Raw genomic sequence first — 143,775 nt, 5'->3', positions numbered from 1 at the left:
TTGAAAATTTTAATCTCTTATATTTGACAGAAAAAATGTGTTTGACAATTGTTTTATGCCCCCCCAGTGGCTCAGCGGCATGTCTGCGGACTTACACGATAAAATCCGGGTTTCGATACCCGTGGTGGGCAGAGCACAGATAGCCCATTGTGTAGCTTTGTGCTTAATTCAAAACAACAACAACGACAATTATTTTATTGAAATATAACAATTTCTTTCAAGTGAAGCACCAGTTTTATGCAACGAAGTGCCGAATTTTTGCAACAATATGTAATTTCTCATCTTGAAAAGTACAAGCAGTAATTATCAAATTACCTAATTAATTAGATTCTCACTGGGAAACAAACAAATTTTCAAGATGTCTTCAAAAAGTAATAAAAATAAATAAATAAAAAGGTAGATTTTATCCGGTGAGACATTGTCCGTATCCCGTAACAAACAGTGCTAAAGAAATGTGTTAATCATTGTTGGTTCGTTGACTGGAGTTGGTGTTACTTTTACCAAACAACTCGCTCAACGTCAGGATATGTTATAAAGTACTAAGTGAAATGTCGCCTGACAAATGTGTGGATTGAGATAATCCAATAAGTTTTCACTTTGTGAAAGTGTGTCATTTTATAACTCCAGCCACCAAGTCAAATCTTACCAAAGAAGCTTGATCTTTCATAAGCAAGTGTGGTGTCCAGAATATTTTTACTTCACTAATATGAGTTTAATTTACTCCCTGTAAAGTATTTGTTTATCCTTTCTCCTTATCTGTGAAATTTTTAGCTAACTTTATTTTGAGTGTAGCTGTGATAATTGTGAACTTTGTGGGAAGTTTTTAAAAAATCTGCCCGAATCACTGTGATTGTTTCGTGATTAAATCAAGTCAAGATAATTAACAATAATAGCAAAGGTAACGGATGTTTTTTAGAATGAAATACTGCCAGTAGATTTTTAAATGTAATTTACATTCCTAGTATGTAAAAGTGATACAAAACAAGAGGGAAATCTCAATAGCCGCGGCTCTTGAAGTTATTTTAGGCAGGAATAGGATAAATTAATCAATGCAGTCTTTTGCATGGCCCAAAACATCACTCGACAGGGTTTGATCTCCTGAGTCCAAAACTGTAATTATATTTTAAACGAATCAACAGATAACGGAACTAAAAGCTAAACGTTTATACTTGAAAAAAACAAACTCGGAGCCAATTTAGGGGTTTTACGAGACGCCATGCCGCAGCTGACAAAGCGAGTATTGGATAATGCTATCGATAGTTTATTGTGATCTTTAAATTATAAAACAACGTTGTGAATGATATTGTACATTATAAAATGTTTTCAGACTATTAAGTTTTTAGACTAACTTGTTCTGTGTGATTAGTCATGTGATTCGTTCAACTGATGACAAAGTTAAAAGTTACTGATAAAGCGGTATCAGGCTGTTGAGTAGTGGTAATAGAAGTTATTCTTATTAACTTTCTTGGACACTCCTGTAACGAATTAGAAACTAAATTATCTTAAGCAATAGACACATTTTAATTCGTAACGGCTATTTTAACTATGCATAATATGATCAAATATTAATTTTGGTTGATAAAACTAGTCATTAAGAGGTTAAACCATCAAAAGTTCATGCCGTTGATAAAACAAAGCTGTGAAATATATTGAGTAAAATGCTAAATAAAACCGTAGAAATCGCTGCTAAACATTTTTCTTAATGCTTTTTTAGCAATTTTATTTTTCCTCAAATGAATTGAACTCGCTAAATTCTATAAAATGTCAAGTGATAAAAATAATCAAATACAAGAAAGACAGCAACATAGACTATTTTTCAGTTAAAACATTGGTGAGGAAGTAAATAATTAAACGCTTTATAGAATAAAGAATATAAACGTTTTATTTCAACATGTACGAGTTTTGATGACAGTTTCTCAGTTCCACGTGTCAGTTAGATAATTGTTTATTATTACTTACACACACGTAAGTTATCTTATACATATTCAAATATGATCATTTTACTCAATAATTTACAGAAAATGCAATTGAGAAATTAAGTTATACGTTCCGAGATATAATTGGATCTGACGTAATGATAATAATAAAACTTGAGTAAGTATGTTAATACGTACATTACAGTTGGAAGACCTAACCTAGAGACTGACTTTATTAAAAAACACAAAAATCTTCATATCATTGACTTCTTTGTCCGTGAACTTGAATTTGTATATGTGGCATAGCTCCATAAGCAGCAAATGATCAAAAGTTTAAGTCTGTATGCTTTTTTAGTAAGCTGATCAAGGTCAGTCGTTAAACTGAGTTCTTACGTGGTCTGTCACGAGTAACATGCGCTAAACAGTTTCTGTTGATGGGCTTGTTTCGATGCATTTTAAACTCAAAACCACAAAGTTATTTGGTTTTTATGATCGTTGATGCTCTTCTTCTCCTGAATTTCGATATCACACCATCCTATTAGGAAAATAAGATGTTTATACACTGATGCATGCACATTTATGTATAAACAAACGTACAAAAATAAGCTAACTTTCTGATGTGATATTTTTTTCACTTGGTATTTAAGTATTTTTCAATATTTTCTTAAATCATAAATTTAAAGGAAATTTGCCCTCCAATGGAACAGTGGTATGTCTGCCGAGTTATACCACTAGAATCCAGGTTTCGATACACGTGGTGGGGAAGAGTTACAGATAGCCCATTGTGCAGTTTTGTACTTAATCTTATTTACAACGTAATGGAAAGTTTGAATATTAACTGCCATCTAGTAGACAGTTATGAAGTTTATTCACGTTTTAAAAACGGTTAAAATGGTATCGAATTATTAAAAGTTATAAAACATTCACTTGTTCACATTATTTCATCTGTTTTATAACTTTCAAGTATGGCAGATGCCCATGTTTTGACAAAAATTATCCATCTCTAGTGACCTGTTAAAATCAAACCAGATTGGTTCACCAATAATAAATGTGAAAATTGAACATATTCCATTACCTTTTCCACGCACCATGATAACTACACAAATGATTTAATTTTTGAGTGAAAATATAATTTTCTCCAAGTGTACAAAGTAATTTTCACAATTTTAAAGTTTTCAAGCACAAATCAACAATAAAAGTTCATTGAACAGTTTTTGTTTGGTTCAAATATCTACATTATCCGGAAACACTCGGCTATAATATTTTCAACTAGTGTTTTCACCTTTCACAGACATCTAATGTGCACAGCTAAGATATTACCAGATTAAGACGTATAACATTTACATTAGCATAACTCAACAGTAAAAGGTACATAACCATTTTCACAATTAATTGAGCCAAATCAAGTAAAATAGATTCATAAACTAGTTATAGAAAGGTTGAGAATACAATAATTTCCTATTGCTATATAACGTACTCTCATGTGGCATAATAATGCCTTGGTTAAAAGACACATTACACAATGTTTTCCAGTAATGCTGTTTTTCTTATTTCTTCTCCGCATATGAAAATATGTCAGTGTGCCTGTCGAAATTCAAGCGACATAGTTTTATCATTCATCTAAAGATATCTCACTTATAATATAGCTTACGGAGTTTCAAGGGAATCGAACCCTGGATTGTAGCAAACGCCACAGAGAACAATTTGACTTTATTAATAAACAAACTAATCTAAATTATAGAACGGTAGAGTAGATTATTAATTAATTCACAAAACATCCTGTGGATATTTGCCCCATACTTTAGGTCAGGGCTGTATATCAACACAGTTACAGCTAATTACACCAGAACTAGGTACTCATTACTTTACAACATTCGACAGACGCATTTGTAAACACTATTATCTCCTTCCATCAACAAAAGTGAAAATTCAGTAGGTTTATATCAGTGTAAGGGTGTTGTATTCTTCCAGTTAATCATACATAAAATTTTATCCTAACACCACGGATACAACTCCAGCGATACAGTTGATCTATTGTTTTGCAAATTTAAATTCAATATGCATAAAAAAGTCTAAGGCTACCACGCTTTGCAGAATTAATTATGTAAAGGATTTTACCCTGAACACAATGGGTATAACTCCCAAGGATGCATTTTATTCTAGAGTTTTCGCTTTAATATTCTACAAGCTATTTTTGCATTAACAGGAAGGTTAGAAGCAAAACTAGTTATAATTCATACCACTAATGTTACTGAGCCATATAAAAGTGCATGTTGTACATTTTTCAACATTGGTACACTGAACACAATTTTCATCCTACTCCATAATCTTCACACACACATCTTTCCTCTGACCCGACGTGGCCTGGTAGTTAGGGTGTTTAATTTGCAATCTGAGGGTAACAGGTTCGAATTATCGTCCTGCCAAACGTGCCTGTCTTTTCAGCTGTGAGAGCATATAACGTGATGGTAAATTCCACTGTTCAATAGTAAAAGAGTAGCCCAAGAGTTGGTAGTGGGTAATGATGACCAGCTGCTTTCCCTCTAGTCTTACACTGCTAAATTAGGGACTGCTAGCGCAAATAGCGCTCGTGTTGCTTTGCACGAAATTCAAGCCCCAAAATATGTTCTTAGTTGCAGGAGGCTAAACCTTCCAAGTAGCATGTGTTTGACACTTTTTTACAAACTAATGAGTTCACATGCACACCATTTATCTCACTGCAAGCACCGGTTTTCAACTCCACAGAGAACTATTCCAAATAAGACAATGCCATTTTCCCTACATTTGCTATGTTAAAGCAAAGTGTCGGAGTGTAGTAACTGAAATAGTAACCCTGGCCCAGGTGTCATAACCTCAACGCCAATGCAGTCAGCGTAATACTCCTATAAGCAACACCTAATGTGAGTTTTAGGTATGGTAGCCAATTTGTGCAAATGCAGCAGTCAACTTGACCTAACGTTATGGTAACTGATTCAAAGAACCATAGAAGTGGTGTTACATGGTTGGAACCAGTAACCTCACGTGTGTACGAGGTTGAGTTTTTAGCGTATTTGGAGCAATCATTATTTCTTTCAACCTTGTTCCGTGTCAGGTACTCTCTGTCAAGCCACCATTTCTGCCAGTTATCACAAACTTCCTTCTAGCAAATGGTAAGTAGCTAGACATAAATTTAAAGCGAATCTTTGTCTTGGCAACATTGTACATGAAGTCCTCCAGTGAGACAGCGGTAATTCTTCTGATTTACTACACTAAAAGTAGGGGTTCGATTTTTCCCAATGGCACAGCAGATAGCCTGGTGTGGCTTTGTTATAAGAAAACGCACACTTATACATGAAATGAAATTGCCTTCGACCTTAGAAATAGACATTTGGAGAAATTATCGGACAGTTTGCTCGTTCAACAGACAAACTACAATACTTTAAGAAGACCATCCAGTGCCAGATTAGTTGCAAGAATAGTGGACAGCAAGTGATCATTTTGAAAAGAATGTGGTAATTCTTTTTTATGTGCAAGCATTTTGGTGTACTATGGATGCAGTCTAGTAAACTTTTATCTTCTACAGTAGTTATAGAATCAATGCATGAAGGACATCGTTTTCTTTCTCGAAGTTGTTGTGGCTGTTTGTTATTAATCACAAAGATAAAGAATGGGCTATTGACCCAGTTTCTAGCGTTGTAAATCTGCAGACATACCGCTGTGCTATGAAGGAGCTCTTGGAAGCAGGTTTTACTACTTTAAAGAGTGATCTCTTCAAGTTCAGGTGATGTACCACTAGTACCAGTCTACATAAAACCTGGAAGAACTGGTCTATATCTTGTTGTTAACAGCTCAATGAAATCAGTTACAACACTTGAACAGCACTCATGCGCATGCAAAACCTGTTGTCAGCCATAAACTCTAAGTTCCTGATGATCCTTTGGAGAACTGGTGGATGACCAAGTTCACTAAACTTTAAAAAAAATGACTTTATCTTATTTTATGATTCAATTTTGATTTTATTTACTTTCAGTTGTGCAATTTAATTTAGACTTGATATGAGTTTGATCTGTTAGTTTTATTTTATATTTATTTTAATTTGACCGCAGCTGAAGTTTTACATATTACACTCGTTTCAGTTATCACTGTGTAAGTATTGTGTGTGTGTCATCAGAATATAACGTTTAGAACATTTGTGATTAAGTTTCTAATTTTCAGTTTCAGGACGAGGATGTCCCTAAGATGAAGAAAGAGGTGAGGGGTGGAATATAATAACCGAAACTGTTATTCATTATCCATCCTTCCACAACTAATATACAATGTATCTTAATTCAGGTGTGTCCACGTAAAGTTTCTAAATTTCTGTACAGTTTCTGAATGTTGTTACACCAGTAAAGATGATAAATTGCATGCTTTGTTCTGAAGCCACAAGCTGACGTGTGTGTTTCTATATGGAAATCTGAAAAGCTGGTCTATTTAAACGGGTAATATAGAAAGAATCATGTACAACTTTCTTGGTTTGAGATTCCATGTAAACCATTGATTGCAGTTTGTAACATGGAGACTTGTGGGATACCTGTTTTGCCAGGGTATACAAGCCGGATACTTACAGCGTTCTGGGTATTGATTTTGTTGTTGTTTTACAGTTTGTTTGTTTTTCCGACTCCAACAGTCAGATGATAATGATACAAAATAATTTAACTAAGTTTTGTTATAATGAGACAGTCAATTCCACTATTCGTTGGTAAAAGAGTAGCCTAAAGGTTGGCAGTGAGTGGTGATGACTAGCTGCCTTTCCACTAGTCTTACACTGCTAAATTAGGGACGGCTAGCGCAGATAACCCTCGAGTAGCTTTGCGCGAAATTCAAAAAACAAACAAACAAAACAACTAACAGTTTTGTTAACACAACTCTACGACAATAATAAAGGATTTTATGTTTCAGGACACGCTTTCGTTTGTTTTTCTTTACTGTCTGTATTCAGTATTATTCATTTAACAGTTCTAAACCTACGTTTTGTGGAAACTTAATATTTTTTGTCAGACATCAGTAAACGTGGATGCAAAGGAACATATTACCCTCAACATTATGGATGTTTGTTTTTGAATTTCGCGCAAAGCTACTTGAGGGATATCTGCACTAGCCGTCCCTAATTTAGCAGTGTAAGACTAGAGGGAAGGCAGCTAGTCATCACCACCCACCGCCAACTCTTGGGCTACTCTGTTATCAACGAATAGTGAGATTGACCGTAAAATTATAACTCCCCCACTGCTGAAAGGACTAACATGTTTTTGGTGCAACGGGGATGCGAACTCGCGACCCTCAGATTGCGAGTCGAACGCTTTAACCCACCTGGCCATGCCAGGCCATTATGGATGTAATATGACCTTTTGCTTTCGTTTCTAACAGATAACATATTCAAAACTTTTTACAATCATTGAAGCTATATTTCCACTACTTTATTATTTTGTGACTCAATGGACCATTTTAGGCCCATAAGGATATCCACTCCATTACCATTGTGCAGAATAAAGAATTAGTTCTTATTATTGAAAAATCATTATGTGCTATACATATAAAAATAACTATACAAATACAGTGCCCCAACTTTGTTTTTCAAACATAGTTTTTGTAATATAGTGTAGATATCTTAGTTTCCGTGAGTCAGGCTATAACAATATAACATATTTTAATTTGGTTGAATCAAACAAACTACGCATATTTTAGCTTAAGTCAGCTATAACAAAATTGTGTAAGTATCTTAGTTTACCTAAACCAACCTATAAAAACCTAATGTGCTTATTTTAGTTTGATTAAGTAAAATTACAGTAATACGTTGTACATATCTTAGTATCTCGGTGAATCAGTTTATTACTTCTGTTTGAAGTATGATATTAAAGTTTTTCATGTGTGGTATAACACATCCACTTCATTGGATGAGAAATACCAGTTTGATAGATATTTAATTTCTAATAACATCACTCAAAATCTTCACCAAGTGCACGCATTATTTGATCTTTCAATTGTAATTATTGTAAAGATAAAAAGAAGATATCATTGGTGAATGGCATAGAACATGATGTAGTAAGTTTCGGTTTTATATTATTAAAACCTGCAAACATTTTATCCATCGTTTTACATTGCCAGTATCTATAAAAAACTTTATGACTGCCCCTCTGTGACCGTGAGAAAGTGTAAAATGTATTAACATTTCATTACTACCCAGTCAAAACAAATACAGTGGTTACAGAAATAAAACTAATTTGTATTTTTTAGTCTTATGAAAATAGTAAGTAATCATTCATTGCTCAGTTAATTTATTAAATTTTGTAACATATATATGTCTGAACTTCTGTAATAAAAATTCACATTCATTTCTACATGTACTTTTTCTTTAATAAGAATTCTTTCTTAATGAGGCTTAAAATTTTCGAGTCTTTCGAATTGCTGCAGAAATTCTTTCTCCAACCATTTGTGTACTTTTAGTATTATTTTTATCCAACTTGAGCTTCACTTTAGCTATACATTATTTTCATTTGACCTATACAGGATCCTACTAATTAGAACAATGCAGATGTGATACATATAAATTATCCTTATGACATTGAATATTATAATATGACGCTTAGCAACACAGTAACGATTGACCTTCATATCATTGTCCTGACTTTGTCTCAACGTGCCTCGCGCAAAACTGCAGCCAACCGTCTGTAAACAAGCACGTAGTTATTGCGCAATAAATACTATTTGTACTGATACACTTTCAGTAATTATGTTTTTTTATGAATTAAAGTTGTGTAAAGTATACCTTTAAATTAAGCTTCATATTTGGCAATGGTTGTGAGTTAGTCTATATTACGAACTGCGTCCGAGTTTTACGAGGATGACAAAATGAGTTGATGAATCGTTCTTTAACAGCACGAGATTATAAAAAAAATGGACTACCACTGCAGGTATCAAAACCCGAATTTAAGCGTTACGAGCAGTGTTAGAAGGAGGCTTTGGTAAACTGATGCTAATGGTTTTCCCTTAGTCTTACCCTGTTTTACAATGCATTAAAATGATTTTTAATTCAGTCCTGGATATTCTAGAAAAGCACAGTTTAAGAAAAGATAACAAAGATGTGTCTTACCTTTCTTTAATTTGGACAAAAATATTGTTAAAACCTGAATAACTTTTTGACCTACTAACAACAAACTTATTCAAAGTGTGTTGATGTCATTAGACGATTTTCAGTTGAAAAATTTAAACCACAAGAATGTTACATTTACTCAAATAAATTTGAACGCATTCCAGAAACGAATAAAATGTTTTTTTGGAACCCATGTTTATCAGTGAAATTATCAGAATAAAATAAATATTACATATATTGAGTATTAAGCGAAATAGATACTAGATTTGGAATAATAATAGTAAAATAGTCGAGCATTATTATTTACAATTATGACGTTGCAAAAGGTTCAGGTAAAACAAAACAAACCTTCGGAAACCAGCCCATTCCAAATTAACAGCAGCTCTCAAAACTTTCATATTTAACATATTATTGTCCTTGTCTGTTTACATATAGATTTAAAAAAATAATTCCATGAATTTGAAAAAAAACCAAAAAGAGATTGAAAACGTTCAGCGCCAATAGTGGTGATGGGGAGATGAGTGCACTTGTGGCGAGCCCCAGGATCGAAAAGACCCACAACTAAGAGAAAGTAACACAGTAATCGAAAAATGGATGTCTCGTTGAAAAACACATTGGTAACTGTGTCACTATGACAACAGAGACCTATGATTGTTTTATGTTAACATGTTCTAACAGCTTATTCTTTCTTATCTACTTGATTTTTAACAAAAAATTCGTTGTCATTATTTTATACTTTTTATAAATAAATCAGTATTTTGTGTATATTTACCCATAGCTTTTATTTGTACATTTCTAAAACTTTAGTGAATAATTAATACTAAATTGTATTTAACTTTTGACGCTCAGTTCTGAGAATTCCCTCCTCCTAGATTTGCTCCGGACTCCATAAGTCTTTAATCCATTTTTATATACATAACATAACGAAACACTAACTGTTTCGTAAAGAAACAGACTACTTAAACAATTTTGAGTAAATAAATATATTTGTTTTCTCACTCATGTAATAGTGAAATATAGGGTGATTATAAATGTTTCACAGTTGAATCTGTTACATTTCACAAACGGTATGATGCAGATAAATGAAACTGCATGAGGATGTCATGCAGACGCAGATATAACAGGTGTTACATGTCTGTATGGGCGCCACTATGACCTAATTTTTGAACAATCACATAAATTGTTCGGATGTGACCCTCCAGCATCCAGAATACATTGCATTCGTGTGACAATGAATATTACAGTGTTTGGTTTGGTGGTCACTTCCGGAACAATTATTGCATCGATAAGGTCTGGAATTGTTTGCGGTTTTCCACAGTACACATGTGATTCCAGGTACCTCCATAACCATATCTCGGTTGGTGTTAGGTTTGGCGAATGGGGTGGCCATTCACAAGGAAAGTAATACGAAATAAGTATGTCCTGAAAATACTCCTGCAATATCTGTTTGTCCTGGTTGCCATTGTACATAAAAGCTGCAGTGCAGCGGTGGGTAACTCCATAGCCATAGGCCGCATGTGGCCAGTGGATAACACAGTTGTGACCAGACCGAGTTTAGGAATAAACTTTCTCCATCATTTAGTTTTTTATCTCAAATTTGGTAATCAGCAACAGCACTGCTTCACGTCATCTCTAATGTTGCACGCGTCATCTCTGCCACAGACTCTGCCCATTTTGTAAAGTCAGGCTGGTTTAGATGTTTGTTATCGAGTGTGCGTTGTTTTGCATGCGCTTGCAAATATATTTTCATTGTGCAACTTTCAAGTGTTTTCAATCCCATAATATAGATAAGTGGATAATTCGAAAACGAAAGAATCCAGATGATGGTGAACATTCAGAAAATAAAGACAATTTAATTTATTCTGGCATTACTGCCAAAAAAAGAATGGCACGTGACTGGAGAAACGTGAAACGAAAATTTAATAAAAAATGGGAGTTGAAACTTGCAATAATTGAAGCAAATAATAAGCCAGTGTGTCTTTTGTGTAACAAAGAATTTAGGAAAAATAAAGTATACAACATTAAGCAACACTTTAACAATTTTCACAATGAATTTTATGTAAAATTTCCAGTTGATAGTAAATATCGTATGAATGAAATTAGCCGTCTGAAAACACAATTTCATGAACAAAAGGGAAGCCTAAAAATATTTTTATTATCGATAAAACTAGTTACGTTAGCATACTATAAAATAGCTTGATTCTAGCTCAAAAAAAGAAATCATTTTCTGATGATGAACTGGTAAAAGAAATATTGATTGTGGTCATTGAAACTCTGTTGGAGAATTATGATTCAAAAATAAAGAATGATATTCTTCAGAAGGTAAATAATTTGCAGTTAGGTCGAAGAACAATTGTCCGCAGAATGCTTGACTTAGCGAAAGACATAGAAAATCAGTTGCTTGAGCAACTAAAAGACAGTATTTTTCTTTAGCACTAAATGAGTCAAAAGATGTTAGTAACACTGCACATATTTTGGGTTTGACATGAAACTCCAGATTTTCAAGTGAGGGAAGAAATGCTTGGTATTTGGAAATTACGAGATCGAACATGCAAGAAAAACATCTTTTGAAAAATTTCTTGAAATGCCAAAAAAATTTAATCTGGATTTTAAAAAACTAAACACAAGTTAACAAAAGAAAGTTAAACTGGACCTTTATTTTTACATTATTTATGAGTATTCCATAGAACTGTGCAGTATTAACTGTACATGTTTGCAGTCCATGTATTGACAGTTCTTTAAATAAACACGTCATAATATTTAGTAAGTTGTGAAATCATACCACACTGTCTCTTTAACAACATGAACATGTGTAGGATATGTTAAAATGTGGACGACTTTCGAACCATCCTGGCATGGCCAAGTTGGTTAAGGCGTTCGACTTGTAATCTGAGGGTCGCGGGTTCGAATCCCCATCGCATGAAACATGCTCGCCTTTTTAACCGTGAGGGGCGTTCTAATGTTACGGTCAATCCCAAGAGTTGGTGGTGGGTGGTGATGACTAGCTGCCTTCCCTCTAGTCTTACACTGCTAAATTAGGAACGGCTAGAACAGATGGCCTCGAGTAGCTTTGTGCGAAATTCAAAAAACAAATAAACAAACAATCCAGCCCTGGACACAGCAAATATCCCGGTGTGTCTTTGCTATAAGAAAAAAAACACACACGTACGTAATTGTAAATATTTTAAATAAATATACTAAATATGAAAACACAAAATTAACTGCATTACATTAAAAAAAAAGTTAAATTGTATGTTTCTTATTGAAAATACAAACTTTAAACCTGTATAAAATCATTTTTTAGATTTCTTGTAATGCTTTCAAATTAATAGGATCACTGAATTAAAAAAAAAAACACAATAGGACGACTAATAAAATTTATCAGACAACCATCATTAGTGAATATAATCACTAAATTATGCACCGTTTTAAACTAAGTTACAAATAAATTGTGCACGAAAATAGAAATTCTGTTTGTGGAGACACAAAGTTAAAATTCTCACTAGGTGCAACTAAGAAATACATTTTCAATTCTTAAAGAGTAGTTTTGATATTTATATTTTTCAGTACTCCTATTTGTTATTTTTAAAATCTGTTAAACGTTATAAGCCAAAAAAGTCACTTTACACATATAATTTTTTGATATATGCAGCGTTGGAGATGAACTTAACTATGCTCATCGCTTGGATGGTTTTGCTACTTTTGATAACCACATACGTTGACCTCTCGTATTCAACAACATGACTTACGTTATCTTTCACGATCATCCGTAACATATAAAAGTGAACACACCTTAAAGCAGTTTTAAAACACGTATTTATGTGAAGTACACTAAACTGTAAATAAATTGCGTTTGTTGAAAAACGTACACCATTAATCAAGGATGACATGACTTCCTGAAAGTTTAATTACGTAAAAAGAATAACAGTAGATTTAATTATAATTTGTAAGTAAACTGTGGCAAATCTCTTTATTTCCTTGTTACACTCGCGAAAAACACATAATACCAGTCTTAGTGTAGTTTGTCTCTGTGCACTACGGAAGCCAGTATTTTTGTATCACGAACTTTTCGTGCAGGGACTTGCCCTTGTATAATTTAGTTGTTATCTATTTGCAGTATTTTATAAACCTAAATCGTGAGTAAATATGTTTGTATTTTTCACAATGTTCATGAAAACGCAATAAATCTTTCACAATGACCTGTGAAGAAAGAGGCCTAGCTGGTTCAGTGGGTACATTTTTAGCAGATAAAAGAACACAGGCTTAGACGTTTATTGTACAGTCTAAATAAAGATTTACAGAGCGTATTATTGTCCAAGAGTGAAACAGAAGGAGCTCGAGTGTTTCCATGGTCTGCTGTTGTTTATTTAAAACAAGCCAAGGTTTATGTAAGCTCTGTATCTTTGCAGCAGGAGTTCAAAGAGAACCGGTTACATAAAAACTTACGTAATAAGGATTAGGAGCTAAAACCTCCTAACCAGTAAAGTATGAAGTTACTCATGAAAGTGAAAATGCTCAATATTTTGCAATACCTAAATAATTTTAGATTAAGATATAATTACATTGTTGTAATAATATGAGATTTTATCCACGAAAGAAATCAAATCCCTACATCAAGATCAATCGTTACACTTAGTGTGAAATCGTGAAAGATCTTCGTTGTCCTGTTTTGAATTTCGCGCAAAGCTACTCGAGGGCTATCTGCGCTAGCCGTCCCTAATTTAACAGTATAAGACTAGAGAGAAAGCAACTCGTAATCAACACCCACCGACAACTCTTTTATCAACGAATAGTGGGATTGACCGTACATTATAACGCCCTCGCGGCTCAAAGGGTGGGCATGTTTGGTGTGATGGGGATTCGGACCCACGACCCCCATCTAAAAGTAACAAAGGTTGTAACCTCAAGGTATCACCTAACCAACCAGTTGCAAAGAACACTGTATACACTTAGGTAATGTTTTACTTTACATAAGTCTTTACCGCGAGAAAACACTCATGACACTATAGATGAATGACCAAGAACAGTGAATAAGGAAAGAACGTAGCCATTTCTTTGACTAATCATTTTGTATGTGTATACGAATGAAAACAACAACACATAGTATGTTCCAAATATTCGGTGTTGCATGATATGAAAGACTGATGACGATAAAGGAAAGATGACTTCTTGAATGCAAAGATTTACGCATACACGTTGGCCCACAAGAAAATAGGTAAAAGTAAAATTATTTTAATTAAGTGACTAAAAGGACATCTTGTATATAGCTTAGAGAAAATACGAATTGAAAACTTTCTAAACTACAGCAGATGTCAGACAGTATTTCGGTTTATTTCTTCAACTGTAGTTATGATTTAAATGTATTTGGCTATCGTATAAAGAATATTACACAATTTTTGATGCGGCAACTAATAAATAATCAGCAAACTGGTCACATTAGATGCAAACAAAAAAAAAAGCTCTGCTACAGTGGTAGCAAAATCTCAAAAATTTAGGTAAGCGAACACTAGATGCGAATGGTGGGGTCTGATGCATCACATTTCATGTCTTCTGCATTGCATTAACTGTATGATGGAACAAAAATATCGAGAAAACTACGAGACACTTGACATTGAGTATAATATTCCAAAAATGCAAGCTGCTTTAAGTAATATTGGAATGTTTTCGTAGGGTTGGGTCCTTTGATTCTTTTAAAAGCAACAATGATACCCATGAGGTACCTGAATGTTGTTCTAGATACCAATATCGTATTTTATTAGCATACTCACTATAACGAGATTACTAAAATTTATATGGATCATCAACTTTTAAGATCTTAATACACTGGCAGCTAGTACAGATATAATATGTTAAGCATTTGGGAAGCTATACTAATTCTAGTTACGTGCACCTCATTTATCAAGCCAGTGACTATGCAACAAATTGGAATATTCTGTTAACAACTAGCTTGGCTGATATTGATGAGGAAGATGGTCCATTGGATAGCTTTCTCCTTATTAATCCTAGCATGGACAATGGCGATAATGATCTCAGCCTGGGTCCTAGTAAACTGACCATTGTTTAAAAATGGCAGGTGGTTTAGAGACATATGTGGAGTAATGAGATCAGTATGAGCAAACCTTTGTTTGCAATCACAAGGTCTCCCTGCTTCATATGTTTCAAAAACACGCTGCTCTTTCATGTTGGATGGTATGTTACACGTATCTCTGTTGCAGTCCAAGATAATTCTAAAACTGCTGAATGTGGAAAAGTACCTTGTAAGATAGCATTTGTTCTTCACAACTGATAGTATAGGGTGTCCTTGTATCATACCAACGTATAATACATCATGCAAAAATGCAAGCATGTCAGAATGATGTTACCCATTGTGATGGTAGAGGTCGAGAACCTAATCGAAAATACAGTCAACTATCCATGCACAAAATCAATTGAAATTAAAGCGATAGGAAAAACTTAATAAGTAATCAAAACCCTTTGCAGTGGATAAACCTGTATAGTGGTTTACAAGTGATTTGTCTTTCTTAATGGAATTATTTAAAAAAATGGATTCCATATATGTAAGCTCTCTTTCCTGTTCCTGGCCCGGCATGGCCTAGCGCGTAAGGCGTGCGACTCGTAATCCGAGGGTCGCGGGTTCGCGCCCGCGTCGCGCATAAACATGCTCGCCCTCCCAGCCGTGGGGGTGTATAATGTTACGGTCAATCCCACTATTCGTTGGTAAAAGAGTAGCCCAAGAGTTGGGGGTGGTCTCTAGTCTTGCACTGCTAAATTAGGGACGGCTAGCACCCTCTGAAGTGTGTGTATTTTCTTATAGCAAAGCCCCAACGGGCAATTTGCTGTGTCCTATGAATATTACAATATATTAGGTTGAGGAATAATTCGTGAGCGTTTTTAAATAATTTCATTCAAGCAAGACTATACAATACTTCAATGCATGAACACATTACACCCAAAACATTTATTATGATACTTTATTTCATGTAATACCTAGGTATATAGTATGCATTGTTTTAAACGAAATTGCAAGAAATTAAATGCGAAAAGCAGATGGTGTCGAAAATGTTCGATTTTGTCCACTTGACATTCCATTTAATGAGCTGAAAATGAAAGCAAAAATTAAAGACATATGAAAATCAAACACACCATCTATTAGAGCAAAAAATTATCTTCCAAATGACATGAAATATTTTGCGAAAGCGTTTTATTTATGAATATATTTTGTTAACTTGAAAAAACGCTCACGAATTATTCCTCAACCCAATAGAATAATTGGAGCGAGGGTGGGGATTGACCGATTCTTTTATCTACACAGAAACAACTTATACCATCTAATAATGCCAATGTTCGTATGTTTCTTACACATATATCTTTTGCCCTAACTTATATGGATCGGACAATTTTTAATGACCAGTGTGAAGAGTTTATATTATAATGCTTCTAACAAACGTTTCAAGATAACACAAATACAATTAGCGACATTTTAGGTACAATCTCAATGAAACATTATTAAAAAAATCTGAACGAATCTAAACGATATTTGAACGAGTCAGTTAACTGGTCATTAGTTGTTTTTACTACTTTGAGATCGAAATGAAATAAAAGTCAATCTTGAAAATTTGAAGCTACAGGTGCTAGATACTAAAAAAGGAAAGTTGTACATAACTGGAAACATCTTATAAAATACGTATTAATTTGTTATGAATATTTGTACAACACTGCAATGGCTATCCATTCGTACCCGCTACTAACTTTAAGTCAATAGATCATAGAAAAGGTAGGTGGTCAACTCTTGTGTGGACAAATAGTGGAACTTGACCTGCAAACTTATAGCACACCTATGGTCTTGAAGTGAAGAGCAAATTTTTGCGGCAGCTGGAGCATACCTTGAACCTTTGGATGCATGGTACGGACAAGTTAATAACTAGGCTCTACCCAATATGTATTGCAAGAAACTTGTAAACAACATACTGATTGATGTTTAGCCTTTACAGAAAAATTAAAAGACACCATGATAATAAAAGGCATATATATCTAATTCAGGTAGTATATGCTTTTGGATATAATAACAACACAAACATGAACATATATGAAAATCTAATCAAACACATTACTAATATGCGAGGACCGGCATGGCCAAGTGGTTAAGACACTCGACTCGTAATCTAAGGGTCGCGGATTCGAATCCCACTCACACCAAACATGCTTGGCCTTTCAGCTGTTGGTAAAAGAGTGGCCCAAGAATTGGAAGTGGGTGGTGATGATTAGCTGCTTTCCCTCTAGCCTTACACTGCTAAATTAGGGAGGACGAGCGCAGATGGCTCTCGTGTAGCTTTGCGCGAAATTCAAAAACAAACAAACCAATATGTGTAAATGTGAGTTGAATATGTTCGCTTGTAAACGTGAAATACAGAATTACGATTATTCACAATTCATTTGATTTTTACAACTCAATATTGTGTTGTTGGAATAAAAAGTTATTCGAAACATTTGGTAATTGATTACTCAGTATAGAAAGGTATTTCCATTCCAGTCCTCCGTTTGTAGAGCGATAAGTCTACGGATCTACAACACGAAAATTAGGGGTTCGATTCCCCTCGGTGGACTCAACAGATAGCCCTGTGTGGTTTTACTATAATAAATAAACAATTTCTATTCCTTTCCAGTGAGAAATTGTATGAACTGATAAAACTTATTTATTTGTATACAAAAAAGTCATTAGATACTTCACGCTTTTACAACATAATAATTTAAGATTAATTAATAAAACCATAAGTTACTAGTTATCAAAATTAATATTAATAATAATGCTTTACGCCAGGTGGATTTTATTTTTATTCTTTGATTATTCGACTCAAAGAGATCTACAACATTTGATGAATGGAAAAACTATTTACTCTGTAGAATGATTTAATTCATTAAACACCGAGTTACATGAGCTGAATCATTCTAATAACTTGCAGTTTTAGTGTTACATAGCAAGAAACGAATTATAGTTATTTTTTATAAACTTTGCACAAAGCTAAACGAGGGCGGTCCCTAATTTAACAGTGTAAGACTAGAAGGATTTTTTTTTTTTTTGGAATTTCGCACAAAGCTACTCGAGGGCTATCTGTGCTAGCCGTCCCTAATTTAGCAGTGTAAGACTAGAAGGAAGCCAGCTAGTAATCACCACCCACCGCCAACTAGTTATTCTTTTACTAACGAATATTGGGATTCACCATAAGTTTATAACACCCCTACGGCTGAATGGGAGAACATGTTTGGTGAGAAGGGGATTCGAGCCCGCGACCCTTAGATTACGAGTCGAACGCCCTAACCATCTGGCAATGCCAGGCACAAACTAATAAGAGAACGTCACAAATGCAAAATATTATGGTGCTGCCATCTCTGTTAAAGAACTAAAATAACGAAACAAACTCATAATTTATTTATATATATATATACACACACACACACACACACATATTTTAGAAACAAATTTTAAAAATAAATGTATAAACATCTTAAAGTAATTCTTATTTACAATAACAAATTGTGGAATTTGTTTGGATTTAATCAAGAGTTCTTATATTTTGACTGCTTGTTGTAAAAACACGAGTATAGAGAACCATCTTTCTTCTTTAGGACTGTGTAAGTATGACGTTGTCGGTATTTATAGTATTCTGGTACATGACGGAGGGCGTGTTATATTGGTCTGTTTGATTTTGAATTTTGTGCAAAGCTGAACGAAAGCTATCTGCACTAGCTTTCCCTGATTTAGTAGTGAAAATGTAGAGGTAAGGCAGCTAGTCATCATCACCCACTGTCAACTCTTGGCATTTTACCAATGAATAGTGTGAATGACCGTTACACTATAATGCCTCCACGACTGAAAGGGCGAGCGTGTTTGGTGTGATAAGGATTTGAACCCACGACCCCCAGATTACGAGCTGAGCACCCTAACCACCTGTTCATGCTAGCATGTTATGATTGGTTGGTTTCACATTCTGAAGATACATGGGTATCTGAAACAGTACAGAAAATAAAATGTCTTAATTTTAATTGTGTAAAACTCACTATTGAAAAATGTTTTATTACTTTTACAGAACTATTTAGTTTTACTACATAATTTTGGAAATATACTACGTCAACATCAAAAAGCATAACAAAAATGTCAATAAAAAATGAAACTTGGCAAAACAAAGGATTAAGAAAAACTTGTATTAAGGAAGCAAAGTCACAGCATTTTTCTCTATGAACAAAAACAATGGATAATAAATATTCTCAGTTATTATAAAACAATGCTACGAATAATTTGAAATGAAAATTTACAAAACGTTTACAAAACATTTTGTTTTATTCAAAAAATAGCAAGAATAGCCTAGCTTCTGACTTTAGGCTAATCATAATTTTTGATAAATATGACACCAAAAATATTATGTAAGTATGTATGTACACATACATTTTTATTTTAGTTTTCACAATGAATGTCATTTATCTACCTTTAAAGAATTTTTACACATATACTTCTTGGACTGATAAAAAACTAAAACATGACTTTAATCAGCAGCATAATGCTCCAGGTATGGTTTGTTACGTATCTTTTTTAATAATGTCTTATTCCCTGTGACAGGTTCATAATCTATTGATATTTATTCATCTTTTCATTAACTCATGTACACCCCCAAATATAGACTGCTATATTTTACAAAGTATCCAATAATATTTTAGGTAAGAGCAGTTCACATTATAATTGGCAAACCTTCAATATCATTACACCTTTCATTACACCTCTGCTATAGTGCAACATAGTTTCTCTTTTGCATTAATCTACTTTTTACAACTTAAACATAAGTAATATTTCTAATTATTTGAAATTACAATAGACTTCTTCCAGTATTATGAATGAACTTTAAACACACCCATTCTGATTATACAAACACACACACATATGGATATTCATGTTCATTGATAATACAATAACATTTTAGTTGTTTATAACTATTGTTAATACTCTTCAATAGAATATGAGTATTTTTGTAGTCATTTAGTTACCTTTACCTATTAGAAAAATTTAAGATCTCTGCAGCTAATCCCATATACCAGTTTTTTTTCAGTTTTCATCTACTGACTATATGGCTGATCTTTATAAAAATGGCAACGTCTCCATTAAATTTATTACTTCTAGCCTATTCCTTACATTATATCTTGCAGAGTGCACGATACTGACCAAGTAACTGTTGATTGTTACCAACATTTCTGTAATAGAGAATTCTTATCAAAAACCTTTTATTTTAGAAATGTACAGACACAACTTGACCCAGCTTTCTAGTACTGATCAAATGACAATACTTTTTTACCAGATGTTCCACTATTAGTCATGTATTAACACAACTATATCAAACTTCCTTTTAAAAAAACTACTGTTAAAGCTTTAACTCATCACATAACAAAGTAATTTTATTTTTATAACATCACACATACACAAATATCTTAACTCCTTGGCCATGAAAGGTCACTTCACTACCAAAATTACTATTATTGAGAATGTAACTATGAAATTTTATTAAATTATCCAGAATGAGTCAAACAATGGACTCACAGCAGGCCAAATAATGAAAAATCCTTAACAAACTTTATACTATTTTATTACATTACTACACACACAGAACACAGTATCAAACTTTTACAAAGCCTTCTGCCACTGCCAGGTTCCATAAAAAGTTTTCTAGAGAAGCAGCAAGCTTATGCTCCTTCAGACTTTCTAAGGTCACCATCGGATGACCATCTACCTCTTCTGAAGACAATGACTTCAGATTGTTTAGGAGTTCCATCGTTTTCAAAGAAATTTCCTGCTCAAAACACAAAACATCAAACTAAATGAAATTTAAACAATAAAAGCAGGGAAAGAAAAGAATAAATTATTTGTATTAATTAGAAGAATTATTAAAAAACAGATTAAAAACCTTATATATTATTTCTATATAGTCTGAATATTATAACTTATCTTTTTCAGGTATCTTTAACTTTTGGTCTGATTTAACATATTTCTTGTTACATTTGTATAGCTTGTATAATCACTGCTCTAGAAATTTTACAGTAAAGCAAATGTTAAACAACCTGACAATGCTTTATAATCCTGCATATAGTCATGTAACTTAGAATAAATAAGATTTCTTAAAAATTCTGGAATAATTTATTTTCCTAGATTATAATAGTTTAACATAATTACAAAACATAATGAATTTGTAAAATTACATGATCTGAGCATGCAATTTTCCTACCAGTTATGAGTTGTATGAAACCACATAATCAGCTTAACCTTATATGCACAGTGTGCAGTGTGTATGCTACAACATTTTACAAAGTGTAGTACAACATAGTATTAAATATCTAATATTAAGGGTTACCAACTATTTACTTTGCCATACACTAGTAATTTAGAGATAATTCAGAGTAGAGGAGTGCACTTATCAGATACATATAGAAATGCTGAAGAAAAACTGTAGGTATGAATTTAAGAGGTTATACAGGTTATGCAAGTACATTATACAAGCTATATGATGTTTAATTTTCATATAAAGATCACCTTGCACTTTGACCAGTCACAGTCTGAGTCAGACTGAAGTGATCAATTCACAGACATATCCTGAGAACAAATACATTTGTAAAACACCAGATTTGCTTATGAACAACAGATTTGTACATGTGACTAAAAACTACCAAATTTCAGGCAGGTATGTGAAATAAACTTTGAATTAAGAATATTGAATTAATATTCTTTCTCCAAAATAGTGACATATTTATTATTTTATAATTCTTAAACTTTATTGAACTCTGTTTCAAATTTGGAAATTATAAAATTATTATACTTGTGAAACATCTTTATCAAAACCACATGTAGAGTTTTGAGTAAAAATAAAAGATAAAATTTATGTTTGAAAAACAAAAGATAACTCTTTGAACACATGACCCCTACTCAAATGAAAATAAACTCAAGCTATAACATTTAAGGTACATAATTTTTAAAACCTATTTCTTCTTCCCCTTTCTTATATGACACAATACATAAAAAATAAAGCAAAAGGTGAATTTATAGGATATATTTTCTTTCAAATTACTCTTGGTGTCCGATAGTACACATTCTTTTACAACTGATAACTATGAAGGATATCAGAATTTCATGATTAACACAAGGAAACTGAAAAATATGATAAATACTTACTCGAACAATGTCTTGGTTCGAAAGTTCTGTATTTTCTGCTTGTCTTACCATAAACATAGCAATATCTTTATGAGTTTTGCTCATTCCGAACGCCTCTGAAAGATAAGACATAAATTACACAATGCTCATAAAAAAATTCAATTCATAGTTAGGCAATCAATACAGTGCATTACTGCTTCTTTTTTTTTGCTGTATTGCACAGCACTTCTTTTAAACTGTTGTAGCCCTGTGACCATTTTGATCCTTTGAAGTGCTTATAATTGTAATATTTTGTATTTTTGATGTTCTTCTAATGACAGTACTTCGTTTATTTGGAGCAATTCTCCAGTTTAAATTGTTTAAAATTAATTTTTTTAGCGACTAGAGACTTTTTCTATTTTAGGTTTCATTCATATCAAGAAATTATCCATAAAAACCTCTATAACAAATTAGGAACAATAATTTTTATTTCTCAAAAAAATATTGTTTGAATTTGAAAAACTATCATTTAGAATATATTGAAATATCAAAAACAAATATCTATTCTTGAATAAACATAAGTCATTATGAAAACAAAGTTTCAGAGAGACTTTCACATTCACTTGATAGGTGTGTCTGGTATTTAATGTTTTCATAAATATTTAGTAAAACATAAGTTTAATTCTGGTAATATCCTAAATATAAACAACATTCTGGTAAAACTCACACTTGTAAGAATAGTTTAAAAAAAACAACATTAAAATGCTCTATATCGGTTAGTGTCATATGATCCAAATAAAAACAACAAAAATAAATAAAAATCAATTTTGTACCTTTTGCATGTGAAGCAATTGTGATTTCAGTAGCAGCAAGATTAACAAAAACATCATACAAATCTGTATGTGTTTCCACACCAGCATCTATGAACCCTGCAGCATAAGTCTGTAGACTGGTTAGTTCAGCACATTCACTCTCACTCAGTTCCATGTAGGGATAAAGAATATTCCAGTTTTGTCTATGCCACACTAAGGCTGGTAAAGTTCTGCAGTTGTCAAGAAATTAAATAATGATACTTAGCAGTTTAAACAGATTGCCAAAAAAAATTGAAAGGATGGCAACTCTTGCACCTCAACTCAAGAAGAAATATTTGTTGTAAAATAATTATGTTTAAACAAATTCACACATAAGTTGTATCTCTTTGTGAATACCCTCTTACAGAAAATATACTAACTTTTTTCATGAGTAATTTCTGTGCACATAGTTAACAATTTCAGTGTAATTCTTTTAAACAATAACATATCCAAAACATTACAAAAAGGAGTTATTAAGGTATATACTCCACTATAGTAAAACTATATATTTTTAAACTTATGAAACATTTTTAATAACATGAAACACAAAATCTTGAAAATAAGTCACTCTGAAAATTTTTTCTTAATACTGTCACCTCCTAATGTTTAGGATAATTATGTGATATATATATAATAAATGTTTTAAAATTATACAACACATGAAAACAATTAAATTTCAGTCTTATCAAATGCATTGCATTTCAAATACATATATAACTAAATATATATAAAACAGGGTTGTAAAAATACTGACAGATACATTTGAGGCAAGTACAGATAATAATATGGTCACCAGTATAAAGCCATAGTGTATAATGATAAATTACATTAAATATAACATTAAACTTAAACAATGATGAAAATAAATAATGTAGGAGATGATGCCAAAATTATTAAATGGCAGTATTTACCTCATAAATGAAAGTAATGCATCTAGCTGATGATGGTAAACAATGATACGCTTCTTCAGTATTAACGCTGTATAAATCAAGATGCTCTCCAAACCAAAGGTAGTGATGACATCTAAACAGTTTTAAAGAAATCAGAAAGTGATGTATCTTCTTTATAATCCAATAATCTTTACAGAAATCTCAGCCAAAAATTAAGTTAATCAAGTTGAAGCATTAATAAACAACTAGAAAATATACAGTGCTATTTATAGGTTAGATCATACAACTTATAATGTTATCATTAGAACTAACAATATAATTTATTCTCTTTCCAATAAAATATTTTTGATAAAATATATAAAAATCTTCTGCATGATTTAATTCCCTTTAGAACAATCAAAACAGGCCATCAAATACTTAATGCATTATACTTGTTGGCTGATAAAAACAAGTTTACCCATACAAAAGGTAATACCTGGTAAAGCAAGAACTAAACTCATTTCCTCAAAAGTAAGCAAGGCTTTTACTTGTGAAATGAAACAATCACAAGGAAAAATGATATATTCAGTTCAAGTTAAGACTCTCTAGGGGTTATATATTCCTACATTGAAATATCTGGTAAAAAAATAGAAAAAAAAATATTAAACTGCAGCTTCTAAAAGCCAATACTAGGGAAAAAAAACCAAAACAAACCACTTCAACAGATCTTTGGAATTGTACTCAACCAAAATGAACAACTGATAATGAAAAGATAAACTAAATTTTATTATATTCTAGAGTACAGTAATAATAATAATTTACTCTACAAACAAACAAATGTTCTGGATTTTTTAAAAATAATCATTACTAAAACATTTTGTGTAATTTAGAAGTGTAATGATTAAATATTGAACAGATGAATTTCATAAATATCCTAGTTTTGACTCTATACAATTTGTCCTTCAGAGAATCTTATTTTCTTCACCAAGTCACTTTTTTTTTGCTAGAAAAAAGTTATGCTTTGGGCATATAAAGCTTATGGTAGAGAGTGCTATTTGAAAAAAGAAGATATTAGAAAGCTAAGTTCTTGTAATATTATAAATTTTTTAATGTTATTTGGTTTTGTCCTCAGAAAAAGAGTTAAATAACAAAATAATAATGAGGTTTAATAAGATTGGGGTCTAAAATAGTAGGTATAAGCTTTTCATGTAGATTTCAGTCGTGTTGTGTATAGTACGTTAGATTAGGCTTAGTTATAATTCATCTTGCAGAGAGATTGTAAGACAAGTTGAATACATTGTTTTATTTAATAAATACATTCTGAAAACTAGTTAATTGTCAAACTTAGGATTAACAGTGTTAATATGCTACTGGAATTTAATCATAGCAACGAGTGCTTATTTTAATTCTACAAACAATACAATGGTTAAGAGTAGTTTGGCAGTTAAGTATTTCCATTTTGTTAGGTGTGATAGCTTTATCTGGAAACTCTGAGCCACTATGCACTTTTCAGGAAGCTAGGAGTGAGGATGTTCAATTTACACGTAGAGTTTGTAGGTTAGAGGCAACCCTAACTAAATTTGAGGAAACAGATAAAGAGGAGTATAAACTGTGGGAAGTGACAGCTAATTCTTCCCTTGCATATAAAAACTTAAGCTCCTATTGAAGTCCTGCTAAGATTAACAACAATATTCAAGAAGTTAAAAAGGATAGTATTAGGGTTAAAAGTAGTGAAAGAGGGAAAACAAAATGAGTAGAGAAGAATATGCATTATAAATTTAAAAATAATATAGTTATAGGTGATTTTTTGACACAGCAAGTAGATAGAATTGTCTGTGAGGTAAATAGGGAGAAAAGAGTAAGATTATGGTACCCTGAAGCATAGGTGGAAGACATAACTGACAGAACAAGTGCTATAATAAAGGGGACTATCAGTGATAAGGTTGTTGTTGTGCATATAGGGGCTAATGATATAAAGAAAAGTTAGAACTAATTAATAAGTACAAAGGGTTAATAAATGCATTTATAAATAAAGGCCATGAATTAATTGCATCAGGACTACTACTAAGAATTAGTTGTGTAGATGAAATTTTGAGTAGGCCACTAGGGCTAAGTGGAAAGCAGAAATTAATATGTAAAGATGAACAGGTTAGTTGGTTGGGCTTGTTGGATCAGTTCAGTAAAAGGAGGGCACTTTTTGGAATGGATGGTTCATAACTAAGTAGGAAAGGGTCTGGCAGGTTTGCAAGGGCTAATAACTCAGCTGTAAAGGAAGATTTAAACTTGAACTATATAGTGGTGAGGGCAATGATTGGTTGGTTGGTTTGGTGTTTTATGGTGCAAAGCGACTAGGATATCTGCAACAAACATCCAGTAAAAAGTAAAAATTGAAGTGAAATTCTTAAAATTCATAAAAGAAAATTAATGTAAAACAAGACAAAATTCAATTTTTGAATTAAAAACAAAAATAGCCTTAAATCCAATTTTTATATCTGGTCTACAGCAGTAAGAGAAAAACTACAGTAATACCAGTTGTAAAGAACTTTCTGTAGCATAACTGTAATTATCATAACTTACCAGAATAAGTTAAAAAATTAGCACTGGTCACTTGAAGTTGGCCTTTCCAGTCCCGGTTTCAAATGTTTTGACATTATGGCCATTTTCAGAAAGTAAAGTAATACAAACTTTAAAAAACTTGTAGCAAAATTGTAATTAATATAACTTGCCAGGATGACTAATGGGTAGTTCAAACAGCAGCATTAGTCACCTGAAGTTGGCCTTTTCAGTCCTGGTTTAGAGTTATTTGATTTTATGGCCACTTTCTAATTTCAAATCAAACTAGGTGTACGTTGATTCTTAAAAGGGAATCACATTAAAAATGGTCTGATGTATGAATTAAAAAAAGAAAACAACTTAAATAGCATTAAAAAGATTAATGGCCTTTAAAAACTAAAAACATTTCTAAAGTGGACAGTGTCACCATCACCAATAACACTGTCTAATGTTACAGATAAACCTTAGGACTAATTGGTGCCATTGTTCAGAGTTGTAACAATGGCAAGACAGTAAAATGTGGCTTATTGTGACCTGAATGTTACACAAACACATCAGTGCATCAGTCTCAGATAAAAGAAAATGATGAGTTAAAAAACTGTGACCAATGCATTACCTAGTTGGAACAACTTCCTTTTCTGATTCTTATGGAAAGAAGATGGCAAAAGTCCTATAGAGGGTTTTATTTTTGGAAAAGCTTGTTTTCATGTTGCTCACTCCAAGTCAACTGTTAACCGGCACAGAGCCTAGCCTTGAATATAGAACCAAAGTCCATGTATGGAACAGTCACAGCAGTGATAGTGCCAAACCAGACAGACTTAGCTGCTGTGTGAGTGAGCCTATTCCTGCAAACAGAAACATGGCCTGGTATCCAGAAAATCTGGTTAGAAGTAGATATTAAAGAGAAATGGGCTAGTTAGTTTTGAATATCGGCAAGAACAGGGTAAGAATTAATAAGAAGAGATTTCAGGCTAGTAAAGAACTAAGCGAGTCTGTATAAATTGTGCAATTTGAGTACTGCTCAATTTCTATGTGATCTAGGGCAAGAGGAATGGAGTTCAGCAGTGAACGTAGAAGCTACAGAGGAGATTCTGCATGCAACCACCAGACCACAACAAACCATAGCAGAGCCCACAGAGTCATCTGTTTTCAAACTATCTGTATAAATAGGAATGGAAGGATGGTTCGAAAGATGTTCAGCAAATAACAGACAGTAATTCCAATCGGGAGTGTGTGTGCTTTTCTCAGATGACTTAAAGACAGGTCACATTTGGGGACAGTAATAAGCCATGGTGAGATGGGCTGACCAGTGGATACAGCAATGTTATTCATGGATAGACCTAATTCACCCATCTGCACCTGTATACGAAGGGCAAAAGGAGCAACAGTAGATTCTCTGTTCTAATAAAGCATGGCCCACCAAGGAAGGAAAACACAATGCCAAATGGGATGCTTTGGTAAGGAATGAAGTTTTGAAGCATACAGTAAAGAGAGTTGCAAATGGCTGAGATGCAAAGAAGGTTCATGATACTGTGTATAAGCTCTGAACTGGAGAAATGCAAAAAGCCCTTGTGCAGAGCTGAATTCCCTAGTGATGAACGGGGTCCAGCATCTTTAAGGGTGTGGTCCTGGCAGAGCCATAGACCAGTGATCCATAGTCTAGTTTTGATCGAATAAGAGTATGATATATCTTTAGCATAAAACATTGATCCGCTTCCTAAGTGGTGGAAGAGAAAACATGCAGGATGTTCAGTGACTGTACAATACAGTCAGTTACTGCTGTCACATAGTTGTTTATTGATGGCTTACAGATGATGGCAGGATCAAGATCTGCGAGAGCAGTCAAAGATGGCCAGTTTGCTTGATCCAGCTTCCACTGGGGCATGCGGGTCAGATGGCATCAACCACAGCTAGTCTCTCTCAAAATATAGGAAAATGATTCTTCCTCATGGGTTATTGTTAACCCTCTATGAAAAGTGGGAGAATAGAGAAGAGGAGCAAACTGAGAGATGAATAGCAGTAAAGGACTGATTAGGTGCACAAAAATAAGTATAAGAACCAGTATTGAAAAGAAAAAGGTTGTGATTGGAGAGCATATACTCTACAGAGCAACCCTATCCATCAATATCAGCACTTCCCCAGAGGGGATGATGTCCATTAAAGCCCCCTAGGATTAAAAAGGGAGACAGCAACTGTTCAATGAGAGCATCAAGAGCTGATTGATCAGCTGGTCTCTACAAGCAACAGGTAGAGAGAATAATCAGTGATGGTACGACCCAAGGAAACACAGATGGCTACAGCCTCTAAGGGTGTGTCAAGTGGCAAAGACAGAGTGGGCACATGCTGAATAACCAACAGGGCCACCCCTCCATGCACTCGTCCATCACACAGCCTGTCATTTCTGTGCAAAGAAAACTGCAGAAAGGTGACTGTATCAGCAGGTTTCAGAAATATTTCCTGTAAGGAAAGACGTACAAGATGGTAGGAAGCAATTGGTGCTTTGACGTCATCCAGATTAGAATGTAAACCTTGATAGTTCCATTGTATCAAAGTGGCCATCTTTATTTATGTGTAGGCAAATTAGGTGGAGAGCCCTTATGTTTTTGATCACGTCTTTATCTTTATTTTCTTTAATCAAGGGAGATATATCGACCTCCATGGATCCTGCCATGGGTAAATTGGGGATGTTTCTGTTGTTGGAAGAGGATTCCAAAGACTGAGGACATGAACAAATGATTGTTTTGCATCTTGGGGCAGGAAAACAAGATGTATACATAGAAATGCTTGCACTCAGAACCAAAGGAAATGGATCTTGGGGTTTGCTGGAATATATGCTAGGGACAGAGATGGGTGTTGACAGCGATTCATCAACTTTTTTAACTCTGAAGGTCAAAAGACCTTTCATTTGGTTCAAGAACAATTCTTTTGGAGGCACAGAATGATCCATCTGCACTCCCACTGTAGTAGTTGAATGAAGTGCAGCATCATATATCCGAGATGAAGTGGTGGACAGCAATTTTCAGGTCTCGGGGTAAGTAATGTTATGAATCATTTTAAAATGCTGCATCTCTTTTCCTTCCAACCATTGAGGGCAAGAACAAAAGTAGGATGGGTGAGAGCCATTGCAATTGATGCAATGACGGTCCGTTTCACACTCCTAGGCATCATGGTCCTTGCCACTGCAATGAGCCCATGTCAAGAAACTATTACATGATGTATTCAAGTGACTGAACCATTGACATCGGGAACATCTGAGAGGGCTTGGAATTAAGATAACCTGCCTTGATGATGGCAGGTTGATGAATTGATGTAAATGTGAGAATGAGGACATTGGTTGGCATCATAATTTCATCTTTCGAGTGAAGGTATGCCTCACTGCAGAAATTCCTTAGGTGGAGAAACCAGTGAGAATCTCTGACTATGGGATGCTTTTCAAATCCCTCTCAATAATAACCCCTTTGGACAAATTCAAAGTAGCATGAGGTGTAACCTCAATAGGTATATCCCCAATCGCCTTTGAATGTAAGAGGAGAAGAGGAGTTCACTGTGTTGAGATGTGGATGTTTCCACCAATATGTCACCAAAGCAAAGTTTTTTGAACACCTTTGAAGAGCCAGAAAGTCCCTCTAGTCCCTTCTAAATGAAAAATGGAGACATCTGCTCTACAGGTTTGTCTGAAAGAGAATGTAGTATAAGAAAATGAGGTACAGGTGTTACAGATGTTGAAGATTGCTACTCAGAATCTTCAATTGTTTACCTGTGGACTGTTTTTTCAATAATTTTATTTAAGTTTTTATTTGATGCTACATAATAAAAAAAGAATATTTCAGTGCCCACTGATACCACTCACCATGAAGCCCTACGAGGGGATGCACTATAATGCCAAACAAGGACACTGCAGCAATGCCAGGATTTTGAGAACACTATACCTAAACACCAGCATCAGATACAATGTCCACAACATCCAACACTGGTACTTGGTTGATTCTAGCATAAGTGGACCAACCAACTGACCCTAGGTGGGCCACCCCAAGGATGTTTGTCTACAGGAATTCAAGGCCAAAGTGGTATGTTAGGGTTGGAGCCCTCAACCACCAGGATCCTCTCTTCCCTTTCATGGGATCATGTGGGTTGATGATCAGATCCCAGAGGAGGTAAAATGAAAGAACAACCTTCCCTAAGAGGTCAATTTGCCATGTACAGGAATCCACATTGAAGGGGAGGGCAATGATAAACTAAATGAAATAAAACTGAGATGTAGAGGAAAGTGTACTATAAGAAATCTGTATCAAATTTACAAGAATAGACTTAATTGTTACTACTGTAATGCTAGAAGTGTAAGAAATAAAATAGATTAATTTTGGGCACTGGTAGGAATAGAGGATTTTGATATAATGGGAATAACTGAAACATGATTATATGTGCATGATTTTGATGACAGAAATTACTTTCATGTGCTTGGTTATAGCTAATTTAATAGGAACAGAGTAGTAAAGAGAGGGGGAGGAGTGACTGCATTTAAAAAGCATGAGTTATGTCCTGTTAAAGTTAAGAATATTAAGAATGATAGCAAGGTGAGTGAATCAACTTAGGTTTCTGTTAGAGGATACCAAGGGGAAAATAAAACTCTTAACAAGAATTTGTTACAGACCACCAGGTGAAACTGATGAAATTAGTGACAAACCGTAAAGAGAGATTGAGATTTCAGCTGTTAATGAAGTCATAATTATGGATGATTTTAATTTCAAACATATTGAATAGGAAATGCTAGAGTTAAACCGTGAGTGAAAAAGATTTCTGGAAACTCTTCAATATAAGATATCTTTAACAACTGGCCAAGGAATTTACTAGAAATAATGCTAATTTAGATTTATTGTTAACTTTTAATAGAGAAACAGTTGAGAGGATGGAAACTGTGGAACACCTACATACAAGTGATCAATACTGTATTAGATTTGGTGTTTTACTGCACATGGAAATCAAGAATAATGGTATTTTGATTCCAAATCTCAAAAAAGCAAATTTTGAAAGGATAGAACAAGAATTGTTTGTTGTGAATTGGGTAGCTGAGTTATTTGGAGACATTGTGCATATGTGGAAAAATGTTTTCAATATTCAAAACAATTATATTCCTTACAGAAAGAAAAGAGCAGTTGCAACTGAAAAACAGATTGGCTCACAAAGAGTTTAAGAGATAAAATTAAAGAAAAGCATCACAAAAAAAAACAAACTGACTGGTATCAGAGAAGATCAAGAAAGTTGATCAAACAATAAATTAGGACATCCAAAAAGATGTATAAAAACAATTTGGCTGAAAACATAAAAATTAACAGTAAGGTTTTTATGGTACAGTAGGGGTAAACAAAATGTTTGGATGGGAATAGGATCCTTGATAAAGGAAGACTTGTATCTGATGATTATGAATTAGATAGAGTATTACATTTTGCTTTTTCTTCAGTCTCTATTAATGAAGACTTGAGCAGTATTCCTCATCTTGAGCATTTAAATATGAAAACAAAGTTGAACCAGACAGTGGTATAAATTCTGAGCTTGTTAAAATAAAATTGAGAAGTTTAAAGAATGATTAGGCTCCTGGGCCAGATAATATTTCCCTAAAGGTTTCAAAGGAGAACAGTCACTTGCCACAATCTTTTGTAAGTCCTTTAACAGTGGACAAGTATCAACAGATTTGAAATTAGCTAATGTCACACCTGTCTTCAAGGGAAGTAATAGAAGTTGTCCTAAGAATTAAAAGCATATTTGTCTTACATCATTGCACATCACAAGCCAATGTTATATTGTAAATGCCAAAAAAAAACATGAACAGTATAAAAGAGGAACCTAATATACTAGTTTGAACACACACACACACAATAATATCAGCCATCCATTGATAAAACAATCACACAAACGCTTTTGAGAACTTACTTTTTGAGCAATAAAAAAAAACAAATAAATAACAAAGAATATACAATTAATCAAAGCTCTCTGCAACTAGGCATACTGTGACGAATGACTGAGGTGTTCACTAATCATACAGCTACAACACAGTATGTAATAACTAAATTAACATTAAGAATGCTTTTGCCTCTTTTTAAAGAAAAGTTTATTTTCGGTTGGGCTTTATGTTTGGCAAAATGTTAAATAATAGAATTGCTGTTTTTCACTGTTATTTAAGATGCAAAACAACATTAGATGTTTGTTTGTTATGATGATGAAGAGAACAAACATTTGCATTATGTTTCACTGTTTCATAAGAAGTGAAATACACTTCAATTATAGTTTACGGATAACTTACTTCTAATTGGAGATGCTGCAAAAGCAGCTTTCTGATCAAACTCCTTAGACAGAAAAGTTCCATTTTCTTCTGTGGTGCAAGAACCTCTGATTATGACAGAAAGATACAGGTTAAGAATAGCAGTTGGGTCTCCTGTCTTGCAATATATTTTACTCAGGATTTTTGATAAATTCACATACTTCTCAGGATTGAACTCAAGTGTTTGTAGGACTAATGCAAACTGTCTTACCTTCAGTTAAAATAAAAATAATGTAATGAAAACTTCAATATTCACAAGTTATATTTTTATGAAAGAATCTTATCTTTTCATATACTACAATAATTTTAAATAGAAGGTAAACAACATCATTTATAATACAAAGGCTCATTTGTGACCAAAATATGAAAACAAAACACAGTTTAAAGATAATTTTTCAAAAACATTCAAGAGTAATGTTATAAACAACTGTCAGGGAAAATTAACATTAGACAGAAGCATTTGATATAAACTTAATAATATTAAATATACAGTTAATTAAAAATGATGCCAATTTATTTACATCCTTTAGACAAAAACTTTTATAACAGAAAACTAAACAAAATCACAATATCATACCTTTGGAAGTTTATCAGTATCGAAAACTTCTGTTGTGTAAATGTAGTACCATGCTCGATGATGATGACAGTAACGAAAAGTAACTGGAGGAACAGGTCCACCAGATCTTGGTTCACCCTCTAAACCACATTTCTGGATCAGTAAATTTCTCTTTTTATAAGCTATGGATGGGTATGACCATGTCCAAAGAATATCATTGTTTGTATCTCTTTCTAAAGGAGAGAAAAATTATAGGAATACACTGAAACACCTTTCATTTAAAAAAAAAAAACGCATCACCAAATCAAGATTTAACACACTCGGTAGACTGAACACTAACTTTATTCGTTTGATATTTCATTAGACTGCCAAGTAATAAAGCATTGTAATTGAACTTTTAATTATTCAGTTTTGCATTTAGCTATAAAAGCTTAAATTAAATTGGCTTCAAAAGCCGCATTATTTATAATATGTACAACAACTTACCTATTAGCCCAACAGCTACCAAATCACAAGAGATCTCCATTTTACCGAACACAACGCAGCGTCCTCTTTAAAGCGGACGAAAATTGTTTATTTGCGGTAAGAAACAAAATATCTGAAAACAAAATAAGTACACCGTGTCTTTGTGTTTATTCGTTTTGTTTTTGAACTTCGCAAAAAGCTACTCAAGGGCTATCTGTGCTAGCCGTCCCTAATTTAGCAGTGTAAGACTAGAGGGAAGGCAGCTAGTCATCACCACCCACCGCCAACTCTTGGGCTACTCTTTTACCAACGAATAGTGGGATTGACCGTCACATTATAACGCCCCCACGGCTGAAAGGGCGAGCATGTTTGGCGTAACGGGGATGCGAACCAGCGACCCTCAGATTACGAGTCGCACGCCGTAACACGCTTGGCCATGCCGGGCCACACCGGGTCTTTTTGAGAAAATAAATTATTGTCATATTATCATTAATAAGTTTAAATTTCACTGAGAAGACATGTAAATTAATTAAACACTATTAGTAATTACACAGAAAATAAAATTCAGTTAAGAATCATGTGAGAATTACTTGTCATATGAAGTTCACAATTTTATTGGGGTAAAAAAAAAGAAACAAACCAATCATGTAAAGTATAGTTATTGGATTTATTTTTTTTTCTACCGGTCCGGCATGGCCAAGCGTATTAAGGCCGACCGCCTTAGTCCTAGGATCGCAGGTTCGAATCGCGGTCGCACCAAACATGCTCGTCATCCCAGGCGTGGGGGCGTTACAATGTGACGGTCAATTCCACAATTCGTGAACTTCGAAAGGTTTTGCTTTCCCCACAGTATAAGCAAGCTTCAAAGTTAAGAAAATATTACAAAAATATTTTTTCTTCGTGAACTTATTAAATTAAACTAGCCTATTAACTCAATCTTTTATGTATGAAAAATCATTTATTAATACGTTCGGTTCCATTTTATACTAGATTCTTGTTGACGTAACTATAAGCCTTTTTGGTTCAAATTATTCTGAAACTGTCTTTTTTAAGGTTTATTTTGTTGCTATACGAACCACGATTTGTTCTGGGGCCTGGCATGGCCTAGCGCGTTAAGGCGTGCGCTTCGTAATCTGAGGGTCGCGGGTTCGCGCCCGAGTCGCGTCAAACATGCTCGCCCTCCCAGCCGTGGGGGCGTTATAATGTGACGGTCAATCCCACTATTCGTTGGTAAAAGAGTAGCCCAAGAGTTGGCGGTGGGTGGTCATGACTAGCTGCCTTCCCTCTAGTCTTACACTGCTAAATTAGGGACGGCTAGCACATATAGCCCTCGAGTAGCTTTGTGCGAAATTCCAAAACAAACAAACGATTTGTTCTTGTTAATGGTACTAACATTTTTAGTGCGATTTTTACTTACTTTAGCCTATGCTTATACAACTGATAAGTTCAAAGTAAATAATTTCTGAAATTTTAGGTTATTTTTCAACAAAAAATAATAATAGTTTTCATAATACAAATTTCTCATTTCTTAGGCCCGGCATGGCCAGGTGGGTTAAGGCGTTCCAAGGATCGAGGGATCGAACTCCCGTCGCACCAAACATGTTCGCCCTTTCAGCCGTGGGGCGTTATAGGTTACGGTCAATCCCACTAGTCGTTGGTAAAAGAGTAGCCCAAGAGTTGGCAGTAGGTGGTGATGACTAGCTGCCTTCCCTCTAGTTCTACACTGCTAAATTAGCGACGGCTAGCGCAGATAGCCCCTGAGTAGCTTTGCGCGAAATTCAAAAACAAAACCTTCTTCTAGTTCTAATTTTTAAAAATATATTTTGCAGAATTAGACTGTTGATCAAGTTTTTATCAATCATTTTGTTAAAATTATGTTTCCATGGTTAAATAAAATTGAAGATATGTTTGTTTATTTTTTAAGATACAGGATCCATGGAAATTTATAAGTGAGAATAACTGACGTTAATACTGAAAAAAGGACTATAATAGGAAACAATATTTTAAAGCTTTTATGCTCAATTAACAAATAGCACTGCTTACTTACTTTGTGGATGCTGTTTAAATATCCACTTGATAAGAAATGTAGAAATAAGTGTATCATAGGCTATTTGCAAATAAAATAATCGAAATTTATATATTAAATAAAACCCGAGGCTTTTAATGTCCATTTTGAAGTATCAAAATTAATAAAAGGGAATTAAATCTATTGCCTTTAGATAATACGATCACATTAACCACATTTCATTAATTTCCTTGCAAAGTGTTTGTAGTTTCATCTGGCCTTTCGATTCGAAGCTTTAATAAAACAACTTACATTTTTCCTAGTGTATATGTACACACTTCATAAAGTTCTCAAAGCTAGAAAATAGTATAAAACACAAATATTAAATTCCAGTTAAGATCTGTAGAACCTTAAGAAGGGGAAAAAGTCGTATAGATGAGACCTGGATGATGTGCCCAGATCTCCATGGGTTCTTCAGTCCAGAAAGGTCATTTATTGAAGATAGTGCAATGGATTATAGTAAAATTATATTTTAAATAGCCAGCAAATACAATTTAGAGAAGTGCTGGCTTTTCCTATAATAGTCCATGGAATATATATAATCTGGATCAGACAAAACATATGATATAGAAATATATATATCATGAAGAAACCTTGAGTGGCCATATGCACAATCTATTCCATCAGCTTTGAAGTAACTCCCACCTTATTTCATGTGGACTGGTGAAAAACTGATCTAGATGCTCACCTTTCAGAAAGTTGCGGGAGGAAGGTGCAGTATTATGTTGTTACGGTATGGATACATTTATGTACCTCTACTCAACAGTCAGTCTCTATGATCCCTTACAGCTGCAATAGTAGGATATATTTGAGATGTAGCTAGTATTCCCCGTTCAGCCAATCAAGGCATCGTATTAGCTATTACAGTAATGAATGCATGTATACGTCTTTACTTCACTGTCAGCTTGTACGTCTGTCTTACCAGGTGTTTGAGATTTAGCCAGAATTACATGTTTAGACGGTGGAGGAACCAGTACAAAGATCATACCGGTGAGGCTCTTAAGAAATCACCTAAAAGAAGTCCATGGGATGTAACATCTGATGGCAAGGGCTCTATAGAAATGCAGCCGTGCGAGAGAGCATCTAATCTCATCCAGGATATACTCTTCGCCTGCAAAGAAAAAAAAAAGAGAAAAAGAAAAGGCAAATAAGCTAGATTTATATTGTTTGGACGAACGGAATCAGTACACGGTCGTCTGAGTTCTTTCACTCAAGATGTCGGACAGCTAATATGGGTAGTGAGGTTGGGATTCATCTAGACCTATATTGTACGTTCACCTCCTCCACCATCAGACTCGATTGGTCAAAATTAACTGAAAGAGAAGAAAACTTATAATAAGAATCCATGCTTACATCCTTTAATAAGTCAGGTTGTCCACGTAATGAAGAAACGATCAAAAATACGGAAAAACAGAAAAAAGGTTTTGTAAGTGTAGAAGAGTGACCTACATTAGTATCAAAGTCTATGAATGAGGCAAAATTCTTGGGTGGTGTGTCAAGTTTAGACCAAGGGAGAAGTTTCTAGTATAATGAACTGACTGTTGGATATTTACCTTAATATTGATGTTTGTTTTAGTTAAATATATATTTGTAAATGCATATAACTTATATTGTTAAATGTGTATTGTAAAATTCCCGCCTATTCTTTAAATATATAGAAGATTCTCGAGAGTAAGAATCAATATTATACCATGTGTGTATGTAAAATACCAGTATTGTTTCTTAGCTGAAATTTCTAGAAAACCTGCTCTCAAGCTTATAAAAGGTAATCAATGCAACATGGAGAGACAGTTTTATATTGTTGGTTTGCTACAGTTAGTATGCTATATGCCTCAGAAGCTAGAGCTGTCACAAACGCTTATTAATCTGAAAACTACAGATACGTGACAAGGAACGTTTATATTCTTTCATAGATTGTTTAGGTAGAGTATTTATGGTGAAACTTCAGGATCTTAAGACGAAAGGAGAAAGATTTTCGAAACGTCGTCCTTTACATTTGTGTCTCTACAACAGGCAATTGCCGTCCATTCTACAAAGTTTCATCAGGAACGTTTATAGATTTCGAACATTACAAACTGTTAAATTTCTAAAATTAACTTCGAACGTTAACATTTCTGCGAGGACATTAGATATCTTTCTCGGTGAAAAGTTAGTTTAACCGCATGGATTAAGCCAAGAATGGAGCTAGATTGCTTCCCGTTAAGTGAATTGTACTTGTGTATCAACATAAAATTAATTCACTTGTCATGAACTTTCGATAAAATATTCAGTTACAAATTAGATAGAAGACAGTGTTGTTTGTAAGTTTATAATGCTTGTGTATATAAATCATTATTTGTAATAACTGTTATTATAATTTGTCATATTTAAATATACTTGTGTTAAGAAAGAAAATTGTGTTTATCAATCTTGTTGACAAATGTAATAAATTTAATACATAACAACATCCAATTAACTTTTGAATTAAAATTTCAGGCTATTTGAAATTGTAAATCGGAGACACGTCCGAGATAAGTTATGATACATAACACTAGAAACAAGAGTGAAACCCGTAACTTCTGTGTAAGTGTGACGTTTAGAAGAATGGGCACATCTAGGTCTGGGAGAAGCAGTGATAGAAATGGGGTTTGGAAGTGTATTGTGTATGTGGCATACAAAGGTATGCTCTATGGAATTATGAGGCATTGTGAATTGGTATAGGGAATAGAGTAGGTTGAAGGAGGTTTATGACAAGGAGTCTTTGGTGGATCTAGGTTGAATTGTTTAGTGGTTGTTTGTATTCGAGGGAAGATATAGTGAGGGATAAAGTATCGTAAATTACAAGATAGGGAAACGATTGAAAGAAAAAGGAAAGGTGTAAACTATCATTTGTTAAGAATTGTGTCCTATTTACAAGTTTAAAGTGGGTGTTTTAAAGGAAGGATTAACATGAGTTACATTGACGGAAGTCGTGTAAAGGCGCTAAATTTGTTAGTTTTCTTGTTCAAAGAATCAATAGCACAGGACTGTTATCTTAAAAGTAAATTAGTATGTCCATTGAAATCACAGTAGATGATGCTAGAGAAACAAACACTAGTTCTATAGTTAGAGTTCAAAATTAATGATAGCTATGTCTGAACCATAGCTGTCTCTGATTTAGTCGTTTCGCCCATTATGTGTATAATGTGTCGTTCAGGTGAACAAAGAAATAGTTTACTATTTCTTGTACACTTATGTTTGTTTTATCAAATATTTTGTGATATAAAAGTTGAATTGGAGAATGTTTTCGGTCACATATTAAATGGTTTGAAAGGAGAAAATGTTCTGTTTATGTTTTTTTTTCTTATTTCTTTTTTGAGCTCAAAAACTGTAGGCTAGTAAAAACGTTCACTGTTTTTATGTGCTCACGGTAGATTAATTATAGGTATTATATTAGGTTTTAAAATACCACTATGATAAACTTTATGGTTTGGAAGGTACTGATCATATCAATTTAAATACTCGTTTGGACTTTCTGTTTGTTTGAGGTTAAACACAAAGCTACACAATCGGCTATGTCTGCTGTGTCCACCACAGGTATCGAAAAATATTTTTTTTAGCGTTATAAGCCTCCAAACATAGCGCTGTGCTAATGGGTGGCTTGAAGTTTGTAACTCAATTTGTGAAATGCTGAGATTACAAATATGCAGCTGAAATCTGTGTTCATCATATTCGTCAGACTCTGTTATTTTTAACCTCGCAATAAAAACAGATTTAATATCGAAGAACTGATTACTAAAGAGAAAGATTAGGATCATGTTTTTAATAGTCACCTGCTGTATCTGTTGAAAAGCGACTACAAAACATTTGCAAACGTTTTAGTTATTCGTTCACCTAATGTTGTAGGCTCACTTGTTTCTCATAGCCAAATTGGTTGTGCTCCCAGATGTGAGGCTGTTAGAGTGTTTTATACATTACTTAAGCGCTACACAAATTAAGTTTGATCAGTGTGTGTTTTCTTTATAGCAAAGCCACTCGAGCTATCTGCTCTATCCACCGAGGGGAATCGAACCCCTAATTTTAGCGTTGTAAATCCGTAGATTTACACATTTTCAAGCGGGGGATTTTATAATATAAAAAAAAATCTTTTAGCTTTTGCATAAGACATTTTGTCTTTTTACTAAAATAAAGATTTATCAATAACATGTAAATTATTAATATTTCAATTGATTTTCTTATTATGGTTTATATTTGCAGGTGTTGCATAAGAATACTTCTCCGTATGGTTTAATGCATAGACATATATTAACTTTTAAATGGGATGTATATAAAGTACCTTATGGTATATAAGTACAAGTGGTATAAACTTCTTTGATGTAGACCCTTGTAAATACGCTTTTTGCTTAAAGTTATTTCAGAACTGTTTAACTGGTAAGAGGACATTTAGTTTTAAATCAGCCACTAGAGTATTAGTTTAGTTAACATGGTGTTTTGGATTATTATTATTATTTTGTAATTTCGTACATCGATATCTACAAGTATTAGTTTAATGATTACATATATATTTTTTTAGACTTCTTTTCTTCCATACCAAAAATAAGATTCAAAAGAGAATCCTTGACGTAGCTCTAATATTTTTCAAACACTTTATTTTATGTTACTTTATTAATGATTGAAAAGGACTTACAAACACAATCAAAAGAATTATTTTAGTTAATATGGTGGTTTGGTTTAATATTAATTTTTGTAATTTGATACATCGAGTATTAGTTTAGCAAACTAGATAGAAACGAGGCTGGATGGCAGAAGTGTTTGTGTGTGTATTTTTCTTATAGCAAAGCCACATCGGGCTATCTGCTGAGCCCACCGAAGGGAATCGAACCTCTGATTTCAGCGTTGTAAATCCGGAGTCATACTGCTGTGGATGGCAGAAAGTACAGGGCTGCTATAAACTGAATTCAACCAAACTGGATAAATGTCACAAGTGGGGTATCTCAGGGTTCAATTTTAGAGCCATTGCTCTTTATGATTTACATCAATGATATAGATGAAGGTATGGTCAGTAAATAACTCTTTTCTATAGTTTTGCAAATCGATATTTGTGAAGAGAGATAGCGTGGGAAGATTATATGATAACATTTATGATATTTTTGTGGTTTTTTCTTAAGTTGGATTTCATTAGGCATAATAGAGACACTGCTGACGTTGATTTATGTGATTGAGCGTCTAATTAGAATTGATCTTTTAATTTTTCCGAAATTTTAAAGGAAACAATTGTACATTTGTTGTAGTTTTCGCTGCCTTTATGTTGTGTGAATTTCTTTTTTGAAAACAAACAAACATAGCCATACACGATTCTGTTTTGTTAAATTTTAATTATTGTAGGAGCTTTTTATATTTCATAATAAATATCATATGGCCTAGTTGGAATATTGCATACATGGTTTAATTGCTACAAAACGAAATTATTTTCGATGAAACTAGTCATACTAAATTATACTAAATTTTAATTATAATTTTTAGTTCTCGAAGTGTTGACTATAGCATAGAAAGCACTTATTGAATGGCTAGCCACTAAATAAAAATATTTTACCATTCATATTTCACCTCAGATCCACAAATTAAGATACTGTAATTGTTAATTGTGACTATAAACACTTGTATACAGAAGCTCTGTAGTCATAAGTTCAACACTAGAGGTATATTATTGAAATTATGTAATGAACATGACATAACTGGTAGTTAATGAAATTGTAATAAATAAGTACTGCTGTAAAAACCGTGTAAATAAATATAGTTAAGCTATAAATGTTAAGGCATAGTAATTATTATTTTTTTAAAGGACAAACTAAAACCTAAAACAAACCCAGAACCTTAACATTTGGAAAATCCCAGTAGAAAATCAGTACTTTTAAATTTACAGAAATTATAGAATTTATCATTAAGATTATGTTTTTAACTATCTTGCCGGAAATAGGCTAACCAATTAATGTTACGTTACAAGGTATAAAAATATTTTTCATGTGTTTTTTTCCCTTTTTTCACGTGGTATTCCTTTGTTTAGGAAATAATGTTCTAAGCATGTAAAACTACAATCACCAATGTTATCAGTACCAATAGACTCGTGGACGGATAAAATGTTACATTTTCTTACGACTATTCGATAGACATCTCCAAAATTCAGGGAACTGGCGTAAGCACATAGCTAAGTCTTTATCAAGTCTGCACAGAGGAAACACTAAGGTTTCCTCAAAACTTTATACCAGACAACATTTTAACACCCCTTTTACGTCACACATAGGCTCTTTCTTATGCATTACACATTACAACTCACGTGCTGTTGGAATTTGAAAAATAATATTTCTGGATTGTATATGAAGTTGGGCCACGCACTAACTATGGTATCATTTCATAACTTCTTAATTTTTAGCACTGTTTCCTGTCCTAGTTTCGCGTTTCGTGCTTGTATATTCTTTATTTTACCACACACATACATATAAATTTCTTCTCCACTAAAGTACAGATATATATACAACTATTTGAGCATATTATGAAATTTCGTTCCATTTTTATAACCCATCTTAAAATATAAACTTTCCCCCAAAATTGTACACATTTATGTGTAATATCGCAAATAATTTTTGTTTGTTTGGAATTAAACACAAAGCTACAGAATGGGCTACGTTTGCTTCGTCCACCAAAGGTATCGAAACCCGGTTTCTAGCGGTGTGCGTCCGTTGTACTACTGAGGGACTTGCAAGGACTTCAAACCAAAACCTTTTAGTGAATGCTAATAATAGTCAATTTATTCAAAAGACATAAAGTCACACAAACATTTACATATCAAAAATCTCTATTTCATCCAATCACTGAAGAAATTTTAAGAAATTACTTAATGAATGAATACAAAATAATTAAGTACACGAGCCAGATATCACACTTTTTGCAAAAAACAAATAAACAAACCCCACAACATTAACGTTTATGGTGAATTTTAAATAATATTTCCACCCCTTTTTGTTTTCAAATATCAGTTTTTAACCACAAGTGATATACTTTTAGTTTCTAATGTATTGACCCCCACGGGCACAGAGGTATGCCTGCAGATTAGATAGCTCATTGTGTAGCTTATGCTTAACTACAAACACATTCTAGTGTCTTATAATAAACAAGGCATTCCTTTGTACAAACCCACTGCAGTATGTTAAATGAGGTTATATTTTTTCTTTTTTAATATGTTTTAAAACAACGTTTTATCTGAAATCTTTTTTATAGACTTTAAAACAGCGATGCTTCAATAATTTTCTTTGTTTCATTGTAATTCTATATATATTAAAAATTATATAGGTGGAAAAATTTTTGAAATTTACTGGTTTGGAGGTGCGAAAAATTTAGAATTAAGTAAAGTTGGACCTGAAAAATGTAACATTTTAGGCTACAGCAAGCAAGGAAAGGAAGTCTTATGTAGTTTATTTTTTAATCACTGGCTTAAAAGACCTAACTGTTGTAATTTTTTACCATTAAAATGTAGTATCAAAAGCGACACTTCAATTTATCGTGATAGTTTGTAATATTAGTTCAAAGTCTAATTTAATACAGGATATCTTGGACTCATATTTATATTTTGGCTTATTTTTTACACAAATCTGCCAAAGGTACAGAAATATATACTTATTTGGAATGAAGAAAGAGGTTTACAAACATCCTGCATTTTTTTTTTCAAGTGCTCGGCATGGCCAAGCGTGTTAAGGCGTGCGACTCGTAATCTGAGGGTCGCGAGTTCGCATCCCGGTCGCGCCAAACATGCTCGCCCTTTTCAGCCGTGGGGGCGTTATAAATGTGACGGTCAATCCCACTATTCGTTGGTAAAAGAGTATGTGTGTTTTATGTGTGTTTTTCTTTTAGCAAAGCCACAAAGGCTATATGTGCTAGCCGTCCCTAATTTAGCAGTGTAAGACTAGAGGGAAGACAGCTAGTCATCACCACCCACCGCCAACTCTTGGGCTACTCTTTTACCGCCCCCCGCTAGTACAGCGGTATGTCTCCGGATTTACAACGCTAAAATCAGGGGTTCGATTCCCCTCGGTGGGCTGAGCAGATAGCTCCAAAACAAACAAACAAGCATTTTTTCATCACTGCAGTACGTAATTATGGAAACAGTAAAAACTAGACAGTATTATTCAGTCACAAAATTGACATTTTCTTAGAGTCAGTTTGAAGAAAATCAATTACTAGCGACAAGAGAAAATTTTAGCAGTAGCTATTATCGTTATTATTTTGACGTAAAGCAGACAATGAGCGATATGCCTTCTGTAAATTGCTGATATTCGAATCTAGCGGGGGATCAGTGGTTGTCATTATTTCCATTACACCTGTAACGACTTGCAGTTGTGTCTTCTTGATAATAAATATTTTAGTGAAACTTATATATAAACTAAATTATTGCTTTTCACTAGGGAACACATGTACAGCTATTGTATACTAGCCTATTACCCGTGGCGCCAGTGCATTAGATCCGCGAGTGACGTTTTCATGACGTTATATCTGCACCATGAAAATGGAGAAAAATAAAGCTTTATATGACGGGAAAATCGTGACCACTATTGCAAATCTACATGGACACAGAATAAAAATTTCGCGAAGTGGGGGTTGCATATCACGTGATAAAAATGTTTATGAAGTATCATATAAGCAAGAGTTCCATTATTATGTGATTATTTCTGGGCTTGCCCTCCAGTGGCACGGCAGTATGTCTGCGGACTCACACGTGGTGTGCAGAGAACAGATAGCCCATTGTGTAGCTTTGTGCTTAATTGTAAACAAACAAACAAAAGTTCTGTGCATTTCAAATTAACTAATTGGTTTTATTTAATATACTTCACTTTCCATTCTGAAATATATTATTTTATTCTTATTTTAATTTCCACCCCTCATTTTAATTCAGTTAAATTCCGTAAGTGTTACTCCTTAAACAAAAAAAATATATTAAAGTCTATTCAACTAATTTTGTAATATCATAAATATACACATGAATATATTCTATGCAAGTTTTATTTTATCTTTGACACTGCTACATTAAACACTCAGTTTTATACTCGCATTTGATGTTAGGATGGTAGGTTCAATAGTTCTTAAAGGCTTATCATAAAAACTGGATGCCGTCTGGGAGCGACAGGATCATATGTCACTATTTGTCATTGCCTCCGTTCTTAGAAGTTGATTAATTACATATTTTGAAGCCACACGCAAGATTTCTGGTTTAATTAGCACCAAATCCGCAGTTCAGGTTCCTATAGCACACGTTCGCTCAGCTACCTACGGGACTGTACTATTGCAACGAAAACCGGGTTTACAGTGCATTCCAGACTACAGCTTTATGAGAGACATATTCAATACACTGTAGTTTAAGTGCCATGTTGATTAGCAGGTTGTCCTAGAAACACAATTAGTAAGCCAGGTTGATTACTTCACTATCTAACAAAATATAAAAAAACAACAGCGATCGATCAACTTGTTGGTAGAAGTTTCAAAAAATATAGTTCTTCTGATAAAAAAAAATATGTCCCTCGCTGGATCAGCGGTACGTTTACGGATTTACAATGTTGAAATTAGGGAGTTCGATTCATCTTGGTAAACTCAGCAGACAGACCGATGTGGCTTTACTATAAGAAAATACACACACATACACACACGCACACTGATAAAAAAAAATACTGTATTTGCTGTGCACATTTCCAGACCATATCAGTTAGAAGGATAAGTAATTAACATGTTAAGGACGTGATCTCGCTCAAGCTTACCACATTTAGAATAAAGTTGTGGAGTGATATAAAGGAGAGTGCACAATAATACGTCAGCCATGCTATACCTAGTGTCGAAGAGGCCTTTCGAAAACACCAGAACTATTCAATCTGAATGTGACACGACAGACATAGTAGTGATTGAGATATACGTTACATATATTAACAAATTATTTCACAACTTATACGTATTTATTTACAATTGAACAGCATGCTTATCTAAAATGGAATGTTTTGGAGGTAGAAACTGCAACAAGTTTAGGGAAATATGTTGAAATTCACTTATTTTTTTACTACTCTGTCAATGGCACATTTTAATAACAATGCACTACGATTTGTTTAACACTTCGATTCAAATAGGTTGTGTGAAGAAGGATCTATTCAGGACGTATCAACTGCTTCTTCCACAATGTTTAAAGAATTTCACAATATTAGTAGTTATTAAGCCTAATATATCACATACCTCACTATAGATGTATAATCGTCAGGCTTAACATTCAGAACGCGCCGAATCGCCTTTTATTTAGATCAAAATTTAAGTTTGAGCTTGTAATTAATGCCACTTTAAACAAATTAATATGCATTACATACCTTAAACGTTTTAAACAATCATCATTTATGAACATTGTTAAACACTGTTGGTGTCATTAGGTCAGAAAATAAACGAGAAAATGACGGGTATGTTTTTGTTTAGGACAAAAAGGGATTAGACGCAATTCCATCTGTAAAGCGTGGATCTCGGAAGAGAAAAACGCCAAAAAAACTTGGTGAATAGTGTATTTGTTTTGTATTTCGCGAAAAGCTGCACGAGGGCTATCTGCGTTAGTCATTCTGAATTTAGCAGTGTAAGACTAGAAAGAAGGCCGCTAGTTATCATCAACCATTCTAAGGCTACTCTTATACCAGCCAATAGTGAGATTGATTGTTACATTATTCGCCCACACAGTTGAAACAGCGAGTATGTTTGGTGTGACGGGATTCGAACCTGCGATCCTCAGATTACCAGTCGAGTGCCCTAACCACTGGCAATGCCAGTGAATGGATAGGGTGGTGTAGTGTTTTATTTTCGTTTTAGAATTGTTTTAACACAAAACTATAATGTGTTAATATAGATTTGTTACAAGCTTAACATTATTTTATTTTATTTCTGCATTATGAACATAGAAACTTGTTAACTGATTTTCCTTCATCGATATCTGTTTACACAGAGGATTAATCACAGCTTATAAAGACATGTAAATTGTTTGTTTGTTTTTCAATTTCGCGCAAAGCTACACGAGAACTATCTGCGCTAGCCGTCCCTACTTTAACGGTATAAGACTAGAGGGAGGACAGCTAGCTAGTTATCACCACCCACAGCCAACTCTTGGGCTACTCTTTTACAAACGAATTGGCTTCCTCTCAACAGTCTGCACGTACAGAAATATATGGGCGCTGCATCCGGCGACTTGACTGGTATGTCTTCTTATAGAATTACAAGAATACCTGTATTTATTCTCCAGCTGCTTGAAGTAAGCAACAGTTAAAAGGCCATGTAGTGGAACAGCTTCTGTGCTTGTGACTTGTGTAGGTTTTCCAAATCGAGATCCTTTCTGATTTTGACTTATACTCTTGCCTGGAACAAGTGTTCAACTTATGCCACTGACTTTTCTGTTCACGGATTCTCACTAGTTAGTTACAAGGCGTCACATTTTGCTTACTATGGCTAGGGTACGACTCGCTGAAGGTCTCATTCTGGACAGTTCTGGTAAAACATTTATTCATATTCGTTTGTTTTTCAATAAGTAAAAGAATATCTTCCCATTCCCGATTTGAACACAACATTATAACCTGAGAATATGGATATTTTGCGTTATAAGGGACTCTTATACACTCTGTCTGCTTTTGTCCACAAAGTAGTTCAATATTTGGAGTCATGGTTGTTACCTGTAAGCGCAAATCATCTTCAATATTTAGCCTTTTTCTAAATTTATTCTTTGTAGCCGTATACAGTGCAAATGTTTGCTCACAAAGATATGTTGTTGGAAAAAGCATCAACATTTTCAAAGTTCTGTTACTTATTTCAGGGTATTTCATGGTCATTTGAATCCAAAATTGTGTAATTTCTTCCTGCTGATGTTTTGTTTTAGGGTGTAATCAGTTGAAATTTTTATAAACTGTTCTTTCTCTTTCAAAGGCAAATCGTTGATATTTGCAGCCGAGAAAGAGATTTTGAATCAAAGTAATTTTTCTAAATGAGGAGGGAAGTACTCCCGAGTAGTTGTACACAAATCAGATATGTGCTGCAAGACTGAAACTTTTGCATCTTCACTTAAGAAAATTTCATTCATAAGTAAAATACCACTGAGATTTTCAAAGCAATCAAGTTATTCCATAAGTATACATTCACCCCAAAATTGTAGCTTACGTTAAAGCGCTTTAATTTTACTCTGAGCTGCCCTGGTACCCTACATTGTAGCATTCACTTTATTTAGATAGGCAAATACATCCGAAAGGTAAGCCACTTTCTGTATCCAGAATTTGTCCCTTAATTGTATGCAAGTTCAAAATAGCATTTAGATAAAAAGAAACCTATCTCCTGACGCAGTTCGTAAAATCGAGCAGCACTTTTCCCTGAGAAAGCCATCAGACTTCAATATGAAGCACTAAATTTTTATGCAAACTTTCCATATTCTCACAGAGTAAACTGAAGATTCTCTTATTGAGTGGTCTTGATTTTATAAAATTAACTATTTTTATGGCATCACCCAATACCTCTTTTAAGTCTTCTGGCATTCGTTTCACTGCAAGTGCATGACGATGAAGACAGCAGTGGATACTCTCGATGTCCGAGTTTTTCTTTTTTACGCGTGCCACTGCGCCTAAAAATTTTCCAATCATAGCTGCAGCCCCATCAGTGCAAATACTTGAGCAAAGCTGCCCTTGGATCTCATGTTCTTCTATAAATAAATCGATCAGTTTAAATATTTCTTCGCTTGTTGTTTGAGTAGGCAAAGGTTTGGAAATTAGCATGTCTTCTTCTAAACTAGCTTCGTGAATATAGCGAACAAACAGAAGCAACATCACGTAACCTGCGAGATCTGTTGTTTCATTCATCTGAAGCGAAAAAGTTGAACTCTTACTCGTCTAATTAACTCCATTAAGCAATTTGTCAGAAAGGGGCACAGAGTTCATGTTTTAAAGAAATTTCTCATCATTTGTGCACTCTATCAAATCTTTTGCACATGGTTTTGTCAACTCTTCTACAATTGTATGAGCTTCACCCGCTTTTGCAATACGATAACTAACACGATATGAAGCAATAACAGCACCTATGTTGTCCTGATGAACAAATGAACGAAATGTAGTTTCCTTGCATCTAATTGCAAACACTTTGTTTTGAAATACTCGCAAGTTGTATTTTTAAATTGGGAGTGTTTGGTTTCTAGATGTTTTAACTTTGCTAGATGCAAACTACTGTTACTTAACACTGTTCCACATTCAACACACAACCCACTAGGTCCATCTTCATTACCTATTCATGTAAAACCATATTCAATAAAACTTTCATCATACTTTCTTTTCTTTTTTGTTTCGATACTTGCATCATCCTGCGTTGAAGTGCTTGCACACGACGATAACGCCGATGAATTCGTATTAGGCCTAGGAAGATTTTTACTCGTATCAGAATTATTACTGATATCCAGCCACTTATCCATTACAAGGGTGAGAACTCATTATTAATTTATATGTAAAAACGGCTGGTATGGGTAAAGCTTTCTCACGGATCATTATTAATTTGTCTAAATACGTATTCTTATATCTTTGGCACTTTAAAAGTATTTTCATAGACACAAAATAGCTTCTTAATGAAAACTCGTTCAAGCATTTGAGTTTTATCATCATCCAATGACATGCTGACCTGAGATCAATGTTGCCATAACGAAGTCAAAAACAAAGATTTGTGGAAAAAAGGCTAGGCCGCTAGAAAAAAATATTTTTTAAAAGAATAGAGTACCCTATTATATTTACAATTTTTTGTTTTTTAAGCCAAGTAACAAAATATCTGACGTGTGTCTAAATCTCGAACGAAATGAAACATGACGTCATAGAGATCATTGGTACGAAGTTTGTCTAATTAAACTACAATGAATCTAACTTAACCTAACAATTACCAATTATAATTGTCATAAATATAATTATACTTCATATAAATATACTTCGAAATTGAAAAAATTGATACCACATCTAACTGCATCACATTGATTCAAATTTATACAAGTTTCAGCTATAACGTCATGTTTGATTTTGTTTCATTTCTATCGAGATTTAGCCGCTAATCAAGACAGTTGGCATCACTACCTAGGATTGGCCGATGTTTTATACGAAAACTTCTAGGCTATCTTGCATCTCCAATGAAGCATGCGATCTTGAGATGGTGTCATATCTACTAGCAACTAATGGTGCCACTGTCGAAGTTAATTGCAATTCTATTAACACTTTCACCTCGAGAATTTCCCCTGAGCTAAACAAAATCTAAAATTTCCTCGCGGAACCCTTAGGCTCCGCGGGCATAGCTTGAAAAACCATGATCTAGATGGCACCTTGTTGTTGTTTTGAATTAAGCACAAAGCGACAGAATGGGCTATCTGTGCACTGACCACCACGGGTATCGAAACCCGGTTTTAGCGTTGTAAGTCCACAGTCATACCGCTGAGCCACTGGGGGCAGATGGCGCCTTTACTGATACCATACGCATTGCTTCAAAAACAATTGAACAGACAAAGGATGATTAATAGATGATAAAGGATGTGGTAATAGCGCTAATTGCAGCTATAATATAAACTATAAAACATTGAAATAAAGCACTTACAGAACAATAGTAACGTGTAAATGCTAAAATGCAATAAATACTTGAAGAAGTAAAACAGTATTTTAAACGAAAAATAAAAAGATTAGTGGAATCCAAAATGAACTAAAGGATGCTGATGAGGATGAAGAAACTTTGGCAAAACCAAAAGGGTGTTTGTGCTGTTGCCAAAGAAATCGATATTAAGTTAAAACCTTAACCATAAGATATATCATGAGTGATGATGTAGATAAACAGAAGAAAAAGAGTGGGAGGAATCGTCCAGTAATAGTACGTTTCATGTTACGAAAGACTAGGGAAAAATATTCTAAAATGTTTGACCGACAAACATAAGTTCAAGAAAGTTTACATTTGCAAAATTTGACTAAACCAATGAGAAAAGTTAAAAACAAACTAGAGTTAAAACTGTCTTCAAAAGAAATAGAACAAAAAGTGCGTAAAACGTAGAATAGTAACATAAAGAGACTCACAAGGCCAAATGGTCTTCTCAGACTGGAGTAACTACTGTCAGATTTGAAGATTTTGGATTCTTTTAGGCCAAGCAGTGTAGGGCACAGGAAGAAAACGAGAATCCAGAAATAAGAACAAATTATGAAGAAAAAAGACAATACAAAAAAGAACACTTAGAACATAGTTATAGTGATCGACCAGAGATGCGCAAATATTAATGTTTGTGAAATTAAGAGCAATTTAAAACCGCCGGTATTTAAAGAGACATGTAAACAACACTACATTTTATTCTTTGTTGTTAAACACAAATATAAACGTGGTTGAGGAGGATATTTTCATTGCAAAATTTTCTAAAGAAAAACAGCGTGTTGTCCCCCGCTAGGACAGCGGTAACTCTACGGATTTACAACATTAAAATCAGGAGGTCGATTCCCCTCGGTGACATATTAGATAGCCCTGTGTGGCTATGCTATAAGAAACACATACACACACACAACGTGTTAGTTTGGACTTAGTAATTATCTAATAGTTTGACTTGTTTATGTTACATCCTATGGTATAAAATACTCAAAAAAACGTTTAAGAACATTACAAACGAACTATTGGCCTGTTATGATGATTTCTTTCATATTCTGTTTTCCGGGAATTTTAATGCATATAAAGAAACAATAGATGATATGATGAAGATGGATAACTACGTTAATGAAGTTATGAACCTGGACGATAAAATTTTATATTCTAATGATACTGTACGTAACATAGAAATTTTGATATTCCATTATATAGGTTCTAGCTGATGGTACGAGGGTCAATGATGCTATGACGCTGGTCCTCTAGACTGTGTGTTTTTGTGTGTTTTTCTTATAGCAAAGCCACAAAGGGCTATCTGCTCAGCCCACCGAGGTGAACCGAACCCCTGATTTTAGCGTTGTAAATCCGGAGACATACCGCTGTACAAGCGGGGGGCCCTCTAGACTGAAGATATACTCAACAAAAAATAAATTATTGCTGATGGGAAAGTAATTGATTGGATCTCCCTTTCTAATGAGCATGATTAATAACCTTATGCGCCATAATTTTGATCTACTGTACTCGGATAGACATTGTATGGTAAAAACTTGTATATGTAGATTAGGAAAGAAAGATACCATTGATCGTTCAGAAGACGATATATCTGACTCTAGTATTGACAAACCGATATTTTTTGTTAAATTGGATTCCCTTAAAGTGGCGATATAATTAAAAATGAGGACGTAGAAAAGGTGAACCTAGCAATAGGTAGATCGTGTTGATTGCTTGTTAAATAATTAACATCTAACATAAATAGCGTTTTATTTAGTTCATATAGCAAATATTATCCTTTTTGAAAGCAAAAATAGCAAAGAGAGAAAAAGTTTAAAATGATCAACATACCTAATTATCACAATGACTATTAGTCAACATACTTAATTATCACATTGATCGTTAATTAACGTATTATCACACTGATTATTGATCAACATATCTAACTATCACACTGATTATTTATTAACAGTTCTCTAACTATCACAATGATTATTGATCAACACATCTAACTATCACACTGATTATTTATTAACAGTTCTAACTATCACAATGAGTATTGATCAACAGATCTATCTCTCCTCCGATTAGGAATGGCCAGGTTGTTAAGGCACTCAACTCATAATCCGAGGTTCGCGGGTTCGAATCTCCGTCACTCTAAATATGCTCGCCCTTTTAGCCGTGGGAGCATTATAATGTTATGATCACTCCCCCTGTTTGTTGGTAAAAGAGTAGCCCAAGAGTTGGCGGTGGGTGGTGATGACTAGCTGCCTTCCCTCTAGTCTTACACTACTAAATTAGGGACGGCTAGCACAGATAGCCCTCGAGTAGCTTTGTGCGAGATTCCAAAACAAACAAACCAAAGCGCAGATAGTTTTCATGTAGCTTTGAGCAAAATTCAAATAAAACCAAATTAACTATCGCAATGATTGTTGGATGGACAAAAATTATAATAGAAGAGAAGATAGTCTGTTCTTAAGCATAAAGCATTTACACAGTGGGCTATCACCCTGCCCACCGCGAGTATTGAAACCCAAATTTTGCAAGATCTGAGACTTATCGCTGGGCCACAGGTATAAACAAAAGAGTTGAGAATCAACTGGTTAGGGTTAAAAACAAGAATATAGATACCGTCAGTAATAACTTTTAAAAAATGAAATCTCGTAATCCTAAATTCTACTGAAAACGTTGGTGTATATAAGGTACATACACCCTTAGCCAAAACGTTTACATTTTTTTTTTTTTTTAAATTGGTGTTATTGTCTATAAACATGGAGTAGTTATTGATTAAATATCTGGGCTGTAACAGAGAAGATAGCGTATGACCGGAAAAACCTATAATGTTATTCTGATCTGTATAAGTTGTTTTTGAATATTTGCTCATCAAATTACAAATACGCGCCTGTTTTGTACGAAACGGCGTGATTTTGGTATCATCTTATTTGAAACAGACCATTGCTTTATTTAGATAAGTTTTACATGTCGTGCGCCCATCTCAGTAGTTTCTTGGAATTTTTACAGCAAAAATTATTCAGAATAAAATGTCTTAAAATGCAACTCCTTCTTGAAAAAAAAAAAATAGTGATTCTACTATCAATACAACAGTTCAGCAACCACATCTATCTAGGTCAGTGAACTTTGACCTGTCACAGTTACGATATTGATCTTTCACTCACAGGCTCACACTCACGAATCTTAAAGAGAAAACTAAACACCACAGCCAGCAAAGTTTATTCACAAGTTCACCTTTCATGTATGTTTAGACAGTTATTGGAAATTCAGAATTTGTTTTCAGGTTTAAAGATCGTATCTGGTTTTCCCAACAACCACGTGTTATTTATGAGTTCTTTTGTTCAAAGTGTGGGGACACTTACGTCCGATCGACTGTTAGAAGAACACAAATCCTAGTTTCGAGGATAGTTCAAGTTTTTTTTGCTTGTATCTCGGACTTTCATTTGCTCATATAATTTAGTTATTAAAAAACAAAACATTACTAAGTCCTATAAGGTGATCATTTGTATTATTTGTAGAAGGAGAGATAAAGAAAATGCTAAAGCAAAGGTTTAGTATAACGCAAAGACAACAAAATAAAAGGCAAGCAAAGAGTATGCATTCAACACCTCTTGACGTGTGGCACGCGCCAGACATCAGTCTACGAAGCCTTATATGTTGCGTGGTGGCGTTTCGGATCGCCTCAGGAGCTTTTAACAAGAAGAAACCATATAGAGCACTGAAAGAAATTTTAAACAACGTTTACTGACGGTCTTAATCAACTCTGTCCCAGTTTCCCCTTGAAACTAGGCAGGCATAACATAAAGTTGAACCTAAGATGCTATACTATATGATGATGAAAGTGTGAAACAAACAGTTTGTGTTTCATTAATATTTCTCTTATACATTTCAAGGATTACGAGATCATTTACTGATAGTGAATAAAAAAAGTATGAACGCAATGGTATTTCATGAAAACTACACCCTTTACTTTTTGAATATTGTGTTATCTAATTATATCCATATTAAATCTTAAGAGACATCTCGTGTTACAACTGGAAACGACATGGTTCCGCTTGGTTAATATCAAAAGCCACACACCAGCATTAAAAGGAAAAAAATGCCAGTAAAGTAGTATTTTTTTAAAATACATTTTACGAGTTTTATCTTGATAAGGAATTCTCATTACAAATTCCTTGTTTAAGGACTGGTGTAATGAACGAAACGAGTTGTAAATTACTCTGTATGTCAGTGCTAAAAGTCTACATAGAAATACTTGCAACAGTTTCAAAATGGTAACGTGATTATAAAGTAATAGCATATTTAGAGGATTTTGGTACAGTCAATGCTTAAAGATAGTTAGATCACTGATAGAAGTGAAAACAGTTTAAAATGTTGCAGAAGTATTGTCAAAAATTACTATATACCAAAACCATCAGGATCTTTGAGAAAAACAAAAGTGTAATTACAAAATTGATCAAATACTGAAAGATGTTTGATGAATTATTAACCATTTTAAGAGGTATTTTAAGCTAACAAGAAGGCTAAATCCGATTAACACACTGAAAGATGAGAACCAATTAAATTTTGTCTGTTTGTTGAATTTCGCTAAAAACTTCTCGACGGCTTACCTGCGTTAGCCGTCCCTAATGTTAAAATGATAGACTAGAAGGAAGGCAACTAGTCACCTCCACCTGTCACTAATTCTTGGGCTACTCTATTAACAAATGGTGAGATTCACCACTATAAAGGGCTGAAAGGGTGAGCATTTTCGGAGATAGGGTTTGATCCCCTTACCTGCAGATTTGAACTCGAGCTACCTTACTACCAGGACATTCCAGGTCAAAAGGAAATTTATGTGCTTGTTAAATTTAAATACAAGACTGGATGAATGTAATAGAAAAAGTGCTAGAGGAAAAAACAAACAAACACACTTGACATTTTAATCAATATCTTTGAAGAAATGTTTCTGCTAAACTTTGCTTGACTGGTGCGATAGCTAGTTAGTCGACACATGAAACGCTTGTAGTAAAATAATGTGCATCAAATTGGACTAAATAATGATTAATAATCAAGCCATTCTTTTAACATCTCAGGTACACAAAAACTGGTACACACACAAGTTACAACTGAATAAGAAACTCAGCCCAAGGTAGTTTAAAGTTTTTTAATCAAATATAATGTTTCATTTGAACAAGAAGCTAAATTAAATACAGTTAAATTGACAATTTCAAAATACATTTTGCTTAAATCTGAACTAATTTAAACATTACTCGTTGAACGTTTGCAATAAAACACAAAACGCGTTACTGTTTATAAAGTTTTATTACTTAATGAATTTTCAGAGATTTTAAGTGTGTACACCTAACGTTTTTATTCATCAATATTTCTCAGTTTAATTGCGAAACTATTAAAAAAATTATCCAGTGATGTCGTACGAAACAATGTGAACAACTTGAAGACGAAAATTTAATTAACGTCAACACCCGCCTTTCTAAAACGTGAGTTTCGCGATTAGTCGAACTTATAAAGCGACCAACGAATCACATTTTTGCATCACAGAATGAAGGGCAATGATTGGAGTATTGTGGTACTTTTATTTTTTCCTTTCAATCACTTATTTTCAATTGCTAAGGTCTGTGTCGATAATTTATCAGTGCTGTAAACCAGAAATAATTCCTAGTTTGACGCAACTTATTACAAATATTACAGTTATACAGCACAGTGATGTGATTTACTCTATACTTTCTTTAAAAGAAAAGAAAAATGGCACGGGAATGACGTTGTATACTTACAATCTGCACGTTCAGAAAGTGAGAAGAAAGTCTCTATAGTTATAAATTGATTATACGTTAGGAAAAAAAATTCGTCATGAAGTTTGACAAGACAAATATAATAATGTTGAACTTTTTCAGTCACTAAGTTGAATTTGGTGTGATTTCGTTAAAGTGCATAAACTTAGTTACTACCAGTTTTGCTTGGAGTTACATCGTTTAAAAACTTAGCAATGAAACCAATGCAAAATTCTAGATGATTCTGCACGGATAAAAGGTATTTACTCAAGGTAAATTCCGAAACAATTTTACCTAGATTAAGGAGGACTCTGACCAAGGTAAAAACCGAAACGAGTTTATATAGGTTAAGGAGGACTTTGACCAAGATAAAAACCGAAACGAGTTTATATAGGTTAAGAAGAACTTTGACTAAAGTAAAAAACCGAAACGAGTTTGTATAGGTTAAAGGTGTGTGTATTTTCTTTTAGCAAAGCCACATCGGGCTTTGTGCTGAGTCCAACGAGGGGAATCGAACCCCTCAGTTGAGCGTTGTAAATCCGTAGACTTATCGCTGTACTAGCGGGGGATATAGGTTAAGGAGGACTTTGGCCAAGGTAAAAACCGAAACGAGTCTGCACGAATTAAGAATGTCTTTGACAAAGGTACAAACAAAACGAGTCCATAATGGATTAAAACGAACTTTAACCAAGGTAAAATCCAAAACGAATTTCCATAGATCAAGAATAATTTTGAACAAGATAAATCATAAAAATCTGGAAAAGTTTGCGGGATTAAGAATTTTGTTCAAGGTAAAAGTCAAAAAGACTACGTGTATTAAGTAAAGATTTGTTTAAACTTTAGGCAGCTTTTTACCTTTGTGCAAAGTTTGAATAATAATCACTGAATTTAAATCTTTAGTTCGTTCTTCGTGATAAATGTTATTATCAAAACATTCGTATCTGACAACTGAGTAAACATTACATAAAGTTACTTGTGATTGGGTCTACTTCTTCAAACATATCTATATTGTAAAATAACATTCACATTAGGTGATATTAATGACTGCAGGTTCAATACGCGATACCTTTATAAAGCTTTCAGCTTGAATGTGATATCTTACAAGAGCTTTCAGAGAGGTCTCTGGAAACATTTTATTTATTGTAAAAGAAGTTTCCGTCTGTTAATTTCGAAATGAATATGCCAAGACATATTTATGGATTCCTTTACAATTCAGCCTTTTGAAATCCATTTGATATTAAAGAGAAAACGTTGAATAAGTAAATGTTAATAGTGGTTGCATTTTTAGGTTTTCTCTACGAATAACTTTATAACATGGACGGATGTAGCACTCCCAGCAATCTAAACCTTGGACAAGAGACATGGAAAACACCGACAAATGGGCCCGTGTTTCACTCTCTCTCTCCCGTTGCGCTGCAAGGTACCAGCGGCTACAGCGGCCATAACTTCGGGTTTTCTGACTTCGATGTACCATTATCACCTGTTGACTTCAATTTTACAAATTGTAATTACTCGGCCTTAGATTTCGACCCATCAACCAGTGTATTCAGCTCCAACAATTTATCATCACCATTTAAGTAAGTCTTTATTATAGTATAAAATCATATTTAAATAAAACCATTTCTAGGGAGAAAATTAATAAGCCGTTTTAATGGGTATTGATGAGTTTTTTTTACGATCCATAGACATTAAAAATATTTGATAACAATTCACATACAATTTGGTTTGTATAGAAAATTCTTAAAGGTAAGTTTTGTCTGGAATTAAGCACAAAGCTACACAATTGGATATTTGTGCTTTGTCTGCAACGGGTATCGAAGCAATATTTCTAGCGTTTAAGTACGCCGTCATGCTGCTATGTCACTGATGGTCTTCAAAGGTAAGGCTTGGTTTGTTTTGAATTTCGCGCAAAGCTACACGAGAGCTATCAGCGCTAGTCGTCCCTAATTTAGCAGTGTAAGACTAGAGGGAAGGCAGCTAGTCATCACCACCTACAACAAACTCTTGGGCTACTCTTTTACCAACGAATAGTGGGATTGACCGTCACATGGTAACATCCTCACGGTTAAAAGGGCGAGCATGTTTGGTATGACGGGGGATTTGAACCCGCGACTCTGGGACGACGAGTCGAGTGCCTTAACCACCTGGCCATGCCGGACCTGAAAGGTAGGGTAAGAGAAACTATATATTGCTTTGGCGCTGTAACACAGTCATAATAAATCACGACTCACCCAATACTTGAATAGCATCCAAAGTCTTGAAATGTCAGATAAGAATAACTAAGATGATGCTTTATCACTGGATCATAACTAATTACAATACATTAAAATCTTAAGTATAATTTACGAGTAATCATTACTGAGATTTAGTATAGCACTACAATTTTCCCAGCATTTGGTCAGCGTCAGAAACTCCCAAGTGTAAGGTAAATGCCTTTAAAACGCTACTATGTTCATGGGATTCACTTCACAATAACACAATAAACTACCTAGTTTTCGAAAACACCAAACTATAGGTAAGACTTAAAAATATTCTTTATTACAGTTATTCACTTTACCCGTAATTTACCTAGCAATTCTGACGTATAATGAAACATCAAATATAGCGTAAAGGTAACCAAAATTCTATTTCAATAATGGAATTAATTTTACCATAATAGATTAATTTACTCATCATTTGATTATTACTGAAAAATTCCAAATGTATTCTAGTATGAACTTCATCATATTGTAATTTACCCAACACTTGGTTAGTGTTGAAAATTCCTAAACGCAGTGCATGAATGATTAAAATAATACAGCAACGTCTCGACTGTAGAATGAAAATTAAACTAAAGCGTTGCTTTATCTCTGGACTTGAAGTTGTATTACAGTCTTCACAATACTTCTAGTTGAATCCTAAAATCTCCCAAAGTAAGGCGAGATAGTTAAATCGCTGATCTTTCACTGTCATTAGATTATCCATAAAACTAAAATTTATCCAAAATTTGATTAGTATCAGATTTTCCCATTTCTTTATGTAAAGCAAAAATATCAAAATATTGCCCGGATTTAATTTAACAAAAAAGTATGACTTACACAGCACCTTACCAGCAACCGAAATCGTGGGCGTTCTTAAGAGGGAGCATTTACCCTATCACATTTCACAAAAAAATTGTACGTATTATGGTGTAAACTTATTATTGTAGTTAAACTAAATATTTTTAGTAATGATTTATTAAAACTGTAAATTTATGCTTGCGTTTAAGCATACATAATACACGTTATTTTGGTCTGTTGACTCACACTGTGAAAGCTGATCCCTACATTAATGTCTGCCCCTCCCCTACTGAAAATAGTTCTGTGGACGCTATATCTGAAATTCTCAAAGTAAGAGTTAAAATAACCGAATGCTGTTTAACTATGAGATATTAATTGATTAGATTAAAATTTACCAGTTACATGTTTAGTGTTGGAAACTATCAGTAGCAGAGTAAATTTGGCCAAAATGCTGCAATTTCACCGAAATTCAACCATTAATAATTTCTCTGGTATTTGAGTATTGTCCTCCAATGGCACAATAGTATTTTTGCGGACTCACGACGTTATAAACTAGATTTCGATAACTCTGGTGAACATCGCACAGCAAACCAATTGTGAAGCTTTGTGTTTAATTTCAAACAAACAAAAATATTTTAGTATTATTGAAAACACCCAGATACTGGGTAAAAACAATTGTAACCGATGCTTCGATAGTAAAGTTAAACTTAACATACAACTATAATTGAATCAGCGCTTGGTTAACACTGGATACTTCTAAATGTATAGTAAATATAATTAAACTTCTGCTAAGTCACCGGGGCTTGGTTCGTTAAACATCATATCGATATTATGGATGTAGAACTGTCATTCAAAAGTGTAGTGCACTATTTTACGAACTTAGAATTTTATAGTAAATTGTCGTCGTTACTCCAGAATAAAATTATTAGTTGAACTTTCGGGTAAAGCTGCTCAAAAGTTACGTGCGTTAATCTTCCCTCAGTTTGAAGTGAAAGAAAGAAGGCAACTAGTCAACACTTCCCTCGACAACTCTTCACCAACGAATAGTGGGATTAACATTACATTATGACTCCTACTAGTTTCGATTTCGTGATCCGCAGATTGCAAGTTGAGCGCTTTAACCACTAAAACATGCTAAAAAAAATAAGTAGAAACATTTATTGTTATTTCTCTTAAGAGGTCAGGGTATTCCAGATGTCATGAACACGTTAAAATTATTTTACGGTACAAATCGAGGTCAAAATGAAATGGCCCTAAGCAAAAGTTAATTTCTTTAGAAATAGAAACACCTTTCATCAACACCATAACATTTTGAAAGTTCTAAAGCTTACGTTACGTTTCCTATGATAAAATGATCTAGCTATTTTTTTTCTTGTTCAAAATTGTTACTAAAACATGGGGGTCCTGGCATGGCCTAGCGCGTTAAGGCGTGCACGTCGTAATCTGAGGGTCGCGGGTTCGCGCCCGCGTCGCGCTAAACATGCTCGCCCTCCCAGCCTTGGGGGTGTATAATGTGACGGTCAATCCCACTATTCGTTGGTAAAAGAGTAGCCCAAGAGTTGGCGGTGGGTGGTGATGACTAGCTGCCTTCCCTCTAGTCTTACACTGCTAAATTAGGGACGGCTAGCACAGATAGCCCTTGAGTAGCTTTGTGCAAAATTCCAAAACAAACAAACTAAAACATGGCTATTTCTATGCGATCGACTTATGATTGTAGAATTTAAATTTGAAACTTATTTCCCTCTAGGGCAGTTATTGATAAAAGTGTACCACGAAAACTAGCTTATCAGAAATTAAGACGTAACGGGTAATAACGATTTCTAAGCAACTCGTAATAAAATGTAGTTAATTGATATTCTTATAGTACAATTGGCAGTGACTTAATTACAAATCTGCCTTTATCATGAATTGAAGTTCGTGTACGCGATGCTAATTTTTATCTAAACGTTTAAGAAACTTTGCTTTCAGTTTTCTTATATGCAAAGCCTTACTCACCAAAATATTAAAATATCAATTTATAAAAATACATAAAAATGTTAAACTATATTTCAATATCTTCCATCATCTCGAATTAAATAATTCTTAAAATTGTTTAGGCACGAAATTAAATAGCAACAGAAATATTCGTTTTGAGTGAATAATTAAAAAATAAGTTGGAGTAATCTGAGTAAATTATCCAAAATCGCTCGGATACTTTCGTAGAATGGTCCTTTTGTTTTTCCATATTTTATTTTTCATCAAGAGAAAGCGAGGGTGAATATTTTTGTACAAATGTTCAAATATTTGGCTTCTATGTACCGTTCACTATCTCTACAAAAGTGGCCCGGCATGGCCAGGTGATTAACGCATTCGACTCCTAATCTGAGGGTCGCGGGGTTGAATCCCCGTCACACCAAACATGCTCACCCTTCCTTTCAGCCTTGGGGGCTTTATAAAGTGACGGTCAATTCCACTGTTCGTTGGTAAAAGAATAGCCCAAGAGTTGGCGGTGAGTGGTGGTGACTAGCTGCCTTCCCTCTAGTCTTACACCGCTAAATTACGGATGGCTAGCGCAGATAGTTCTCGTGTCGTTTTGCGCCAAATTCAGACAAACAATCTCTGCAATAACACCATCTACAGTTTCAGTTAAATAATAAAGATCTTTAATAATAAAAAGTTTTACAGATTACACAAAAACGGGAATCTCTTAATCAATTCTTCAGTTTCATAAGGAAAGAATATATGCTTATTTTATTAATGAGTGACATTTCTTTGAAATTTTAGAAGTTAAAGTGTTGACTTCAGGATTCTGAAATTGGGACGTCGTAAGAGTGACAGATAAATAGACTTGAAACACGGAGAGAAACTTGTCGGAAATAAAGTTTTGTGTTGCTATTTTCCTTTTAATTTCCCGCAAAGCTACACTAGGGCTGTCTGCACTAGCCGTTCCTAATTTAACAGTGTAACACTAGAGGGAAGGCAGCTAGTCATCACCACCCACCGCCAACTCTTGGGCTACTCTTTTACCACCGAATAGTGGGATTGGTTCTAACATTATAATGACTCCGCGGTTGAAAGAGTAAGCATGTTTGGTGTAACGGTGATTCGAACCCGCGACCCTCGGACTACGAGTCGAACGCCCTAGCCATTTGATCATGCCAGGCCATGGAAATAAAATATCTCTAAAAGTGATCCATATAAAGATATTGTTTTATGGGAGACGTAAATTTTATTGAATTTTTCTAGTGAAAATTTTAGGAGAAGCTGAAGGGAAGAAAAACAAATTTATGAATGGCGCCTACTATTGTTTTTTGGGTAGTTTACTCATGCAGTAAAGGCCATAACCATGAATCCTTTTAGGGAAGTTTTACACTCAAATTCTACAAATTACTTAGAATAATTGTTTGTTTGTTTTTGAATTTCGCACAAAGCTACTCAAGGGCTACCTGTGCTAGTCGTCCCTAATTTAGATGGTAGGCCGCTAGTCATCACCACCCACCGCTAACACTTGGGCTGCTCTTTTACCAATGAATAGTGGGATTGACCGTCACATTATATAGACCCCACGGCTGAAAGGGTGATCATGTTTGGTACCACCGGGATTCGAACCGGCGACCCTCAGATTACGAGTCGAACGCCTTAACCCACCTGACCATGCCGGGCCTTTTAGGCTAATTAATTTGTTATTAAAAAATCAATCAAAGCTTGTTTTTCCCTTTACTTTTGTCCAATAAGAACTCCGAAATTGGAATCATTCCAGGTGATTTTATGTGACTCAAATGTCCATGCTTTAACACCCCTTCCCCAAAAAAGGAAAAATGCATGCACCTATAGGCAGAATGGAAAGAACACAGGTGTGGTTGGGTTGTTAGGTAAAGCCTGGAAAATAATGAAACGGAAGTGATAAATAATACAGATTTGTACGAAGGCCAAAGAGTCAGATTATATAAAGCTTGTTTTTACATTCAAAAGTTAAATAATTTTGGTATATTGTGCTGTGAAAATACTTTTTATGATAATTACGACTCATATAAAACTCGTTCTTGTAGTTAATTTTCACTTTCTTTTAAACAGTCTTTAAATCCTTAGTTTGTCAGTATTTTTCAGTATACATGAAATACCGTTATTTGTGTGTGATGTTCCCGACTTGACGTCGGTATTTCATGGATTATACAGTAAGTACAAAGATGAAAATTCCCAGTTTTAACAAGTTTGATATGACTGGAAGGACTGATCTATAGGGTATTTTTTATTAATCAGAGGGGGCAAATAAAAGTACAGAGTTTCTTCTTCGAATTATTTATATATAATCTATTTATAAAAATAAGTTGGCAGTTAATATTTTGTGAAATTCATACAAATTGAGTAGAGCAATATGTCAGTGCAACTATAGCACAGAATGTTTACTTGAAATGTATTAAGTTAATATATTTTTTTAAATCGGTGTTTTTAAAAATCTTTTCAACTTTCTATCTTCAATATCGTTATTTCTTTTAATTTTATTCTGCCTGGAAAGGTCGACAGATGAGTAAGTAAGAGAGGGAGACAGAATTGAAGCTGATTTTAAAAATTCTAACCTTACTCATTGCTTTAACTATAGTAATTTGTAGCTATAGTTTTTTTTTTCTTCAGAGAATGTGTAAGATGTGAAGAAAAAGAACCCTACGAACATGACATGGCGGACGTTTTATTATCCTTAAAATGTGCTGTTGTGCATCCAAGTACAAGTGTAGGAGTTGTTGTACCATCTTTTGGAACATTGTCTTCCTCAACTTACTTCCATCCTAACAGTAGTCAATTACCATCTTCATCGCCAATGTCACAGTCATCCTACAACTATAAAGGGATCAATTTTGGAGAAAGACTCTCCTCACAGAGTGTCAATTCTCCAGAAAATCATATTTCTTACTCCCTGTATCCCCAATTACAGGTGAGTAGCAACAGCTCTTTGGACTCTCAAAGGATACTACACTATAAAGCACATATTCCTTCTCCCACATCTATAGGCATAGGTGACTGTAATGGAGCTTCTCAGCCTATACAACCACAAGGGAGCACAATATTCCCAACACCAATGGATGTTAATTTATCTATGAATATGACCATGGCAGTTTCAGGTTTTGGAGATCATAAGCTCTGTAATGGTTTTGGAGAAGCTCAACCAAAGGTTCAATGGAGTGCTTCTATTGGAGCTCCTGGACAGTGCAGACATACCCAAGTGCAAGAAGATTGCGGACACGTACAGGCAGCTCACAGATCTCTTTCCCCTCCATATAACTCACCCAGTACTGCAGGGGTGTATTCTTTTACTGCTGAACTACAACCTGGTAAAACTGTCACTCTTCAACCACTGGAAAAAGAGTTCCACTCTAACATGTCTCCTCTGAAATATCTGAACTCTTGTTTTCCAGGAACAAATCACCTAGATAACAACTGTCATCAGTTGGTAGCTACAGAAAAACCACAGCCACGGTTTGTACCAGTTGGTCCTCACACTGCACATTTGTTCTCCCAAACAGGTGGCATGGAAGATGTTTTATCATCTTGCACTAAGCCTAACTTGTGTCAAGTATGCGGTAAAACCTATGCACGATTAAGCACTTTGAAAATACACTTACGAACACATTCTGGGGAGCGACCTTATTGGTGTAATACGTGTAACAAGTCTTTTTCCCAGGCGGCTAACCTAACTGCACACATTCGTACACATAGCGGCGAAAAACCTTTCCGATGTCCTCTTTGTGAGCGACGTTTCTCTCAGAGCTCCTCCGTCACTACGCACATGCGCACACATTCTGGTGAACGACCCTACTCATGTTATACATGTAAGAAAACATTTTCTGACAGTTCCACTTTAACAAAACACTTACGAACTCATAGTGGAGAAAAACCATATGAATGTAAATTGTGTTTTTTGAAGTTTTCTCAGTCTGGAAATCTCAATCGGCATATGCGTGTACATACAAGCACAGGATAAACCTCATATAATGACTGCATGAGTGTGTAAAACAGGTAATGAACATTGTAGCACATATCAAAATTTCTACAATGCCACAATCATTCGTAATACTTGACATATTATTGTTTGTTTTTTGAATTTCGCACAAAGCTACTAGAGGGCTATCTGTGCTAGCCGTCCCTAATTTAGCAGTGTAAGACTAGAGGGAAGGCAGATAGTCATCACCACCCACCGCCAACTCTTTTACCAACGAATAGTGGGATTGACCGAAACATTATATAGACCCCACGGCTGAAAGGGCGAGCATGTTTGGCGCGACGGGGATGCGAACCCGCGACCCTCAGATTACAAGTCGCACGCCTTAACACGCTTGGCCATTGACATATTAAAAGTAATTTTGCAATAATAATAAAATAATGTTCTCATAGATTTATACAGATCAATTTTGCATATTATTGTTTAAGAAATGTATAATCCAAACTAGATTTATAGACATTACTATTGAATGTAATAGGAAATGTTTATTATATCTTTGTACACTCTAATTATAAAACAAAACAAAACATTTTAGCTCACTGCTAAATGAACTAATGTGCCTAAACATAACTTGGTACAACTTTCTTTTTTGAGAATTTTACTCCAGTGTAATTTATAAGGCAGTTTCGAAAAAGAAAATACATAAAAAACATTGTTTTGATGGTTTAAAGAAACATATATTAAATGGCAATTACATTACAAAGTTATTAGCTGTAAAAACCATTTTAGGTGTATTTTTATCATCCAACGGAATTGAAAGCAAACATAAAAAATACACCGCACGCCTTAATATCAGAGGCTGGTAACTATCAAAACAACGGCCAATAGAATACATCATTTGGCTGTGTCATTCATTATTGACCAACTTACTGTACAAGTTGCACATTTCGGTGATTACCCAATTGGTTTAATAATGATTAATGTCGAAAACGCTATTTAACATCTCGTTATGATCTTGTTTCCAGCAAGAACTAATGTCGTCAGATCGTCTATTTGTTCGTTTGAAGAATATTTATGACAGAGTCGAGACGTGTCTGTTTTCTGGCAGAACGATAGAAGTCATGAGGGTTTAATGAAGAGCAGATATATTTAAAACAAGTCCAAATACCGAGTACTGGCAGCAATTCACCATTGACTGTGTATGAAATTATACCTTATAAAGTAGTGATCAGAATATGAGATACACAGAAGAATAACCATCTTAATGAATTTATTCTTTAAGAAGTTTCAATCCCCAGTAAATATAACAATAAAACCAAGCTAAATATATCCTCTCGTATCTAGTCGACAAAGTGTAATTTAAACCAACATCATAAAAACACACAACATGCAACATATTTCATAAGTTTATTAACACAAGAATGTGGGATTGAATGGGTAGCTCCTATTCATACACAACTGCTTGCTAAATACAAAAACAAAACCGAAAAGCTTTTGATGATTGACAAAGTACTTTTTTAAAGTATTTACTGGAAGTGTAAGATATAATCGTATAAACTGTCCAAAACAAATTGTGTTCCACAAGAATTTTTAGCAGTGGCTAGCTGTTTATCATTTAATAGTCTGTAAAATGTGTACGTCGACATACACACACATAATGTAAACTCTGTAGAAAGGTATTTTAAGGGTCTTAAATACCAATACAAAATATATATATAAACCTGATTTATTATAAAAAACAATAAAAAAGGTTGAACAAAGTAAATTTATGTAGCGATCTTTATTTGTATTATAACTTAGTCACTTGAAATGAATATTTTATTTCAAGATATTCACTTTACACTCTAAGCATGTCACTATCTGAATGTTCAGGAAAGGTTAGTTCTTTTGAAGCCAACCATTTCAATAATGTTTAGATAATAACTGATTACTAGAAAACCCCAAAAAACAGGGTTCAGGGAGTCATTGTAATGTCACATTCTTATGACTTTGTTATCAAATTACACTTTCATGTTAATTAATCTGTAAACATGTTCTGATGAACACTGTGAACTTTTATGGCACTAAATAAAAATGTGTAGTACTTGCTAGCTAACAAATATTTACTCGAGATGTAAGCAAGAATAAAAAACATTTTGTAATAGTGAAGCAGTTAATAAATTTACTCATTTTTAAAGCAGGTTTTGATTTTGAATGTGTTTTATACTGATTGTCACATTTCATTTTCAAAAATCATGGACAAAAACAGAAAGAAAAAACAATAGTGAGAAAAGCCCTATTTTAGTTTGAGTAAAGCAAGCACTGAAAAAATTAATTTATTTTTGGTTAAACTTTATAATTATCACTCATTCTTTAATAAAATGATGAAATTACAAATACTTAATAAGTTTTGGGTTGCATGAAACTGGCAAAAACACAAGCCTGGGATGCATATATTTTATCCTTCTTTCAAAACACCTGTTTCTAACAAGATTGTGATAATTTTCTTTATTAGTCTTAACTCAAACTGGTCTACAATTCAAAGGACTAAGGAACTTTTGTTCAATAGAATATGAATATATTTTGGGTCAAAGTGGACTTAAATTTTGCTTTACTGTTCTTATTATAAAACAACTACAACTATGCATCTGGTTGTGTTCTGCAATTTCTCACACTCAAAGAAAACTTGCCACATTTAAAGTACTGAGCATCTTTCACTGAAAATCTGTGACGTGTTCTCATTTATAATTAGTGTGTTATGTAAATGTGAATTTCTCCAATGTCAGGATGGTCACATTGACAAATTATGTCTTTCACGATTGGATAAGCTATGAAAGAGCCACTGGTGGCTCTTGTAAGGAACCCAAATTATCTTTATTGTTTTTCTTCACATTTAGCTTTAAAACAACACAGGTATTTTGTATTTTTGAAAAAAATTTAGTAAAAAGTTCCTTTTACTCGATACATAATCTATTTAATAGTTTGGCTCATCTGATAAATCATTTTTGCATAAAGCAATAATCTGAAATAAGAAAGACTAATTGCTATGTGAAATGAGGTCAAGCGAAGTGTTGTAGAGCATGTTTCCATCCAACACGTTCTTGAAACAAGTTGAAAAGTGAAAAAAAATTTACTTGTGTAAGATGTTAATAAAAATCAAAAGAAGTGGTTCAAGCTTCTCTGAACATTATTTGATATACCTTCAGTTTTCACATTTATTTCCAGGTTTAACCCTTTGTACCCTATGGATGAAAGTGTACATGTGTTGACCTCCTTTTACAGGTTACATTCAACATTTAATTAAACACTTTTATTATCAATATATATTGATAAGTTTGACACCAAAATTCAGTTTACAATTCAAATTTTAGTACAAATTTTAATTTCAAAGGGAAATATTTAAATAAATTCTCAATTTCTTTATACCACATAACATTTTTTTCACTATGAATTGCTAATTTTAGATTTTCTTTCTACTCCTGTATGATCTCCCAAGTTTCCCCTGATTATTATACATTTGTACTACAGGTGCCACCAAGTTTAAATGCCAACTTATAGCCTCTAAAGTGACAATCATAGCACATTCTGTCTTACAAAAAATTTGTAATCAAGCAGCAAAAAATCAAGAAGTATTTATAAGAGAAATCAGTTTTTGTATATAATGTATCATGTGGTATTTATAATCCTGCTTTAACCCTTCCTAGTCATGCTCAACACTCAAAATATAAAATTTATTTTAACTGGTTAACTCCATTTTCCAGACATTTTATCAATGGAAATATGGAATGCCAAGTGTTTTGTGTAATATTATTATGCACAATATTAAATAATGATATATATATATATAAAGCTGTTAACAAACGAAAACCTGTAGGACATCCCAATATTACGACATTATCAAAATGAAATACACATATTTGTTACCAAATTATTTTTAACCAACAGAAAGAGAAGATTCCAACTCACTGAATGCAATGAGAATAGGATCATTCAGATGAAAGTTTTGAAAAATTTATAATCAGTTCATTGTCTGACATTATTGAAGCTCAGTTCAACCAGGTATTGACATCATTTTAGCTCATTTATGGTTTAGTTAGAAAGCTAGTTAAATAATAGTAATTTGAAGACATTCAATGTCTTCATGCATCTTTACGTGTATGACAATTTTTTTATTATGAATAAAAAATTCATTCGTGAGACAACACTATAGAGATCTTGAATATAAATGATACTTGCCAATCAATTAACTGGTGGTCCCATTAATCAGTTACACATGACTGTTATGGTGAGTATAATAAGAAAAATATAGCAGATACTAACAGATGGTGCCTTTCATTTGGTCAACAGTTTACTATAAGTCACAGTGGAATATATCCTTAATAGTCCCACCCCCAACTTCATCAAAACTGAACAAATTTATAGTTAAAAAAAAGTGTATTAATTTAGTAGTCAACAATGTGACTGTGCTTAACAATAAACACAATATCAATATTTTAATTACTTGGATAGTATGAAAAGGGTAAAAATAGTAACAACCAGAAAATCTAATTTAGATTATTTATTTATGTAGCAATTATTTTAGTCATAATTTTACTAAATCAGTTATTGTGACAATCAAAAACAATAACAACCAGAAACACTAATTTAGATCAGTTGGTTATATCTGTGAGGATTGATGTAATAAAAAAATACTATTATTTTTATTTCACAGAAAGCTTCTTTATGGCTATCTGCATTAGCCATCCTCAACCATAAACTGTAAGGATATTCTTTTACTGAGGAAAGGTTGGATTGGCCATCACATAAATAATGCTTGCACAGCTGAAGGAGGGAGCATGTTCCGTGAATGTTTTTAAACCAAAGACCCACATATTGCAATTTGAGTGTCTTAATCACTAATTTCCATAAACTGATTTAATTATAATTTCAAATAATCAATTAGTTCATGTGACACTAATTAATGTAATAATTGATTAAAAGTAATTAATTACATCAGCTTGCTCTAGTTACAAAAAATTATGCCTAGTGAATATCAAAGCTTGAAAAAGACAAGGTTTTAGACATAAGTACTAGATTTCTAGTTTTAGTCAAATTCTTATTTATTGTTATAAAAGCAAGTAAAATGTAAAAGTTAGATACTTAAAATTACAAAATCTCAAATGAAAACAATTAAATAAACTACTTATGATATCACATGCAACACGAGACATGACTGTGTAATTTGAAGTGCACACTGTTAACCCTATTTTTCCTGTACACAAAGTTGTCCCACATAATAAACAGTTTAAGTGTAACTGTAAAGAAATAAAACTGAGTAAAAAGTCTATTAGTTTTGGGTGTAAGAGTAAAATTTATGCAACTGTCTGTTACAATGTGCATTCATTCTAAAAAGAAAAAAAGGAACTTGGATGTATTTCATATATATATATTTTTTTATGTATTGGTTGGAAAGTTGTACTGAAAAACTTTTGACATTCATTTAGGATGTTCTAGAGGTTATGCAAAGAAATTTAAAACATTTAATTTAATTTTTGCATGAAAATCACTTTGGACTCAGACTAACCCAATAAAGGCTTCATAAATTCGGAGACAAATATTTACTAAAAATACTTTATTATAAAACCTGATTTTTTTTTTGTACAACACTCACAATGTGTACTAAATACTTGCTAGATTTCATGAAGATAAACTACTTAAATTCAGAATTATAGTATGTATAGTTTCATGATTACCTGATGGTTACAAGGTCAGTCAAAATGAATGAACCTGTGTACAGAATATTAAAAAGTAAACACTACAATACAAAAGTTTTCACCTAAAATTACATTCTTTATGTAAATAACTTTCATACAGTGAATAATGTACAGTAAAAGGATGTGAAATTCATACATTTAACCAGATAAATCATTGGCCTCATACAGAGTTTGGTCATAAAGTTCAGCAGTAACTACTTTACCTCCAAAATACCTTCCATTCAATGCATCTCTTGCCTTGTTTGCCTCTGTAGATAAAACAGTTACAAGAACATTATATATTTTATCCACTGCAACTATGAATAATAGCTGTTAGAAGCTGTGTTTAAAGAGGTTTTTAATAATTTCTTACTTAGAAAACTAACTTTATGTGTGACAATAAACTTTTGAAGCTGAAGAAAGTATAAATGTGTCCAATCTTTTGAATGAAACACTGAATAGATGTTCCAAAATAAGCTTTAAAACCATTGGTTTGAAATAAACTTCCCCAAACATAAAGTCTTGTAAGTCATACAAGTGAACTGTTTTAACTTAAGGGAAATGTATAATGCACTAATAGCTTAGATTATATACAGTTATATATAATAAATTGTTAATAGTACACTTAATAAATTTTACATGTATTTTATCTGTTTTTCATTTAAAGTCTTTTACTCACTACTGAAAACTTAGAATACTTTAGGTTTCTGTTTAATGTGGCATATAGTCACACTTCATAATTCACTATTATTTAATGAATTAACTTATTTATTTATTTTGGAATTTCAATGAAGACAATGCAGAGGCCTAATCTATTCTATGATTTGCTACTTCTGTTGCAACAGACTACATTTGCTAAATTCACAGCTCACTAGTGCTGCTTAGAAAAGTAAAGCAAATAAACAAAATAAGTTTAATACAATAGTGGAATGCAAGCAATTTGTTTAGATTGATGTGTAGTTCCTTACTCACCACTAAAATCTAAAACTGTAGGACTGTACATCAAAATCAAGCAAAGTGCTTGCATTCTAACACTATATGAGGCCTTCTTTTTTAATCTTTTAACTCTGCCAGAAGAACTGATGAACTGTGAATTTAGCAAAAAAGTTTGCTGCAGTAAAAGTACCAAAGGCAAACAGTAGATCAAGTCTCTAGATAATATTTTTTTTAAAACAAAATTTGTGTTTTGACGTAGCTTAAATGATCCAGTCTATCACCGTTCCTATTGTAATATATAATGGAGACTTACCTAAAGGCTGACTAAACTCCACAAATATTTTGATGGTGATTTCAGCATCTTCTTCTTCTGACTGACGTTCCTGATATATAATCACTTTGTTTACCTCACCAAATCGGCCACATTCGTCTGTTACTTCTGATTCCAGCTCCTCATCTAGATCCTCCACATCCACCATATTTCGAAGGATCACAACTGAGGACTACATAAAATAACATTAAGCTTATAGTTCGCAGAGTCAGTTTTAAAGTTGTGGTATAATTCAAGCAAATGATTCACTACAACAGAATAAGGAGAATTTAGAGTGGGTAAAAGTAAGAGTCGGATACATATTTTCTATTCCTCTTCTGTACAATGTGAAGAGAGGGCTGAAATTAGTGAGCACTAATACATAACTAATGAGAAAAGTGAAAGAAAAAAAGTGGAACTACTGAAAATTCCTTGAGGTGCAAATCCTGTCCAAATGGTCAAAATTCCATCTGAATGTACTACATAAAATCATCCAATGTGCTACAACTGATACCTCTATTTAGTTTATGTTGCACAGTAACATACCATTGAAAATAAAAGACAGTGGACAAAGCATTTCAAAATTCTAATAATACATCAACTGTACATAATTACTAAGACATTAGTTTGCACTTTCTGCTGATGTGGTAGCATTTCTCTGAACTGTTATTTATGGGTTAATTGTTTTTATCTAATTCAACAAATATAAAATGTTTTGGTAAACTTCACCTAGCAAGTTATTTTTAATGAACATTTACAATAATTTTATGTAAGTTTCAGCCTTCAAATAAACTTTCTTTTATTAAAAGACACTGATGATAAAATGTTAATTTCTCTAGAAAGGCCAATATTCATAAGTCGATCTAATATGTCTGCTGCATTCACCATATTTGATAAAACCCTCATAATACAGTAAATGGGTCATAAACAACAACTAACAAACAGCTCTGAGAAAACCAATGAAGACTGAATAGAATCTTTGTGAAGGTGTAGGAAGGCATGATGAACTTTGGCAGGTTGATGGAAAGAGATCAAAATTACAGTCAGTATATACCTGCAAAAGGTCCAAAACATACAGGAAAAAATAAGAACAGGAGAAAACGTGTGTTCCACATAGTGCTTCATCTCCCCACAAACAAAGGATCCCGAAATCCCTGGGTGGGTCATTCATACCTGTGGCCGAAGGTGCGGGAATAGATGAGTGATATGCATCCAAAGTGGTAATGACTTCAGATTTCATGCATGATATGAAATCAATGAGAAATGTACAGCAAACATGGGTAAACCAAATGCTCTCAAAGAAAATTAAATGAAACAAAATTAATTTGTACTAAGTTAAAGAAAGTCAAACCACTTCTAGGGTAATAACTGTTCTAAAGAAAGACATCTGCACTTAAGCACTGCGAAATGATAAGTGATAGTTTGGTACTGACACACAGAAGGAGTTATGTGCATCACATGATAGTAATGCTCTCCTACTGGTGGCAAGGTGAAGCATAATCAATTAAGCAAGAAATGTGTTGGAACTTTGAATTCCAACAAAGAGAGGGTTAAAGACTTGTGGCATGCATTAAAAAAAATGCTCACATAGAGGGCAGCACAAAACAAAAAACCTATACCTATGAGTGAAGGGAGAATACCATATTAGAAATACTTCCCCCAAGAGTTTCTTCTTTTAACCTTTTCATATCAATTTCTTATGCTTATTTTACTTTTATATTTTTAATAGAAACCTGTCAAACATAAAGTAATGACTAATCACTCCTGCCATTAAGTTGTTAGTTATCCTCCTATAATGGTAGAAATTTAGTTGTGTAGGTGTACATAGTGTGCAAGTGTTAGAAACATCTATATGTTACTACTACTTAATCGTAAGTGCTTAATTTCTGGTTACTTTTCACAAAATGTCACAGAATAAGTAAAAAATATGTTGAAAACGATGCTTTCTAATCCTTACAATGTTACAAAACTGATTTATACTCTTCTATCACACTTACTGAGCTTCACCTTAAAAACTTTCTTTAGTCTCACAAAAGGAGAGGGAAAAACAAATAAATTTATGTAGATTTCAAATATGCATTTTATAAAACAAGAATATTATCAAATTGCTATGATGGCACACATAAGACCATAGTAATTTACCTGGTTTTCTAAGCTTTTTTGTAGGTTAAAAAAAATTATGTTTAGAGCAAAGACTTACTCAATAGACTTTAACAATCCAGTCAAATTACAAGCTTTCTCTTCAACCCAATTAAACATGACTGTCAGCATTTTTACCAGTAATAAACATGCACTTGAGACATGTAGGTACAAGTCAAGAAAAGTTTCAAAAGAATGGAGTAGTGGGTAGAGCTATCCTGGTAGGTTTGTAACCACTATCTCACCAAATCAAACAGGTGGGAGGTTCTTATTTTATATTCTAGCTTGTACTTGTCTGAAATTTGAGCTTCTAAATTGTTAACCATTGTAGACTTCACACAGTAGGTATAATCAAATATAAACTGAACAGTAAGACATGCCATAAGACACAAGAAAATTGCACTTGGCATTTAAAAAAAAAATCTTTCAAATTAAGAAATCAAAACATACATAATATTACAACTTTAATTATAAACTATGTTGTGATCCAAATTATACCAGCATACATTGATAACAAAGTTGTTTAACTAAATTTTGAAAATAACTCTTTAAAATGTTGTGACATAAGATCTTTGACCTGTTTCTAGTGAGAATGATAAAATGCATCTGTTGAGGAAGGCAAGGGGAATCCACCTAAACTACTTCTCCTTAGTGTGGCACATATAAAAAATAATGACTCTGAAATAAGCAGTGTAAACAGAACCATGCCATTTGATCATGGGAAAGCTACACCTGGCAAGGAAAGAAGTAAGGCTTTCCAGATTAGGAACAAGTGAAATTCTCACAGAAGCAAAGAAAAAGGAACTGTAATTAAGTCTAGAATATGGAATGTTATAATGACATTAAAAATCTGAAAATTAGAGAACATCAAGAAAAGAATGCTGCATGCTAAGATGAACATTTTAAGACTCTGTGAAGCAAAGTGGAAGAGTGAAAGAGAATTTAGCAGCATTGAGTGTAGCTTTGTCCATGAGTTAAATATAAATAGTGAGATATTCATGATGTTCTAAAAACATAGGTCCAAGAAGTCTTGATAAAAATGAAATAGAAACCCTATAACTAGAGTGCTTTTGAAAGGTGGACCTTTCAAAAGCACTCTAGTTATAGGGTTTCTATTTCATTTATATAAACAGTGAGAATGGCTAAGGATGAATCAGATAAAGCAACAATTGGGAGAGAGGTAAAGCAGGGATGAATTAATGTAAATGGCACAAGTAGAGGAACCAGGAAAAGTCAGATGGACAGGAAAGCCAGAGAAGAGTTGCAGTACTGCTTAATGAAGGGACATCAAAGAGTACTTTGTCATGATACTTTGAGCAAGTGATAGCTGTTACTTGTCAAACTGAAGGGTCAACCCATGGACAAGGCCTACATGCTATCATCTAACTATGATAAAAAGATAAATAGATGCAGTCTATGAACAGATGGAAAAGATGATTGATGCAGTAAATAGAAGTGATTACGTGGTCATTATGAGTGAATTGAATGCAACTGTATGAGAAGGAAAAGATAGTAAATATGAGTTGGGAACTAGAAATAAAAGAGAACATGTTTAATTCTGCAGATGGAAAAAACTACATAACAAACACCCGGTTCTAGCATGAAAGGAAGAGACAATATCTCTAGAATAAACAAGGTGGTTGTGAAATATTCCAGCTAGATAATATTACAGTAAAACAGAGATACTGACACATCATACTGAACACTCGGAGTTACCCAGGAGCAGATGCAGATTTTGACCATAATTTAGTGGTGTTCACTTCAAATCTGAGACTGAAGAAAATCATCATAAGTAAGAGAAGAAAAAAAATGAAATGTTGATTTGCTGAAAGGATAGAAATTAGTAATGTTTAAAAAAGCAGAATGAAGAAGCAACAATGCAGCAAAAACAAGTAGGCAAAGTAAGGGACTCGAGTATACAAGCACCTTGAAATAATATAAAAAAGAGAATACTCATTGGCTCAGAAAATACAAACAGAGAGAGAAACAGGAAAAAGATGGAAGTAACAGAGAAAATTATAAAACATGAAGGAGAGAAGAAAAAAGAATGTCAACAATGAAGAAGGAAAAGGAACAAAAATTTTAGAAAAAAACTGATAAAGCAAGAGAAACCTGGTTGGACAGGGAATGGTAATATCTAGATAAATAATGCAAGTGGTACTACATAAGTAGAGAGATCAGGAAAAGTCAAAGAAAAGTGGAAAAAGTATATTGAAAAGCTATGCAATGAGGAAGGAAAGCAAGATAAACTTCAAACAGAAGACAAAGAAGGTTTGTTCTTAAAACTGAAATTAATCAAACATAAAAATCTTAGAAAGAGAGAAGGAATCAATGAAATCCTTTCAGAATTGATAAAACAGTAAATGATTTGACCACAACCAACAACAAGGCATATGACAGAGAAAATGGTCAACAGATTTTTATGAAACCAGTACTGATACTAATCCAAAAGAAACCAAATGACATTGACCTTTCAGATTTCAGAATAATTATCTTGATACCATATGTTAAAAATCATGCTAAAATTATTCATTCAAAGACTGAAAACAAAGCTAAAACTCACATTGCAAGGAATAAATCTGGTGTTTTGAAAAGGATGTGGCAAAATAGAAGCAACTGAAACAATGAGAACTATATATGAAAGGAGGTTGGAATTTAACCAAAGGATAGTTATCTTTCATTGAGATTGGGAAAATATTTGAAAGAGTATTAGAATGGTTAGAGTGAGCCAGAAAGACAGAAGGTTGAATGTAGCTTTGTACATGAGTTAAATAGAAATAGTGAGAATAGCTGAAGATAAATCAGATGATGCAACAATTGGAAAAGAGGAAAGGCAGGAATGAATATTATTATTCTATTCAATGATAAGATAAGTATGGGAAAACTTGACTGAAGTAATAATGATTGAAAAACAAATAATGCAATCTTAAAAATGACAAAGCAGCAATGAAATTAAATGACACAGAAAAAGATTTTACAATGAAACTAACCATCAAAAAGGTTGAAGTGATGAGGGTACAAGGAAAGAAGGTAGAAAACTTGACATTACTATCAAAGATAGAAGTTGGGAAAGGTGGAAGTTTTGCTACTTAGGTATCAAAACAGATTTCTAAAGAAATTAGAACCAGAATTAAAAGGGCTAAAGAACCCTTTGCAAAGAAAAAGTAGCTACTGAACATTTTGCAAGGAAACTGAAAAAGAGAATAATAAATATATTTATGGCTGAAGTATGGCAAAACATGTGCCTGAGATATGGACAACACTACATCAGGAGGGGGAAGAAAGTGGACTTGTCCTATAAATCATAAAGAAAATCTAGATTGGGCATGTGTTGAGATGGAATAGCTTGAAAAAGCAGGTAAGGAAGAAAAAATTCCTTCGGAGAAAATGAAGATGGAAGCAAAAATGATACCACTAGATGACGTCCAACAAGGAAGGACTTATGATTGGGAGATAAAAGCAGCTAGAGTTAGATAGAAGGAAGAATTGTAATTCAGACCTGTCTAAGGACGGAACACTTGATGATGACTTCCCAATGCCTGTGCCTGTTTCAACAGTAGGAATGCAAAAAACACCACAGGTGCTGTGTCTGGCAATTTAACCTGTGTGTTTTTGTATTAACCTTGAATGACAGAATATTTATTGAAACTTTTTGTTGAAAGGTAATAAATTTTTTTAAAGAATTTAAACAATATTTTCAATTTTTTGAAACCTTAATTATTTTGTTGACAGACTTTGAATTACTTCACAATAATCAAGGTGTTTTTTTTCTTTCTTGCTTTTGTCTGAATGGGAAAAAGCAGGACAAAACAGCAGTTTATATACAGACTCCTGATACAGACCTTTTGCAATTGTTTTTTGCTTAAAAAACTTAACATTCTTTACTTCAAAACTATTGCAAAACATCAATTACCTCACTTTTTTTCATAAGTTTCTGCATAAGCATATTTCGAGCATTAGGCCCTTTGATTATCATGTTTTCTTGCTGTTGGAGTGACTGCTGCTGCTGTTGTTGTTCTTCTTTAGATTCTTCTGTTTCTTCAGACTTTGTCTTTTCCACCCCAACTACAGGTGATACACATGTAACATTTGCTGGAGGGGTAAATGTGGTAGTCTGGAGAGTTGAGGCAGGTATAGCCCAAGCAGGAGAGGGAATAGCCACAGGAGAAATTATATTTGTAGTCTTGGTAGGAGTCACGCCTATAACACATAACAAGTATGACATGTTACCAAGTATTTCCATCACTTGGAAACATTTTATTCTGTGGATACTAAAAATACACAAGAAAATCTATCTACAAGAACATAAAAAACATAAATTCATCTCCTTGACAATTTCATGGAGAATGTAGCCTAATAGCAATGTTTCGTTGAGTTCTCATAAAAGTGTGGCACATAATAAATCTTATATAGGAACAATAATGTTGGATGGGTAAAATATGGTAAACAGAGAGTAATACACACTAAAGATGAACACACTGTTTAAAATGTATTTGCATGTTAGATAAGTGATATCAGAATTATAAAATAAATAAATATTAGAAGCAATAAGTTTTTGAACCTACAACACTTCACAACTAAAATGAACATTGACTACTGACTGAGAGGACAGTTGCTTTGAATAAAAGAGGATAGTAAGGAATAGAGCTAAAACAGGACAACCAGGAAATAGGTGACAAGTAGGATTTATCTTCTCAGTCACATACCCAACAAACACCATAATGACATCAAGGATGTTTAGGTCAGTACCTACTGTTATTAGAAAAATTGGAAGGTTTAATAACACTTACTGTACTCAGATTTTTCTAATACTCTTAACTATTAACCTACACATCTCAGGTGTTATTATGCTGTTCATGTAAATATGTGACTATTACAGAAGTTGAATGCCAACTTCAGTATATAATTTTTACTTACCAGCCACAATGAAACAATTTTAGTAACATATTCTACTTCTACTTTTGTGTTATTTCCTATTTGTCTTACTTGTTTTTATGTTTCATGAGTAGCAACTATTCACACAAATTGATACAGAAAGTTAACTGCAGTTTTAGATGTGTGGTTTAATTTTATTCCATGTAGCATGCTTGATTTATCTTAGAAGTTCCCATAAAACTGTCTTCAGGAAAGTTCTCACCTGACAGACATCACAGTGAAATAAGGTGAAGACAATATTATTACAAAATTGTCTTTAAAATCACTCATCTTTTAATTATAATTATAAATATCAAACTCCATCACAACGTAAAAAATAAAATGAATTCTAAATTGACTCCTTTTTTAACTTTGACTCACATAAAAGATGAAAAAGAGATTATATTTTATTAGTAGGTAATGCTTCCACTTGTCTACTTATTCAGAAATAAGTGTCCTTTAGTGCAATTGTACAGGTTTACAAAAACATTGAAACTCTATGAATACCATAAAACAATATGGATTTACAGTGATTATGAGTATAAGAAAACTACAATTGGAATGCAGAATTTTTAGTTATTAAAAGAGATCAGTATTTTAAAGCTTTAACAACTGATTAGTGAATTACAATGCTTACTTTGAAATGCTGCTGGAACATTGAAGGTGATGGGAGAAAGTTTTAATTAATGAAAGTCATGCTCAATGGTTATTTTATGACAATGTTAAGTAGATGTAATAGAATAGTTGCTAGTGTAATGTACAAGAAATAAATAATATGTTAACCATTATCACTTCATTATATATATATCCACATGCACTTTTAGTTAAATGCCAAAAGACAAAAACTAAACCAACATCCAAAAGCATAAAACACACATTTAGATGGAGAATGGGAGACATCATTATAAACATACATATACAAATGAAGGTTTTTGTACCTGTGATAATTCCAGGAGCACTTGCAGCCATAACTGGTTGAGGTAAAATTGTTGATGTTGTTAGGACAGGAGAAACAACACTTGGGACAGCTAAACCTGGTGGTGGGATGATAGGACTTGTAACTGTTTTAGATACCAGTGGTATTGATGGTGGACTTTCCAGTGACTAAAAGTTTTAACAAGAGTATAATTATTGAAGAGTTCATAAAGACTTACATTTATGGTTCAGCCAAATTAGAAAAAAAACAACGTAAAAAAAAAAGAAATCTATAGCAAGCTCTGATTGGAATTATTGGAGTTTTAACTTCTATTTTTAATTATAAAGTAATATGTTAATCATTAATGTTGTTAAATTAGCTATCAATCAAAAACACATTTACACTTATAAATTATTCCAACTTTTAATTATAGAGTCCTTTGACAATACTTAGTGTTAGAATTACTAATTAATTAAAAAGTGATACAAAATCATTGGGATTTTACCTTTGTTAATTTTTAACATTAATCTTGTTAGAATTGTGTATCTCTAAACAACACATCTTGCAAGTTTTGTAATACAAATGTCAAATATGTACATTATGAATCTATTAGTTTTTTTTCTATTACTGCACTGTGTGACACACTTATTTCAATTTGCATCTCATATTGCTATCATACCAGACAAACTGGTGTTTGCACTTAAATTTCGGGAGTTCAGACAAAGGAAAATACTGTAATTTTGTTATGTTTAGGTTGAAGGCTGTTAAATTTTTATTTAATTAAATAAATGCTTAAATAGTATTAAAAAGGCCAATGGCCCTTAAAAAAATAAAAACATCTGTAAGGTGGAGAGTGACATTGTCTATGATGACACTGTCCAGTGTCAGGGGTAAACCATGGGACAAAACATGTGTAAAATGGTGCTGTCATTGAGAATCGTAACGACAGCATGACAGTAAAATGTGGACTATTGTGACCTGAGTGTCAGACAGATCACACAATGGTGCATCAGACCCAGATTAAAGAAAATAATGAGTTAAAAAACTGTGGCCAATGTGTAGTCTAGGTAGGACAATTTCTTCTTTTCGATCCTTACAGAAAGAAGACAGCCAAAGTCCAATAGAGGGTTTTATTTGGAAAAGCTTGTTTTCATGTTGCTCACTCCAAGTTGACTGCCAACTGGCATAGAGCCGAGCCTTAAATATAAGATCAGAGCAGACAGACTTAGCTGTGGTGTCAGCTAGCTCGTTCCTGCAAATACCAATGTGTCCTGGTGTGTAGAAAAACTGGATAGAAGTAGATATTAAAGAGAAATGGGCCAGTCGGTTTATAATTTCAATAAGGACAAGGTAGGAACTAATGTGAAGCGATTCCAGGGCTAGTAGAGAATGAAGCAAGTTGGTGTAAATAGTACAATTTGAGTACTGCTTAACTTCTATGTGATCCAGGGCAAGAGAAATAGCATACAGTTTGGCAGTGATCACAGAAACTGTAGAGGATATTCTGATCGCTACCATGGAAAAACTATAAAAAACCATGGCAGAGTCCCAGAGTCATCTGATTTGGAACTATCCGTATAAATTGGAATGGAAAGATGGTTTAACAGATGTTCAGCAAACAAAAGATGGTATTTCCAATTGGGAGTATCTGCATTTTTCAGATGACTTATAGAAAGGTCACCTGTGGGGATGGTAATAAGCCATGGTAAAATGGGCTGACCAGTGGATACAGTGATGTAATTCAAGGAGAGACCCAATTCATCCAACTGCACCTGGATATTAAAGCCAAAAGGAACAATGGCAGATTGTCTGTTCTGAAAAAACATGGCCCACTAAGAAAAGAAAACACAACCCCAGGTGAGATGCTGTGGTAAAGATCGAAGTTTTGAAGCATACAGTAAAGACAGTTGCAAACAGTGGAGGTGTAGAGGAAGTTCATGCAATTCTGTGTACAAGCTCTGGACTGGGAAAGTGCAAAGCGGAAGCCCCTGACAATGAACAGGGTTCAGCATCTTCAAGGCTGAGGTCCTGGCAGAGCCATAGACAAGAGACCCATAGTCCAGTTTTGATTGAATAATAGCATGATATATATTTAGCATAGAACATCAATCCACACCCCAAGAGGTAGAAGAGAGGATACAGAGGAGGTTCAGTGCTCTTGTACATTTGACTCATAGCTGCTTGATATGTGGTATAAAGATGAGCTTACGGTCAAAGATAAGCCCCAAGAACTTTGCCTCAGGGACCATGGGAAGAACAACTTCACCAATTCAGAGCTCAGGATTGGGGTGAACACCTTGTTGATGGCAACAATCTTCAAAATGTGGTCATTTACTAATGGTCTGTGTTTTCACTAGTTTTAAAATTTGATTAGGGGGTTCCATAATAAAGAAGGAATGTTTTGATGTCACTGACCCCATCCATCATGAAGCCCTATGAGGGGATGCACTACAGTACCAAACAAGGACGCTGAAGAAATGCCATGGTTTCGTGAGCACTATACTCCAACACCAGCATCAGATACAATCTCCACAACACCCATTAAGAACATCCAACACTGGTACTTGGTTGACCCAAGCTCAAGTGGACAAGCCAAATGACCCTGGGGGTCTACCTCATGGCTGTCTGTCTACAGAAATTCAAGGCCAAAGTGATGTGTCAGGGTTGAACTGCTCAACCATCAAGATTCTCTCCTCCCCTTCACGGGTCACCAAGCACAGCAAACATGTGAGTGGTTGTTTAGGCCCCAGAGAATGTAAACTGGATGAACATAGCCTTCTCTGGGTGGTCCATTCAGCACGTACACAGGAATCCACACCAAGAAATAAATAAAAATGTGTGGATGAATCAAAGGCCTTTTTAATAATCACAGTTATCTAAAGTCAGTTACCCCAAACAGAAATGCTATATTTATAAATAAAATAGTATATATCTGCAAAAATACAAATTAACTCAATAAGTAAGATTTTCATTGAATTGTCAACATTTTAACTTCTAAAACAGCAGAATGTACCATTCAAGACTAAAACCTAAAACTGAGTTTCAGCAGATTATGAAACTTCTATACATAAAATACCTTATTTTTATATGCGATAGTTGTATGAATTTGCAGCTTTGAGAGTCTGAAAAGACATCATTGTGACATTGTCCTATAATCAATTAAAATGCTTAACTTTGTTGCAGATTTTATTATATTCTTATATCTTTATAAATTCTTCTAAAATCAAAATTCATAGTAAAATTTTTACTTGCATAAAATAAAATAGCCCATTTTTATTGAATGAATTCAAACTTTGAAGTACTTTTGTACTATGTGAAATAATTACTGCATGGTTATTTTCCATACCTTTCAGTTTTGGCATTTCTCATAGAATGGCTCTTTCATGGATTAATGTCAAGTAACACAATCCTTGGTGAAACATGTGTAATTACTTTCTGATGTATTGAAGGTTAAATAAAAAAGCTTACCATGGTGTTGGATGCAACAGCATCCATAGCTTGTATCTTAGCTGTTGCTGCTGCTGCTGCTACTGCTGCTGCTGTTGGCATAACTCCACTAACACTTGGAGCTTGAAGAGCATTAGGAGGAGTAATTGCCTGTGTAAGAAAAATATAAAGGTTTATTTCTTAAGGCAGTTTAGACACTACTTGAAATCCTACACATGCATCTTGAAGAATAACAAGATTAGTAAACTGATAATAAACAAATTAATCTCGACCATCTGATAAGTTCACTTGAAAACTACACAAGCACATTTAGAACATGAATAGAATTAGTGGAGTATTAACTCACTCACAACTTTTGAAGAAAACTAAACTGTTGTTACTTTTTATTTTATTTTTCTCAGAGTATTAATAAATATGAACTCATGGTCAGAAAAATTAAATTAAGACCTTACGTATTAAATTAATAAATATGTAAGCCTACCCTTCCAACTCGTAAGTACTGTCCCCCAAGGTCAAACAGATTCATGGAATTGATGGCATCTTGTGTTGCTTGAGAATTTTCATACTCAATAAAGCCATACCCTCTGGAAGTACAAATAATATCATTGTGATAACATTAGATGCTTCTGCTACAATAGTTAATGGTTACTAATCTTTCATATTAGACAAGAAAAATCCTTGATATTACAAAACTCTTAAATTTGTAGATGGATTTCACTATATTAATGTGATACTGGAGTAGTTGTGGTTACTAGATGTACTTAGAGATACCAGCTGACAATGATTAATACACCAAGCTTTCTTACTATTTATTTTGTACTGAATATTTTAAATATTTACTGCAACCCAAGTGGTCATCATGAAATTTTTTTTTTCTTGTTCACAACATCAAAACATTTTGCTGAAAACTAATAAAAATATATATTTTAGTTCACAAGTTAAAGTTTTAAAAAAGCTATATAAGATTCCAACCATAAAAGTGTGGAGAATAAATAACAGTAATGGATGTAATTATCTTGAATACCATTACCTTGTATATTTCATGAAAAAATGTGTAAAATATTAGGAACTGTTAACTAACATTGTACCTTGCAATAACTATATTTTTGGTAAAGTTTAAATTTTATTTCATTCAATCTGTACACAAACATGCATACACAGCAAGTTGTAGCTACACTTATTGCAACAAAAACATAAAATATATTTGAGCATTCAAGAAGCTTTAAAATTTAACCCTTTTTTGGTAGTTTAGAAGACATAACATTGTTACAGAAACCTAGACGCTATAGAAATAATTGTTGGTAAGACAAGGTTAATACCAGAATAATGTCACACAATTTGATACTTCAGAACATATATTTCTTCTTCTTTGCTGTAATGACCTCAGTTGCAACAAGTTTGGGGTCAGCTGGTATTATTTATTTATTTTGAAAGCCAACAATTTTTACACTAGGGAGATCAGCCCAGGCAGAAACCATAGGGTGAATTTAGGATACATAAATACACACACACCTTAATGAATGGATAGCAACATTTAGACACTTGAAATAACTAGCATATTAACTTGACAAAACATCTGTCACTTACTTGTGCTTTCCTGGTATGACACCAGGTGTAAGAGTGCAAGACTTGATTTTTCCAAAGGCTTCAAAAACACTAAAGATAAACAATTTTATTATATTTTCACAATACATGGTTTCAGATAGCTATTGTCAGTACTTATCAGGAAATGTAGAACAAAACTAAAACACAAATTTAATAAAGCCAACTTCTTTAGGTGTTATATTCTCTCATTTTTCAGTATCTAAACAAATTAATAAAAAAAAATATATTTTCAACAGAAAATTGTTATTAGTGGCTTTATCGTGTTTCTACTTTATTGTCTCACCACCAGCATATATAATGTACTAAAGAACTCATCTGTTGTAACAGGCTAAACCTGAACTTACCTTTTTGCTTTCTCTTCCAATGCACACATAAGCAAATACTTTATGACTAAGCTACTCTTGTATCTATCATCACATTTTATTAAAAAATAAATACATCCTGAGAAATAATTTTGGCTTAAATTCTTTCTCTTTAAAAGTATATTTTCATAAGCTAGTTACATTTATAGCAACAAGGCTAATAAATGAAACTACACAGAAAGTTCTGTTTACTTACTTAGTTTACTTCTTATCACATGTGAGGATATAAAGTGAACACTTATTTAAAATTAAAGGAAACTCTTAAACCAAGAACATAAAGGTGTCAGGTAAAGACAATATTCATGTATTAAAAACTAATTATACACATAAAGAAGACATAACTGAAAACCACAGCTGTTTAACTCTTTTATTTCAAGCCATCATAAAATATCATTTTAACATAATCTTTGAAACTGAAAAGTATTAGTTATATTTTACTACATACAAATTATAATTCATTAAGTCTTCATATGAAAAAAACTAATTTGTTTATGAAATATATGTTAGTGTCTTGTCATTGCAATCTTTCATATTATTGTCTGTAACCTATCCTGTTCTCTTTTTACTAAAACCCAAAATTATGGTAGATGTAATACAAGAAGCCAAAATAACTGTCACTGCTAATTACAAACAACAGAGGGGTGTTAAAAACTGCTTAATTAAGCATTACTTAATAATTATAAATCTTGTATTAAAATGTGGATGACTGGTTACAAAATTAAATTACCACTGCAAAACTTGACATGCAAAAATCCAACATTACTTCTGAAGTATTCATTATATTCAACAGGCTTTTGTTTTTAATATTTTAACACCATCATTTAATGTCAATAGCAGTTCTTTTACAATGCCAGACAAAATGTTTATTTGTCATCACCAATAGTATTCCTATGATAGTCATTACTACCAATTACACTTGTATACTTATTACCTACAACAATTATTTTATCCTTACCATCATCAATGTTCCTAGGTTATCCGTACATTCTCCATCACTATTATTATATTCATTTAATAAAAAAGCTGTTTTTCTAATGAATTCATTACCTCTGTATTTCTTGTTCTGTCAGATCTGGATGTACCGAGGCTATGTAAATTCGATTATAGCTTTTGGCTTCCTCCATGATCTGATCTATAAGTGGAGCAGCTTGGGGCATGTTGCTTGGTCGACCAATCTAGAAAAATAAATTACAATGGTATTCCTCATTCAGACTGGATTACTACTACCTATTTCAACAGTAAAAAGTGATAAAGTGTTTCCAAATCATTAGCATAACTCTATGTTTTCACATCAAAATTACTTATTTGCAACATACTGTTATACAAAAAAAACAGGACTTGTAGAAAATATTATAAGTTATAAAAACAAAGTCAACTTTGTAAAAATCTTAACTATGTCCTCAACTTGATAAAAACATCTCATTATATAGGTTTGAGAGTAATTATTATTTTTCAACCAAAGATCAAAATTAATCACTATAATAGGTAAGTGAAAATTGAATAGAAGTTTTAAACATCTGTATGGAAGTGAAATCCAATAATCATAAAATACTGTTCCTTCTGTGTTATGAACCTAACATTACACACAACCACTTTCCTTTTGATACAATACTGAAGCAGACTATTCTATTTTAAATTACTGAAATAACAGTTTAAATCTTAAAAATGCATAAGGTTAATAAATAAAACATTTTCTGAGGTTCTAAAACATGTCAGCTTAGATTTTTCATATTCCAATTTTACATTTTAGTTATTTTTATAATAATAAATAACGAATAAACATAAAGAACAAGAAACAAAGTACTTACCCAATTTTCAATTTTCTTGCTGTCAATTAATACTGTTTTATATTAATGGTAGTAATACACTAAATAATCTTTATTTAAATAAGTAATGCACTAAAGAACATGAACTAATAACATACAAAACGTTGATAATTTCCCCTTTCCCCTACTTCTAACAATTTTTCTGGCTTACTAACTATGCAACAAGAGCCATTACAAATTCATCCAGCCTAGTTATTAAGTTTTTTGCTGAAATGTTGCTTGTACTCTCAGTAAAACTGAATATTATCTGTTTATAAAACAGCATTATGAAATATATCATTTAACAAATGAAAACCTTGGTTTTCTATCAGTCATATATAATATATACATGAGAGAGAATTATGAACATATCCAGAAAAAGAGAATGTGACAGATGAAGCTGGCAGGGAAGGTTTGATTTTCTATTGGTAGCTCTGTAACTACACAAAATTGAAGGCTATAAAAACTATGGTTTGTCTGAGCAATAATTATTCTATTGTGAGTACTTTATGACTAATTTCTTAATCTTTCAAAGGGGTAGTGGTAAAAATAGAAAAAACAAGATGCCTAGAGGAAATATGTCACATATGTACTAGGGAAATTCAGGACAAAATATTTCCTTGTAGAATTACAAACTCAAAACTATATTATAAACATATGGATTGTTAGCTAAGAGTTTATGCTATACTAATAAATATAACATAAATAACAAGTATTTTTATAAAATTCTGAATATAAGACACCAAGACTTTTGTCATGTATAGTACAAGAAAACCAGGTTGAAAGAGTTAAGTAAATTTAATAACATTACCATTAGAATATGAATTTATTTTTATTGTGTGCAAATTAACAAATCTGTTTTCTCCATAAAAGATATGCAGAGACTCACTCACATTTAGGAAACATTAATAACTTGGAATATACAAAGGCAACAGATGACATTCATTCTAATTATGAATTTTGGAAAAATATTAAAATAGCATTAGCAAAAGAAAAGCATTTTTTTCATTATCAATAGGGTGAAGTTTGAAAAACAACATGAAATAATGTATATTCTCAAAGGATCATTATATAATCTAAACTCAAAAATTTGATAAAAAAAAAGAAGAGATCAAAACACTTAAGTTTTCCATGTTGCTATTGAAACACTTATAATGAAATAAACTGTATTAGAATTGAGAACTAGCTTGGAAATTATGATACCTGTATGTTAAAATGTGATTTGTCAAATCTGTCATTTGACTATTTCTGAATGCTATTGAGTGGGTGACAGTTTTGTAAAATAACTATACGAGGTTATTAATTGCAGAATCAAATGCTTTCATGCATTTTAATAGTTTTCAGTTTTATTTTTGTTGACAGCTATTAATTTCAAGTAATGCTGCATTTCTTATGTAATGTTGATTTTGAAAGACTCACGCATAAAGATTTAACACTTTGAGATCATAAACACATTTCACATACAATCTACTTAAACTACTGTATTAGCCCTACAACTACTTCTGTCAATACTCCTCTTACTAAAGCATGTTTCTCTTATTTTTAATCTTTTAAAGGGGTAGTGGTAAAAATAGAAAAGACAAGATGCCTAGAGGAGATATGTCACATATGTACTAGGGAATGTACTAAAGCACATTTTACCCTTCCTACATTTTACTTTGCACCCTAATCTCACTTTTGTTTGTGGCACCCATTTGTTTATGGGTTTGTTGTCTGAAATGTCATTATAAAATGTACATACATATAATATTATTAACTGAGATTACAGTCTTATCAATTTATGAAAATTTGCAAGTCACAGAATTTCTATAAAACCAAATGTACCTTAATGTTTCGACCTCCAATCATGACACCATTCATTTGCTCTAAAGCAAGCTGAGCTGCCTCAGGAAGGTCATACTCAACAAAAGCAAAGCCTTTATGCTTCTGTGTTATAGGATCCCAGGACATGTTAATGGACTTTATGGGACCGAAGGGCAAGAAGGCTTGACGAATGGTATCTTCCTTTAATTCAAAACTGATGCTTCCAACATATACTCTAAACGATAGAAAAGTAAAATAATGCAGATCAAAATCTGTAATGAAGAAAGTACATGAAAAATGTTATTTTTCTTTTGACTAAAAGTAGTTAAATTACTAACACTCTAATACTAATCTAATAATAAAGCAATGTAATTTAATAAACATACTTCACAGTAAATATTTTTTACAGTACCAGTAAATAAAATTTATAGTATACTCAATAAAAAATCCTATCTGTTTGTTGAATTTTGTGCAAAGCTATTCATGGGCTTTCTTTAGACGTCTTTCCAAATTTATCAGTGACTAACTAAAGAGAAAGCAGCTAGTCAATACCACCACCTGCCAACTCTTGGCCTACTCTTTACTAATAAATAGTGGGATTGACTGCCACATTTCAATGCCCTTAAAGTTGAAAAGGGTGAGTATGTTTGGCAACAGGTTTTGAACACGCAACCCTCAGATTGCAGTTTGAGTACTTTAATTACCAGGCTATGTCAGACCCAAATACATAACTATTTAGAACATTTTTCTACTACAGCAAACTATCAAATATTTTCACATAGACTTCATATTACAAGGTATACACTAATGCAAATCTAGTGTATTAAATAAATGTCAGAATAGTAATAAAACAATTTTTTTACCTTTTACTAATAAAAATTTCAATAATACTTCTATACTAAATTGTCTAGCACAAAACTGTTTGCACTTTTCTAGTGAACACTTTTTTATAAATAAAACACAGTTCATATGACAGTCATTCCACAATTGTTTATGAATAATTTTACAAATAACACAACATTTATTATCTTGGGAAATTATAACATCCTTATAATGACTTATGTACAAAATGCTATGAGAGAATACTGAAATTATTCATTTATATTATTGATTATTATATTATTAGTTATTACTAATTTTGTTCATGTTTAAATATTAAGATTTAAGACATATCATAGCAATATGGCTAAGAATTAATATTTACCTAAAACATATTAAGCCTGTATCACTAATAAAGAAGCATGATACTTTACTCAGTACAGTTATTAATTAATACAACCAGAAAGTGCACTGATTAAATTTACCACAGTCATGAGTTCAATCCATAAAATAACAATAATAATAAAAAAATAATATATATATATATGTATATACCTTAAACAAATACCTGCTAATATGATATGGTTATAGGAGTATCATAATTTGTGCTATTTGCAGTGAAATTTCTAAAACTTTTTTTTCCCCTCAGTCTTAAAAACAGTTCTTTTCCTCTGAACACTTACATCAGTTAGCAAATTTTTTTTTTTTTTTTTGCATGGAAATTACTTTTCCAACTCAAAACTTTTGTAGAAGTAAAAATTTAAACTCTGCATATAAATTAAAGGAATAAAATATATTAGAAATAGTAAAATTCATTTCATGTGTGAAAAATAAAATTTACTGATTAAATTATATGAAAATGTAAATAAAGTATTTAATCTTTTATATGACTTATTACACCTATTTCTGTTAATTTTATAATAAATCAACTACAATCTATAAAACTTTAAAATATTAGCAAATTTTTACAATAGGGTTAACAATGCAGCACATTTTCTAATGTAAGTAAATTCATAAGAAAATAGTGAAACCTAAAAATGATAAGAGTACAATAAGACATAATAGGTTAAATAATTATACTTTTGAGACAAGAAAAAACAATACTATAAATATACATTTTTTATGAAATTCACAAGAGTCAAAGCAAAAATCTATTTTGTATACATCCACAAAATGTAAGATTTTAGTTGCTATTAATTGAAAAAAAAAAGTTCACATGCATTTTCTTTTCATTCATTTACCACCATAGATTTCACCAGTAATATAACCACTGCATACAAGCTACCTGTACCAGTCTAATCCAGAAACAATTTTTTTTTATCTCTGAAAAGCTTAATCTAGGTCCTTCCTAGTGCTCATTAGTCTCCTACTGTGGTTTTTAAATATCTCAACTGAAAACAAAAATTCAAACTTTAAACAGGATAATTTCACATATTTTATATTTTACTCATCTTGAACAACAAATATTTTTTCTACCACAAGTTTTTAATTACTTTTAAAGAATACCTATTTCAAAGAATGTTCATGAAATAATTCTGATGATTACTTTGGTTCACATCAAAAATTTCTTTTAAAGTTTGAATAATGTACAATTTATTTTGTTATAATGATTATGGGAAAGGTTTTAACATTTTATGCATTTGTACAATATACTCTTGTTAATCCATTGCTATATTCCAATAAAAATATTAAAACAGAATGTAAATAAATTTCGGCCTCCAGTTTCTGCCTGAGTAGAGCTAAGATGCTTGAAAACCACAGCTCCAAAATGGACAGACCTAGATCAAGTTCTGGCTAGTCCTGACCAGATGAAGTAGTATGGAAAAGCTGACCTGCACATGAGCACCAAAGCCTGTTGCTGTTGAACTTGGGTCCTGAGGCTTGCCATTTGCTGGAAGGAAGAAAAACATCTTTGTACATCCCCAAGACCCACCTCAGTTACTAACCTGCACATTAGTACTAAAGCCTGGTGACGCTGAAGCGTTTTCTGTTGCTACAATAGAAAAAACAGAGTAGAATGTAAGTAATTTAGATATTACATATACTCAGGATTAACTTAATAACCAAGTTATCCTGAAGCAAACAAGAGTAAAAGTGGAACTACACAAATTTACCACAGGATAATTAGTTACCTAAGCTTAACTTAACAGTAAGTCAACTTCAAACATACAGCAGCAAAAAGAGGAAAGAGAGCAATACACCATGAGATACAGTTACCTAGGCTTAGCAGTAAGTCAACTTCAAACATACAGTAGCAAAAAGAGGAAAGAGATACAGTTACTTAGGTTGAACTTAATACTAAGTCATCTTCAAGTAAACAGCAAAAGTGGAAATATGCAAATACCATAAGATAATTACAGTTACTTGGGTTTAACTTAATACTTAGCTTCAAGCAAACAACAGTAAACAAGAAAAATATATGTATAATCTTCAAGCAAATAATAAATAAAATAAAAGCAAGAACAAAACTTACTACAAGTATTCAAACTCATTAAATGAAATATACACAATAGTCAGAAGAGAAAACTGAGTATGAAGTACAAGCTGTTTATTAATTATACATACTCAAATATAATTATAAACAACAAGCATCAAGTAAACAACAGTTAGAAAAGTAAATTGCAATACAAACCACCTTGTTCTCCAGTAGAAAATGTACCCATGTTTGGTACTTATTCTGTAGATTGCTAATGTAACTATTTAAAATTTGTGATTTTGTTCAGTAGTTATTTACAAAAAAAAGTTTAAGAATGAAGATAATTTTATTTTTAGTTTACACTTCCATTTTTATAAATAACTTATTATGCTATAAAACTGATGAAATAAATATTGTGGATTTTACATTGAGAACTCATTAAAGTAGCATAATTTATTTCACCAGTTTTATAGCTGGTAAGATGGGGCCACATAACCACACACAGAAGTGTCAAACAGGTAGCTAAATATGCCAGTGAATTAAAACAAGTAGAGCTTGTCAAGTACCATGGGAAGTCATACATACATACAGAATGTTCAGTGGAAATCTAGCCTGAATGTACCACATACTAAACAAGATACAATATAATTTACTATATTAAATTTCGTTAATTAAATATGCATTTATGTTATTTAGAGTATAAGCCTGATTGAAATATACAACTAAATTCCTTATATAGTAATATCTGAACTAGCTAAATGCAATAATCATGGAACATATGACAATCCTGTGTTGGTGCTTAGCAGTTCCAACTTTATGTGATATTTCTTGAGATAAGGGTGAAACACTTCAGACAGTGAGGATACTCAATTGATGATCAGAGCAGAGTAGTCACTAAGGCTTTCTATTGTGTGTACATCACTCATAATTAAGACTACCTATTGCTAATTGTAACTCCTATGGAACATTTTTAGCAACACTTCTGGTAGTATCATAGTTATAACATAATGCTCAATTAAAGTGATTACAGAAAATGAATATGTTCAACTTTTTAAATGTTTTTTATTTGACCCAGTTATCTGATAAATATAGTCAAAATGTTGAGATGGTACTATATAAAAAGTTAATTGAAAATGAATGGTGGAAAAAATAATTGGAACAACAAGCTTAGTTATAAAAACAAAAACAGTGTGAGCTCCAGAGGCACTAGACAGGTCTGCTAAGTCACCAGACCTAAATCAAATTGAACACATGCAGAACTTGCAAGAGAGAGCAGTTAAAGCCAGTTAAATAGGACCTACTAGCTACTAGACTCATTTTGCTAAGTTTGTTCCTCTTAATAAGTTTTTCTTTGATACTTGTGCAGCCAAATTTTGGCATCTTTTGTTAATTTGCTTTTTAGTTATTTGTTAATTAATTTTTGACTTGATATTGTTTTCTTATGACATTTGTAACAAATAAGTTTCATCAATATTGAATGTCTGTGTTTTTTTCTTCAAAAACATATCAAACCTCATTATTCTTTTATGTTTATGATTGAATCTGAAGTAAATATTAACAATGACCATGAAGAAAATAACAGGTACAAAAATAACACATTTGACATATTTACTAAATGTACTTAGTCTGAGGTCAGTATTAACTATAACCATCAAGAAAACAATAAAACACAAACCACCTAGATGTTAAATATGTATGCTAAAGTATACATATACTTAATAATAAATATCAAATAAACACTGAAACAAAAACATGAGTAATCTAATTGTTCAATGCCCTTGGGCTGAGATAAGCACTATCAATTACAACCATGCAAAGAGTACAGCAGAAACACAAGCAACCTAAAGCCAGAGACCATAATACTAAGTTTAAATAATACCAAACTGATGGAATATGAGAAATATAGAGGAAAAATAAAAATAAAACAAGCCTTCTATATTCATATAACCGATAACACAGGCTACCTAACCCACATGTCAAGAACATTTGGAAACCATTTTTGAAAGCTATAAAATAAGTTAGTTGGTTGAAGTTCTAATGGAAGAAAACACCCAAGAATTTCTACAAAGACAATTCAGGATCAAATCTTAGATACTACCAACACAGAAATAATCTTTCTCAGAATTTTATTAAATTAGTTAGTAATTACTATTGGTTATTTAAAACAAAAGTAGCAAATTAATAATTAGATGTTATTTTATTGGCTACTAACCTTGAGAAAAACTTATTTTGAATCATCACAACTTACCAAAGTTAAGTAAGTAGCTAAATATATTCAAGCTTAGGTCAATACTATGAATAAACTGTAAATTTAACTTTAAAATAAAACCATGTTTCCCAAGAGAATAATGATGAAACATATACCATCTAAAATTGGTTTTCAGTCAGTAAAAACAAATGCAAGAAAACAATTTGGTAATTTTTTCATTATAAAAACACACATATACACATTAAAATGTTATTATTCATTAGTGTCACCAAGCTCAAACTTTATGTGAAAAAAAAGAGTATGTCCATATAAAAATGCATAACCTCAAAATATTAGCTTTTAAAAAACCTAATGTATGCATTTGCAATATATTTTATTCTGCAGTTACAAGAATAATTATAAACAGTCACTTGTTTTAACATACAACTACAAAATTCTTTTATTAACTTAGTTTTTTATTCAACAAACTGTGATATATTAAAACAGCATTAATCACATATCTGAAGATATGAATTATTCCTAACTTTTAAAAGTATTCATTTAAAATGCAAATTTGTCACACTATTATTTTCTTTTTAGCTTCTAAAATGGAATCAGAATTGTACTAGAGCTTTACAGTTACTTGTTACTGTAATTCAATTTGGCACATCTAAAGAAATCTGATCAGATTTGCACAATTCTTAAATCATATCAGAAAAGAAAAACTGCAACCAAAATAAAAAGAATGGAATTTCAAAATGTATGTTATTCTTGAATATGTGTACCATTAGGACTTTTTAAAAATATAAGTGATGTAGAAGTGGCTATAACTTAAAACAATAATACCCAAGTGAAAGCTTTCATGATATGTTTTTTTAAGAATATGTGAATCAATAATCTCATTTATGTTTCAGTGATGTAACATTTTAAGTGATTTATTAACGTGAATTACTTGACTGATCAGTTACATTTTTGTCATTCATTATACAGAATATTACCATAAAATGAAAAAGCAAAATCACTCATAAATTTAATACCAAATGAACTGCAATATTTTATTCATTTAACCTTGCTTGAAGTCCAATGATCAAAACACTTTTTTTCCACATGCAATTCATTATTTGTTTCTTCAAGGACTTTACATTTGCTTCTATTTATAAACTTATTCCATTAATTCACTGTTACCACACACATGTAAAATAGCTCTTTTAGTCATAAGTTAATAAGATACACCTTAACTATGAATCTGGTGTGGGTGGAATTCAACAATTTTGCAACTTCAAAAGGCTGAATATCAATATTCAAGACCTGAAATAATTTTGTGCATGACCATATATGTCCTCTATGTTCTTAGATCCACTAAAAGTGAGATTTATATTCACATATAAGAATATGAATAAATCAAATAAATAACATTTTGCAATCTTGTAAATCATGTGCTGAATAAATGTAATGAAACTATACATAAAGTGAAGTTTAAAGTTCTAAGAAGAGCAAATAATGAATTGGAAATGTATTTATCAGAAATTCAACTTAGCTTAAATGATCTGAATAATGCAGTTTGTTTATTTTTTGCTTTATAATTTATCACCTGAAGATGGACTAAGGAAAAGTCGCAAATGTTGTGTATTTAAAATTAAGTTCATGTAGTTTTCAAGATTGAGTTTCTGAACGTTGTCTTTGCTACTGTATAGAGGAGGTGGTTTTTGGATAAAAGGTAAATGGTATTTATTATTTAAAATAGTTATCATGTGATTGATATAATACTTTACTATACTTGTGTAGAGAAGTTTTCATGTAGCTTATGATATGTATTATTCCTGTACTAATACTAATGATTTTTATAATAGCACAATTAAAACCTAACAGTAGTTTAAACTGTAGCTTAATTATTAATAATAACCTTCAGAATCCATTATTTGGGTGTTTGGATTTTCTCTGTTTGTGTTTTGTAATTTTCTATTTGAAAATTTTAGATTTTGGCAGACTGAGGACAGACTAATTGGCAATCCTATTTTCTGTAATAAACTGAATATCTAAAAATTGTCATAACATAGGGGATTCTTTAAATATATTATTCCATAAAAATATGAGAAATGATAATTTAAATAGATTTCTATTTTGATGTTAAGGTTGTTCATATTGAAATGTGAAGATTATGTTATGCAGTATGTTTTTCTGTCAGTATTAAAAATTATAAGAAGCTTTATATTTTCAAAACATGTCTACTTCTGCTATAACCACTGACAGGAATCACAAATATACTTTATCATTGTTCAAAAAAACCATATTCTAAGTATTATAAAAATCAAATCTTGATTTTTTTAGCAATGTAAAACCTAAAATTTGTTGAAGTACCTATTTCTCAATTTGAGTATTTGAAACAACATTTGTAATTTAAAAAATGAAACAGAAAAAATTATTTGGAAATTAAATGACAACTGGAAAAAGTTTTCTTACTGTTAAAATATCAAATTAGTAAACTAGATCATAAATTAAATTGTTTGTATCTGATTACACTGCACAACAAAGTTTTTGCTTCTTGAACACTGTTGGGTGTTCCTTATAGATTTTTGGCTGCTGATCACGAAAATCACATCCAAATTTTCCCATCACGTACTGTTTCATCGAAATCTTCAGTTTTGCTACAATGGAAAAACAATATCAGGGGAACTGGAATCCGTTAATGCTTGCTGACTACTGTTGGACACTGCAACGTGATGCACTGGACATTGAATACAAATGAAAATCAGGAGCAAAACACTTTTAATTATGTTGAACTTAATACCATATTAGAAACATAAATGCAATTAAATACGTTATTGCTGGTAAACAGTTTACTGTCTGTTTCTCAGAGTTCCTACGTGATGAAGCAAAACCAAAACTATATTTGTGCATACCCACCAGGTACCTGTCACAATTAGCAAAAACTTTTCAGGAAGCAAAACTTCTCAAAAAAATTGTTGTGCAGTGTTATGAGATGGGTTACTAAATTCTGTTTTTATTTCAATTTTTAGTAGTGGATGTTAAAGTAGTATTCCTCATCTTGAACAGATGATAGATGGAAACAAGGTAAAAAAAATGACTGCATTAATACTGAGCAGGTTAAGAAATAATTAGGAAGAATGATAAGACTTACTAAACAGATAATATTTCACCACAGGTTTTGCTGGAGGATAAGGTTGGATATGTGAACTGCTTGCTACTATTTTCTTTTTTGGAAGTCTCTGAATAGTACACAGGTGCCAAAGGATTGAAAGTTAGCTAATCTCACTCCTCTTTTCAACTGAGGTTATAAATATTGTCCTAGTAACTACAGACCTATTAGACTTGTATCAGTTGTGTGAGAAAGTTCTGGTAAGCCAGATAAAAGATGTTTTGGAAAGTTATTTAACAAAGCTTAGAATTTTATTGGATAGTAACCATAGTTTCAGAAAGGGAATATCTTGCCTTACAAATTTGTTGACATTCTTTGAAAAGGATACTGCCTATGTAAAGGGTAAAGGAGTAGACTTGGTGTATGTGGATTTTCAAAATGCTGGTAAAAAAAATATTTGTATAGGTGTGAATGATATGTTAGCTAATGTGATAGAAGAGTGGCTTGGTGGAAGAAAGCAAACAGTTGTAATAAATGGACTTCACTCTTACTTGATTTATGAATGATATAAATAAAGGAATGATCAATAAATTACTTAAAATTTCCTGATGATATTAAGGACTTGGTGTTGCTGGCTGTGAAGAGGATGCTGCTGATCTACAAAAGGATTTAGATCATGTAGTGAGTTGGGCAGATAAATGGCAGAAGGGTTTTAATTACAATAAATGCAAGATAATGCATGTGGGTTGGAATTTTATATATAAGCATAATTTGGATGGGATAAACTCTAACAGTGTCATGAAAGAAAGGGGTTTTGGTGTAGTGGTGATCAGTCTCTTAAATCATTGAAACATGGCGCTGTTGCTAGTGATAGGTCAGATAGAATTTTAGATATTGTATCTGCAACAATACTGAATACAAGTCTAAAGAGTATAATTTCCTTGTACAGACCATTATTTTGGCTTCATTTGATGTAACGTATTCAGTCTTGGGCTTCTTAACTTAGGAAGAACACTGAATTATTGAAAAGGTTCAGAAAAGGGTAACTAGAATAAGGAGAGATTAAAATTTCTGTCTTCAGCTAAACTTTTATTTCTTTAACAGGATGCTTGGTCTTTGAAACAAATGGATTTCCTTTAGAATGTTGTAGAGCCAATAAATTTAAGCAAATTTAAGAGAAAGCCTAATGACTATTTGAATAATAACAGTTCACTTTAAGATTTTTTAAAAGTTTATTTATTGAAAAATATTAGTTTAGTTTAGATAACTTGACAACCAAGATGAACCAAAGAGTCCCTAAACATTAAGTTAAAAATATCGTAATAATAAGTCAGAGGGAAAAAATTAGTTACTTGAAATAAAATTAACTACATCGTTAATTGAGTTTTAAATAAGAAAACTAAAGTTGTAAAATTGGACAAAAAAGATAAATTATAAAGATACTTATTAAAAGTAGAAAATTTACTGACAAAAGATAAAATAAAGCTATTATGTTATCATTCTGGTATTACGTATTAAGCTCCTGAAGTTGAAAAGGATGGTTGGCCTGTTTATATGGATTGTGTGTGTAATATTAGGATAAATAATTATAATTATAGTTTGGGAACCATTAAACAGTGTAACTATACTATTAAAAGGTTTTTTTTCTCTACATATAAATGGTCTGAATTTTGATAGTAAGATCTATTGTACTAGTCTGATATAGTTTATCTACAAAAACATTTTGTTAAGTGAAATATAAGTTTATGCACCAACATTTCATATCAAAATGAAAGTAAGGAAATAATATTTTTATATATGTGTTTCAGACACTTATTGACACTATAGAGATGCCAACCATTACGAATTGAGCATAATCATTACGATTTTGGTGTATACATAGTTTGAGTGCGGTGCTTCTCCATACTGGGTGCATGGGGAATCCATAGTTATGTCATCAGTGCTTGACAGCCAATCAGCGCTTGCATAGACGGATATTTCTCACTTTCTAAGTGGCATAGAAACACCAATGCAATCATTCACAAGATGGAAAAAAGAGGCCTCGTTCACCAGATTGTCTTGTTTTTGGCAAATATAAAAGGGCTCTGTCTGCAATCATTATGCTCAGTCATTTGAAATAGTTGGCATCTCTGACTCTAGAATCTCATTTTCATTCAATAAACATTTGTATGATTAAGTCGATGACAAAGTTATGGGATCAAGACTAGCACACTACTTGGTAATATTCCTTAAATAACATGATTACTGACCTTTTTCAAATAACCAATATAATATAGATGGTATGTGGATAATAAATTATTTTTACAGATATTTGGTATATGGACAAGTTACTACTATTCACAGTTGAAGTCGGACATCAACAAGATCAACTTTCACTTCTCAACCCTTTCATTCATAATAAAAATGCAAACTATCTTATCTAAAAATCTTTACAGGTTTGTATCATACTTATATAGTTTTTAGACCAATTTCTTTCAAGAACATGGTGAAAATATTTAGCTATCAAGCATATAAAATAAGCAATATATATGTCTTCTTGCTTAAAGAATTTAAAAATATAAAAAAACTGAAAAAAAAACATTTCCCATACATATTATACTCCATATTATTCATGCCTATTTAAATGTTATTAATGTTAGTATGCAGTCAAACTGGGATATTATTATACATAAAATTACTCTAATATTACTACATAAGGCAAGAAAGCATTTTAATGAGAAAGCAATTACATAAATTGTACCATCAGGCTTACCCATAAGTTGAATCAAGATGTATCTTTGAACCTGAATGTGGATTTTAACATTTTTTCAGGCACAAAAAAGAAAATACCTGAAATTTCAATAGTCACATATCAGTATAAATGTTCTAAATATTTTTCAATTTATACTGGCCACACTATTAGGTATAATTACACTCTCATATTAGGAGCAGCAAATTCAACACGAACATCATTTCCTAGCATTAAAAATTATATGCTAAACTAATGAAATGAGCCTGAATGATGAGGAGGACAATTTAAAGCACTTTCAAAAGCAAATAATGAGTGATAATTGTACATAAAAGAGAGTCAATTGATCACCAGACTTCAAGTAAGGTTAAAATAAATTTAACACCCATAACAATTTTATATGTTTAACTTCATCCATTCCAATGGCACACCTGTTGTTGATGGGCTATTGTCTGTTTGATGAGTACATTCTTAATACTCTGTTCCATGGCATACTTCTTAGCTTTTGTCAGCATCTCTTGTTGGTCTGAGGTCAGCTTGGGAAATCCGATTCCCACCACTGAACTAGAAGACCGCAGGGCTCCTGGACCAGCCAAAAGTGGGCCTGTCTGTTCTTGCTGAGTGCAGTCATTTGTGCAATAGCTGGGTGATTGACTATTTTCTGTTTCAAAGAAGAATTACTTGTTACTTACATCATTAAATAAAAAGGCTACCTTTATTAAATACTGTGTATTTAAGTGGGGTGAACCTAAATTCAAGATTAAAAATTGCCTTTCTTTAAATATGATGTTGCGACCATAAATTATAGTTAACTTAATTCATTTATGTTTGCATAAGCACAAGTGCTGTAAGTTTCAGCACGATTTTATTTTGAATATACTTGCAGAAGAAAAGTTTGTATGTACACTTGATTTAACATCTAACTACACTAACCTTATTTATTACTTTTGACAGTGTCAATAACCCTTATATTTTCCTAGTAATGTTAGTGAATTATGACTCACAAACTTCCTTTTAAAACAGGTGATTTTGCATCAGTTTTAAATAATAAAAAAGTGATAAAAAGCAACTTAGAATAATTAAGTAAAATTATGAATGTTGGATATACATGAATTTAATATGAATGTTGCATTATTATCATTACAATACCCTTGATATTAGAGAAACTAGTTGACACCTTCATGTGTCCTCTTTGGTCTCACTTTGTTTTTTGACAGGAGCAACCAGTCAACAATGTTTACATAACCTCTAAACTTTGAATTCCCTTAAGGGCATAGGTTGGGAAGCTGTTTTGGTCTTGAGAGTTATAGAATTTAGACAACCTTTTCACGAATATTTTGTATAAAATTCTTGTTAGTTTCCAATCAATTTGAATGTGAGAATATTACATGTAAATGAAAATGACATTGTTTGTGCTTTCATAATACCTAATGCCGTTTTTATGTTCAGAAAACCTTGTGTTAACAGTTTTGGTTTCATCTACATAATCTTTCCTATAGGATTGATTAAACATAATACAAATGCCCTGTTTTCTGTTTTCGGGTATTGTTATAATTGAAGCTATCTTTAATGGTGTTTGAATATTTGTACATGATTCTTGAGTTATTCGTCCTTAATATTTTCTCTACAGGCTCAACTTTTATGCTATAGTCAATATAAAATAGTGTCATATTTTCACTGATTGTTCTTTCTTAGTCTTATATAGAACAAGGTTTTTTCCTTGTTTTAATTTCAAAGAACTCCATTTTCTGAAACATTTCATTACAACCATCATCTTAAGGTAAAAACAATTTTGTTTCATGAAGATAAAGAAAACCCAACTGACAATAAAAAGAAATCACTCTATACTGGATACAACATAAAATTGAGCCCTCAGGAAAAATGCAAGAAAGAATAACTTTAGAATCATACACAAATATCTGGATATCATTAAAATAAAATAAATTCAAATAAAATAGCACCTGAGGATAAAATAAAATACATTCATATCACACAATGTCAGTCCTTTGAAAAAGGTGAAATTGGAAGAAGTGTTTATATGAGAATTTTGGACAAAGGGGGGGGGGGAAAGACATTAAATGTGGAAATACAAAATATGTTATTTTTCTACATATGAGATTTTGGCCGTGAAATCAATAAGCATTGTATACAAAATGGATAACTACATAACTAACTTCAACACCTAGCAAGGTTACTTTAAATGTCTTTCTGATTTCCTGTATCCTTATGAGAATTCAAAGGGTCATGGGAATGCAGTTGACAGCTTTTCTTGTAAGAAGACAATGTTAAACTGAAGAGAACACATTAATGTGCCAAAACATTTTTCTTTAATATTAAGATATATGACAGTTTTACCCACTTACTATAATTTTCATTAAATACTGCATATAATACTCTTCTTTTATGACTATGTTCTGCATGAAATAATGGATAGTTTAAACACATACTGAAACACCATCAGGAGATTGGGATACACTATAGATGTGCTTTGAAACAGCTCCTGAAGGTGAATTGACAAAAATAAAAAAAAAGTTATTACTTGTTTGAAGAATAAAACTATTCCAAAAACACTGAAGACAAATCAATGTCTTCTTTTCATAACCTTGAAGGAGTGAGAATGTTCATTCTGAAATTAATGAAACCTTCTGTGCATCACATAGAGTGGCATGCATTCTATAAGAATATACAACTACAACACAAAAGAGCAGATTGCAAGAAATACTGTAAGATTAGACAAACTTAAGCATGAAGAGATGAAACTCAAAATGAAAGTTTCCATTTTCCTTTCCTGAAAATATACTTCCAATTGATACTAATCTTCTCACAGAAAACAATTATCTTTCTCATGCATTTCCATACAAAATTTACATATCACTGTCCTTGAAGAAACATCTACCTAATTTTACACGTTTTAACATTAACAGTGCTGGTGCATAATGATGTCATCATGAAACAAAAGCACTCCACCAATAGGAGGGCAACACAGCTTCCATGCACGACTCCCTCTATGCACTTGCACTCATGACAGCTTCATTCTTTGATGAGCCAAGACAAAAAAAAGAAAGGAATAAAGAGGACAAGTGGGAAAGGTCTGCAGTTTTCAGGCAAGGAAGACATTAACTTCTGAGATAATAACTTACCTCTCATACAGAATAGATAGAATATCATGTTAAATTGGATGAGGGGCCAATACAAAATTTTATCTGAATGAGCTCCCTTCAGAAAGCACCTAAATGGTGGCACTTGACACTTGGTGGCATGGGTTTTATGGCAGAACACATCTCATCTTGACCAAAGGAGGGTAAAAAGGCAAACAAGCCTTGTGTCACAGAAATGGATGGAACGAGAATGTGACCATCCAAGTAACTGCACACAAATGACTAGACAACCAATATGTGTATCATGGTTGAGGTGTGCTGATATTAACTCTATTGAGCACTCTGGCTGCAGAAGAAAACATTAGTTATTTCATATTGTCTTTAAATTCTGTGCTCACCCCAACTCTATGCAGAAGGATATTGTTGCAGCAGGTGGGCACAATAGATACACATTATGTTTTTTGTGAGGGTGGACTCATACTACACTAACAGTGTCACCTCTGCTCCACTTCTCATCATATGGTACTAAAGTCTAGCCAGTGAAGACTCTCCATGGTCTATCACCTAAGCAGTCAGAAAATAGTAAGTGGTAACTGTTTTCTATGCTCCATTTGAAAAAAAAAACAAAGGGAGGGATTTACTTTAGGGAGATTTTGAGAAGTTCTCAAACCCTCACTGGAACTCCAGTGAGAAAGATCTTTTAATGGAAACAGTGTAATGAGTGACTTCAAAATTCTATTTTTATAAGTTTTATAAGTACAGTCTGGATCAGATAATTGAGAATACATGTACATCCTGAAGATACTTCAAGTGGTCTTGCATCACACTCCATATAAGAGTGTGAACTGGTAGATCTTGGCTAGATGGTATGAGTGCTCTCTGTTATCCTGGTTCAATGCAGATTTTGGATAAGTATACCCTGGGAAGCAACACCAGCTATCTGGTGAGATCCTTTGAAATCAAAAGAGGTTTCTGAAAAGAAACTGTACATATTCTTCTCAGAGACAGTGGAGTGATTGAAGAATGATGACAGGTGGAAGCTGAAATTCAGCAGGAAATAAAAAAGCTAGATGGTGGAGATAGTGAGAGATAATGTATGAAGAGTCTTACATCTGCCTAGAGAATTTTCATCAAGGCCAATGAAGATGAGAAGCAAGAGCATGAGGTAATGAACTGAATGTGAAGGAATGATCATCATGGGGAGAGGAACATACAATTGTAGTGGAAGAGGGTGTAAGAAACATTCATAGCATAGCCATTCAAATGATGACAACAGGAGATAAGGACAGGGATATATTTTGAGTGGGAGAGATAATACAATAAGCAAGAAGCCAACAAACAGGCCAAATGGGGTACACATGAGAACATGCAAAAATGTATTAAAATCCCAGTCAGGCATGAGAGTTGGATGAAGAGATGGAAGAAGAATGAAAAGATAGAAAACAATGTAGATGATAGAGAAATAAACACCATGTGCTATCAAGCAAGGCAAAATGCCATGGACAAGACTACCTGATAAACAGCAATGGCAGAAACTGACAAACAACTGATAAACAGCTGGGTGAAAAGGCAGAAAGGTGGTACTCAGTATCATAACCAGGAGTAAAGGCATGGCAAATGGACCAACAATGAAAGACTTACCACTCTCATTGATAGATAGATACAATGGAAAGGTAACAGAAATGTGACTTACAGAATGTCACATGACTGATGAGTCCTATCCAATGGGTGCTGGACATGACGATTCCACATGTGAAGATGGAGGGAAGATATTTCCCAAAGGAGGAGGGATGTGTAAAGCTGAAGGGGATACTGGGTAGAGGAATGAAGTGTTTGGATGCTAAGCACAGAGAAGCAGAAAAATCCACAAAATGTTGAACAATAGCTACAATGTTCCTTACAGTTAGTAAGCCCCAGAAGCCACAGTAGAAATAAGGCCTATGTGTTTGACATTGTCACTCATCATTATTTGATAATTCACGATAAAGAATCTAAGACTTTGAAACAACAGCAAAAGAAACAAGTGTTTCATTAAAAAATGCAAATCTTGTCAAACTGAATTCAGACAAGACAATTTAAGCATGTCTGTTAAATAAGAGTACTGAGAAGAAGAATGAAGTTATCATGGGAGCAAGCATTAAATGGGGAGTTACTGCTCATGAGGAATGTGTTGTCCTCTTACTTGTAGAGGGGTCTTGTTGTGTGATAACATCATTACGTACCAGCTCAGTTTTCATTAAAATATGTGAACTTAGGAGAGATTTGCCTCAAGGTTAATTATACACAATTTTTGTAGGCATCTGTGGATAAGAATGAAAGGATTGCCTGGGACCTGAAATAAAAAGACTAGAGGAAGACAGAACAATATGAAGGAAAAGAGTAAGGGGCAAAGTCACAAAAGAAAACTACCTGCAAAGTCATATAATGTCAATCCAGGTCTCCAGAGATAAAAAATAAAACACCACTGAAGACATTTACAGGAGGAAAATAGCTATTCTGTGTCTGTGTTCTCATATTAGAATTTCATAATTTATTTAAAATAGTTCATGAAGTAAAGCTTCACAACCCAACAAAAATGTTTTAAACTTACCGCATCATAACCCAACTGAGTCATAATGAATAGACTTGGGTTATAGATTATTCTTTTCTTTTAGACCCAAATACACACAAAAAATCATTGATGAAAAATCTAGAACTTCTTATAGAATGGTACATTTAAGAAAGATAGAGCTCCAATTCCTTATAGAAGGTACAATTTGAACAGATCAACATGTATAATTCTTGATGGTTACCTGTATCTTTTAAAATGGGTTAAAACATATTAATGCCTCCTCATTTTACATGTAAAACTTGCCGAATGAAGACTCTCTTTATACTCATAATTTCTAACATGGAGCTTGTCCTGGTGGTCGTTAAGTATCTTACTATTACAGATCCGAACAGTGTAATTAAAAAAAAAAAAAAATACTGACCTAAGTAAAGGAAAAACATTAAGTTTTAATGTTGGTGCTTTATTTACTAAGATATCAGTTGACAGGATTATAGGACCGTTTAAAAGAAAATTACCTGAATTTAATGTATCTTTGACATTTTTATAACTCTCTCATATCAAAATCTGTGCAAAGAAACAATGTATTTTTCCTTCTGACAACAAAAAACAGCAGAATGGCCATCAGAAATCCACTTTCTCCACTACTGTGCAAAATTTTCGAAGAAAATTTTAAAATGTAATTACTTTCTACTACAATGGTAACCAGAGAAAACCCAGAACTAAGCCTCTCTGTATACTCTAAACTGACAAAAGTTATTTTCACTTTTTTTTATGCCAGGTCAAAATACATATTATTTCTTCAATTTTTCTTACTCTATAGAATATGTCACCCAATACTGGTTGAACATAAAATTAATATCTTTTTTATTTTCAAAGAACTCCATTTTTCCACATTTCATTAGAGCAAAGGAAACCCGGTTCTTTGAAGACAAAGAAAGATCCACTAATGACAATATGAAGCCACTTTATACTGGCTATAACCCAAACTTTAAGTCTCTAGAAAGTTGCTCAATCAAGAGCCTTACTAATTTCAACATTTTCTAAGCCACTTTAAGCTAAACAATTTTGTGTGTTCATTAAAGAATTTGAAGTTCTGGGGTCATGCAGAAGTTGAGTACTTTTCCTGCCAGAATATAACAAGAGATTAAAGAGGATACACTAAAGTGTTGAGACTAATTTCTATAATATCAAGACTTCTGAAGTTTGTTCCATTTACTGTGGTTATTTTTACTTATTGCCACAAATGATATTGTGTTCACATATTGCTATTATTACAATAAATCCAAAGAAACTAAGAAAGGCAATTTCAAAGTTAACAACATTATGAACTATACTGATCATTTTAATGAAATTTCACATGTATATTAAGTGTTACTCAGGAATATAAACATCTCTTTTTCATAGTCTAATTAAAAACAACATTAAAACTTGTTAGAACAGAGCAATTACCTTAATAAAGGTACAACATACATTGATATGATGACATTTCATCAAAAGATGCAACTTTTACAGCTTAAACTGTAAGTAAATGATGATGGATCTTTATTTCTTTACATTCCAGTTCAAACAGGCAAAATTCTACAAGAAATAAATAGAGATCGAAAAACTCTCCCTTTATTTTTTAACTTCAATATTTAAGTGTATTTAACTCAACTACTTATAGACTTATAGAAGGCACTGCCGTCATCATTTCAATGTACAACAGCTTTCACTCTCAATCAGCAACTGGATAAAAAGGAAATGAGGTGTAAAAGTGGACGTTTACCACAGGTTTCTCTGTCGTGCTAATCTCACAGCCGTTAGTGCTGTGAGCTGCTTATTGAGTGATTTCGCATGAGCGAGTGCCAGTGGCTAATGGAGCTTCTCTCGTTTTGCTTTGAAACTACACAGTACAAAAACACAGGAAAAAAAGAAAAAGAACAAGAAAATTCAAAGTTAAAATATCTAGCTGAAATGAAGAACAATTTTGTTTAAAAATTATCAATTCCACAATGCATTACAAATACATATTTTTATATATGTAACTTACTGTTAAAAGAAAAAATACAAACAATACTGATAACGACACAAACACTGTGTAACAAAAAAAATAGAACACACAGGAAGTTATTCATATGCTAACATATTTATAATTGTTCTTGTATAGTGAATGAATTAGTTTTAAGACTGAAAACAAAACAACTTTACAGCTTTATTTTCATATTGCTTTTAACATGCAAGCTTTACATAACTTCCCATACAAAAATTGTTAGAAAGCATTGAAATCATAGTTCTAAAATGTACCTTTAATAACGTTTACAGCACTATAAGCTGTTGTGCACCCTGTAAAAATAGAACTATGGATTGTTTTTTAAAGTCTTTGTGCTCATTTCAAGTTTTAGTGAGGCAGAACGTGTTTACAGAAAAGTTATTGAATCATTATAATGTATTTATTTCAGCTACAATAATGAGTAATGGCACAGTTATCTTAATAAAAGTGCATCAAACAGTGTCTTAGCTGAATGAGTCACATACTTTATAACAGAGGAAATCAACATAAATTTATACACATACTAATGAGAAAAGATGCTTCTTTTGTTTAAAAATTTCAAACATTTTTTTATGTAAATGATGTTTGCATCTATATTTAGTTTAATTTAACTTCGAATAAAAGAGACACAAGTCCACAAACTTACCACTCAATATTAAAATAAAACAAACAACCTTAATTTCAAACCATAAAGCTTATGTAGTTACTCTGTTACTAAAGTAAACTAACATGCTAAAATAATAAACTATCAAAGATTATACTAATAAGTATATTACCCAGTTTTTCATAACTCAATTACATAACAGAACGAACAGCTGTAAATGCTATTAAAACTGAAATTAAATGGGTTACTGGGCAGCATCAGTCATATCTATCACTACCCATAAAATATTTTCAAGTTAGTTTACAGTAATGTAGGGAAATAAGTTTATGAATACTGTATAAAAGTTTCAATTAACCCCCCTCTCTGTACATGTATTTATATGTAAAGAAATTTTCATATGAAGTGTGGGTATAGACATCTAGTAAGTAACTCACTTATTACTATTTATTTAGGTTGTAAAATAATGATTTCTAAATGCTTGTTACAAAACCAATCATAAAGAGACAGAATTCATGCAATATTTCAAGTGCAAAGTTCAACAAACTCTCTTTTTATAACTTTTATGAACTGGAAACATTACTTCCAGGACTAAAAAAATACTACCATATGTATAATTATATATGCTTACATATACTTGTAATAAATTTTTACACCTACTGTTCAACAAGAAGCAAGAATGATAAATAAGCTTTTAACTGCTCTTTGTATTTTAATTTTGCAAAGAGAAGAAAAGGAAATAAGTTGTACTACATTCTATCAACTTGCAGTAAAAATTATCTAAAATTACAGTGGTCAGTTTGAATTGTGCTGTCCAAGAAGCAAAATAAGATATTATTGAAGAAATTCTGAAAATATGTTAACAGTCAGAGGCAGCAAAATATGAAAGATTAGCCTTATGAATCAAGGAAAGCAGCTGTTAAAAGGAGTTTCTAAGGTTAAAATTTGAATCTTGAGTACTGATTATTAAATATGAAAATGTGAAAAAGAGCCCAGATTTCCAGGAGTTGTTCACACAAATACTGAAATTCAACTTAATGGAAACAGATGTAACAATTTTTGGTTTTCCAGTGATTCTAAAGATCACAATAATTATATTTTAACATCCATATTTCTCAAGCTCAAACTCTTGGCAATAGTTCAAGCAGGTTGATGTGTATTAAATTTTTTTTACAATCTTTCAGGGTTTATATTTTATGCCTACAGAAGAATAAGTCCTGACTTGCTATCATAAATGGTTTGCATGAAATGAAGAAGCTACTAAATCTGCAGTAGTTCAGGAAATCACACAAACACTTTGATTTAATGAGATGTATATCTCAAAAGCTAATATATTTTCTAAATTGTTCATTAATTAACAGCAATGTACAATCTTCTAAATGTTACAATAACAGTTTCTATATTCCTTGTTTTAAAAATAAGTATTACATCTATATAATTCTATGCATTATTTGATAAATAGAGTGCATTATGAAAAATGCTCCATAATAGTAGGTATGCACTTTAATATTGGTCATTACATCAGGGATTTTGTATTCCCTTTTCAAGTAATTATAAATGATATGAAAATAATATTTTAAAACAAATAATTTTTTAATCAACTAAAACATTTCTCAACTATAAAGTAACTGTTACTGATAAAATTACATACTATTACAGTAATATGCTTTTAAGACAACTACTGCATATCTAACACAAGTGTTATCATTTCATCTGTTCCTTCATGTACAAACATGCTCACACACACAAACATCAACAGTCACACAACTACTGTAACAGGTGACTTCAATTCTGAGTCCAGTGATGTTGAGCCCACTGAATTACATCCATATTCTGTGGAGTAATCTGCAATGACAAAGAAGAAAAAAAGAAACGGAAGAAGTCTTATTTTATGTGCAAATTTCCCTTCTTAAATCAGGGTCAGTTTTCTGGGTCATTATGAAGTAAAGATAATTATTAGATATTTATATACATAAACATACACAAGTAAATATATATATTTAAATAGATTTATGCAAAAATTTTAAATATCACAATTTTTTGTTTCCTTTGTTATAATTAAGGAATATTTCAAAATAGTTATGATTAAATTTTCTTTCTCAGCATGATATTGGAACAACTTTCAATTATATATGTTGTGATTATATAACATATAAAATATTTAAAAAAATGTTTAGCTAATTAGCACTCATATGCATTTAACAATTTTGAGTTAATAGCTGTTCACCTGCATGTGCATACACTATATTGAAATGTTTTTGAGATGCTCAAAACCCATATGATACATTGCATCATGATACTGTTTTAGAAATAATTTTTGTGACTACATAAATTTAGTTTCAATGTAAAATAATTTACAATTTTTTCTTCAAGGTAATGCAACTTGCTATGCATCTTATATACATGTAGGAAAAATGGGGGAACAGAAAAACAAAACAGTCTTACGTCTAAATCGTGTATTCATTGTCAAGTATTCTTTTATCCCTCTCTCTTTAAATACATGAGGATTCACAACAAACATCCAACACTGTTATGACAAAGTCTGTGAATGTAGTACAGTAGCTTTCCATATCATGAGTGTACTGCTAAATGCTTGAGAACTGTAGCTTAGTAAGATAGCCTACACATAAATCTAAATTTAGATCCATGCAATTGCAAAAGAAAGTACCAAAAAAAAGCCACATATGGCTATTTTACAGTTTATTTTTTTAGGAGTTGGCCTAAATCTAGTCCTTGTGTTGCAAAAATCCATAAAACTATAGATTAATTGAAAATCACATTTGTGGTGTGACAAAGAAACATTATACAGCTTAAATCTTCTAAAACTGTAAAATCCTAATAAATAATGCTAAAACCTTATTTATGTTTTCTGACTGACATTACAGCACCTGCACTGTTTTATTTCTGCTAATATTAGTCTAGGTCTAGGCCTGGATTTAATATAAGACAAGGAATAATAATAATAATTATTACACACACACACACACACACACATACACAAACATATATATATATATATATATATTAGTTTTTTCATCATAGAAAAAAATATGATACTTTGTATTTACTTAGATTACAATTAATGTATATTGAGATTCAGTTATATTGGAAAGACTTTTGCATAAATTACAGATTATTATACTAATAAGCAAGATATTAAAGTTCTTTCTGTCTGTACCAGCACCTGCATGACTTTATTAGCTAGCACTAAACAAGCTGGGCTACTTAACTTAGCATGAACGTTCTCTAAATATGCTGACCCACAGATACAAATTCTGATTGGAGAATGGTTTGGTTGGTAACTTAAAAACTAGCTAAATGATTAACAAATCAACAAACAATATATGAGAGAAAGGATTTCCAATGGTTTCACAAGGTGAGACCATAAATTCAAGACACAAAAAATATGAATTATTAATTCATGTTCAGTGTACATTCCCCTTTTAAGTTGACCTGAAATGACAGTGTTGTTTTACTTAGCACAAGGTAAACACCACATCATCATCATATTTTGTGCTAACTAAACACATCCTTTTATATTTTTACATACCAAATGAGATTTTTAGGTACACTTGGCACTGGCATGTGTTAATTTTATACAATTTAATGCAAAGTTACTCAAGGATTATATGTTCCTAATTTAGAACTGAAAGATTACAGGGAAAGCAGTTAGTCAACAATATTCACCTCCAACTTTTACTCTTTTACCAATGATAATTAATGTCCAATATAAGAGGATGAATATAACTAAAAAACAAATTATTGAAACAATAATTTAATATTAGTCAATTTTTAAGGGGTTTCAAATAAAAAATAAGACCACTGATTAATACTAGAGTCATTCATTACATTAAAAACAATTTCTCCGAGGTAAGCTCAATGGTTGAAAGATGTGTTTTGCAGTTGTTTTATGTGAAAATATTAATTTCAAGTGCTTAAAATATTCACTTATTTGCTTCTATAGTGAGTATCACAAGTTATTTCCCACTTAAAAGTTTTGCATTGCAATAAAGTTTGTATGCTCAGTACCTAACAAGAAAAGTTCATTACTAACTTTCCCTTTGGAAAAAAAAAGTTTGTGAAGTTTTTAAGTATTTTCTAGAATATTTAGTTTTCAATGACTTTTTCTGAATAATATTTGTCATATAATTTCTCATTTCTTTAATTTAAGTAAAGTTGTTAACTTACAGTTTACAGAAAATAAATTACTCAAAATTCTTCAATTAAAAAAAACGTGGGATGCAACTTCACATTTTATTGAGATTTCATGTTCCAAAACATTTTTCAATACTCAAAATGCATTTCCAAAAGATATCTCCTCTCACATCTAGCTTTCAAATTTAAGTTCTGCCCTCTATATAAAAACATTTTTTGCTCACCACTAGGCTTTAGGCACCCATCTAATCTCACATTTTTACATAATATTGCCATGTTATGGATGCAAATGAGTATGCAATAATCCTTCATCAATAGGAGTGCAACACTGCCTCAAAATACAGTGGTTCCTTCTATGCCAAGTGTTTCATCACTTTGAGTTGAGGCAAGTAAGATGCACCATAAGTGGGGATAAGAACGCTAATATCTAGTTAGATGTGTTTAAGTGGTGGAAGAACTGGTACAAAGTATTACTTAGATAAGTGCAAGAAAGTAAGATGCACCATAAGTGGGGATAAGAATGCTAATATCTAGTTAGATGTGTTTACTGGTAGATACTTAGTGTGCAAGAAAGTAAGATGCACCATAAGTGGGGATAAGAATGTTAATATCTAGTTAGATGTGTTTAAGTGGTGAAAGAACTGATACAAAGTGTTACCTACGTAAGCCTCCTTCAGGAAGTGTCTGAAGCAAACACACAGAGTGCAACATCCTGTACCTTGGAACAGTACAGGAGATAGCACCTTATCTGTACCAGAGTACACTATTTACCAGGAAAGAAAGGGAAGTGTTGCAAGAATGGGCAAAAAATACAAGCACAACAGTCCAAAACCCAATTCATGCATTTGGAAGTGCTAAATGTACTGTGAGTCTAGTGTGCTTAAAACTATAAGTGGTGGGTCAATTCCAGTCCACAATCAGGTAGACAGGAAATTTGGCATCCAGACAATGTGAAGAGTAGGGTTTCTACCATTTCTTGAAGCCCTGTGAGGCACAAAAGGATAGTAACATCCTCCCTGCAAAGGAGTAATGATTTATGTTGGTTGGACCTACACCAATCCAACACCAGATACCAAAAAACCTGGCATTATGTAAATGTTGGTTAAATATACTTTAGCAAGAAATACCACTGAATGGGATCCTGTAATAGAAGGAAGAGATATAAGGATGAATTCACTATCACCTCCTTCACTGTAGACATTTTAGATGGTGAAAGAGTGATCTATATGGAGAATACAAGAGTAATGGAACAGAGTGCAAAAATAATAAGTGGCATAGATATCAAAATGCTGATGACCAGAGGTAAGGAGACTGAAGAAATAAATTTTAAGGGATAGATAGTACGAGGAACAAGAAATCAAATGTTCAAAGGGAGGTGGAGTAAGAGCACAGAGAAAAAAATAAGGACCTATTGGGTAGACTGGAAAAATGGGGAGAGTTGGGAGGGAAAAACCTGATGTAATAGGAAAAGTAGGGAAGAGAACCTCTTAATAACCAGCAATAGTCGAGACAGACAAGTCCTATGATTATTACAGATAGATGTGGGATGGAAAAATTAACATCAGTAAAGACACTACTTCTGCTGATAAACTTCTAGGAAGGAAGAGCAAACAAAATGGTTTAGGAAGAAGGCTACATGTGAAGAGAGTCCCAATCATCTTACAAAGGACTGGACAACTCTCACATATGAAGCCACAGTGAAAACACAGCTGGTTAGAAGAAAACATAATTAAGGCTGAAGAAGACAAGAACAGAAGAGGAAGAGGAGGAGAAAAAGTGAGAAAGCTTAGCAGAAGGAACCATGACTGTATTGGTCACTAGAGCATTACCAGAAGACCCCAAGAAAGAGTGTCTGAATAAAAGAGATCATTCAAGGGAGGTGAAAAATAGGAGAATAAGTACAAGAGTAGAAATAGTCAACTTTAACTGAACACATCCACCACCAGCACTGATGTATAAAGAACAGGAGAAACACAGGGAAGTTGAGAAATGACAAACATATGGGGATAAAATCCAAGAGAAGAGTGAGAAACCCTTTCAATGGCATTCTTGACCAAAAGGTCTGACACTATCTTGAAAAGATGATAGTGGGAGACAGGATAATTAAATATATACATATATGGTTTGGTCACAGATGATTGATCTGGATGAAAGGAACATGTCGAATATGTGGTATTTTCTTAAACTTTTATGGAGACTGACCAATAACATGTGCAACTAGGAATTATGAGAGGTCAGTACAACTTTAATTAGTTTAGCACAATCTGGCCAACCAATATCTTCAATGTATCTTGTAAAGTCATTCTGAGTCCAGCAGCAGTGTTTATTGATCTGTTTAACAGTAAAAACCAGCCAATTATGAAACTTTGGTGAAGAATGTTAGAAACAATAATGAATTTATTATGTTATCATCAATAATGATCATTCTCTTGCCATTTTATTCAACACGAAATACACAGATGTAATACACACAGACATCGTTAGATTGGAGAATTTCATGAATCAGAAATAAGCTTAAGAGTAAATCTCAATTGGTTATGCAGGAAAAAGGCATATTCACAAAATGAATGATCCACAACCTTACAATGATTTGATAAAATATTCTAGAAAGAAAAATGAGTTACATGTAGAACATCCATTTTCCCTGTGGGTGGCAAGATGCCCTTATTCTACACCATTCTACTTTTAGATTTTGCAGCAGAGATCAATTTTCAATTTTACTTAACTATACCTACTGCACTTATGGTTGGGCATATTCAGATGGTGTGCTTAACAATTCAAATCATTATATATGGTAACATTTTCTATGGCAACATTTTCCTACTGTATTTGGATATGGGATTCCAGTTTCATCTGTAACAACAAAGGCTCCTGTATTATACAAGGAGTTTAGTTTCTAAGCCACTTTATAGTATAGATGAACAGGTACTGTTATGTTACAATTTCTTGACATTGTCATGAGTATGCATGAACATTTTATTTATTAGAAAATGTACTTCACATGTACATGTATTTCTCCACACCACTAAGAACCACCACCTCATACTCAGTTGTCATAGGATTTCCTGTACACACCACAAGCCTTGAACAAACTTCTGCCCTTACATGTGTACTGCATCATTCTATAAGGTAATTATCATTATGTTTTAGCCCTCCACCAAAAAGAGGGTGATACAACCTCCATGCATAGTAATCCCCATGAACGTCAGAAGATCATTTCTTACAAGTTGTTTTCTTATAGCAAAGCCACATCGAACTATCTGCTGAGCCTACCGAGGGGAACCGAACCATTTCTGACAAAACAAATGAACTGTAAGGAAATGAGGAGGAGAGTGGGATGTGGTGCAGAGAGGTAATTATCTCATCTGAAAAACATTTTTAGATAGGTGTAAGTATTAACTTCAGAAGTGCTACTTACCTCTTTCCATCACTAAGACCTAGAATCCCACAATGATTATGGTGGAGGGCCTTGTGTTGACTGTTTACAAAGAGAAGCTCTTTTCTAAAAAGTAACAGAAAATGAAGGTTCATGGGGTATGACATCCATGAGATCAGGGGTTGCCTAAAGTAACACCTGTTGTAGAGATGCCAAATATTTCAAATGACTAAGCGTAATGATTGTAGACAGAGCCCTTTCACAGTTTTAGTCCTTTTAGATTTGCCAGAAACAAGACAATCTGGTGAACGAGGCCTCTTTTTTTCCATCTTGCGAACGATCACATAGAAAACGGGAAATACCCATCTACGTGAGCGCTGATTGGCTGACAAGCACTGATGACATAACTATGGATTCCCCCACAAACCCAGTATGGAGAAGCACCACACTCAAACTATTGGTAGACGTCGGAAATACAAATATTTTTTATTATTTCAAGCACAAACATGATTATTGCAAGTAGCCATTTGGAATATGTCTTTTATTTATTATCAAAATTTATTTGTATCTCACTAGAAATTTTTTTTTCACCTCTTTCAAGCCCTGGGGGAACAATTTATCACTTTATTGTATTGGCGTATATAATATATAATAATTTGGGAGTTGCAAGAAGTCATAATATTTGTCTGTATGAGCATATAGTCGTAGTGTATACACCAAAATCGTAAAGGTTGGCATCTCTGCCATTGGAAGATTACATCTGTATCAAGGAAGCAAACTATTCATTCAACTGTTATTCACTTGTTATTGTATTGCAGTAGTTGAGCAAAGGATATCAAGAAAATTCAGTGCTGAAGATTATATGTTGACAAAATGGACAGAACCTTAAAACTGTTAGTGTGGCCAAGCCCCAACCAGTGTCTTGTCAAGTGTGGTGTATGTGTCAAATATACATGACTGTTCACTTTAACCTTAATATTAGAGTATTATTAAGCTTATATTGCACTAACCTTAAATTATTTTTAGAAGTGATAGTTATGGCAAGTTTGCTTATGTAACCATTAAGGAATCATATCTTGCATAGTTCACTTGTTGTGAACTGATGTCACATAACTCCACCTTCTGAATTTGTCTTGCTACTTTAAGTGAGTATTGTTACATTGTAACATCTTGTAACTTGTGAAAAAATCTAGGCCTCAGTCTGGGAACAGATTTATATGAAACCAACTTAGAAAGTTATTGAAAGTAAATTTAAAAAAAAAATTAAATTAGACTGGGTGATTGTGAGTTTAGTCATAAAGTATGTATAGTAATGACTTTTAAAGTGTAATGATGGCAGAATGTATTGTAATTAAAGGAACAATGAAGAATAATTCATCTGCAAATTGGGTTCTAAAGTAACTGACCCAACCTGTGTAGATGTTTGATGCAGAACAATTATTTAAAGCCTGGGATACAACTGTGGTAACTAACAGTTATTGTGGTTTGTTTAATGTGAAAGAATCACAGACAACATTGTAATAACAGAGCAGGAAGAATAATTTGTCTTTTCAAAGGGTGTTCTCAAGTACTTGAACCAGGCTTTGTGGACTTTGACAAAAACAATTATCTAAAGTTCTGGATAAAACTGTGATAACCAATCATGTAACAATTTTCTGTACATACATATAACTTGTTCTGAATACATTATTTTAAAACAAATGGAATACACATTGCCTGTTCATTGTTGGAATTTACTGCCAACAAGTCATGGACATCATTACTGTAAAGTATCTAGCCCCATAAAAAACTGATATTAGCATGCTAGTCAAGATTACACAGTGTTATATAGTGGTAGAGGAAGACATGAATTACAGCAGAAGTAATGGTGGGGAAAATTGTGTAGAGATTACAATTATGATACATAACCATATGGAATGATTTTGATGAATGGAGAGAGAGAAAACTGAGTAACCTGGGCTAAAGGATGGTGATATATGAGTTTCTTAAACGACAAGACCGAAAGAATGAAGAGTGTGAAAAATAAAGAGAAATAGAGAATAAAATTACAAAAAGAGAAAGAAGAAAAGGATAGGAAAGACTGTAAATAGAGAGAATAACACAAACTAAGAAAAAGAAAAGGAGGGACATGTAATATACTGAATATGGCACAAATTGAGATCACCAAGCTCACCCAGTTGAAAGACACTATGAAGGCACTAATCTACAACTTAGTGACTGGAAACATACCAAGGAATAGAAACTAGAAGAAACCAGACAAATGACATATCTGCAGCCCCCACTAGAGTTCCTGAAAAGAAAATACAAGTACCTGCACATCTCAAAAAATGACATCCTAAATACAGGTTTATGGGAACTGAAGAGAGCACAGAAGAAACACCTTTCCTGCAGAAACTCCGAAATAATGCCCAGAAGAAAGTTTCACACAAGACAAAGGGGAAGGGGACTCACCAAATATATCAATGCTGTTATACAGGGAGGTTAAACAGATCATAGAATCATATAACCAACAGGATATTGGACTCAACTGACAAAGCTGGCTCATAAGTCAATTACAAGAGGATAACTAGGAAAAGAGGATGGCAGACAGAATAACCGACAAATTTCATTGACTGGGGAGATGTGACCAGTTTCTACAGGTCTCAACAAATATAGATCTAGGAGCCAGCCCACAAACTTACAAGCCAGGTCCAATGCAGAAACGTGATGAAATATATCTTGAGTCAATTGTGTGTTTATGGTACAAGATATATAATAAGATATATGCAGTTTTACACTAAAAAACAAAGGATCCATTATTAAAGTATTACATAACATATTTTTAACTTCAACATGTGCAATTATTAACATAGTAGACTAATAACTATAAATTAGACAGGTTCTTGTAATGAATGAAAGTAAAATAAGAATAATCACTGGAATAGTGATAGGTCAAGCATGCTGTTACAGAATAGGTACAATTTACTCATCACTACAACACTGTACAATGATAAACAAAGGCCTTTTTGGTGTGTTTAATTTCACTACTGTTTGTACCTGAAATTAGGGGATATATTTATTTAATTTCACAAGTACATGCTAATGAGTGCAACATCATTAATATTGCCTAAACTAATTGCCTTTGGCTCTGTATGAATCTAAACAGATGATATGAAATCAGAAACATGTTGTACACCCACAGTACTTCATTCCTAAAAAACATAAAGTAGTGAATCCACCATTAAATCCCAAGAAACATAATTCAATAACAAACGTAGCTTGCAGTTGAAATAACCTTTTGAAATACAGAAAGTGGTCAACAGAATGGACTATAAGATGAAATGAATATGGAGACCAAGATCTATCATCCCAATCTATTTAAGAGGTAATTTGATAAGAAAGAGGATAGAACAGATGCAGCTATTGTGGTACAGATGGACACTGTAGGTGTGGATGTCATAAATGTAGAACCAGAAGAGAGAGACTTTGTCATAAAAGATGAATATCTACTGTGCCTAAGTCCACTGAGAGGAGATGAGACTTAGAAAGATATCAACATCAGTGAACAATTTACTGGCAAGTCAAAGAAAATGCTACAAGATTTATTGTGTCAGTATGTTGATATCTTCACAGATACATCAGGAGAAACAGCCTTTGTGCAATACATGATCAAGATTATGATCAGGGGGTTGGTCAAGGTGAAGCCATATCAGATGTCCTATACAATGAGAGACCTAATCAAATAAGAAGTTATGGTTATGTTAGAAGCCAGAATCATTGATCCTTTGAATTCAGCTTATTGTTCACCAAGATGTATGGCTCAAACCACCTCTGCACAGACTTCTGGAAGCTGAACCTCATGGTGAAGTTTAACTCTGAATCTATGGGCAACACAAATCTTGTCATGGTTAAACTAGATGGGACCAAGTTCTTTACAAAAATTGACTCCAGTAAAGGCTATTGAAAGATCCTGATGGAGACAGCCTTTATGACACCAGATGGATGTTACTAGGTTAAGAGAAAACTGTTTGGATTAGTCATCTCAGCAGGAATATTCAACTGCAAGACAAGGAAGATGTTGCACAAAACCACCAACACTGAGTGTTATTAGACAACATTATGATCCACACAGTCAGACTGGAAGACCATGTGAAGAAACATAGGGAGCTGTTCATGTTAGTGAGGGAAGCAGGTCTAACCATCAGGCCATCTAAGTGCAATATTGGCTATTCTGTGCTAGATTTTGTTGGAGAGAATGTGGGCAATTGACAGATTACCACACAGGAAAAGAAGCGAAGCCACATACAAGACCAAACAGCAAGTCAGATTCTTTCTGGGATTAGTGAGATAGTGCAGGAAGTTCTTCCTAAACTACACTAAAGTTACTTTGCCACTGACTGATCTGATCAAGAAAGGTCTACCCAACAAGGTGAAGTGAGAACATCCACAGCAGATGGTATTCTAAAAGTTAAAGAACCTATTGGGAAGTTTGCCAATCCTTAAAATGCTAGACTTCAACATACTATTCAGGGCAAAGCTTCAGATATTGGAATTGGAGCAGTACTCCTAAAAAAAAACAACACACACATTAAGATGGGCAGTTTTCTGCAAGTAAAAAACTGTTAAGTAGTGAGAATAACTAATATGTGATCCAATGAAAATGTCTAGCCATCATATTTGCCATCCAAAAGTTTCAAAACTACCTTTATGGAAAGGAATTCATCATCTAGACTGTCAGCTCCTTGCATATATCTGAAGGTGCGAAATCAAGAACGTGAAAATTATGAGGTGGAACTTGTATCTCCAGAGTGAGTGGAATTAAGATTGCCTTTATATTCTGCTTGATGCAGATTTGGAGTAAGCACTCTCTGTTAGGCAATTCCAAGCACTTGGTGAGAATTAATGACATTAAACAGAATTAAGTAAATGGTAATTCAACATTTATTTTTTGTTTTTTTAATGTGTATGAAATGATCTGAACATTCTAAGTAGTATCATGAAGGGTGTTGGCGACATCGAGCTCGTACAAGATCAGGCAATGAATGTCTGAATAATGACAACCAGAAGCAAGTAAAAGTAGAAAATAAGTCTACAGAAACAAAAAAATAAATAAATAAAAGGAACAGGAGCCAACAGTACAAGCAGAGGTAACATAAAAGTTTGAAGAACCATACAAAGGACAAGGAACAAAAAACACAATAGGCCCTGAAGAAATCAGAGAAAATAAGTGAAATGAATAGGCTTTTATCAAAGTGCCAGATAAAGCATAGGTCCTAAAGAGAAGGTGGCAGTTAATGTAAGAAATTATTATAAATACATCATAATGGATCATTATTAAATGTCACAACAACTCTGACTGAAGATTTGATTAATCCCAAATTGTCACACACATCATCAAAATGTTGATAAACAAAGAGACTGCTCCTTTGGAAACCAGATTTTAAAGTGAAGGTGTTAAGAGTTTCCTCCCAACCAAAAAGAAAAACTGTTGAAAAGGGGAGTAATACCTCAGGATTTGTTGGGTGACTGAGTCACTATGACAGAGCAAAAAGAAATGATGAATGAAGAGGCAAAAAGGCAGGTAAGATATCACAAAACAAGTATCTAGATCTCTAAAGAGCTCACCAAATGGGATGCATTTATTGAGAAAAACTAGTCTCCAAAAGTGAAAAAAACCTCTTACACAGGAAAAGGAGGAGGAGAAAAAAGAGCCATAGGTAACAAGATCTTCATGGCATGAAGATTCAAAGGTGATTACTAAGTCTCCCTGTATGAGAATAAAAAAAAAACTCCCAAGAAAGATTTTGAAGAATGCAGATCAGAGAGAAGAGGAAAAGTGAGAGGATGAAGAGGTGGAGTACAAACAAGCAAGAATAGATCTAAATAAAAAAACCTGTACAAACTAAGATTGATAGTGAAGGAAGCCTATAGGGAATCATGACAGGAGAGACAGACACCAATGGTTCCAGATCCAAAAATTACCTCCAATTTACTGTCAGGTGCTGTGATGGCTCATATTGTAGGAGTAGGGGATAGTGAAAAGAAATAAGACAAGGATAGAATGCTGGAAAGAAAGAGACAAAGGAGGAGAGAGAAGCACCTCAAGCAGACAAAAAGAACACAAGAGAATGGTGTTGAAGAAATATAGAAAGGTCGTGACTATGTGCCATACCAGAAGAGCCATGAATTATGATGAGAACAACACTGAGTTGGGACAGGAGACTTGTGTAGCAAAGCAACCCAAGAGTCACAATGATATATTAGTGGAAGAGAATGAATGTCGTATAGCTGACTTAATGAGCCTAGAAAACTGAAAAAGAGGTACCTATTCCTCATTATGCAGAGTCAGAAGCAAAGGCTGAAAGTGGAAAAGCTGGCAAAAATCATCAATGTACATAGCATGCTCTACAGAAGACTATGAAACAGAATGATGAGAGACCTGAACTGAAGAAAAAGCAGGCAGAATGTGATCATGATAATAGGAACATTATGTTGAAAACACATCAGCAGTTAACTTCTTGTTATATCATAGTTCATTATAGCTCTGTATGAATGTGGTAATTTAAACATGATTTAGAAGCAGACAATATTAGTAGTCTGTAATATCCAGGACAGAACAAGACTGATCATTAAAAGGATAGTGATCCAGTCATAAATTAAAATTTGTATAAGGCTACTGTCAAAGCAAGCTTAATCCACACTTTTCCCCAACAGAATTACATTGTTCTCAAGTAACTTTAATAATTATTGTAACACCTTTTCAGAAAATATCTTGCAGGCTGGTGAATAGGTAAAAAAACAATGTTTTTGTGAAGTATCACAAATCTGATAAGTTTTATTTGAGTAAAAACAAATCACCCATTACTTTTTTATAAATTAACAAACACATTAAAGAAATCAATTATTGGTGTTTTATTATGAAATCTAATAATTTTATTGTAAACAGCAAGATTAGCTTAAATATCTGGACAGATACTTATACTAATGTCCAATAAATTATTTGTGATTTATCACTACACAATTTTGCTGAAATTTTGTGAGACTGTAAGGCACACCCTCTCAATGTGATGGTAAATCAAGTGTATAATATAATTAAAGAAATCAAATATTACACAATGAGAGAATGTTTCAATACTGTTTAATACACTGTAATAAAGTACACTATCACCCTCAGCTATAAATTATTTTCTCTATGTACACAACAGTTAATTCTGAAAAGTTCTGTTTCACATTAACAAATACCTAAAAATGTGTAACTGGTATTAAGAAATAATATGTCTACATATTTCTTAGTCTGTTTCACCTTTTTCAAAGCAAGTTTCTTATAAAGGGCAAAAACAAGTGATTTGTCACATTTTAAGTTTGGACTTGTAAACTTTTAATGGTTGAAAATAAAAACTATGAGAAATTCTTAACATTGTAAAATAGGGCTTGAACATGGGGGTCAGCAATTAAATAATACTATAATAATACTAATGAAAAATAAACAAATATCTTATCTCTTTTTCTGCCTAAAGAGAAGTTACCTGCTGAAATAATGCTGAAAAACCATGGTGGTAATAATAATGGAAATCAAAAATCATAATTCCTGATAATGGCAGGTAGTAGTATATTTAAAAGAGCAGCTGCTCAACAAATAGATAAAATGTAAATTTTACTATGCTCATTGGTGCTGTATAACAAATAAATTACCCAGAATTTAAACATGGAGAAAACCTATATTAATTATGTTTATTTCACTTTATAACTTTCACAGAGCAATACTTACCTTATACTAACTAGTTTGATCTACCTTTTATCATTCTCTTAAACAGGAACTGCAACAAGTTTGATACAAGAAAAAATCACATCTGTTGCCTACTTTTCTGCAAAAAACAGATGTATCTATATGTATAGTTTGTATCAAATTTGGAGAATGATGACTGATGCTCTTCTTAGTTATGGGAATAAATTTATATTGTGAATTTATATAAATAAGCTACATGATATATTCAGAATGTGAAATTATGTAGGTTATTTACTGACAGATGCTAATTAAAGGTAAAAAATACTTTTACACGTGATTTCTGTAAATTATTTAGGTTATGTATTTTAACAGAATATAAACATTTGGAATATAAAATTCATTTATGAAGAAAAGTTTGGTAATTTAGAGGTCTTAGCTTGGTATTAAAAATGGGGCATAATTTCTGTCTCCTGAAAAGGAGTGAATAAAATCCTGAATTTTGTAAAATTTACTTTTAAACACTTTTCATTTTTATTCAGAGGTTCTTATAACTACTGTGGTAGATAGTCTTCTTCCACTGATGTTGTGGTTGCTTGACCCACTCCAGGATCAAGAAAGCTAGCTCACTGGTTTGGTGGTTCTTCCGAATGACGAGTAGGTTAATTCAAGTAAAATAGTTAAAAAAACAAAAAAAACAAAAGAAAAAAAGAAATTTGGTGTTAAAATAAATAAATAACAATGTTAAAACAATCCTTACCCTAATATTTGATATGCAGTGACATAAATAAATTCACCAACTTAATCATGTTCAAATTAAAACAGTTGTTGTTCAAGCAATTTGCTAATACAAATAGCATCTCAACCACTACCATATTTGTTTCATCCAAGCAAGCCTAAAGAGCCCTGGTATTAGACAAATAGTCTTGTTTGCACCAGATACAACAAATATGGTTTGGTTGATAAATATTATGATACACACTTATTTACTTTTGTTCACAATTTCTTAAAAGTATTGATGTATTAAACACGTATGATAATAATATTTGTAAACCACAAGCAGGCACCATTATCTAACCACAATTTTCAAGAAAACACAAGCCTTGAAAGTCAAACCAAACCAAATTTGCCATACAATAGTGTTTGGATCTAACGTGTGAAACATAAAATATGTATAGCAAAAATGATTTGCTACTAACAACAAATAGGTCATGTTTTTCTCATGAATTCAGAAAAACATTCCCTCAACATTTTTACTTTTGTAATTCCACAATATGTGATTAAAAAATATATTTTTATGTGTAATGAATGGAACAATTAATGAAGACCTACTGTAAGTATTGTAATAAAGTAGCTTAGCAACACTAAAAAAAACCCATAAAATTGGATATTTTAGACTCAGAATGACTGTTTCTGGCTCTAGTTTATTCATGGAATAAGAAAATGTAAATAGGAGGCACAGGCATAAGAATTGTTTTCACACTACTCAGATTATCTATTTATTTACTACCTAATATTTTTACACACTACTACTACTACTACTATCCATATATGTAAATATGCTATTGAACATCATATAATAAGGCCTTGGATACATACATTTCTCACAAAAAAAATATTAAACATTTTTTTCATGTTTCTGACAAACAATTTGTACATTTGTGGAAAAATTATGCATATGCTTTTAATTTCACTTTAAAATATATGCTGCACATTCAACAAGCAAATCATACATTTAAAAAATTTCCAATATTTTGAAGCTAGTTTGATTTAAAGCATTCATGCACATTTAAGAAATATTCAAATACCATTATCTTCAATATTCCCGATATAATTTTGAAGCTTATGTGCTGTGGTTTTCAAGCTTTCAGTAGGATGTTTTTTGCTTCTGTTTTCTTACATATACCACACACTAAAAAATTGGTGTTATAAGCTGCACAGTCAAACAGATGTTTTAATCAACATCATGTTACCATCTGAACTATTTTGAAACAAGTTAATACAGTGGGTGATGTTAGAATACAAGAAAACTACATTAGTGGATTTCTCTACTTCTTTTCAAAGTAACTATTAAAATAATTTTCATTCAATTTTTACAATGGTGGATTTGTAATATGTTTAATCAGAATAATATTTAAGTTATAAAAAAACTAACTATTTAATACATTTCTTACATGGTTATGTCATTAGAACAATGTTACATACAGTATATGATCCTAAGACATGATGTTCCTTCATAAGGAACCAAAATTCCTTAGATTAGGAAAATAAAAACTTGCAACTCACCATCTAAATTTTGGTTTTTCAGTAGAGCCTCTTCATTGCTGATAATAATTTTGCTAATCTACAGAACAGTTTAAAGAAATGTTTTGTTAATAAAACTTCTGGTTTATCTGTTAAAAATAAGAAAACTATTTTATCATAAAATTAATCACACTAAAATTTAAATACAAAAGTAAAGATGTATTCAGCTCTTCTGCTTTGGAGTTCAAAATAATGAAATTTCTGCTTTAAATACAGGAACAGAATGAAATGTATCACAGCTTTTTGCTCTTCATCAAATAAGCATTCAAATACACACATGCAAAATTACAAAAACAATTTGTTTATTAGTTGACTTGCTGGGGCAGCACAAGACCCTAGAAATGAAAGTGTAAAAAAGGTATGAAGAAACATAAAAAACTTTTAATTAAGGTTTCAACAAGTGCAAAAACTTTACTTTCACTTCTCTTTACATGAACAATAATTGATAAGCGAAAAAGCTATTTTAAGTCTGACAAAACTAAGCTTGAAATAATTTAGGCTTATAAAAAACAAGTAGATTTAAAACCTGCCATAAAAGCTGTGTTACAAATGACACTGGAGTGATTACTAATGCATCAGGACACATAACTGGTAATGTTTCTGATTTTTACAATCTAAGAACTGATGCATTAAATGATTGTTTTGTATGTGCATCATAATTCATTCATTTTAATTACCTTCAATTCACTATAAAATGCTCATCACAATGAAACATGCTTTGTAATTAGCTCCGATTTAATTTCTGAGCATATTAAATATAATAAAAATATTGTATCAAAAGAAAAAGGTGATTAATTAATTTTTTTCTCCTACTAACAGATGAATGATTGCCAGGTCCAACACCTACACAATATAGCCCTTTGATCTAATGCACTTGGTTATATATCTGTACAGGAGAGTGTTACATAGGAAAAAACTGTGTTAACAAAATGAAAAAGAAATACGTGCACAATCTGCTATGAAGCCATTTTTTACTGGTTCAGAAATTGGCTTCAGATTATTAATAACTAGACTGCTATCTTCACTTTTATTACAACTGCCTATCTTTAACAGAAACACTGCATTTTGTTATAGAGATTATATAAAATAAGAACTAAAAAAAAATCTTAATAAAAAATTTAGTTAACCTCTTCATTAAAAGTTAGGTGGAATCAACCCAGCTCGTAACCATGAAAGTATCCATGAGAGTCATCATACCATGATTGTCTTTCTTGAATATCTAAACTCACAGCACCCATGTATGAAACTGAAATTAAAATCCCCCTGCCAATATTGTATACTTTTTGTAAGCTGTAACTTCCTACTGGCTTTCCACTTCTATCAACAACAACAAAACATTTTTCACTTTTCTACCAAACTTAACAGCTTTATCCAATTTGTTTAGAAACATAACCTCATTCCATGTTTACTCAATACAAAATCTGTTTGAAACAATTGACAAGTAACTTGGAATTATCCTCTCTGTAAGGAATCTTAAAGTGTGACAACTTTGTTAAAAATATAATTCAGAAAGTCATCAACTTACACTAACTTGCATCATAACATGTGTTATCATGCAACTGCTTATACAAAGTGTCTCATCTACTACTATGTCTGTTGTAAGGCCTGGCATGGCCAAGCGCATAAGGCGTGCGACTCGTAATCCGAGGGTCGCGGGTTCACGCCCGCATCGCGCTAAACATGCTCGCCCTCCCAGCCGTGGGGGTGTATAATGTGACGGTCAATCCCACTATTCGTTGGTAAAAGAGTAGCCCAAGAGTTGGCGGTGGGTGGTGATGACTAGCTGCCTTCCCTCTAGTCTTAAACTGCTAAATTAGGGACGGCTAGCACAGATAGCCCTCGAGTAGCTTTGTGCGAAATTCCCAAACAAACAAACAAAAAACAAATGTCTGTTGTATCCTAGACTGTCTGAAGAGTTTTGGTATTGAGCAAGAGGCCTCACCTGCACTAGATATAGCAGTTACACTATGGTTGATATATTACTAGACTATACTTCTACTCAATTCTTATTAATAATACCTAAATGTCCAATAATGATATATTCCTAAATACATACCTTGACATACAGGATTTCATTACCAGAGTATGGACCACAATATTTATTATTCAATGCTTTAACTATATTTATTCTTCCCCCAATACAGCAAAGCTTGCCTCACCTAACACTGTACATGAGTTATATGTGTGGAGACTGTAAAGCCTCCTATAGTGATCAGGGTTGGGAACCTAACAAACTGATAAACCAAAACAGAAACTGGTCAAGCATTTATTTATTAAGTGTTTTTTTAATCTTAATTGTTAATAATGGATTTTTCTTAATGTAAGTTACATAAAAAAAGAATATGTTTATGGTTTGTCTTCTGCATTCAACAAGAAAACTGGCAATGCATGTGGTGTTGCCTTTTCATGTTGTGTATTGCAAGTAATATTAAAAATTATATCTGTTTTCCATAACATTCTACTACTTTTATGAAATTATACTGCAAGTTAAAAAAAATTCATTGCTCTTTGCTTCATAAAGTTAAAGGGTATTATCATACAGCACAACATATTAAGGGTATTAGTGGGTGAAGAACAGAAGCCCATTAAACTTGTGCATTATATTATTCTGTAAATAAAAAATAGGCTATGACATATAAATACAAATGTTTTTGTTTGGATTGACAATTTTGTCCTTATGAAGTATAGTGGTCAAAATTAAATCCCAAGGTTAGCATATAACCAAAGAATGCCTAAAAACTAATAGAAAACTTAGCTAATATGCAGGTTTTTTTTTACTATTTGACCAGTAAAAACAAAACAGAGAGAAATTAAGATGATCAACTTGACATCCCGAAGAGTGGCAAAATACAATGTCACCTTCAAGTATGAGATTTTAAGTATATGCATTAGCCAATTTCAACAAGTAACAAACTCAAACCCTCTGTCACAAGCCATGACAACACAACAGAAACTGGGACACACAGTATAATAATAACTTGTTAATCAAAAAGCCTTCTTACACTTCATTCACAATCCTATTTTTAATTACACCTGTTTTATTTTTCTAATATTTGTACTGTTTTTTTCTGTGTATTATAATTTTAATATAATTTTTAAATTTTGTTCTGGAAACAAGTTTCATAAGTATTGTATTTTGCCATCTTATAATGATATGTGTAGACTTAGTATATCTAATTTTAAAAAGAAACCAAACCCTAACCCTTCACATAAGTATAAAAAGTTGCAACACATAAAGTTATTTAGTTAGAATATTTTTTAGTTATGTTTTTATGATAAGAACACAAGTCAGTGCTATACTAAAGTAGACCCTATTACAGGGAATTAACAAAAATCAGCACGATAACTGTTACATCGGCAAGGAAGAAACGTGAGACTGCCTTAAATGTTTTTATTATTATTGTTACTCTAGACTACATCTTACAAGTTGTGTTATTGTTAGTTTCTTTATGAACTTGCAATCCTAATAAGGTCTAATTATGATAAAAAGAATTTATATGTATCACCACACTACTAGTACTATTTCTAACTTTACTACTTTAGCTTACGACCGAGTACTAGTAGAAGTATTACTACTTGCAGTATTCGAGTATGTCAAATACTCAAATGGAAATGAATACTTATTTTGAACCCATAATCATGTTAGCACTACGAAATAATATCAATATATATATATATATATAAATTTAAATAATAACACTATTAAATATTAAAATACAGATATTCCTTCAGACTTAAGGCTAACACTATCGACAGTAACACGAAAACCTAACAAAAAGTACACTAAGCCTAACAGTAATACCGAGCAGTAACCAGATTTTTAGTGAAACAAAACATGTAAGTATTAAAATTTAAAAAGAAGTTCATAATACACACATCCGTTGTTTCTCCATTAAAAAACACCGACGTATTTTCCATGAGAGAAAATTCTACTGTATGAAATTAATTAGATTTTAGTTTAAACTCAATAAAACCGCAAAATAGTATAGTTATAGTATAATACACAATTAAGCCTAAAGAGGGCAGAATACTTTAAATTTATTTTTAATAATAATAATCCCAGAAGGCGTGTGTATATTCGACAGGCACAAGAACAGTTATTATCCGAACGACAACTTTTAACTAAATCTAATAAAAGCATACTATATGATAAATTGACCGGTAATTCTTATCGGACATCTTTAGCGTTCTGCAGTGGCTTTCTCTGTCTTGCAATTAGAAAACTATCTCGTAAGTGTTGTACTCTTTAATCCTAAATTTACTAACAGGACTCATATTTCATGAATCTTTACGACTTCTTTAAAAACAAGTTTTCTATACTGTTTATATACTAAAATTGTTGTGTGAATTGACTGGATGTACCAGTAGTTCTTAACCACTAAACACTTTTTAAATAGATTTAGTATGCGCATAGAATAAAACTGCTGAAACATAGTGCATTGAGTTGCAATGTCACTAATAACGTACAGTCATGTGAAGAAGTTAGGACATCCTATGAAAGCCTGTGTATTTTTGTAACATTTTTGGATATATAGATATTTAATCTCAATTTTACCAATACTGAGAGATTATAGGAATATAACTAAACAATTAAAACTGAAGAAAATACTTTTCAACATCTTCTGTAAATGTAATTCTACAAAAATGTATATTCTAACTGAGGAAAAAGTTAGGACACCCAACCCCCTTATAGCTAGTGTTACCACCTTTGGCTGAAATAACTGCAGTGAGACGCTTCTTGTAGTCATCTATCAGTCTCTGACATCGGTTTGAAGAAAGTTTGCCTCACTCCTCAATGCAGAATTCTTTCAGCTGTGAGATGTTTGAGGGGATTTCGTGCATGTACAGCCCGTTTCAAGTCACCCCACAGCATTTCAATGGGATTAAGATCTGAGCTTTGACTCGGCCATTCCAGAACTCTCCATTTCTTAGTTTTCAGCCAGTCCTTGGTGGATTTACTGGTATGTTTTGAGTCACTGTCGTGTTGCAGGGTCCAGTTCCGCTTCAGCTTTAATTTTCGTAGAGATGATCTCACATGATCCTCAAGCACCCTATGATACACAGTAGAATTCATGGTGTATTCTATGATTGTGAGCTGTCCAGGTCCTGCTGCAGCAAAGCAGTCCCAAACCATGACACTTCCACCTCCATGCTCACAGTTAGTATGGGGTTCTTTTCCTGGAATGTTGTATTTGGTTTACGCCAAACATGCCCTCTGTTCTGGTGTCCAAATAATTCAATTTTGGACTCATCTGTCCAAAGAACATTATTCCACATGTTCTGGTCTTTGTCTACATTCTCTCTGACAAATTTGAGTATGGCCTTGATGTTTCTCTTAGAGAGTAAAGGTTTCCTCTTTGCACACCTCCCTTGCAAGCTAAACTTGTGCAGTCTCTTTCTGATTGTAGAGCATGCGCTTTCGCATCAACAGTAGCCAGAGCCTACTGTAGGTCCCGTGATGACATGTTAGGGTGTTTGAAGATTTCTTTTAGCATCTTGTGGTCTGCTCTCAGGGTGAACTTGCTTGGACGACCAGACCTGGGCATGTTGGCAGATGTTTTGAATTCCCTCCACTTGTTGACTATTTTCCGGACAATGGAGTGGCTGATTTCAAAATCTTTTGGGAACTTTTTAAATCTCTTACCAGACTCATAAGCTGCTACAAGTTTCTTTCTGAAGGCCTCAGACAGCTCTTTTGCTCTCACCATGGTGCTCACTCTCACTTCAACAGTCAGGAGCACACCAAACTAAATGTCTGAGGTTTAAATAGGGCAAGTCTCATTCAAAAGGCTGAGTAACGATCTTCTAATCATGTGCACCTGGTGTGATACACCTGCGTGTGAGTTGAGCCATTTTAAGTGGGAATAAATGTGGGAGTGTCCTAACTTTTTCCTCAGTTAGAATATGCATTTTTGTGGAAGTACATTTGCAGAAGATCTTGAAAAGTCTTTTCTTCAGTTTCAATTGTTTAGTTATATTCCTATAATCTCTCAGTATTGTTACAATTGAGATTAAATATCTATATATCCAAAAGTGTTACAAAAATACATAGGCTTTCATAGGTGTCGTAACTTTTTGACATTACTGTATCTGCACTAGTCATACCTAATTTACCAATGTAAGGCTAGAGAGAAGACAGCTAGTCATCACCACCCACCGCCAACCTTTGGGCTACAACGAATAGTGAGATTGACCATAACTTATTACATCCCTTCGGCTGAAAGGGCGAACATGTTTGGTGAGACTGGATTCGAACTCGCGATTCTCAGATTACGAGTCGAGCGTCTTAACCATCTGGCTATGCTGAACCGTTAGGGATAACGTGGTAGAGAAACACAGATCAGGAGTAGGTTATAAAAATTTTGAAAGCCACTGAATATCTCTTTGAGTATAGTAAAATCAATCATTAAGAACTGGAATGTGCTTCGTACCACTCAGTCAATACCTCGATCAGGCTGCGCTTCAAAACTAAGCAGATGGGCAATCAGGTAACTTGTTAGAGACGCCACTGTGAAGCTAAATTTGGTTTAAAAATTTACAAAGTTCCATGTTTGATATAGAAAGCGTCGACAATATCCAAGTCCCTACATAAAACCTGTCTGTATGGGCGAGTCGCAAGAAAGAAGTTAATCGTAAAAAGAACCATCTTAAGTCCTTTGTGGAGTTTGTGATAAAGCATTTAAACGATACTTCAGACATATGTAAAAGATTTTGTAGTCAGGTAAGACAAAAACAGAGTTTTTGGTCTAAAGCCAAAATGTTATAATACAGAAAATCATCCACTAAACATCAATCTCATTTTCAAGCATTTTGGCGACAGCATCATGTTATGAGTATGCTTCTCGTCAACAAGGACTGAAAGGGTTGTCAGAAATGAGGGGAAGATATATGGTGTAAACAACAGGCGATTCGTAGAGAGAAACCTACTTGAATCAGCCAAGAATCTAAAAGTAAGTCGAAAATTTACATTTTAGTAGGACAATAATCCAAAGCACAAGGCCAAAACAACACTAGAGAGGTTTCGAAAGAAGAAAATTAATGTTCTGAAGTGGCACAGTCAAAGCCCTGACTGTAATATCAAAAAGAAAATTTATGGTAAGATTGCAGTATAGTAATGATCCCAAATGAACTTATCAGAATTGGAGGAATTTTACCAGCAACAATGGGTAAAAATTACATCACCTTATTGTGCAAAGCCGGTTGAGACCTATCCATAAAGACTCACAGCAGTAATTGCTTCCAAAGGTGCTTCCATCAAGTACTGACTTAGGGGGCTGAATATTTATGCAATTAGCAAATTTCAGATTTATATATTTTCTTTGCAGATTTTGCCAACATTCAACCTCCTTCACACACAACAGTGTTGAATTTCATCATCAGGGTTTTGAATAAAAACAAGTTAGTTAAAAGTTTTCTTTACATTATTTCTGTTTCATTAAAATGTGGCATTATTTGTAGGGGGTGAATACTTTTGCAAGGCACTGTATGAGCTAATTTCTGACTTTGTATGCTTGTTGTAAATGGACTATTTCTGCTCTTCCCTTATGGGATATCGAAATAAGATTTTTTGCGTTTATAAATCCACTGATTTACTTTTGAGTAACTTCTTACAACGTCAGTTGTATGTCATGGATGTTTTTTCATAATCAAACACTTTTATTTTATACATGGAAATTTGACCTCACATTTTATTGGTCAGTTATACAGTTTCTAATGATCTAACCAGTTTATGTTTTCTGTAATTTTGTGAATTCCTTTCAAACAGGCGGAAAATATCCCATTCTATATATTACATCTTGATAACTTTAACCAGTACATAGTGATCTTCATAAAAAGTTGTCCCTGTGACTGTTTTGCAAGATTTAGATTTACGAAGTACATAGAATACAACCAAAATTGCGTACATTAATCTCAGTCGTCGCTCTAGTTTATTAAATAGCATCATTGTTTGATGATGTTGCTTCTCATGCAAGAGCCACCACTTGTGATTATTATAATTAATTTTATTATCTTGCGTTACAAATGTTTGTTCATCAACACTTTCAACTTTTCATTGACTTATCACCAATATCTATCTTCTTCTCCAACTTTCTCTTTCTTTGAAATAGCAATGATATTTTATATAGATCTGTACTATTTGACTTTTCCGATAGGCCCACGACGCTCTAATACTGTCGTTTAAGAATATAACACTAAAGGTGATAAAAAATTATGTAACTTATTTCGAGGTTCTCCCAAGTGACCACACACTAAATTCTTTACTTTATTTACTCTTCCACATTTACATTTTTTACCTTCCTTATGTTTGATTTTTTAATTAAATTGTTTGTTTGTTTTGGAATTTCGCACAAAGCTACTCGAGGGCTATCTGTGCTAGCCGTCCCTAATTTAGCAGTGTAAGACTAGAGTAAAGGCAGCTAGTCATCACCACCCACCGCCAACTCTTGGGTTACTCTTTTACCAACGAATAGTGGGATTGACCATCACATTATAACGCCCCCACGGCTGAAAGGGCGAGCATGTTTGGCGCGACCGGGATGCGAACCCGCGACCCTCGGATTACGAGTCGCACGCCTTAACACGCTGGGTTCCTTTTCGTCTAAAATGTAGTTTGACGAACATGTCAACGAGAAACCCACTTGTAATAAAATGTATTCTAAAGACGGCTGGTACGGGCATTAAAACTTAAAGTAAAGTACAGAACAACGTTTAGGTTACCTTCAAAACCTAAATATGACCTAAGAAGGTTGAAACATTGTTCTGTATTTTATTTTAATTAAAGTTTTAATATACATATCAATAGTTTGACATAAATAACTCTACATTGCATGATTATGAGTTTAACCATAAAGAGCATGTAGTGGCAGTTTCTAAAGTGAAAGTAATATTACTGATTGCACTGGAATTAGAGTAGAGAAGAAATATATAATTCGTCTTGTCAATTGTGTTCTAAAGTAACTGAACCAACCTTGTGAACTTTAACGAAAAAATACAATTACATAAAACTTTGTATATACAGTCATGCGAAAAAGTTAGGACGCCCCATGAAAGCCTGTGTATTTTTGTAACATTTGTGGATATATATACTCTTCAAGAAAAGAAACGCAAAAGGCAAAATTTGAGACATATTGGTAACAAGTTTATTCCGGGTAGTTTTGTATGACATGTGTGAAACTTTGGACATTCACTGCTGAACATTCAAAGTCTGCAAAGGCGAAGTCCACGCTCACTAGGTGAAGTTTAACGTCACTCAACGTCAATAACGAGTATGCCCCCGTGAGCATCAATAACTGCTTGTCATCTCCTGCCCAAGGAAGCGATGAGATGACGAATCCCATCCTGTGGAATGGTTGTCAGGAAAGAACGTTGATGTTGTGGTGTCTCAAGAAGACAGTAGTGAGTCGGGCTGTGTGAGGACGGGCGTTATCATGTTGAAAAACGTCGTTGACGTTCACCATGATGGGTTGCATATGGGGCCTAAGAATCTCGTAGACGGTTGCGTACGGTCTGATCGGAAATCCTACGCAACCCTGGTATAGTTGAGGCAGTAGACTTCGCAGTGGTGGTCCTATCCCGAAGGTGACGTAACCGGATGTAGCGATCATGTGCGGGCGTGGTCACACGAGGTCTGTCAGGTTGTGGACGGTGACAAGTTGATCCATGTTGTTGGTGACGATTCCATAGCCTTGTGATGGTGCTTGGGTGGACATTCACAGCTCTGGCAACATCTGATCGAGATTCGCCTGCTTCCAAACGCCCAATGGCGTTGTTGCGTTGTGCTTCAGTCAGTCTTGGCGTAACTGTATTGCGTGTCGGTGGCCTAACACTGAGCTATGGAAACCGAGAACCCGTCACTTTTATAGGGATTTTGCACATGTTGCACTTGCAGAACATGCAGATCTCTCAAACAAATTCATTGGACACGAATGCGTTTTGGCGAAAAATCCGATGTTTTCCTCCGTTTTCAAAGTGCACAACTTTTATTGTCATTTTGGTCTGACAATCAGTGCCTTAACACGTGTAACATCACATACTCTGAGCTTGTAACGTTATTACATATATTTCTCTTTAAAATAACAAAAATATCCCTTTTGCGTTTCTTTTTTTGAAGAGTATAGATATTTAATCTCAATTTCACCAATACTGAGAGCTTATAGGAATATAACTAAACAATTAAAACTGAAGAAAAGACTTTTCAAGATCTTCTGTAAATGTAATTCTACAAAAATGCATATTCTAACTGAGAAAAAAGTTAGGACACCCTCACATTTATTCCCACTTAAAATGGCTCAACTGACACACAGGCGTATCACACTGTTTTGTTTGGTGTGCTCCTGACTGTTGAAGTGAGAGTAAGCACCATTGTGAGAGCAAAAGAGCTGTCTGAAGCCTTCAGAAAGAAAATTGTAGCAGCTTATGAGTCTGGTAAGGGATTTAAAAAGATCCCAAAATATTTTGAAATCAACCATTCCACTGTTCGGAAAATAGTCAACAAGTGGAGGGAATTCAAAACAACTGCCAACATGCCCAGGTCTGGTCGTTCAAGCAAGTTCACCCTGAGAGCAGACCACAAGATGCTAAAAGAAATCTTCAAACACCCTAACATGTCATCACGGGACCTACAGCAGGCTCTGGCTACTGTTGATGTGAAAGCGCATGCTCTACAATCAGAAAGAGACTGCACAAGTTTAGCTTGCAAGGGAGGTGTGCAAGGAGGAAACCTTTGCTCCGTAAGAGAAACATCAAGACCAGACTCAAATTTGTCAGAGAGAATGTAGACAAAGACCAGAACTTCTGGAATAATGTTCTTTGGACAGATGAGTCCAAAATTGAATTATTTGAACACCAGAACAGAGGGCATGTTTGGCGTAAACCAAATACAACATTCCAGGAAAAGAACCCCATACTAACTGTGAGCATGGAGGTGGAAGTGTCATGGTTTGGGACTGCTTTGCTGCAGCAGGACCTGGACAGCTCACAATCATAGAATACACCATGAATTCTACTGTGTATCAGAGGGTGCTTGAGGATCATGTGAGACCATCTGTAAGAAAATTAAAGCTGAAGCAGAACTGGATCCTGCAACACGACAATGACCCAAAACATACCAGTAAATCCAATAAGGACTGGCTGAAAACTAAGAAATGGAGAGTCCTGGAATGGCCGAATCAAAGCCCAGATCTTAATCCCATTGAGATGCTGTGGGGTGACTTGAAACGGGCTGTACATGCACGAAATCCCCTCCAACATCTCATAGCTGAAAGGATTCTGCATTGAGGAGTGGGGCAAACTTTCTTCAAACCGATGTCAGAGACTGATAGATGACTACAAGAAGCGTCTCACTGCAGTTATTTCAGCCAAAGGTGGTAACACTAGCTATAAGGGGGTTGGGTGTCCTAACTTTTTTCTCAGTTAGAATATACATTTTTGTAGAATTACATTTATAGAAGATCTTGAAAAGTCTTTTCTTCAGTTTTAATTGTTTAGTTATATTCCTATAAGCTCTCAGTATTGGTGAAATTGAGATTAAATATCTATATATCCAAAAATGTTACAAAAATACACAGACTTTTATAGGGTGTCCTAACTTTTTCACATGACTGTAATTTGGTAACCAACAGTTATAGTGGTGATTTTAAAATGAAATTATAACATACTGTATTCTAATAACAGAACAGGAAGAGTAATTAACCTTTTCAAAGTGTGCTCTAAGTTAACTGAACCAGCCTCTGTAGACTTTGATGGAAGAGAGACAATTATTTAAAGCTCTAGACAGAAATGTGAAAACCAACAGTATAATGAAAATTTGTGTACACGTTTGATTTGTTTTAATACATGATTTTAAAGCAAGTGTACTGTGTGCTGTTTGTTTTTATTGTTAACATTTATCGCCAACAAGTCACAGACATTTAATGTAAATAATATAGCCTGTACATAAAACCTGACAGTTGGTGAGCCAGCCAGAATCTACAGCGGTAGAATCAGATGTAAACAATCATCAAGCAAACCTACGTACGCACATGTGTAGTGATGGCTAAAATATTGTAGAGGTCACAATCACACATTGTAATTATATCGACTGGCTTCTTAAATGGATAGAGAGGGGCGAGTGATTTGGGCTTAAACATGGCGATCTACAAGAGTTTGTTCAACAAAATTAAAACTTAAAAAAAGAAGAGCATAGGCAGAGAAGAGAAGAAGGAAGACTAAAAGAAGATTTGTCAGCGTGAAACGCAAATAAAGAAAGAATAAAAGGAGAAAGTAGAAGTAGAGAGAACAAGAGCGTAAATTTAGGTCGCCAAGCTCAGCTAACAGAAAGATGTAGGACTCAAGAATAACGATGGGTCTCAGGGCCAGCTGACCCAAATTTCCCAAATATGATCAACTGAAAGATGACATTGATACTTTTCTGGAGTGGCATGAAATATTTGCTAAGTCAGAACTAGAAGAAAGGTGACTGGGCAGTCTGTCATAGCCTCCTTCTCACAGGAAAAAGTCTACAAGTTTATGTGTAAATAACATTACAAGATGTTACGAACTATAACAAATTAAAAGTGGCCTTGCTGAAATGATATGAACTTATTGAGGAAGGTTGTTGTCGGATGTCCAGAGAAGTCAATCTGACACTGGAGAAATTGTATTTTAGTTTGTGTCATATCTATGGTAATACTTCTTAAGTGTAAAGGTAGTTTCAAGGACTAACAGATATACTAATACGTGAATAGGTCATGATTACGTACTTCTTTAACATGTCACTGTTTCTAAAAGAAAGACAACCGAAAGACGTGGACAAGATGATCAAGCTGGCAGGACAGTATATGAAAGTCCATGGAGGGTGTATAACTGACAAGTCCAAGAATAACCAGTCAAAGTTTAAACCAGGGGTGCCTGACCAGAAGTACTATGCCACTAAATGTAACAAAAGTCAACTGACAAAAGAGAAAAAAGATGCTGTGCTTCTTATAAAATACAGCACGTTGTGAGTGAGTGCAAGTCTGTTACCAACAAGTAACAGCGGAAATCTGTACGTAAAACAGCTAGAGCTATTTACAAAGAGTGATTGTTATCAGTGAAAACAAAATGAAGACAACTCATCAGAAGTAAAAAAATGTCTGTCAGCATGATCTAACAATGCATTATTGATGGTTAGCTAAAGTTAGTAAATGGGTCAATCGTGTCCGTGGTGCTTGGAGCATATGAAAAATATCAATAGACGCCAACAAACCATAACATGTCATTAGATGAAAGATGCATCGAGGACAAGAAAGTAAAAGTTCTACAAGACATTGAGTGCAGTAAAGCAGCAGTGAGAACCAGTCTAGTATTCAACGACGAGAAGGTGGGCAAGGTATATCAGTGTTTGCGACTGATGGGGCAGTAAGAAAGTTTCAAAAGCAAGGATGAAGGTAGACACTCTATACTATGTGGAAAACTACGAGGCTATGTATTTGAAGGCACGCATTTCCGACTTAGTGATTTTTAATATACTTGGCAGTAGAAATTCAGAGAAACTAGACAGGAGATTGATGAAGTATCTACAGTCACTACAAGAACTCAATAAAAGAAAGGCAGGCTAAACACTGAGTCTTTGTAAGTCTCAAAAGGTCCACTGAAAGTGAAGGAAACACAGAAGAAAGACCATTTATTGCAGAAAATTTGGGACAGTGTTCAGAAGAAAGTGAAGCACAAGATCGAGGAAAGGACTTATAGAATACAGGACCAGAAGGAAGCGTTACCAAATCTAAGGTAGTAAAACAGATTATAGTGCTACCAGGATACTGGAATTAAGTGATGAAGCTAACTCACGAGTTGATTGTGAAAGGACATCTAGGAGCAAAAAAGATAGCAGACAGAATCACCAGCAACTTCCTCTGGCCAGGAGTCACTGGAAATGTGACCAGATTCTGTTAGTCATGCAACATCTGCCAAAGGATAGTACTAGAGGGAAGGTAACCGAGTTGATAATGGGAGAGATGCCTCTCATAGAAGTGCCATTCAGCAGAGTAGCTGTGGAATTGATCAGACAACTAGCCCCTGTATCTGACAAAGGCAACTGACACATGCTAACAGTGGTTGATTATGGAACACATTAACAAGAACTACAGCACTACTGATGCAAAATATATGCATTAGTTTTAGGCAGTTCTTTATCACCCTGTACAACCCCAGATGTAATGAACTTTGTGAGAGAGTAGATGGAGTCTTAAAGAGCATGCTGAAGAAGATGTGCTAGAAGAGACCATGTGACTTGAACAGGTACATACATGCATGAAGTATTATTTATTTACTAAAACTTTCCATCTTTCGAGGTCCTGTATGGAGAATAGTATGAGGTCTGATGCAGATATTGAAAGAACTGTTGTCAGAAAGAGGAGAGTCAGAAGTGAGGAACACATATCGGTACTTATTAAATTTTAGAAACTGACTGGAGAAGACCTGTCAACTCGCTAGAGAAAGTTTTCATGCAGAACAGGGCAGTCAGAAACACTTCTATGTAAAGAATACCAATAATCAACATTTCAAGGTAGTTCTGCTACCACAGATAATAACAAACTTAATGTGCAAGGGAGGGACCTTTGGAAGTGCAGAAAGATGTCAATAGAAAGGAATATAATGTAAAAATGAAAGTGAAGTATAAGATCTTCCACACCAGTCTGTTGAAGAGGTATTTTGAAGAGAAAGAAGACCTAATGGGTGTAGCTATTGAGGCACAGATAGACAGTGCAGGTGTGACTACCATAGATGTGCAGAGCCAGAAGATAGTGACTTTGAGGAAGATTCACAAAATTTATTGTGTCACTATACAGACGTCTTCAATGAGAGACCAGGAGAGATAGATCTTGTGAAATACATGATCAAGACTATGACTAGGGATTCTGTCAAGGTGAAGCCATATTAGATGTCCTATGTGATGAGAGACCTGATGAAGCAAAAGATAGAGGTACTATTATAAATAGGAATTATTCAGCCTTTGAAATTAGCTTACTGTTCACCAGTGATAATTATGAAAAAGATTTCTGCAGAGATTTCCAGAAGCTGAACATCGTGACGATGTTCGATTTCAAACCAAAGGTTGTCATGGCGAAAGTAGATGGGCCAAATTATTTTCAAAGATGCACCACAGTAAATGTTATTGGAAAAACAGCATATGAAATAAAACGAATATATAACATTTATACCCGCCCTTCCCCCCATTTATATATACGCATATATATCTCCCAGTGGCACAGCGGTATGTCTGCAGACTCACACCTTTAAAATCCGGATTTCGATACCCGTGGTGGGCAGAGCACAGGTAGCCCATTGCGTAGAGTTTTGCTTAATTCTAAACACAAACATGTATATAAATTTTACAATAACTATATTAAAACATAATAGTCAACATTCTTTGTCTAGTCTCTTCCGTATTTTCAAAAATTAAAAGAGTGTATAATAATAACAAGCACAATAATTTTTCAACATTTTATAAAGACAAGAGTGGTATATATATATGTATATATACACTACATGGTCAAAAGTATGTGAACACCCGACCATCATACCCAGGTGTGCTTGTTGAGCATCTCATTCCAAAACCATGGGCATTAATATGAAGTTGGTATCCCCTTACTGCTATAACAGCCTCCACTCTTTTGGGAAGGCTTTTCGCTAATGCTCTTGTGGCTGAATAGGATCGAATATCCGCAGCCATGTTCCAAAATCTAGCCTCATCGAACACCTTTGAGATGAATTGGAACGCCATATGCGAGCCAGGCCTCTGTGTAGGCCAGTCAAGTTCTTCTATGCCAACCTCGGCAAACCATGTCTTTATGGACCTCGCTTCGTGCACGGGGGCATTGTCTTGCTGAAACAAAAAAGGGTTTTCCCTAAACTGTTGCCACAAAGTTAGAAGCACACAATTCTCTAGAATGTCATTGTATGCTGTAGCATTAAGATTTCTCTTCACTAGAACTAAAGAGCTTCGCCCAAACCATGAAAAACAGCCCCAGACCATTATTCCTCCTCCACAAAACTTTATAGTTGGCACTATGCATTTAGTTTGTTTGTTTTTGAATTTCACACAAAGTTACTCGAGGGCTATCTGCGCTAGCTGTACTTAATTTAGCAGTGTAAGACTAGAGCAAAGGCAGTTAGTCATCACCACCCACCGCCAACTCTTGGACTACTCTTTTACCAACGAATAGTGGGATTGACCGTTCCATTATAACGCCCCCACGGCTGAAAGGGCGAGCATGTATTGGTGCGACGGGGATGCGAATCCGCGACCCTCAGATTACGAGTCGCACGCCTTAACACGCTTTGCCATGCCGGGCCTATGCATTCAGACAGGTAGTGTTCTCCTGGTATACGCCAAACTCAGATTCGTCTGTCAACTGCCAGACTGCCAGATAGTGAAGTGTGATTCATCACTCCAGAAAACGCATTTCCACTGCTCCAGAGTCCAATGACAGTGTGATTTACAACACTCCAGCTGACGCTTGGCATTGCGCATGGTGATCTTAGGCTTGTGTGCGGTTGCTCGACCATGGAAACCCATTTCATGAAGCTCCTGAAGAATTATTCTTATGCTGACGTTGTTTCCAGAGGCAGTTTGAAACTCGGTAGTGAGTGTTGCAATTGTGGGCAGACGATTTTTACGCGCTACACGCTTCAACACTCGGCGGTCCCTTTCTGAGAGCTTGTGTGGCCTACCGCTTTGTGGCTGAGCTGTTGTTATTTCTAGACGATTCCATTTCACAATAACAGCGCTTATAGTTGAGCGGTGCAGCTCTAGCAGGGCAGAAATTTGATGAAATGACTTGTTGGAAAAGTGGCATCCTTTGACAGTGCCACGTTGAAAGTCACTGAGCTCTTCAGTGTGACCCATTTTGCTGCCAGTGTTTGTTTATGGAGACTGCATGGCTGTATGCTTGATTTTATGCATCTGTTAGCAATGGGTGTGGCTGAAATAGCCGAACCCACTAATTAGGAGTGTCCACATAGTTTTGGCGATGTAGTGTGTGTATATATATATATACGTAACGTAGCTAGCTGCAGTAATATAAAACGTTTTAATGCTACACAAGTATTGATACAAGAAAGTCAAAATTACGAAATCTGAATTAGTTAAAATTATATTTTTAAACATTAAATTCTTTATCATTAAAGATTTAAGAAATTAGATTAGTGTATAATAAAAATAATCCAACCACACAATACTCGCCATATCCATTGTCTACGACGAACCCCTGATTTTAGCGTTATAAATCCGTTGACTTACCGCAGTACAAGCGGGGGACATTTTACTAAGTTCAGAGCTCTTCTGATTCGCTACAAACATATTAGAGGTCACACATGGTTTTTTATTAACCAATTGTTATGGCGTAAAAGCTTTTTACAAGCTGAGATTCGAACTCGCGGCCCATATATAGCATTGTGAGTCGAGCACCTTTCATCGGGTCTTGCCAGGATTTTATCTTCTGTTTTCGCTGTTTATTAATTTCATTTTTTGAATGTTTACTTTACATTGACTTCGCGTTTTGAAAAAAACTTTTCGAAAACTACATTA

General features: G+C 33.4%; 4 protein-coding genes across 10 annotated transcripts; 1 reads left to right on the top strand and 3 right to left on the bottom strand.

Moving 5' to 3' along the window:
* Positions 1–18,844: 18,844 nt before the first annotated feature.
* On the bottom strand, positions 18,845–33,924 carry LOC143253244 (DENN domain-containing protein 10-like). The gene is made up of 8 exons (XM_076506787.1): positions 33,818–33,924; positions 33,353–33,564; positions 32,758–32,986; positions 23,949–24,060; positions 23,020–23,228; positions 22,229–22,323; positions 20,694–20,855; positions 18,845–19,028 (listed from the first exon to the last, which is right to left on the bottom strand). The coding sequence occupies exons 1-8, from the start codon at positions 33,855–33,857 to the stop codon at positions 18,975–18,977; spliced, it is 1,113 nt and encodes a 370-aa protein (XP_076362902.1). The 5' UTR covers positions 33,858–33,924; the 3' UTR covers positions 18,845–18,974.
* Positions 33,925–63,955: 30,031 nt separating this feature from the next.
* On the top strand, positions 63,956–65,520 carry LOC143232613 (uncharacterized). The gene has a single exon (XM_076468244.1). The coding sequence runs from the start codon at positions 63,956–63,958 to the stop codon at positions 65,255–65,257; it is 1,302 nt and encodes a 433-aa protein (XP_076324359.1). The 3' UTR covers positions 65,258–65,520.
* A 5,270-nt stretch (positions 65,521–70,790) lies between these two features.
* Positions 70,791–130,251, bottom strand: hfp (Poly(U)-binding-splicing factor hfp). 7 transcript variants are annotated; one of them, XM_076506769.1, is made up of 15 exons: positions 130,104–130,232; positions 126,210–126,267; positions 110,342–110,535; positions 107,826–107,942; positions 100,843–101,072; positions 91,929–91,975; positions 89,185–89,398; positions 86,603–86,730; positions 85,176–85,244; positions 84,070–84,172; positions 83,610–83,738; positions 80,164–80,329; positions 78,225–78,511; positions 72,176–72,365; positions 70,791–71,195 (listed from the first exon to the last, which is right to left on the bottom strand). In XM_076506769.1, the coding sequence occupies exons 5-15, from the start codon at positions 100,924–100,926 to the stop codon at positions 71,086–71,088; spliced, it is 1,527 nt and encodes a 508-aa protein (XP_076362884.1). In that variant the 5' UTR covers positions 100,927–101,072; positions 107,826–107,942; positions 110,342–110,535; positions 126,210–126,267; positions 130,104–130,232; the 3' UTR covers positions 70,791–71,085. The 7 variants fall into 7 exon arrangements, with proteins under 7 accessions (XP_076362884.1, XP_076362852.1, XP_076362863.1 ...); XM_076506737.1 differs by lacking the exon at positions 91,929–91,975 and adding an exon at positions 91,815–91,873; XM_076506748.1 differs by lacking the exons at positions 91,929–91,975; positions 110,342–110,535 and adding an exon at positions 91,815–91,873 and having other exon boundaries at positions 107,715–107,942; positions 130,104–130,236.
* A 10,855-nt stretch (positions 130,252–141,106) lies between these two features.
* LOC143232607 (uncharacterized) lies at positions 141,107–143,094 on the bottom strand. The gene is made up of 2 exons (XM_076468232.1): positions 142,689–143,094; positions 141,107–141,147 (listed from the first exon to the last, which is right to left on the bottom strand). Exons 1-2 carry the CDS (start codon positions 143,092–143,094, stop codon positions 141,107–141,109), a joined length of 447 nt encoding a protein of 148 aa, XP_076324347.1.
* Positions 143,095–143,775: the final 681 nt, after the last annotated feature.

The sequence above is a fragment of the Tachypleus tridentatus genome, chromosome 1 (genome assembly GCF_004210375.1).
Source record: "Tachypleus tridentatus isolate NWPU-2018 chromosome 1, ASM421037v1, whole genome shotgun sequence".
In the NCBI taxonomy this organism is placed as follows: domain Eukaryota; kingdom Metazoa; phylum Arthropoda; class Merostomata; order Xiphosura; family Limulidae; genus Tachypleus; species Tachypleus tridentatus.
This window is presented reverse-complemented; position numbering and strand designations above follow the sequence as displayed.

Coding starts and splice junctions, on each gene's coding strand:
- hfp (XM_076506720.1), bottom strand. CDS start 130,145: ATGGAAAATACGTCGGTGTTTTTTAATGGAGAAACAACGGAT. Junction 101,073..126,209: donor GAAAAACCAAAATTTAGATG/GTGAGTTGCAAG, acceptor TCTTTGAAACAG/AAAATAGTCAATCACCCAGC. Junction 91,874..100,842: donor CAATAGCCCATCAACAACAG/GTGTGCCATTGG, acceptor TCTTCCTTCCAG/CAAATGGCAAGCCTCAGGAC.
- LOC143232607 (XM_076468232.1), bottom strand. CDS start 143,094: ATGGGTCACACTGAAGAGCTCAGTGACTTTCAACGTGGCACTGTCAAA. Junction 141,148..142,688: donor CAAGCGTCAGCTGGAGTGTT/GTAAATCACACT, acceptor TTGCTTCATCAG/GTCTCTCATCACATAGGACA.
- LOC143253244 (XM_076506787.1), bottom strand. CDS start 33,857: ATGGAGATCTCTTGTGATTTGGTAGCTGTTGGGCTAATAG. Junction 32,987..33,352: donor ATACTGATAAACTTCCAAAG/GTATGATATTGT, acceptor TTTTAACTGAAG/GTAAGACAGTTTGCATTAGT. Junction 19,029..20,693: donor TGGCAGTGGCAGAAGGCTTT/GTAAAAGTTTGA, acceptor GTACTGTTTCAG/ATACCCATGTATCTTCAGAA.
- LOC143232613 (XM_076468244.1), top strand. CDS start 63,956: ATGGCGGACGTTTTATTATCCTTAAAATGTGCTGTTGTGCATCCAAGT.